The sequence below is a fragment of the Ranitomeya imitator genome, chromosome 5, assembly GCF_032444005.1.
Source record: "Ranitomeya imitator isolate aRanImi1 chromosome 5, aRanImi1.pri, whole genome shotgun sequence".
In the NCBI taxonomy this organism is placed as follows: domain Eukaryota; kingdom Metazoa; phylum Chordata; class Amphibia; order Anura; family Dendrobatidae; genus Ranitomeya; species Ranitomeya imitator.
This window is the reverse complement of record NC_091286.1, coordinates 576,198,005-576,342,183: the sequence shown is the minus strand read 5'-3', so window position 1 is coordinate 576,342,183 and position 144,179 is coordinate 576,198,005. Positions and strand designations below refer to the sequence as shown.

The following is a 144,179-nucleotide window of genomic DNA, read 5'->3' as shown; positions in this document are numbered from 1 at the left end:
TTTGTTTTTTTCTTGGTGCAGCCACAGGTTGATGCCCCATATAATCCTGCATAAAGGTTAATAATGGCCCCATAAGATGCTCCATAAAGATATTTGCCCCATATAGTGCTGCACAAATGTTATGGCCCCATAAGACACTCCATACAGACATTTTCCCCATACAATGCTGCACAAATGTTAATCATGGCCCCATAAGATGCTCCATAAAGATATTTGCCCCATATAGTGCTGCACGAATGTTGATTATGTCCCTATACAGACACTTGCCCCATATAGTGTTGCCCAAATAAGATGCTCCATACAGACACTTGCCCCATTTGCTGTTGCTGCGATAAAAAAAAAAAATCACATACTCACCTCTCCATCGCTCAGGCCCCGGGCACTTTCAATATTCACCTGACTTCGTTCCAGCGCCACTCCATCTTCAGCGTCTTCTGCACTGACAATCAGGCAGAGGGCGCGCACTAACCACGTCATCGCACCCTCTGACCTGAGCGTCACTGCAGAAGATGCTGAAGAAAGAGCGGCACCCGGAATGAGGAGCAGGTGAATATCGCGCAGTGCAGCGGTCCTCCTCCCCCTTATACTTACCTGCTCCTGGCGCTGTGCAGTCCCTGCTTCCCCGGCGCTGCAGCTTCTTCCTGTAGTGAACGGTCACCGTTACCGCTCATCACAGTAATGAAAATGCGGCTCCACCACTATGGGAGGTGGAGCCGCATATTCATTACTGTAATGAGCGGTACCATGTGACCACTCAGTACAGGAGGAAGCTGGTGCCCCGGGGAGCCAGGGACCTGCAGGGACCGCGCCAGGAGCAGGTGAGTATAATTAGACAGCCCCTGCTCCCCCTCCCCTGCCGACCCCTGGGTATGACTCGAGTATAAGCCGAGAGGGAGACTTTCAGCCCAAAAAAATGGGCTGAAAATCTCGGCTTATACTCGAGTATATACGGTAACTACATAAAACTGTATATCCATACAGTAACATTAGAGAAGTCTTCAAATAGGGTGTTTGGACAACTTCTCCACCTGTTCACTAGCATGGGACATTATTAGGAACCAACATTGCAACAAGCCAGTTCATGAAATTTTACCCTTCTAAATATTCCATGATCAACAGTTAGATATTATTGAAAAGTGAAAATTTTTAGGAACCACAGTAACTCAGCTACAAAGTGGAGACAATGTAATGTTACAAAGCAGTGTCACTTAGTTCTTAGGAGCATGGTGTATTAAAACCGCCAAAGTCCTGCTCAGTGCTCACTGAATAAATACAGACCTCCCAAACACCTCTGGCTTTACGATCAGCACAGAAACTGTGTGCCAGAAGCTTCATTGAATGGGTTTCCATGGCCAAGCACCTGCATGCAAGCCTTACATTACCAAGCACAATGACAAATGTCAGATGGAGTGACAGAAAGTAGCCACCACTATACTATGGAGCAGTGGAAATGTGTTATGTGAAGTGATGAATCACACTTCTCTATCTGATGTCAGTGTGATGTGTAAGGAGAAAGGCATGTGAGAAGACGCACACAGTTAATGCCTAACAGAGTGGCTGCAAGTTAACACCACCACCTGCCGGTTAAAGATTATAGAGAAAGTGAAAGCAGAAGGAATTGCATTAGTAGGAACTCAAGAGTGAAGTGCATGTTTCCTTGGGGAAGAGATGTGAGGAGACCCCAGGCAAGATGGCAGCTGTTGTGCAGTCAGAAATTATAAAAGACCCAGGAGTGTAGTGAAGGGGAGGAGTCAGTGACAGAACCTGTAACAGGATGGGCATGCAGTACAGCGAGCTGGCTTATAGCTGCCAGTTCCAGAGATTAGATCCAAGTAAAGAAACTGAGAGACCAGAGATGGGAGAGCAGAACTTAGATAGCACAACCAGGGCAGAGAGAGATGACTAGGCAGCAGTGGAGGGACGTTCCTGTGAGATGTCACTTCCAGTGTAGACGTATGGTACAAAATGGGGATTGGAGTCGTGCTTAAGGGAGTGAAGGAGGCCAGTGTGATGACTGTACCGAGTAACTCACCAATCTGGGACTTCCGGCCTAGCGGGTAGTATTGTCAACTCCCATTAGGGCCTGTGTGATGTTTTGTGTTGCCTAGAGAGTGACGACGGTGACAGGCCCAGTAGCAGCAGTAACTCCATTTAGGCTGGAGTATTAGGACTAAGACATCACTGACCATAACAGTTATTTAAAAGTATTTGTGGCACCCCTAGGGGTATTTGCCACAAAAATAGTTACTGACACTAAATACAAATATTAAGATAGCAAAACTGCACTACCACTTCCGGCCAGAAGGGGGAGCTCCAGAAACTCCCCTTGATCCATTCTGGTCTGAGAGAAGAAATGGCAGTTGGGCTAAGGAGCTGATAGTGAGAGGTCATACAGTTGAATCTCTAACAGCCCTGTGACTGTTACCAGGCCAAAATCACCGGCCTGAGGAGAAGAGGGATAGAGAAAAAGGACATTGTGAGAACCGGGTAGCATTAATCACTACCCAGAACAGGCGCAAAGACGGATACCGGATCCGTGGCTGTATTCATTATATATAATACAGCAACCGGAAAAACGTGAGGTGATATCAGCTTCACTAGGGCCGGACGCAGCAACAGACACAGAGTTCAGCGGTACTCCCGGAGGGGGTAAGTCGATAAAAGGACTCGGGTTGCCCGTCGAACCAGGACCCGGAGGGGACAGATTGGGCCGGCAGCCAGTTCACATACAGCAGCAGGGCCACACAGAAATTGCGCACAATAAGAGGCGAAGACCCCGGCAGGGTCAAAGTAACTCAGAGTTCCCATACAGACTCCGGTGACAGGACTGGTTGTAAATCCTTTTATGTTAAAGTAAATTGGTTAAACGTTTCAGTGCCTCAGTCTTTCATTTGGACAATAGCCATCTATCCAGGATCGGGATCATCGCCGCTGGGAGAACCTGCTGCTGATCAAGTAAGTGCCTGTCCCCTCACGATACCCCTTACACTGTGCATTGCCTGAGGCCACAGCACCGGGTCAAGCCACCCGTGACATCCCCCTCAAGAGACAGACCCCATTGGTCCGGTGCTGGGTATCCCGGTCCCCTGGGCGTCACAATTGGCGTCACGAACAGGATCTAGCCAGCCCGTATACCGGGTATTGTGTGCCGTGATTGGAGCCCAAAACTGTGAAAACTTGGATGAAAAATCTTGAAAATTGACTTTATTAAAGAAAAATCCATTCCCCATTGAAAACTATTGAAAGTGACTTTTCCCCATTGGTTATAATGGAGTAAAGATGGCCACCATCCCCTGAGGTAATCACTTCATAACCGTTAGGCACGAGACTGTTAATTGAGCTACGCCATCACCTGAACCCCAGTCTAACTGAAAAACTTCACAATCCGCCATTACAGAGCACGGTGGGTGGGAGCAGCAGGGGGCCTGTCATTGTGGGCGGCACCAAGCTGAGCGCTCTGACATCAGAGCAAGGGGAAAATCGATCCTGCTGCACAGCGGAACGAATCTACACTATCCCGACGGAAGCGGAGGACCGGAAGGGTCCGGATTAACTAAGGGGGCACAGTATGTCACAGCACGGAGACGCCGCAGCACCCGGCGACGCTAATGCAGCTGAAAGACAGAGTGTCGATAGAGAGTCCGGTAGCGCAGCGGTGCAAGGAGTGGCGCCCATCATGCCGGTGCTGATGCCATATACCCCGGGTGGCCCATGGCTTCCAATGTATGAAGGTGAGCCTAATACCCTTGACGATTTCAGAGAAAAGATGCTGGCCCATTTTGACATGTTCCCTGTGGGTGAAGTTCAGCGTGTTAGTCTCCTGATGATGCAGTTAAGTGGCCATGCTAAGCGAGAAGTCACAGCATGGGCAGCTGATCTAAAAGGCACTGTTGAACGCATATTTGCTGGATTAAAAGCTACATTTGAAACCACTGCCAGCAGCAAAGCTAAAATACGATTCTTTAATTGCAAACAAAAAGCTAATGAGGGCGTGAGAGACTTTGCCTTAAACCTGCAGGAAGCCCTTAAATCACTTACACTGGCTGAACCCATTTTTAACACCGGAGCGGATAAACTGCTAAGAGATCAATTTATTGAGGGACTCTACACCCCTTCTCACCGGGGGCGTGTGAGCATGCTTGTTTTTAAGAACCCTGAATTGACATTTGCCCAATTAAAGGAGAGCGCTATACGTCTCCAGCTGGCAGAGGCACCTCGGGATCAGGATCCTGCGCAACCCATGGCAGAGGCACCTCAACAACAGGGAGTGCCAGTGACATCAGCTATGTCTGGGGCCATTGCTAAGCCCCTGGGGCCCAGTACTAATGAGGCTCTTCAACAAAAGCTTGACTCTTTAGCTGATGTTGTTGCTTCAATGGCTAAAACCATGCAGGAGATGAGAGGACACAAGATGGAGTTGGCAAACTGTAGAGAGGATGTTCCATGGATGAGACCCCGGAGATACCCGACATGGAGAGGACGACCCCGCGTTGCCAGCAGCCAGGCCACTTTGCACGAGATTGTGATTTAAACGGGAATCCCCTGGGAATGCGGGCCGCTTCGCAGGAATGAACTTTCAAGGCCCAAGGCACGACAGGTACATCGGAGGACGACCCATTATCCCTATCGTGCTAAACGGAATTCCCCTCAACGCTTTGCTGGACACAGGTTCCCAGATTTCATCTATACCGTATATCCTTTATAAGAGGTACTGGGCTGATGCAGATATTGATAAAGGGCCCTCTGATGTTGAACTAGATATATGGGCAAGTAATGGTAAGTTGGTACCGAAACTAGGATTCAGGGAGATGACCATAAAGATTGGTAAAGTAGAATTGAAGAAACAGGGTATAATTGTTGTTGATGTTGACCGGCGGAACTGTGAACCAACTGTATTGATAGGAATGAATGTGTTAGAGAACTGCTTTTCCGAAGTCATTTCTGTCTTACAGCAAATTGCTGAAACTGCCCAATCCTGCCAGCAGAGAGTTCTCCGGAGGGAAATAAAAGTATTGATGTTAAGGCAACAGGTAGAAGTTGCAGGTGGAGAAATCGGCAGTGTGAGGGTAAGTGATTCAACGTCTATTGTAATCCCACCAAAAACAGAAATGCTGGTATGGTGTAGAGCAGCCATTGGTACTAAGGGACGAGATTATCAAGCCTTAATAGAACCAGTGTATACCGACAGCAGGCCCACTATACTCACAGCACGAGGGATAGTCGAGGTACACCGGGGACGAGTGCCGGTACGACTTTTGAACTGTGGAGAGGAAGAGGTCACTTTGCCAAGGTATGCTACAATGGCAAAGCTATATACTGTTGACAACAATGCCATCACAACCATTGAGCCCTTAGAACCAACCTGTCAGGTGGAAGGCAACGGCTCAGACGGAGAATTGGAGGATTGGTGCCAACAGCTACACGTGGGCATAAATTCAACACCTACCCATCAAAAACAAGGGGTGTATAGGCTAGTGACGGAATATGAACAAGTCTTCAGTAAACACCCATTGGACTTCGGACGGATAGAAGGGGTAGAACACACAATCCCCACCGGTGACCATCCCCCAATAAAAGAAAGATATAGACCCATACCGCCCGCTCACTATCAGTGTGCAAAAGATATGCTGAGGGAGATGAAACAGGCCGGGGTAATAAGAGACAGCTGTAGCCCCTGGGCGGCCCCTCTAGTGATTGTCAAAAAAAAGGACGGAACCATGAGAATGTGCGTAGACTACCGGAAGATTAATAACATCACCCATAAAGACGCCTACCCCTTGCCTAGGATAGAAGAGTCCTTAACTGCTTTGAAATCTGCTAATTATTTTTCCACCTTAGACTTAACAAGCGGGTATTGGCAAGTCCCTGTGGCTGAGAGAGATAAGGAAAAGACGGCATTCACCACACCAATGGGTCTATGTGAATTTAATCGCATGCCGTTCGGACTCTGCAACGCATCCGGTACCTTCCAGCGGCTGATGGAATGCTGCCTCGGACACAAGAACTTCGAGACCGTCCTCCTGTACCTAGATGATGTGATCGTCTACTCAAAGACGTACGAACAACACTTAATAGACCTGGCAGAAGTGTTCGAAGCCTTATCCAGGTATGGCATGAAAGTCAAGCCATCCAAATGTCACCTTCTCAAGCCAAAGGTACAGTACCTGGGACACATCGTGAGTTCGGAGGGAGTAGCACCAGATCCCGAGAAAATAAGCGCCATAAGGGATTGGCCAAGACCTACCAGCGCAAAAGAAGTGAGACAATTCCTGGGATTGGTGGGTTACTATCGCAGATTTATAAAAGGATTTACCAAGTTGGCAGCACCCTTGCAAGACACCTTGGTAGGGCAGACGAAGAAACCTTCAAACCGAAACCCTCCTTTTCAGTGGAACGACGAAAGGGAAGACTCCTTTGAACAATTAAAGAAGGCACTAACCGGAGAAGAGGTTCTGGCATACCCAGATTACCATCAACCTTTCATCCTCTACACCGATGCCAGTAATGTGGGACTAGGAGCGGTGCTGTCACAAAAGCAAGAAGGTCGGGAGAAAGTCATCGCCTTTGCAAGTAGAAAGCTCCGGCCAACTGAAAGAAATTCAGAAAATTACATCTCCTTCAAATTGGAACTACTGGCAGTAGTTTGGGCTGTGACTGAACGTTTCAAACACTATCTGACCGCTGCAGAATTTATTGTCTATACTGACAACAATCCGTTGACCCATCTGGACACAGCCAAATTAGGTGCGTTAGAACAGCGATGGATAGCCCGGTTATCTAATTACAACTTCATAATCAAGTATCGAGCAGGTCGCAAGAATGGAAATGCCGATGCCCTATCCCGGATGCCACACTTGAGAGATGTAGAAGAAGAAACGGGGGAGCTTGAAGAAATTGAACTACCAGCCTTCCATCATCCCAAGGCAAAACATCATCAGTCAAGTACCTATCAGAAACAACAAGAGGTGAATTTTAATCCGTTAGCACACCATAGATGGGCTGACACCCAAGACAGCAATCCGGCTTTGAAGTTGGTGAAGGAACTGCTGACTGAGCAAAGCGCATATCCCGATGAGGATGCCCCAGAAGAGACGCATCAACTCTGGAAAGAGAGAGGCAAAATGTTCCTGTATCAAGGGAAGCTCTGTAGAAGGTACACCAATCCGAAAACACATGAATTGGTTTGGCAGATTATCGTGCCTAAACAAGATGTGAAGATGGTCCTCGAAGCTTACCATAATGGTGCTGGTCACTTCGGTTGGAAAAAGTTAGAAGTACTTCTAAGAGAAAGATTTTATTGGGTCGGGATGAGAAAATCAATCGAACAGTGGTGCAGAAACTGTGGCCCGTGCAACCTCAGAAGAAACGATCAAAAGAACCAAAGAGCACCACTGCAGCCCATTATAACCAAACAACCACTTGAACTTGTAGCCATAGACCACGTGAAGTTGACACCAAGCCGGTCCGGCTATGTCTATGCCTTGACCATCGTGGACCATTATTCACGCTTCTTGGTAGTAGTACCCGTAAAAGATCTGACAGCAAAAACAGCAGCCAAAGCATTCCAAACGTACTTTTGTAGACCCCATGGATATCCGGAACAGGTTCTCACCGACCAAGGTACAGCCTTTGAATCAGAGATCTTCAGAGAATTCTGTAATATGTATGGTTGCAAAAAGATCCGGACGACGGCCTATCATCCACAAACAAACGGCTTATGCGAGAAGATGAACCATATTGTAATAGACCTACTAAAGACTTTACCTGAGACAGAAAGGAATCAATGGCCAGAGAAATTGCCTGACTTGGTGGATCTATATAATCATGTCCCGGTGAGCTCCACCAACTGCACCCCAGCTTACCTTATGCGTGCAAGACCCGGCCAATTACCGATCGATCTAGAAATGGGAATTCTGAAACCAGACGCAGAAGTTCAAGACTCCAATTGGGATATCATACGGCAAAAGCAGTATCGCCAAGTGCAAGAGAGTGTGGAAAGAAGCCTTCAGCAAACTAGAGAAAGACAAGAGCGAACTTTCAACCAGAATGCTCTAGCGACCCCATTAAGACCGGGTGACCAAGTGCTCAAGAGAAATCGTCGAACCAATAAACTAGACAATCAGTGGGAAGCTGTACCCTACACAGTTTTACCAACAAGAATGGATAATCCTAAAATGTGTCTCATTAGCAAAAACGGAGGCTTAACATCTGTACTAGTGTCAAGAGACAATCTTAAATTATGTCCGGAAGCATTGAAAGAGCCAGAAGTTGTCCAGCCAGAACCAGAAGTTATTCAACCCATGCAGGTCCAACCAGTAAAGGAAAAAGAAGAGGAAATGTATCACACCTGCATAGGAGACTTTCCCAAAACCCTTCTAACATACCATGGTGCAGTAGTGGTTCCCATGGTGGCCTTTTACTCAACACCGAACCCAATACCAGAAGTCCCAAGACAGGAAGAAGCTGACCCCGTACTACAGGAGGTTCCAGGCCAGGAAGAACAGATTCCTGATCAGAGTAATCCCATTCACGGTGGACTTGCCAACTCCATAGTCGTGGAATTATCTTTAGCAGAGCGGGCAGATACTACATCCACAGTAGACAGTAGTACACCACATGAAGAGACACCGCTATTACGTAGATCACAGCGTAGTACCCAGGGTCAATTACCGGCCAGGTATGCAGATTACCAACTATAAAGCTCGTAATGTGAATTGTATATATGTTATGCCGTATATAGTTAAACAGAAAATGTAGTATAGTCATTGTTATCAGTCTGCAACGTTTAAGCCCAGTGCCTACAGAGACTTGTCTGTATGAACTTCTTGCATATTCTTGAACTTGTTATCAGCCCGGAGGCACTAAATCAAAGCTCTGGAAAGACTGCTTTTTGAACTTTGCTTTTTGCTCTTTTTGAACTTTCTTTAGACTTTATATTGATAACTCTGTTGGAACAATGGAACTAAATTCCTGGACACTAAGTACAGTGCCTTTCCTAGTACATTCAAGGATAGAACTGTATTAATAGACGCTATTTGAAGTGACTTTTTACAGAACTCTATTTTTGTTTCCTTGAGTGATTTTTGTGACTTTTCATTTTTAAGACTCTGTACATATTAATTGTTATGTCAAAATGTTATCGTCCCACAGTCCCGGAGTACTGTTCTTAACTAAGGGGGAATGTGGCACCCCTAGGGGTATTTGCCACAAAAATAGTTACTGACACTAAATACAAATATTAAGATAGCAAAACTGCACTACCACTTCCGGCCAGAAGGGGGAGCTCCAGAGACTCCCCTTGATCCATTCTGGTCTGAGAGAAGAAATGGCAGTTGGGCTAAGGAGCTGATAGTGAGAGGTCATACAGCTGAATCTCTAACAGCCCTGTGACTGTTACCAGGCCTAAATCACCGGCCTGAGGAGAAGAGGGATAGAGAAAAAGGACATTGTGAGAACCGGGTAGCATTAATCACTACCCAGAACAGGCGCAAAGACAGATACCGGATCCGTGGCTGTATTCATTATATATAATACAGCAACCGGAAAAACGTGAGGTGATATCAGCTTCACTAGGGCCGGACGCAGCAACAGACACAGAGTTCAGCGGTACTCCCGGAGGGGGTAAGTCGATAAAAGGACTCGGGTTGCCCATCGAACCAGGACCCGGAGGGGACAGATTGGGCCGGCAGCCAGTTCACATACAGCAGCAGGGCCACACAGAAATTGCGCACAATAAGAGGCGAAGACCCCGGCAGGGTCAAAGTAACTCAGAGTTCCCATACAGACTCCGGTGACAGGACTGGTTGTAAATCCTTTTATGTTAAAGTAAACTGGTTAAACGTTTCAGTGCCTCAGTCTTTCATTTGGACAATAGCCATCTATCCAGGATCGGGATCATCGCCGCTGGGAGAACCTGCTGCTGATCAAGTAAGTGCCTGTCCCCTCACGATACCCCTTACACTGTGCATTGCCTGAGGCCACAGCACCGGGTCAAGCCACCCGTGACATCCCCCTCAAGAGACAGACCCCATTGGTCCGGTGCTGGGTATCCCGGTCCCCTGGGCGTTACAATTTAATAAAATGATAGTGTGTAAATGGCAAAGTGTCAATATCCTGTTCATTTGAATTACTGTATTTTTCTTGTAACATAACTTGTTTCATTTTCACCGTTTACGCTATCCCCTGTTATTGTGCCGAAGTCGCCCCTTTAATCCCTTCACCCCCCAAGCCTGTTTCACCTTTATGACAAGGCCAAATTTAACAATTATAAGACCAGGGTCACAACAGAGAGAAATACGGACGATGGACAGGTGCAAAAACAACGCATTGCACACAGACCAATGTTTCTCTATGGGTCAGCTTCCATCAGCCGTATATTTCTCGGCCGTATTTTATGGGCTGAGAAAATCGCAGCATGCTACGTTTGTCAGCGTATTGCGCAAGAAATCCGCCAATGAAAATCTATGGGTGCGAGAAAAATACAGATTACACACAGACCATGCGTGTGACTTGCGAGAAATACGCACCGGTGTTCTATAGAAAAGCCAGTAATTTAGTGCGGTGTACAGTAAAATCACACTGAATAGATAAAATTAATGTCTACACATAGTATAGGTATATATACAGTATATATATATATATATATATATATATATATATCATTGACACACACACATATATATATATATTTAATAAAGAGCTGGATAGCAGAAAAGCCGGTAATTCAGTTGCCGGCTTTTGCTATCTCCTTATCAAACCCGACTGGATATGAGACATGGTTTACATACAGTAAACCATTTCATATCCGTTACATTTTTACGTGTTCCTCACTAACAATATTGGTAGTTTGTGTGTGCAAAATTTGGGAGCTCTAGGTGTTAAAATAAAGTGTTGAATCACGGAAAAAACTGGTGTTGGCTCCCGGACAATTTTCTTAGTCAGAGTGGAAAAGCCAGTGACTGAGGGCAGATATTAATAGCCTAGAGAGGGACCATGGTTTGCCGTACAGTCATGTCCCACGATGTAAATCCATCTGAAGGGGTTAAATAAATTTACAACCAGGAGCCTGCTAATGCAGCCGCCCCTGGCTCTAAAAACTGGAAAATGAATGGAATGCAGCTTTGTTGACTTGCGTTGCCGTCATAGAAGCTGCGCCCCCTGGTGGCATAAACTCATATGAACTCTAGCGTGAGAAAATATTCTGAAAAATTAGAGTTAGAGTTATGTCAAACCAAATAGTTACTAAATAACATTTCCGATATGTCTACTTTACATTATCATAATTTTTGAAGCATATTTTTTTTGTTAGGTAGTTAGAAGGGTTAAAAGTTGACCAGCAATTTCTCATTTTTCCAACAAAATTTACAAACCCAATATTTTAGGGACCACATCATAAGTGACTTTGGGGGGCCTATATTACAGAAAATATCTAAAAGAAACATCATTCTAAAAACTGCGCCCTTCAAAGTCCTAAAAAAACACATTTTAGAAGTTTGTTAACCCTTCAGATGCTTCACAGGTATTAATGAACTGGGGAAGGAAAAATGAACATTTTACGTCACAAAAATGTTATTTTAGCCCCACTTTTTTTTTACAAGGGTAACAGGAGAAAATTCACCATGCAATTTGTTGCGCAATTTCTTCTGAGTACTCTGATACCCCATATGGGGAGGAAAACTACTGTTTGAGTGCACAGCAGCACCATTTGACTTTTTGAACTCAAAATTGGCTGGAATCATTAGTGGACGCCATGTAGCATTTGAAGAGCCCCTGATATGCCTAAACAATGGAAACCTCACACAAGTGACCCCACTTTGGAAACTAGTCCCCTCAAGGAATGTATCTAGGTGTGTGGTGTGCATCTTGAACCCACAGGTGCTTCACTGAAGTTTGTAAGGTAGAGCTGTGAAAATTAAAAAAAAAATACATTTTCCCACAAAAATGTTATTTTTAGCAACAAATTCAGCATTTTCACAAGGGTAACAGGAGAAAATGTACTATACTATTTGTTGTGCAATTTCTCCTGAGTACGTCGATAGCCAAGATGTTTGGGAAGACTACTGTTTGGGCACACTGCAGGGTTTGGAAGGGAAGGAGTGTCACTTGACTTTTTGAACTCAAAATTTGCAGGAATCATTAGTGGACACAATGCCGCATTTGGAGAGCCCCTGATGCGCCTAAACAGTGGAAACCTCCCACAAGTGACCCCATTTTGGAAAGTAGACCCCTCAACGAATGGTTATAGATGTGTAGTGAGCACCTTGAAATCCTAGGTACTTCACAGAAGTTTATAACGTTAAACTATGAAAATGAAAAAATACATTTCTCCCGAAAAAATGTTGGTTTTACCCCAAAGTTTTCATTTTCACAAGGGTAATAGGCAGGCTCGGACTGGCCCATAGGGGAACAGGGGAATTCCCGTTTGTCCCCTGTGCAAACATGGGCCCCCAATCCCACTATATGGGAAGTACTTGGCATAATTCACATGATTTACTGTGTACAGAAAAAAGCAGCATCTTATTATTATTTTTTTATTATTATACATTTTTATAGCGCCATTTATTCCATGGCACTTTATATGTGAATACGGGGCAAATATAGACAAATACATTAAACATGAGCAAATAACAAGGCACACGAGTACATAAGGAGGGAGGACCCTGCCCGCGAGGGCTCACAGTCTGCAGGGGATGGGTAATGAAACACTAGGAGAGGGTAGGGCAGGTTGTGCGGTGGATCAGTAAGTTCAGGATCACTGCAGGCTGTAGGCTTGTCAGAAGAGGTGAGTCTTCAGGTTCTTTTTGAAGGTTTCTATGGTAGGCGAGAGTCTGATGTGTTGGGGTAGAGAGTTCCAGAGTATGGGGGAAGCACGGGAGAAGTCTTGGATGCGGTTGTTGGAAGAAGAGATGAGAGGGGAGTAGAGAAGGAGGTCTTGAGAGGATCGGAGGTTGCGTGTAGGTAGGTACTGGGAGACCATGTCACAGATGTATGGAGGAGACAGGTTGTGGATGGCTTTGTATGTCATTGTGAGGGTTTTGAACTGGAGTCTCTGGGCGATAGGAAGCCAGTGAAGGGCTTGACATAGGGGAGAGGCTGAGGAATAGCAGGGAGACAGGTGGATTAGTCGGACAGCAGAGTGTAGGATGGATTGGAGTGGTGCCAGAGTGCTAGAGGGGAGTCCAGAGAGTAGGAGGTTGCAGTAGTCGAGGCGGGAGATGATAAGGGCATGCACTAGCATTTTTGTGGTGTCGCGGTCAAGGAAAGCACGGATCCAGGAAATATTTTTGAGTTTGAGATGGCAGGAGGAGGCAAGAGCTTGGATATGTGGCTTGAAAGATAGGGCAGAGTCGAGGATCACCCTGAGGCACCGGGCGTGTGGGACTGGGGAAAGTGAGCAGCCATTAACATTGATGGATAGGTCTGTTGGAGGGGTAGAGTGAGATGGGGGAAAGATGATGAATTCTGTTTTGTCCATGTTCAGTTGTAGAAAGCGAGCAGAAAAGAAGGCCGAGATAGCAGACAGACAGTGTGGGATTTTGGTAAATAAGGAGGTGAGGTCAGGTCCGCATAGGTAGATCTGCGTGTCATCAGCGTAGAGATGGTACTGCATACTGTGGGATTCCATGAGCTGTCCCAGGCCGAAAGTGTAGATGGAGAAGAGTAGGGGTCCTAGAATATCATTCACTAACCAAACTACCTAGTTTATTATTATATAGAGATGCAGGTAAATTTGTGAAATAGGGTAGTGTAATATTTGTATGCAGGTGAAAAGTGGGCCCCCAAATTCATTGTTACTGGTGGGCCCTTGGCACCCCAGTCCGTCACTGGTAACAGGAGCAAAATGAACGATAAAATTTGTTGTGCAAATTCTCCTGAGTACACCAATACCCCATATGTGGTCGAAAACTACTTTTGAGGCACAGTGTAGTGCTCAAAATGGAGAAAGAGCCATATTGGAGTTCAGATTTTGCTGGAATGGTTTGACCGTGCCAAGTCACATTGGCCGAGCCCGTGAGGTGCCAGAACACCAGAGCCCCCCATAAGTGATGCTGTTTTATGAACTACACCTCTCAAATTTATATCTTTGGGCAGTGAAGAAAGAATAATTACATTTTTACCACTAAAATGGTTTTTTAGCTGAAAAATGTTATAAAGGCTAATAGGGAAAAATGGACCTCTCAGTTTGTTGTGCAGTTTCTCCTGAGTGCGCCAGTACCCTACATGTAATTGGGAAGTACTTTTGAGGCACAGTGCAAAACTCAGAAGAGAAAGAACACCATAATTTAGTGCAAATTTTGCTGTTATTGGATGTGGGTGCCATGACCATGACTGGAAGAGCCCTGAGGTACCAGAACAGTAGAACCCTCTAATTTTACCTCTCACTGAATTCATCTAGGGGTGCAGTGGTAATATTGACACCATGGGTGTCATAGAATTTAATACTATTTAGCAGTGAAATTCAGTATCCCCTGGATTGGTTGCTGTGAAGGTTCTGGAAGATGAAAGCCTGGAGCCAGTGGGGACCTATAGGCTACAAGTAAGTGTGATGCACCCCACTAACAGCAGCACACTGGAACAGAGACACGATCTTCATGTAGGGTGCCAGTGCATGTAGAAGCAGTAGCTCGCCAGTGAATACCTCACTCAGGCACCTTACACGCACACAGAGCATGTGCTCGCAAAATTGCCATGACGTATCCATACATCCAAGGTGAGGAAGTCCTTCCCAACCTGGATGTATGGATGCATCTAAGGTTTTGAAGGGGTTAATTCAATAAATAGTTGTTTGTTTAACTACCACTGTTTCTTCATTGTCTGCGCTGTTGCATCTGCATACCTGTTAACAGAGTCTGTATTTGCCAGCTGAAAGTTACTTGCCTGACTGCATTAAACTACTTATAAAGTTTGGTGGAGGAGTTATAATACTGGAACACCTGCCAGGGCCGTGGGGTTACTCGGCACCGGGTCCAGTACTTAAGAGGATGTGTCACAGTGGCGACCCGGTCCGTGGCCCTGGGCACCCATGTAAAAGGAATATTGATTAAAGTTTATGTTCGTGACGCCACCTGTGACATTCGGTCAGTAGGGACCGAAGCTGCTTAAAGGGGTCCTCTGGGGTAATGTTATGGCAGCTATATGGTATAACTTCCCACAGGACTCCCGGTGTATAGGTGAAGATGGTGAGTGGTGAGGTAAGAAACGGAGGACACAGGTTTGCAGTCTCTTTACCTGGTTTACTGTAGCTTCAGGCAAGCGCAGTCCAGGGCACCAGATCACAGGGAAGGCAGGGTCCGACCAGCTTGGAAGCAAATCCAGAGTCCCCTTTACCAGGTGGAGATGAAAGCCTTCCTCAAAGCGCAGTGGTGTTATAGTCCCTTACTGCTTATGGCTTCTGATAAGGTCCTCACAGTTCCTCTCTGTCCCCCATATAGGTTAGGACACTACCTGTATGACAGGTGACTCGAGTCTTTTTGCAAAGTCTCTATCACGACCCGGGCTCTATATGTCACTGTGCCTCCTGGGTGTAAAGGCGGACAGGTAACTTAAAGTCCAGCTGTCCTGCCAGTTTTTGCTATGCCCCCTAGAGTCTGGCACGGCCTCAGTCTTCCAGCTACCGAAATCTGCGCTAGCCAGGGAGGTAGCCAAATCACTGCTCTGCTCCACTGGTGTTACTCTCCTGTGCCTTTTCTCTCCTGCACACTTTCCACAAGTTGTTCTTTCCTTCTAAGTTTCCTCTCTCCAGGAGCTGTAGTACTTCTGACTACATGGCCCCTTCAGACCTTCTGACACTCTATGTCGGTCTGCCTTCATCTCTGTCCTCTGACAGAATGCTCAGTTTGCTCTCTGGCACTAACTGACTGCTTTCCCTCCAGACCAGAATCTATTTATAGGGGAGTTCACCCTAGACCAGGTTTAGAGCTCCCCCTTCTGGCCTGGAGTATGAACGTGTTGTGTGTATGTGATTACCTGGTGAAAGATATCCTTCATCGCTTCCAAGAGTGACATCACTCTCCCCATGAGGAAAGCAATGCCACTGCCAATGCCACCAGGACCCTGGGGCGTCACAAACAATACTATGGTGTTGTTCAAGGGTCAGCATCAGGCCCCTAGTTCCATAGAAAGGTAAACTTAATGCTTCAGCGTAACAAGACATTTTGGACAATGTTATGTTTCCATCTTTGTGGAAACAGTTTGGGAAAGGCTCTGTTCTGTTCCCCATGATAGTGCGGTAGTGCACAAAGCAAAGTCCATAAAGGCATAGCTGCGTGAGTTTAAAGTGGAAAAATGTAATTGATCTAGACAGAACTCTGACCTCATCTCCATCGAACTCCATAGGGATGAACTAGAACATAGACTGACATATAGGCCCTCTGTTCAGTGTCTGAACTCACAAATGCTCTTCTGGATAAATTCCAAAAAATCCCACAGACACCTCCAAAATCTTTTACAATGCATTCACATAAGAGTGGAAGCTGTTATATTGCAAAGGGACCGACATCATATCAATGCCTATGGATTTAGAATGAGATCTTGTAAAAGCTCCTGTAAGTGTAAAGTATATGAGCCAGAATATATCTTGAACACCACTTGATCATGACACAAGTGCCTCGGATGCGACCAGAAAGGGGGACTTGGCTCCCACTCACTTGTCCTCTCACCTGTCACAATAGGTCAACAATGAGCTAAGTGTAAGAGGGTGAACTGTAGTCCCTGTTGTGAATTCTGTGGCTGAGTTCACTTCTGTGGTCACAAGTGGTATTGCAGTCTCTGGGCTTCCTCCCTCAGGTGTTTTGGTGAGCTCGTTGGCTGCCTTGCTATTTAGCTCCACCTGAGTCTGTCTTCCTTGCTCCTTGTCAATGTTCCAGTGTTGGATCTGAGCTACTGCATCTTTCCTTGGGCCTGCTGCTCTGCTAGATAAGTGCTTCTAGTTTGTTTTCTGTTTTTTTCTGTCCAGCTTGCTATTGTCTTTTGCTGGAAGCTCTGAGAAGCAGAGGGGTGCACCGCCGTGCTGTTAGTTCGGCACGGTGGGTCTTTTTGCCCCTTTGCGTGGTTTTCGTTTTAGGGTTTTTTGTAGACTGCATAGTTCTCTTTGCTATCCTCGCTCTGTCTAGAATATCGGGCCTCACTTTGCTGAATCTATTTCATTCCTACGTTTGTCTTTTCATCTTGCTAACAGTCATTATATGTGGGGGGCTGCCTATTCCTTTGGGGTATTTCTCTGAGGTAAGTCAGGCTTGTATTTCTATCTTCAGGCTAGTCAGCTCCTCAGGCAGTGCCGAGTTGCATAGGTAGTTGTTAGGCGCAATCCACTGCTGCTTATAGTTGTGTGAGGATAGATCAGGTACTGCAGTCTACAGAGATTCCACGTCTCAGAGCTCGTCCTATTGTTTTTGGTTATTGCCAGATCTCTGTATGTGCGCTAATTACTGCACGCTGTGTTGCCTGATTGCCAGCCATAACAGTACAAGGAGCCACACCAATGATTCCCAATAGAGGGAAAAAAGAAATCCTGACATCATTTTTTTTTCTTAGCTCTGTCTTCAGTCTTTTTTTTCCCCTAGACATTAGAGTGCTTCAGGACACAGCTGTGGACATGGATATTCAGGCTCTGTGCTCCTCAATGGATAATCTCGTTGTAAATGTACAAAAGATTCAAGATACTATTGATCAGAAATCGATGCTAGAACCAAGAATTCCGATTCCTGATTTGTTTTTTGGTGACAGAACTAAGTTCCTGAGCTTCAGAAATAATTGTAAGCTATTTTTGGCCTTGAAACCTCATTCTTCTGGTAATCCTATTCAACAGGTTTTGATTATTATTTCTTTTTTGCGCGGCGACCCACAGGACTGGGCGTTTTCTCTTGCACCAGGAGATTCTGCATTGAGTAATGTTGATGCATTTTTCCTGGCGCTCGGATTGCTTTACGATGAGCCTAATTCAGTGGATCAGGCTGAGAAAAATCTGCTGGCTTTATGCCAGGGTCAGGATGATGTAGAAGTATATTGTCAGAAATTTAGGAAATGGTCAGTACTCACTCTGTGGAATGAATCTGCACTAGCGGCTTTGTTCAGAAAGGGTCTCTCTGAAGCTCTTAAGGATGTAATGGTGGGATTTCCTATGCCTGCTGGTTTGAATGAGTCTATGTCCTTGGCCATTCAGATCGGTCGTCGCTTGCGCGAGCGTAAATCTGTGCACCATCTGGCGGTACTGCCTGAGAGTAAACCTGAGCCTATGCAGTACGACAGGACTATGACTAAAGTAGAACGGCAAGAACACAGACGTCTGAACAGACTGTGTTTCTATTGTGGTGATTCTACTCATGCTATTTCTAATTGTCCTAAACGCACTAGGCGGTTCGATAGCTCTGCCGTTATTGGTACTGTACAGTCCAAATTCCTTTTGTCCATTACCTTAATGTGCTCTTTGTCATCGTATTCTGTCATGGCGTTTGTGGATTCAGGCGCTGCCCTGAATCTGATGGATTTGGATTATGCTAAACGTTGTGGATTTTTCTTGGAGCCTTTGCGGTGTCCTATTCCGTTGAGAGGAATTGATGCTACACCTTTGGCCAAGAATAAGCCTCAGTACTGGGCCCAGCTGACCATGTGCATGGCTCCTGCACATCAGGAAGTTATTCGCTTTTTGGTACTGCATAATTTGCATGATGTGGTCGTGTTGGGGTTGCCATGGCTACAAACCCATAATCCAGTATTGGATTGGAACTCTATGTCGGTAACCAGCTGGGGTTGTCAGGGAGTACATGGTGATGTTCCATTTTTGTCTATTTCGTCATCCATTCCTTCTGACATCCCAGAGTTCTTGTCGGACTTTCAGGATGTATTTGAAGAGTCCAAGTCTGATGCCCTACCTCCGCATAGGAATTGTGATTGTGCTATCGATTTGATTCCTGGTAGTAAATTCCCTAAGGGTCGTTTATTTAATTTGTCCGTACCTGAACACACCGCTATGCGCAGTTATGTGAAGGAGTCCCTGGAGAAGGGACATATTCGCCCATCGTCGTCACCATTGGGAGCAGGGTTCTTTTTTGTAGCCAAGAAGGATGGTTCGCTAAGACCGTGTATTGATTACCGCCTTCTTAATAAGATCACTGTTAAGTTTCAGTATCCCTTGCCATTGATTTCTGACTTGTTTGCTCGGATTAAGGGGGCTAGTTGGTTTACTAAGATTGATCTTCGTGGTGCGTATAATCTGGTGAGAATCAGGCAGGGAGATGAATGGAAAACGGCATTTAATACGCCCGAGGGTCATTTTGAGTATCTGGTGATGCCGTTCGGACTTGCCAATGCTCCATCTGTTTTTCAGTCTTTTATGCATGACATTTTCCGTGAGTATCTGGATAAATTCTTGATTGTTTACTTGGATGACATTTTGATCTTCTCAGATGATTGGGAGTCTCATGTGAAGCAAGTCAGAATGGTTTTCCAGGTACTGCGTGCTAATTCCTTGTTCGTGAAGGGATCAAAGTGTCTCTTCGGTGTGCAGAAAGTTTCATTTTTGGGGTTCATTTTTTCCCCTTCTACTATCGAGATGGATCCGGTTAAGGTTCAGGCCATCCAGGATTGGACTCAGCCGACATCTCTAAAAAGTCTGCAGAAATTCCTGGGCTTTGCTAATTTTTATCGTCGCTTCATCTGTAATTTTTCTAGCATTGCCAGACCATTGACCGATTTGACCAAGAAGGGTGCTGATTTGGTTAATTGGTCTTCTGCTGCCGTGGAAGCTTTTCAGGAGTTGAAGCATCGTTTTTGCTGTGCCCCTGTGTTGTGTCAACCTGATGTTTCTCTTCCGTTCCAGGTCGAGGTTGATGCTTCTGAGATTGGTGCAGGGGCGGTTTTGTCACAGAGAGGTTCTGGTTGCTCAGTGTTCAAACCATGTGCTTTCTTTTCCAGGAAATTTTCTGCTGCTGAGCGTAATTATGATGTGGGCAACCGAGAGTTGCTGGCCATGAAGTGGGCATTCGAGGAGTGGCGTCATTGGCTTGAGGGTGCTAAGCATCGCGTGGTGGTATTGACTGATCATAAGAACTTGACTTATCTCGAGTCTGCCAAGCGCTTGAATCCTAGACAGGCCCGTTGGTCGTTATTTTTTGCTCGTTTTGATTTTGTGATTTCATACCTTCCGGGCTCTAAAAATGTGAAGGCGGATGCTCTGTCTAGGAGTTTTGTGCCCGACTCTCCGGGGTTATCTGAGCCGGCGAGTATCCTCAAGGAAGGAGTCATTGTGTCTGCCATCTCCCCTGATTTGCGGAGAGTGTTGCAGAAATTTCAGGCTAATAAACCTGATCGTTGTCCGGCCGAGAAACTGTTCGTCCCTGATAGGTGGACTAGTAAAGTTATCTCTGAACTTCATTGTTCGGTGCTGGCCGGTCATCCAGGAATCTTTGGTACCAGGGAGTTGGTTGCTAGATCCTTCTGGTGGCCATCTCTGTCACGGGATGTGCGTGCTTTTGTGCAGTCCTGTGGAATTTGTGCTAGGGCTAAGCCCTGCTGTTCACGTGCCAGTGGGTTGCTTTTGCCCTTGCCGGTCCCGAAGAGGCCTTGGACACATATTTCGATGGATTTCATTTCTGACCTTCCCGTTTCTCAAAAAATGTCGGTCATTTGGGTGGTCTGTGATCGCTTTTCTAAAATGGTCCATCTGGTGCCCTTGGTTAAATTGCCTTCCTCCTCTGATTTGGTGCCTTTGTTCTTCCAGCATGTGGTTCGTTTACATGGCATTCCTGAGAATATTGTTTCTGACAGAGGTTCCCAGTTTGTCTCGAGGTTCTGGCGAGCCTTTTGTGGTAGGATGGGCATTGACCTATCTTTCTCCTCGGCCTTCCATCCTCAGACTAATGGCCAGACCGAACGAACCAATCAGACCTTGGAAACATATCTGAGATGTTTTGTTTCCGCTGACCAGGATGATTGGGTGTCATTTTTGCCGTTGGCTGAGTTCGCCCTTAATAATCGGGCCAGCTCGGCTACCTTGGTCTCTCCATTTTTCTGCAATTCTGGGTTCCATCCTCGTTTCTCTTCAGGACAGGTTGAGTCTTCGGACTGTCCTGGTGTGGATTCTGTGGTGGACAGGTTGCAGCAGATCTGGACTCAGGTAGTGGACAATTTGACCTTGTCCCAGGAGAAGGCTCAGCTTTTCGCTAATCGCAGACGCCGTGTGGGACCCCGACTTCGTGTTGGGGATTTGGTTTGGTTATCTTCTCGTCATATTCCTATGAAGGTTTCCTCTCCTAAATTTAAACCTCGTTTTATTGGTCCGTATAGGATTTCTGAGATTCTCAATCCGGTGTCTTTTCGTCTGACCCTCCCAGACTCCTTTTCCATACATAATGTATTCCATAGGTCGTTGTTGAGGAGATACGTGGCACCTATGTTTCCATCTGTGGAGCCTCCTGCCCCTGTTTTGGTGGAGGGGGAATTGGAGTATATTGTGGAGAAGATTTTGGATTCTCGTGTCTCTAGACGGAAACTCCAGTATCTGGTCAAATGGAAGGGTTATGCTCAGGAAGATAATTCCTGGGTTTTTGCCTCTGATGTCCATGCCCCAGATCTTGTTCGTGCCTTTCATGTGGCTCATCCTGGTCGGCCTGGGGGTTCTGGTGAGGGTTCGGTGACCCCTCCTCAAGGGGGGGGTACTGTTGTGAATTCTGTGGCTGAGTTCACTTCTGTGGTCACAAGTGGTATTGCAGTCTCTGGGCTTCCTCCCTCAGGTGTTTTGGTGAGCTCGTTGGCTGCCTTGCTATTTAGCTCCACCTGAGTCTGTCTTCCTTGCTCCTTGTCAATGTTCCAGTGTTGGATCTGAGCTACTGCATCTTTCCTTGGGCCTGCTGCTCTGCTAGATAAGTGCTTCTAGTTTGTTTTCTGTTTTTTTCTGTCCAGCTTGCTATTGTCTTTTGCTGGAAGCTCTGAGAAGCAGAGGGGTGCACCGCCGTGCTGTTAGTTCGGCACGGTGGGTCTTTTTGCCCCTTTGCGTGGTTTTCGTTTTAGGGTTTTTTGTAGACTGCATAGTTCTCTTTGCTATCCTCGCTCTGTCTAGAATATCGGGCCTCACTTTGCTGAATCTATTTCATTCCTACGTTTGTCTTTTCATCTTGCTAACAGTCATTATATGTGGGGGGCTGCCTATTCCTTTGGGGTATTTCTCTGAGGTAAGTCAGGCTTGTATTTCTATCTTCAGGCTAGTCAGCTCCTCAGGCAGTGCCGAGTTGCATAGGTAGTTGTTAGGCGCAATCCACTGCTGCTTATAGTTGTGTGAGGATAGATCAGGTACTGCAGTCTACAGAGATTCCACGTCTCAGAGCTCGTCCTATTGTTTTTGGTTATTGCCAGATCTCTGTATGTGCGCTGATTACTGCACGCTGTGTTGCCTGATTGCCAGCCATAACAAGTCCCACTGAGAGGGCACTAGGACCCTGTGGTTTTTGCCTGTTGCAGCAGAGGACAGACCTCCCAGAGACAATGTGTGCTGCGGGGTGGGGTCTAGTGTCTCGAGTGTAAAGTGAAAGTAGGAAGTGAGAGCTGAGAGAGAAAAAGGCGGGAAGAAAAGGAGAAGCTGCTGTGAGATCTTAAAAAGAGACTGTGTGGATTTACTGCAAGTGTTTTTGGAGGAAAAGAAGCTTTTGAGAGACTTTTTGTTGCTAACGTTCCCCTGGAGAAGAGCTAACCTTTTGTTTAACTCTGTGAGAGACTTGTGTTGCTAACGTTTCCTGGAGAGGAGCTAACCCTTTATCTAAGAAAAGACGGAGACTTTGCTAAGAACCCAGTACGAATTTGGAAGTCTGTGGATTCCCTGTGCATTGAGTGGAGGAACAAGTCTGGACAGACTGCTGATACAGAGACGGACGGATTGTCGTGGAACCATTCCTAGGAGCTACAGAAGCAGAGACTACATCGTGAGACCACTAACTAAGTCCCCGGCGTTTGGGCTCGGCATCGGCCGACAAGACAAGAGGAGCTTGCTGTAACTTATTGGCGCTGAAGATATGAACTGGCTACAGCCTCTGCGGATTCCTGCCTGAGAGGAAATCCATCTCAGGATACGGTACCATAGTTATAGATACCCGGGTATCTCTGCTCAGAGTGTTAAATTGTTACTTTAGAGGTGCATCTTATATTAGAGTTGTGTAAGTTATACTCAATGTGCCATTCCAGGGTCTCCCTTAATAACACTACATTCAATTTACCCTTGTTCCTGTTTTTAGTTGCCTGTTAGGTAAATTTCTTACTAGTCTGTTGTAGTACACAGTTCTCAGGAGACCTTTGAGTGGCACAGTGATTTCAGCTGCTGCTGAATTAGTGTATCTTTGGGGTGCATCTGCCTTAATATTCTCCATATTACCTTGATTAATTTGCCTTTGAGTAAATACCGTTGGAGATTTCTGCCTTGGTCTTGGTTTGTGACCAGGGGTGGATTAAGGGTAGCCAGGGCCCCGGGCTGTTCAGACACTGTGGGCCCCCCCCCCCGGTCATGTGACGGGGGTCATGTGACGGGGGTCATGTGACGGGGGTCATGTGACGGGGGTCATGTGACGGGGGTCATGTGACGGGGGTCATGATATACCCGAACCAGATTATTCCAGAAAAATGGCCGGGCCCTACTCTACTGTAACCTATTAAATATTTGTTAGAATCTGCAATACAATTTAGGTATATTTTGACCAATAATATCACATACAAGGAACAAATACCACGCACCGTGACCAGACCACAAATTACAACCACAGTGATCGAATAATATCACATACAAGGATCAAATACCACCGGGCCATGACAAGACCACAAATTACAACCACAGTGATCGAATAATATCACATACAAGGATCAAATACCACCGGGCCATGACCATACCACAAATTACAACCACAGTGATCGAATAATATCACATACAAGGGACAAATACCACAACACCATTTCCAGACCACATATTACCACCACATAGTGACTGAATACTACAATACTGATCAGTAAAAAACAACAACACAATACTATCACCATAAGTGCCAGTATTCACAGGAGATCTGTACTTAGTATGCAGTGTCTGTGTAGAGGTAATACAGAGATCACTGATGGTATTATACACAGGAGCTCAATATAGTATACAGTGTATAGTGTCAGTGTATAGGTAACACTGACTCACCAGTGACGTCTCTAGGTGAAGTCCTTCATCTTTCATCCAGCACAGACTGCCATCATTTCTTACAGCCAGGACGCGTTTCTGCAGGAAATAACACAGTTATCTCGAGCTCCACTTGCAGAACACATTACTTAATTTTTCACAACTTCTACATTACACCACATGAAGAAAAAAAGGTGATATAGTGTCACTCTGCACAGTAACAGGACCGACCCCCATTTAAAACAGTATACTCAAAAAATAAAATAAATACATCACTGCAGTAATAATATCCCTTAATTAGCCCCTATGGTAATAATATTCCACATCCTGGCCCCGTGTGTCTCATTCCTGGCTCCAGCCATATGTTCTCGCATCCTGCCCTCATGAGTATCCATTCTACCCCATATGATCTCCACATCCTGCCCCATCTGTCTCCATCGTATCCATCCTGCCCCATGATCCAATCCTGCCCCATGTCTTTAATTCTGCCCCGTGTCTCCAATCATGCCCCGTGTCTACATTCTGCCCATGCCTCCAGTCCTGCCCCCATTGTGTCCAGCAATCTGCCCCAGTATGTCCAGCATATTGCCCCAGTGTCCAGCAATCTGCCCCAGTGTCTCCAGCATATTGCCCCCAGTGTGTCCAGCATTGTCCCCAGTGTGTCCAGCAATCTGTCCCAGTGTGTCCAGCATATTACCCCCAGTGTGTCCAGCATATTACCCCCAGTGTGTCCAGCATATTGCCCCCAGACAGTGTGTCCAGCAATCTGCCCCAGTGCGTCCAGCATTGCCCCCAGACAGTGTGTCCAGAATATTACCACCAGTGTGTCCAGTAATCTGCCCCAGTATGTCCAGCATTTCCCCAGTATGTCCAGCATTTCCCCCAGTGTCTCCAGCATTGCCCCAGTGTCCTCCAGCATTGCCCCAGTGTCCTCCAGCAATCTGCCCCAGTGTCTTCCAGCCATCTGCCCCAGTGTCTTCCAGCCATCTGCCCCAGTGTCCTCCAGCATTGCCCCAGTGTCCTCCAGCAATCTGCCCCAGTGTCTTCCAGCCATCTGCCCCAGTGTCCTCCAGCCATCTGCCCCAGTGTCCTCCAGCATTGCCCCAGTGTCTTCCAGCCATCTGCCCCAGTGTCCTCCAGCCATCTGCCCCAGTGTCCTCCAGCATTTCCCCAGTGTCCTCCAGCATTGCCCCAGTGTCCTCCAGCAATCTGCCCGTGTCTTCCAGCCATCTGCCCCAGTGTCCTCCAGCCATCTGCCCCAGTGTCCTCCAGCATTGCCCCAGTGTCCTCCAGCATTGCCCCAGTGTCCTCCAGCATTGCCCCAGTGTCCTCCAGCCATCTGCCCCAGTGTCCTCAGCCATCTGCCCCAGTGTCCTCCAGCATTGCCCCAGTGTCCTCCAGCAATCTGCCCCAGTGTCTTCCAGCCATCTGCCCCAGTGTCCTCCAGCCATCTGCCTGTGTCCTCCAGCATTGCCCCAGTGTCCTCCAGCATTGCCCCAGTGTCCTCCAGCATTGCCCCAGTGTCCTCCAGCCATCTGCCCCAGTGTCCTCAGCCATCTGCCCCAGTGTCCTCCAGCATTGCCCCAGTGTCCTCCAGCAATCTGCCCCAGTGTCTTCCAGCCATCTGCCCCAGTGTCCTCCAGCCATCTGCCCCAGTGTCCTCCAGCCATCTGCCCGTGTCCTCCAGCATTGCCCCAGTGTCCTCCAGCATTGCCCCAGTGTCCTCCAGCCATCTGCCCCAGTGTCCTCCAGCATTGCCCCAGTGTCCTCCAGCCATCTGCCCCAGTGTCCTCCAGCATTGCCCCAGTGTCCTCCAGCCATCTGCCCCAGTGTCCTCCAGCCATCTGCCCCAGTGTCCTCCAGCATTGCCCCAGTGTCCTCCAGCATTGCCCCAGTGTCCTCCAGCCATCTGCCCCAGTGTCCTCCAGCCATCTGCCCCACTGTCCTCCAGCATTGAACCAGTGTCCTCCAGCATTGCCCCAGTGTCCTCCAGCCATCTGCCCGTGTCCTCCAGCATTGCCCCAGTGTCCTCCAGCATTGCCCCAGTGTCTCCAGCATTGCCCCAGTGTCCTCCAGCATTGCCCCAGTGTCCTCCAGCCATCTGCCCGTGTCCTCCAGCATTGCCCCAGTGTCTCCAGCATTGCCCCAGTGTCCTCCAGCATTGCCCCAGTGTCCTCCAGCATTGCCCCAGTGTCCTCCAGCCATCTGCCCCAGTGTCCTCCAGCATTGCCCCAGTGTCCTCCAGCATTGCCCCAGTGTCCTCCAGCCATCTGCCCCAGTGTCCTCCAGCATTGCCCCAGTGTCCTCCAGCATTGCCCCAGTGTCCTCCAGCCATCTGCCCCAGTGTCCTCCAGCATTGCCCCAGTGTCCTCCAGCCATCTGCCCCAGTGTCCTCCAGCCATCTGCCCCAGTGTCCTCCAGCATTGCCCCAGTGTCCAGTCCACCGTTCTAAAAAAAAAACAAAAACAAAAAAGTCTCCTCACCTGTCCTCGCTCCAGCGCCGCGGTGAGCTCCCTCCAACAGAGCATACTCGCCGGCGACTGCCAATGACGTCAGACGCCGGCGACGTGTGCGCCTGCGGCCGACATCAGCCGCCAGCCTCCAATTGGCTGGCGGCTGGTGTTAACTATTGACGTGCGGGCGCGCGCCCGCACATCAATAGGAAACCGCCGCAGGCAGCGCCGGAAGGGGCCCGGTGAGCAGATGAGAAGGGGCCCGATGCGGGCCCCCTCTCTCTGCCCACCGGTTACGGCAGGGGGCCGGGGCACATAAATGCCGGAGGCGGCGGCGGCCGCCGCCGGCAGCTACATACATTAATTCATCAGAGGGTCAACAGTGCGGTAGCCCAGGGCCCCCCCAGACCACTGGGCCCTGGGCTACCGCCCATATTGACCCTCTGATAATCCGCCCCTGTTTGTGACTCACTGGATCTTATTCGGACCTCTGGCCATTACATAAGCATACCCCACAGACAGTCCCCACACCACACATTATGCTGCCACCATTTGTCGTTTTACCAGGTTAGCAGGACACCTGCACTGGGCAACACATTGGTACACATGCACACCCGGCTTTCCCAAGCTCCTGAACAGTTCACTACTTCCACTCTGACCTATTTATTAAGATGATGCCAGACCATACATGACAACCACTTTTTACCTGTCGTGTCCCCTCTATTTCCTTATATATTGTAAGCTTGTGAAAAAACCCTCACTCCTCCTGTAACTGTTCAACTATGGGAGGTCTTTATCGTCTGTACATGTCCCTGCCTAATTGCAATGAGCTGCAGAATATGTTGGCACTATAGCACTAAAATTATTAATATTATTATTACTACAAGGTATTACAACCAAGCTATTTTCTCTCAAGATCGTGGGTACATTAGCGCAATGAAGGCCAACGTAATAAATATATTATTTAATATACAAAAAGAAGTACAGTGCATAAAAAATGTTAAAAATGCTGTAATAACAAAAAGACATACAAGCAAAAACAGTATAAAATAAAGGGCTAAAATACAGATGCATCTTGTGAATTGGACCCAAGAGCGCTTCAGGCAGAGGAGAATGCCGCATGAAATATGGACAGATCTGCAATACTCGATGCGTCTCCTGGTGTCTGACATGAATCTTCCTACTTACAGCTCACAGCCAGTGCAGGAAAGCACAGCGCCGGGGGACAGACACCGGAATGTAAGTATGTAGTGTTTGTTTTTTTTACGTTTACGCTGGTAACCAGGGTAAATATCGGGTTACTTAGCGCTGCCCTGCACTTAGTAACCTGATATTTACCCTAGTTACCAGTGAAGACATCGCTGAATCGGCGTCACACACGCCGATTCAGCGATGTCTGCGGGAGGTCCAGCGACCAAATAAAGTGCTGGACTTTCTGCTCCGACCAACGATGGCACAGCAGGATCCAGATCGCTGCTGCCTGTCAAACTGAACTGTAACGTCACGGATCGCTAGCGATATCGTTCAGTGTGACGGTACCTTAAGAGAGGGACGGCTGATTAGATTCTATTCTAATCCAGTTTTAGCTGTAAGGCCGGCGTCACACTGGCGTATTGCATCCGATGCGAGATCATCGGATGCAATATGCTAATGACACTCGGCTCCTGCTCGCAGCAGAGCAGGAGCCGAGTGTCATGCGTCTGTGCTCCGAGCTTCTCGCACAGTGAGGAACGGAGCACAGCTGCGGAGGAGGCGGAGAAACGACTTTTTCCATCTCCTCCATTGCTGGGGTCCGCTTATAACGCACATCACTCGGATGATATCCAAGTGGTGTGCGCTGTCTCACTCGCACCCATAGGCTTATATGGGTGCGAGTGAGCCGAGATCTTTCCTCGGTCCGAGACAATCGCAGCATGCTGCGATTGTCTCGGACCGAGGAAAACGGCCGACAAAAAGTCGGCTGCTGGGAGCTGCCCCATAGCTTAACATTGGTCCGAGTGCAATGCGATTTTTTATCGCATTGCACTCGGCCGTTTAAAACGCAAGTGTGACGCCGGCCTTATTTCTGTTGTGGGGCATATTTTCCCCAAGAAGCTTCCTACATGGCCATCATCTTACCGAACATCCTTCAAGTATTCTATACATACCACACATGATATGATATATCCAACCTCTAGATACCTCTGGGAGATATTGTTCTCCCATGGGTTTCCAGCTAACAAACCTTTTGCTATTTACCCCCAGATGTGAATATTCTCCAAGTTCATGGCTATAGCCATGGATTTTGTAAAACTAGAATTCTAATTAAAAAAAACATAAAATATTGTTTTACGTTGTCCTGTTTGTGGAGTGCAGAAGGAATGGCTACAAAAGGTGAAAGCAGTGATGCCCCAGCATTTAACGCCTATGTGCCAGTGGAAGCTTTGAGGGACAAGTCCAACACTGGACCTTTATCACCCCCAACATGAACTGTCAGGGGAGACTAAGGATATTGATGGGTTTGGATGGTTTAAGTCTAATGTGTATGAGGACTTTAAGACTATGTGCACACGTTGCGGACTGGTGTGCGGATTTTTAAGCACTGTTTTTGCAAAATCCGCAGGTAAATCGCACTGCGGATTACCCGTGGATTTGCCGCTGATTTACCACGGTTTTTGTGCATTTTTTTCTGCGGATTCCATCTGCGGCTTTACACCTGCGTATTCCTATTGAGGAGTAGGTGTAATCGGCTGCGGAATCTACACAAAGAATTGACATGCTGCAGAAAAAAACAACGTTGCATTTCCGCGCGTTTTTTTCCGCAGCATGTGCACTGTGGATTTTGTTTTCCATACGTTTACATGATACTGTACAACGCATGGAAAACAGCTGCAGATCCGCAGCAAAATCCGCAACGTGTGCACATAGCCTAAGGCTACAGTGCTCCATGGCAAGGAGTGTCATACCATATGATTGCGGTAAATAAGGCCACGTTCACACGTTCAATATTTGGTCAGTATTTTATGTCAGTATTTGTAAGCCAAAATCAGGAATAGGTGAAAAATGTAGACGTGGTGACATGTTTCTTCAGGGTGTCCCTAAAGTCTGGACACATAGGAATTCTCATTAATTAAAATTAGTTTAACTATAATAGAAACTTGAAAAGTGCATCAAACTTTGTATCGCAAATGATGGAAATCATATTGGAGAAGTTATATAATATTCCAATTGAATAAATTGTTAATAAATGTCATTTATTCAAAATATTTTTGCCTATGTGTCCAGATTTTAGGGACACCCTGTATTATACTATTCCTCTGATTGTTTCACTCCTGATTTTGGCTTACAAATACTGAGGTAAAAAACTCACCAAATACTGAACATGTGAACATGGCCTTATGATAACTTATTATTATGTTATAACAAACATTAACCTTAAGGCCACGTTCACACCATCAGTATTTGGTCGGTATTTTACCTCAATATTTGTAAGCCCAAACAAGGAGAGGAACGGTCAGAGGAAAAATATAATAGAAACACATCACCTCTTCTGTATTTATCACCCACTCCTGGCTTTGGCTGAGGTAAAAAAAACTCACCAAATACTCAACATGTGAACGTGGCCAAAAAGAGTGAATTAAATAGGAAAAACCTCTACAATACAGTATATCATTCCTATACTAAACATGTACAAGCAGGAGCACGCTGATAATAGACCATCGAAGCTGCACTAAATTGAAAGAGGGTCTAGAATAATAAGTAAAATCTTCTGCAATCTCCATATTTTCTTATACGCTCACCCATCAGACCAAGTTGTGGGCGAGCGCACCATGTAACAGGCTATAGTGAGTGCGTCAAGCTGTGGAAAGCCCAGGCGTGTGTGCAGAGATGTCCAGCGGGTGGGAGGTAACTTCTCCCATTGTGATAGAATTAGGAGGGGCTCAGTGAACAGCAGGATTTGAGTAACCACATCTCTGTCACTGGAGCCAGAACACACTACACCTCCAGCCTCTACAGCAAGCACCCCACTACTCCCCAGCAATCATGCCTGTTGACTTCAATGGCTACTGGAAAATGCTGAGCAATGAGAATTTTGAGGAATATCTGAAGGCACTTGGTGAGTCAGGTTTGGCATCAGGTGTCTTGTTTTGGCAGAATCGTCTGCGCTGTGCAGTTAGAATAGACATAAAAGGTTTTGTTTGACTTTCAATGGATCAATGTACAACCCCATTAACTAGTGAAAGGGCTGAGTCCTCTGTACATCTCCATTTCTCGTGATTCGTGAAGCGCTTGGGCTTCATTACAGACACAGGAATGTTCTTCCTTAATCTAAAATTCCAAGTTTTGGTTCCCCCACAGATCTCATATTACACCGCTCTGATTGCACTGGGATAAGCTCACTCTCTTTTCTACACATTTTGGCCTCTATAGAAATCTTTGTGCAATTCATAGATTGTTGGATAATTTTTTTAGTTTGTCTTTTTTTTGTCACTTACACACACGTCATATAATTTACAGCCTTTATAATGCAATAAATGTGATGCTGACCATGTGCAATAGTAAGGGACGTAGTAACAAAGAAGTGATGACGGAGCCTGTAGCGTGGGTTTATACCACAGGCTGCGTAGAGAAGGAGTACATTCTTTAATTCGCTCTTTAGGAAGGAATTAATTTTTTTCATCCTAATGACGAGACATACGTTAGAGCTAATTGTATAGAACACAAACCTATTATTGTTTATGAGGCTGTTCACATCTGGGTTTTTTGTTTTTTTTACAACCACTAAAAGAAAACGTAGAGATGTCCGTTTCTGATCCAGTTTGTGAGTGCATCTCAATTCGTCCATGAAAAATTGAATTGCACACGGGTGGCATCCGAACGCAATCCGTTTTCCGTTTAAAGGGTCGGAAGGTTGTCATTTTGTTTTTTCATTTTCTGCATTCCAGTAAAACAGACTGAAAATGGATGAAAATCATATCAAACATTTTTTTTTCCATGTAGTTAAAAAAAAAATGGACCTCTGAAGGAGACTTATACTACTACTAATAATTTTTATTTCTATAGCGCCAACATATTCCCCAGCACCATACATATTAGAGGGGACGAAGTTTACAGTTGGGCCAGTCTGGTTTGCAAATTCCAGATGTCATTCCTGTGCAGCTGTGTGCGCTCATCCTCGTTGCAGACGGGCGTATGTCACGTGCCATTAGGTGCCACTCTTTGTTTGCAAAATGGCTGAGAAGTGCGTGTTGCGCTCGTGTGAACTTGTCCGTTACGTTGGTACATTTGTATCCCACGGATCGCACATGTACCAACAACGCATATGTCCGTGCAGGTGGGTCTAGAGACCTGGGCTGACACAGATCCTTCTGGAGCTGTCAGTTGGGCTCTTTAGACCCAAGATTGGGCTTGTATCCATAATCCAGATGCATAATACATCTGGGACTAGGCTAGTGTTGGAATAGTCACAATTTAGCTCCCTATAATGACCACGATATCAATTAACTTCTGCTGTTCTGATTAAACCAACTGAGATCATTTTTTAAAAATCCTAAAAGCCTATCTTTGTTTTAGTGAAAGCGACAGGTCAGGATTTTGAGCAAAAATGCTTCTTAATTATGGCCAACTGAAACAAATCTTAAAGCAATGAAGTAGGCTTATCTGCAGTCCTATGTAAAACCACTGACGGCCTAACTGCAGACTGAGTTGTGCTAAATGACTGAGTTCAGCTACACCCATACCATATAGAGATTAACCCTGCGTTTAGTGATCTATACTTACATCTTCTGAAATGTAAAACCTAACCGAATCCACTCCACATGGCTGTACCGCATGCTATCCCGCCCGCGCGTAGTCAATGTTATCAATTATATCAAAGGGACTCGAACAAAGGCCCTAAGAGACGTCTCCGTCCAGCTCTGCAATGTGCAGCTAATAGTTCCAATACCGGGCCACACTAGTTATTGTACTACAAAATATGATGGTGACACTTTCTTGTGTCTTCAACCCTTATTTCACGGACGCATGTAAATGGTCTTTGTTCACAGAGACGCAGCATTAATCACGCGCACTCAGGCCACAGTGCGTGCACACACGTGTATCTCTGTAATGTAAAGTGCTGCCAAATAAATACCAGGATATATTCTGATGTAAAAATATTACTACAACGCTTAAATAGTTGATCCCAGCTAGTAAATGTAATGAACATGCAGATAACGGCGTCTAATATTTAAGGCAGGGGAGGGGGCAGACGCCAAATATGCTTTATTGCTCTTAATTTCTTAGTAAAATGTACACCGTCACATCAGGTTTTACAAATTGTCATTGTGTGCCAAATTTATTTCTAATACCTGTTTTCTGGCTTGGAAGAGGCTGGTCTGCCCTGAATGCTGTGCTGTCTATGGGCAGCATGTTATAGGACAGGAGGAGCTGAGCAGCAGGGGCGTAACTACAATAGGTGCAGTGACTGCAATCACACCCAGAGCCTGGAACCTAAGGCTATGTTCACACGATGAGCTTTTATCTAATTTTTGACTCAGGGAAAACAAGCGTCATCTTACAGTTCCAGCAAAGTGGATGGGATTTCTAGAGATCTCATGCCCACTGTTCTTATTTACGCTGCATAAACTGACCTGCGGTGCTTTTTTCAAATCCGCAGCATGTCAGTTTCTCTTATGGATACTCATGTGACTTTACTGTGCGGATTTTCCCCATAAACTTACATTAGATGCAAAAAATGCATCTAATCCTCACCTATGTATGTCACTAAAGTTCACTGAAATCAAAATACCATAAAGTTTCAAAAACAAGTCAGCTTTATTTAAAACATGACACGCCAAACAAATACAAAAATTACATTGTCAAAAACACGATAAAAACGCATGTTAATAAAATGCAATGAAAAAACGCACGTAATCTAACTTAAATAATAGGTGCAGAAATTCTGCGACATCAAAAGCTCATCATGGGAACGTAGCCTAAGGGGCCCAAGAAGTCCCTTAGCCTATATAAAAAGACCAATATTGTCAATAATTTGGGGCCCACGAGCTTCAAGTTGCAACATTCCAGTGAGTGGTCAAAACTAGTGATTGGCAGCTATCTCGGTATAATGGCTCATTCAGACGTATGTAAATCTCGGACCGATCATGGACTGCAATGCATGAACTGTTCATGGGTCTCCCAAGTGGAGCATGACCCCTTCATATATTTTTGAGGCTGTTGATCTTGGGTCAGGAGACCCGCAGCTAGTCTGTGCATTGCGGTCCATGATCCACAGTCATCTGCATGGGTATCCATTTCCATTTGTATACCCAACGAAAACTGACCTTTTAGTTATGAGTTGATGGAGTTTCTTGAGGCATTGAAAAACTACAAGTTTTTCTTTGCCTAAAGCATTTTTTTTTTTAAAGTTTTTTTTTTTTTTTAAGGTATTTTTTTTAAGCGTTCTTTGCAACCTTTAGATTGTACAGTGCCTAGTTTTGAGAGGTTTTCATCCCGATCCCCCTTCAAAGAAGCAACGTGAGCTTTCTGTTTTCCACCAGGTGTTCCAGTTTACATCTATTTGCAGCTATGTTTTCTCATCCTTTATTCCAAGGGTTACTTCCACTGGGACCTACAGTAATTCCGAGTTTGGGGCTATGAAATCCCATTTCGAAAGGAGCAGAGGTGCACATGCTCAATCTCTGCTCCATTCATTGCCAAGAGATCACAGATTATAGAGACCATATTTAATATTTGTGAAACGATTATAATCATTGGTAATGAGGTGTATGAAATAATACAATACATAAGGAAAGAGAGGGGAGAAGGGAAAAAAAAGGTAAAGCCTTGAGGTTGTTTTAAGGCGCTAATCTTAACTTAGCGACCTCTCATTCTCTATTATGTCCCCACAGCCCTGAGACCAAATTTAAAAAGGGAAAATTTCTATCAGTGTCCCGATTGAGATATTCGGCCATAATATTTGAACTGTTTTAGGCACGATAACCCCCAGAATATTCTACTTCCATTAGTATGGATAAATCGATTTAATTCCATCTGTTCCCCACGATCGGTGGAGTACATAGTGTTGGTTATTGTCCTATAAAGGATAGTTGAGGCTGGTGCCCTCAAGAGGACATTAGGATATCACTTCTTATGTGGGAACTGTCCGCCCTGTTTACCATCGTACACCATAAATAGTCTCCGCTTATCCCTGATGTGAGACCTTTTTTAAGCTATATGCACACAGAATCATTTTTGTTGAGTATTCAGAGCAGAAACTTAGCGGAAAATCAAAGTTTCTGAGGACTCTTGAGATTTGAGGGGGAGAGTTTCTATAATAATAATAATAATTTTATTTATATAGCGCCAACATATTCCGCAGCGCTTTATAAATTATAGAGGGAACTTGTACAGACAATAGACATTACAGCATAACAGAAATCACAGTTCAAAATAGATATCAAGAGGAATGAGGGCCCTGCTCGCAAGCTTACAAACTATGAGGAAAAGGGGAGACACGAGAGGTGGATGGTAACAATTGCTTTAGTTATTCGGACCAGCCATAGTGTAAGGCTCGGGTGTTCATGTAAGGCTGCATGAACCAGTTAACTGCCTAAGTATGTAACAGTACAGACACAGAGGGCTATTAACTGCATAACGTGTATGAGAACATGATACGAGGAACTTTTTTTTTTTTTTTTTTATGATAGGCCACACCTGGATCATTAGGTTAATGTGTTGAGGCGGTAGGCCAATCTGAACAAATGAGTTTTTAGGGCACACTTAAAACTGTGGGGATTGGGGATTAATCTTATTAACCTGGGTAGTGCATTCCAAAGAATCGGCGCAGCACGTGTAAAGTCTTGGAGACGGGAATGGGAGGTTCTGATTATTGAGGATGCTAACCTGAGGTCATCAGCGGAGCGGAGGGCACTGGTAGGGTGGTAGACTGAGACCAGAGAGAAGATGTAGGGTGGTGCTGAGCCATGGAGTGGATGAGGGTAGTAGTTTTGTACTGGATTCTTGAGTGGATGGGTAACCAGTGTAATGACTGGCACAAGGTAGAGACATCGGTGTAACGGGTGGTGAGGAATATGATCCTGGCTACAGCATTCAGGACAGATTGGAGCAGGGAGAGTTTGGTAAGAGGGAGGCCGATTAGTAGAGAGTTACAATAGTCCAGACGAGAATGAATCAGTGAAACAGTAAAAGTTTTCGCAGAGTCGAAAGTAAGAAAAGGGTGAATTCTAGAAATGTTTTTGAGGTGCAGATAAGAAGAGCGAGCCAGTGATCGGATGTGGGGGGTGAATGAAAGCTCGGAATCAAGGATGACCCAAAGGCAGCGGGCATGTTGCTTTGGAGTAATGGTGGAACCGCACACGGAGATGGCAATGTCAGGCAAAGGTAGGTTAGTAGAGGGAGAAAACACGAGGAGTTCAGTTCAGTTTCTAATTCAAAAACTCCTTGCAATCCTCAGTACGCACGTAGCTTATGGGTCACGTTCTTGTCGACGGGCTTTGCAGTATTTTTACGTGTGTTTTTCACCCACATTCATTTCGATGGGTAAAAAGAGCTGCAAAAAATGCTGAAAATTTGCAAAAACATAGCAGGGCCAAAAGTAGGTGCAGAAATAAAAGCGTGCAAATGAGAGTTCAGAAATCTGAATGATTATTCTCTTACTATAAAATGCACCAGATATGCTGCATAAAGATTGCTGGAAAATCGCTGCAGAAACACCACGTGTGAACATACCCTTATAGTATCCATAGTGGTAATCATCCCGGTTTCTTAGAGACACGACATGACACAATGAAGGACTTGTATTGTTTCTTGACTTCCTATTTCAGTGCAAATAATAAATTTCTTAACAGTCAATAATTTTGTAGGGTCATGTGTAGGTTGTAAAAGGTGAATGTCACCACTGGAGATAACAACTGATAAGATCATGGGCTATTTCCTCTTGGACATTTCAGTACTTTTTCTTTTAGCTAACCCTTCAGTGACCGCATAATCAGTACATTACCTTCTCCTCGTTCACCCCAAGCCATATTTGCCACGAGTCCTAGTTTTCCACAACAGACAGGAATAAATAATTTACTCTGATACCGTGAAAACCATCTCTGGTTCTTAAAGTTCTCACTGCCCTATAGCTTTATGACTTCATGGACAGACATCTCTGTAAAATTCTTGATGTGCACACATTATAGCATTTTTATAATAATGGTAAGGAGAGTAGGAAAATACAGTTTTGTTTTCTCGTATCAATCAATAAAACTCTAGGTCCATGTGCTGTCCATTTAAATAACTGACAGCAGATGGTCGAGAATGGGTGTGTGACTGCAGATGCCCCCAATTCATTAGGAAGCGCACTTCATGAATCAGGATTAGGAAGCGCACTTCATGAATCAGGGGCACCGGAGGAGGGGAGTGGGCCTCGCCACAAATCTTACTTCAGTCCCTGCTGGTGTAGGAATGTGGCTTAGTAAAGGCCACCGCTCCTAATGAACTAGACGAGCGGAAGTCACAACACAACAATAGCGTGAGAGTCACAAAAGTTGCCAAATTTTAGCGCTGCCCCGATTTGCACCCAAATTTTTCAACTTTTAAAAAAATTTTAAGACTGAATACAGGTGTAAAAGCTTTGATTAATCAGGCCATGTGTGTGTATACAATTAATGAATAAGACCGCCCACTGGACTCTTGGCACAAAAATAGCAGGGGTTTTAATGAGTAAAGTACAAATTGATCTGATGGCTAGCTACAGTATAAAACACAAGTTGCACTGAAGCTTTTCTCACAAATGTTTAAAATTTCTACTTTATTCATTGCAATCCCCACTTGATTGGGTTTTCCGGTCCAGGGGGGCGGTCTTTCCAGTGATAGACAGCCTTTCCTGTATAAGTGTGCATACAGAGATGCCTGTCAATCACTGATCTTCTCAGCTCCTTCTGCCCTATAACAATCTTCCTGCAGGCAAGATACTACGTTCATTGTGACCGGTTTAGTAAGATAGTGGCTATGTGCGCTTTGTCATCAAATGCAATTTTTCACTTATACTCTTATTTTTCACACTCCGTAGTGTCTGTTACTTACGCCTTTGAACTGACTGTTGCATTACAAAAAATTTGTACATCCACAGTTTATTGCTGATCATGCACAAATAGATGTTTGCTGACCATGTGCACTTTTGGCTGCCAACTCTCGCGCCCAGCTTTCCCATTACTAAGCCCACCAGGATCAGCTGAGTATGCACGTTCATTTCAATAGGGAGAAGGGTATAATCTCATTATGTCAGGAAACAAAGGATCAGGTATGCGTAAATCCAGCATGTCTGATCCTAGATGAACCCCACATCCGCCACTTAGAAAGCTATGCTCGCATTGTGGCATGCAGCCATATTTCCAGTGAGGCGAATAGGATTTTCTAGAATTCTGTTCACATGCCGCAGTAATTACATATTGTCTGGTTTTATATAACTGTATATTGATGTAGAATAAAACATTTTTATTGTGGTACTGTGTTAGCCAGAAAAATCATTGTAAATAATTTTATGCACAAGAAAAGACAAAAGTATTCTAGGAGTGATATCTCTATTGCCTAAGCAGAAAAATTATAATTTCTCCATAGAATATTATCAGTAGCACATGGTGTCATAACCTGACTGAATGCCGAATCGGGGCAGAAATATTTTTTTTGCTCATTTCGTATGTACTGTAGGTGTTACTCTGACACATACCCCCTACCTAAACGTTGCACAGATAAAACCATATGGTAACCTTATGCCCAATAGCAGTGACCTTTTTCACTTGAATAAAGCCCCTGGCACACAACAAAAATTACGTTTTTCACTAATGGGGTCTGATTCAGTGCAGATAATGAATACTCTAATAAGCAGTCAAGAATTTTTTAGGGTTATGTGCATGTCAGGAAGGGTGAAGGTCACCACTGGAGTCCAGGGCATGACCTTAGCAGTTATCCATTGCCTCATGTTCATTAGGGTATTACATTTGGTTATTGTTAACCCTTGGAGTCGAATAAGATGTTCCTTTATCCTCCCTCATACCAGTCAGAATCGTATTTGCCTGGAGTCCTAGTACTCCGCAACATACAGAGCTAAATAATTTGAGTCTCTCATACAAATTAGGGCTTCGTATTATCTGTCCAATGTTTTGTCAGATCGCACTCGGAGCAATGTTAGTCTATGGAGCCACGCACATGCCTGATTTTTTTATTTTTTTTTTCTCTCAAATGGAGCCGTTCTGAGGAAAAAAAATCACTGCATCTGAGTTTGATCAGTGCACTCCACTATGCAAGTCAATGAGTGCGTGGAAATCATCAGGCTGCGCTCCGATGACTAGAGATGAGCGAATTTGTTCGGATTTTGGCCCCGAATCTGATTTTGACATATTGGGGCCATATTCTAACACTATTCAGGCCGAATGTATGTCTTATATTCGGTTCCGAACATATTCGGTAATTTCTACTCTCATTGACTCTAATAAAGCTCTGCTGTGTTCGACGAATATTGCAAAAACAATATTCGAATACAATCGTATTTGGAACCAAATCCGAACAAATTCGCTTATCTCCACCGATGACATTTCGGTGCAGTCCGATTTCCATGCGCTGACACAGTGCAGCAGATCGAGAAATCTTGTTCTCCTCCATGTTTTCCTCATAGTGTGCTCCGAGAATCAGATCACGTTATGCTGACACTCTGATCAGCGAGTGATCCGAGTGTCATTTATATAACCGGCCCGATTCTCTCGGATGAGGCAAGCTACGGTTGCGTGACCCCGGCTTTAGAGTAACGTCAGGAGAGAGAGCTTCCAACCAAACCATGGAGACCCACATATCTGGTCTCACAGCACACTGTAGCACTTCATGGACCGATATCCCAGTGTACAATTCGTGATGAGGTGCACCCATTACTGGGGATTTATAATGGTAAATCCAGGAGGAAAATACAGTTTTGTAACACACTAAATACCATGAATAACACAACAGTGTTTCTAAGGACTAAAGTAATCATCCTGGTAATACCGGGATTAATCTCGTGTGCTTGGATAAGTTACAGCAACTGCACAGAGCCATGTCATACGTGCTCCATATTTGAGAGTAGCACTGAGATCCTTTTTTTTTTTTTTTTTCTTCTTTCCGCTGATACGACCCCTTTAGCAATCAGTGGCATCTTGGCTATAAGCTTATTATGGCATGTCAGAAGATTTGGGAAATTATAGTAACTTTTAAAGGCGCTGTTTTAGGATTAGAAAAATATGTCTGCTGCTTGAATAACCAGTGCTACATATTAATGTGTTCTGTCTAGCATTGCAGCACATTTCCATGGAGGTGAATGGGCCTGAATCTGCATACAACATGTGGTTGTACAGAGTACATCCCTGTCGCTGGTTTTGAAAGAGAAATAAAATAAATAATTTTAAAGCAGCCATGTTTTTCTTACACAGAGCAACCACTGCTAAGACACCCCATCAAGAGGAGAATAGCTGTGCAATACAACAACATATGGTAGCACATATGATTGCTATGGTATACGGTCGGTCATTGTATAATCTCCATACACACAACTCTGTGGTTTATATTCAAGAGAGTCCAAAACTGGAAATGGCATTTATAACACAGGTTACCACATTAATCCATATGAACAAATACAAACCATGAATTGGCTCCTCTGAGTCCCATTTTGAGAGGAGTGGAGGCACACATGCTCTAAATCCACTCCATTCATTGTCTATGGAAGTTGGCGGAGAAAGAAGAGTACAGCGCTCCGCTATTTCGGGCAGCCCCACAGGGATGAATGGTGTGGCAGTCGAGCATGCGCTCTATTTTAATGGGGATAAAAGTGCCATAGTGTTCTGCCAGTCGGTGCTGGTCACAGCAGTCGGATCACCTATATCGATAACTGACTATTTCTACTGCCAATTTCTATCCTTAGTAGACTGCTAAGACCAAAAAAACATTTTAAGGAAAACCGAATGCCTCCCTCCCATGTGACCAATAAGGCACATGACACATAACTTCCTTAGTGGATGGGGTCGGCCACAGCTTTTTATTTCTTTTATTCTCATAAATAACCATTCTTTTAAAACCGTAAAACGTCTCTGAGGGCAAGTATGTCTTCAGCCCCATACTCTCCAAATCAATAATTTTACCACTACGAAGGGGCTCGTGTAAACCTACTCAGAGCCCCGACCGCCACTAAGCAATAACAAAGCTTGCTCGACCCATCCTGGAGCCCTGATATAATATAACCAAACCTATATCATTTAAGTGGATGCCATCCTGTCCCATCAGGCGATGGTTGCCACCTTCCAGCTGTCTATGGCGAACTATAACCCCAGATTTTGATCGCACAAATCGAGAAATGTGACAGTTAACTGTTCTACTGCAATGGCATCTCTTGCACCCTGCTATGTAACTCTTGGAATTATTTCGGACCAAACTATGAAATTATCTAGGAGAAAAACCTACAATATGATCCAGGGCCATTTACTCAGCCATTTTTAGAAAGCACAAGTCATTACCAGCATGAATCAACTAAATAACTGGTGAACATAAAGTTCTTCTCTGCTCCAGCACTTCCGGCAACACTTGTGAACATGTAAGATCCCGAAAGCCCAAATACTTTCATCCCGCTCTGTATGCAGCTCTCTGAGTGGCCCAAAAAATGTATGAATGCTCCAGCAACCACACCGTTGGACGCTGAGCACCTGGAAAAATAAATAATGAATTCAACAGTTCAGGGCGCATATAGGAAGAAAAACACTCTGACACATGCTGATAAGCTTATACTCCCTGTTAGAAATCCTTCCCTGGCTGCCTCCGTAGTCTCACCTATCCTAAAGGAGTGAGTGTCCAGTCCGAAGGCAAAACCCCCAAGAACCATCCACATAAGCTGAAAAATGTTCTGATTTCTGCCAGACTGCTGAATAAGCAGAAACAATAGAAAAAGAGCAAACTAGGCCATCTACCTGACTCAAGAGGAGCCACGATTCCTCCCGTATTGGTCCGTTTTGGAATGCTGAATACGAATTTGGACTGAACCATTTTCGGATAGAATGTCGCTCTCTATTATATCCCCTTTCTTTGATTTAGATGGAGCAACCAGCTCACTGACCCGCAATACCCCAAAGAAGGCCAAGCAAAAAGCTGAAATGCTCAGGGTGGGCTCTAAAGAAACTATTTCCGTCACAGCAATCAAACAACCCAGCAAGCTATAAGAGACAGGATGACAACAGTCTTTCTTGACAAACTCTTTTTTTTCCAACCTTTAAGAGCTTGCCGGATGACGACTACTTTTGTCATGTCTTGTTGAAGGGTATAGCCGATGTGAAAAAAACCTGACCCATAGGCATAACTCAATATGCGAAGGCAAGTAATCCCGAGAGGACCTGCATTTGTTTTACAGTTACCTTTGAAATGGAGTAAAAACCGCAGACAAAGCTCTGTAATTTTACTATCTTGTCAGACGGAAGCCTGAAAAACATTTCTTTGGAATCTAACTTTATGCTCAGAAATGATAAATGACATGTAGGACCAGTAGTTTTCTCAGTGGAAAGTGGGACTGCATAAAATGACTGTAAGAATCAAGGAGAAATTGACACCCACCGTATATGACTGCTCTAGACCCAGTTTAGTAGCGTACCATCCATTCCAAAAAAGAAAAGAAAGAGATGAACACTTTGAAAGTATGGCATGATATTGAGTAACCTTATGCCAAGCAGGTATCATAATAGAAAAACCTGTCTAAATAGCAGTCCAAAAGGTGGTAACAATCTGAATGTACAGGGAGGACTTGGAAAGCTGACTCTGTCTGATTTTCCCATAAGCACCCCGGGGCCAGCTTCACGGTTTAAAGAAACCACTCTGTCAAATGACACACAAGCCACAGACTCATCCTCTTTGGATATGCTGTCGTTTATCAAGCTACCTCTTGGATGAGACAGGTGTTTTAATCAAACAAAACTTAATTCATCTTTTTTGGGGGGGACAATACCAAGTGGAGATACTCTGATTGGGAGGGATTGAGAAAGGGCCTTCTAAAAGGCCCTGAGACACTTCTTTCTCAATTTTTTTTTCTTTTGTGATGGCTGGGTTCTCCACGGCTGACTTTAAATTGTGCGCAAAGAATGGCTCGCTGGAATAAAAGGTTTTTTTTTTAAGTCCTAACTTTAAAAAAAACAACACGCAATTTTGTCATTGATTTATTGGGGTAACAGTATATACCTGGTGTACAAATCGACTACACTTTGCAGACTGTTGCCCTTCAGACGGACCTGCTGGCCAGCTGACTGCCTTCCCTGGTTTGCTGCAGCAGACTGCTGAGTGTTGACCTCCGCAGGTGGAGCATTTGTGCTTGTAGTTGCACAAGCCATAGAACCTGCAGTAACCCTCATTAAAGAGCCAACATACCCCAGATCATTGAATGACCACTGCTTGCTGAGATGAAGTAGCAGCGGACAGAGATGGGGGCGTCCTTTGAGACATCCTAAGCCAAAACCACACGTCTGTGGCTTTTACTCCCCACCCACCCAATATCTGGATGCAAGCTAAGTGCCTAGGGAACTCATTATATTTTGACCAGGCGATACCACCATGTGATTTACATGCATTATATACTGAATCCATAGAAATAGTTCAGAGCAGCGTTCAGAGTGACGCTGGCTCATAACACAACCCAGCACCGCAGAGGCCTGAATCCAGTTACCAATAGTCCTGGCAATCTTAGGCCGCCTGTAAAAAGTTCTGTTGGTATTTAGTCTCTGCTCTTTCTCGACTTTATGCTGTTCGACGGAGATCAAAGACTAAATATCTATGTATTGGTTAGACCAGATATTTAGTTTTGTCTCTTCATCTTAGTTGAGCCCCTAGAGGCCTGATGCCACAGAAAAAGGACTCCATGTGGAGACCAGCTTTGGGCGTTACTACAGTTGGTTAAATCAATTGGGGCAGGGGTTTTGACTGTTCTAATTTTAACAGCAAAGCCCTAATGGCTGACGCTAATTCCTCTTCTTTAGGCCCAGAACCCCAAACCCCAATGAAGTTAAACTCACTGCCTGATGGACCTTACGACAACCCTTGCAGGGAATTCAGGACCACACAAGCTTGCTTTGCCCGGGGCCGACAGTGAAGTTTCTTGCCTTGTACGCTGGCTAGACCTGCAGAAACTGTCACACGATGATGACCGCGAACGCCAGAGAGATTATCTGGAATGGCTGCTCCTGGATGATCTGGAGGAATGTCTGTGTCTAGCGGCACTGCTGCCCCTACGCCTAACAGAGCTTTGGGAACCTGACCGGGAGCGTGACCGAGGGAGCCCTCCTGCGGTGTCTCCATGAAACGGCACCAGGAGTGATGGTACATGGAAAGTTATCCACTTGTGAGCTGTTAAGAGGGGGGTCAGGGGCATCAAAGAAATTGTTTTCAGCCTCCTCACTAGCTGGGTGTTCTATAATGAGATGCTGTAACCCCTTCATTAATCTGTTTAGCAGGAGGGGTTAAAGGTTCCTCTGCTGATTAAGTATTTGTCTGATCGCCCATTGCTACACCACACACAGTGGACAGTGCTGCCGGAAATGGCGCAGAGGGGAAAAGGGGGCAGCGCCACACTATGGGCTCAAGGAGGCCTCAAACACTGCTTGTGTCGAATGTCTCGTGCTCACCTCATCCACCTCATGTCTCTGAGCAGGGAATGCCGCGAGCTGCCTGTACTAACTTGCATACCCAACGCTGACTGGGAGGCAAGAGCTGGAGCTGAAAGCTCGGCTAGGAGGCGAGGTAAGTAGCCCTGCCCTTCTGCCTGCATGCATACCATCCAGTCTGCCACTAACTCTGTCAGCCATACTGCTGGTGCAACTCAACCAGCTCAGTCGACATTTACCGGGGAAATGGAAAAACGGAGCCAAAATGGCAGTATATAATGGGGGGGGGGAGGAGCAGGACGAATTTAGCTTAAGCATAGGGATGAAAGGGGGGGACAGGAAGCCAAAGAACCACACATGGCTATACCAAGATGCCCGGTGGGAGGACCATAAAGAGGATGGGGCACCCCACCCCTTGCTGGGAAGCAATGTGCCAGTCTGAAATTAACTACGAAAGTGAGCAACCTCATATAACCATGAAAAGAAAACCAAAATAGATGGACACGGGAGCTAAAAATAAGCAATTTTATTGAAGACAAAATTCTAAAAAAGTATATAAATACATAAATACAAACAACAATAAAAACGATGCAAAAGATAGAAGAAAGGCAACACTAGTGCCTTTCTTCTATCTTTTGCATCGTTTTTATTGTTGTTTGTATTTATGTATTTATATACTTTTTTAGAATTTTGTCTTCAATAAAATTTCTTATTTTTAGCTCCCGTGTCCATCTTTTTTGGTTTTCTTATATATATATATATTATGGCGGAGTATTTATATTTACTGCCCCCCTTGTAGGTTTACTCATATAACCATGGTTGATGAAACAAGTGAGGAAGTTGTTTAACCCCAATATCCTCTGCAACACTGGCCTCAGCAGTCAGGGAGCCCTCTCCTATAAGGCTTGTGGTACTCAAAAACTGCTGGTTATCGCTTGCAATGTTATTTTCTACCTCAAACTGCTGTATAATCTCTTATAAGACCCTCAAACATTTTTTCCATAAAGGATGTTAAGCATACTGGTCTATAATTACTCAGGAAACATCTGGAGCCCTTTATGAAAATGAGCACCACATTAATTTTGTGTCAGTCTCGTCTTGATGTGGGTCCGTGTTATAATTTTACAATTAGATTAGTTTATGTATCTTCTTCCTAGGAAATGTTAATTTACTGTGATGCTAAAAAATTCTAGAAAAAAAAAAGTTTTGGAATGTCCAAGTTAGCAGAAATGATCTTGAAATACAGAAGCATTGAGGCTTGCAGAGGGGATTTAGGCTCAGGTTGATTCTTTCTCCTGCTTCACATGCGTAATAGACACATTTATGCAAAAAATTCCTGTTCAACATGGGCACCATTCATATAAGCAAACAAGGTTTGACGGTCATGTCAGGCCAGAGGTCATGGGATGTCAAGGGTCACTCAAAATATTTATATGATGTCCCTTCTCTATATTACACGGTGGAGCAGGGGTGGGCAATTAATTTGCTGAGGGGTCACATGAGAAACCATGAAAGTTGTGGAGCGCCAGATCAACCGCCCAAACTGAATTCTACTCAATATTCTTATTTTACATTAATTTTTATTACTTAATATTGAAAACAGTAAGCCAAGCTAATCTGGTAATTGAGCCATTGTACTTTAACAGCTCTCAACACAATATGATGGCCCCCCACAGACCCTCTACGCAGCATAATGATCCCCCACAGACCCTCTACACAGCATGATGGCCCCCACAGACTCCCTATGCAGGACAATGGCCTCTCACAGACCCCCTTTGTGGCACGATGGCCTCTCAAAGACCCCCTACGTGGCACGATGGCCTCTCACAGATCCCCTACGTGGCGCGATGGCCTCTCACAGACCCCCTACGCAGCACGATGGCCTCTCACAGACCCCCCTACGCAGCACGATGGCCTCTCACAGACCCCCCTACGCAGCACGATGGCCTCTCACAGACCCCCCTACGCAGCACGATGGCCTCTCACAGACCCCCCTACGCAGCACGATGGCCTCTCACAGACCCCCCTACGCAGCACGATGGCCTCTCACAGACCCCCCTACGCAGCACGATGGCCTCTCACAGACCCCCCCTACGCAGCACGATGGCCTCTCACAGACCCCCTACGCAGCACGATGGCCTCTCACAGACCCCCCTACGCAGCACGATGGCCTCTCACAGACCCCCCTACGCAGCACGATGGCCTCTCACAGACCCCCCTACGCAGCACGATGGCCTCTCACAGACCCCCCTACGCAGCACGATGGCCTCTCACAGACCCCCCTACGCAGCACGATGGCCTCTCACAGACCCCCCTATGCAGCACGATGGCCTCTCACAGACCCCCCTACGCAGCACGATGGCCTCTCACAGACCCCCCCTACGCAGCACGATGGCCTCTCACAGACCCCCCTACGCAGCACGATGGCCTCCCACAGACCCCCTATGCAGCACGATGGCCTCCCACAGACCCCCTACGCAGCACGATGGCCTCCCACAGTCCCTCTACGCAGCACAATGGCTCTACAGTTTCTTAAAAGTACTGACAATTTAAACAAAAATACTCCCTAGCCAATTTCTCCACTTCTCCCTCCTATGCAGGGTACTGAGCTCTGCACAGCAGGTGCAGTGCTATCATTTTACCTGTTGCTCCCTTATTGGCACAGGCTCAATGATGGGAAAAGGATGCTGACAGCTCTCTGTCTCATTATATCAATAGGGGAGGCTACGTGGTGCAGGACGCCACAGTTTCCAGCCCTTTGGATGCCCTGGTCCACGGGCTGGACAGGAACACTCAAAGGCTCATTGTGGCCCTTAGGTTGCCCTTTTCCCAGGCCTGCTGTAGAGGCCAAAATAATGCTAAGCATGTAAAATGTAGTATTATTGGGCCTGAGCCTTTCTTCTTCCCAGTGTAGTGTATGTTTTGGATAGGTCAACGGCTTAGTTCATCTGAGTTGGATTTGTGCCACTGATTAAAAGAAAGACAATCCTGAGAGCAACCACTTTAGATTTGAAGGATTCTCCACAATAGAAACCTCTTCTCTCCTTCTTCCCTATGCAGATGTCAATGTGGCCATCAGGAAAATCGCCACTCTGCTGAAACCAGACAAAGATATTATTCAGAACGGAGAGCACATGGTCATTAAAACGCTGAGCACTTTTAGAAACTACAACATGGAGTTTGATGTGGGAAAAGAGTTTGAAGAGGATTTGACTGGAGTAGATGATCGCAAATGCATGGTAAGAATTAAGGCCAGATTAGCCCATTTCTAGAACAATGGGCGCCTTATTGAGATTAGTTCTGAATTCCCTTAGTATACTTGTACCACCTCTGCTGGAAGGCGATTTCGTGAACTTTGCACCATTGCACAAGAGCTGTCCTTTCATATGTCCTTCTATCCTACACACTGTAAGCAGCCTGTCACGGTATGGTCTCTGCTGAATACAAATGTATATAGGACATGGTGGAATTAGTGCCGCCATATCCTTCCAAACCTTGTACCTTGAGAATGCCAAAGACATGACTTGCCGTAATCCATATGCATGGCAGATAAGTGATCACTGAGGAAAACAAAGTAACAGAATTTACATATAGAGAATATGGACTGCAGAATGGGCTTTAGGTGGTTTTAATATTTCTTGTATGTATTTTAGGATTTTAATAATATTTTTGTGTTTCTTGGGTCTAAGACATATTTGAAAATTGCTTTTAATATTTTGAAATACTACTAATAGAAACAGGAGAAGCCAATGCTTTCTCCCAATGTTTTTTTTTTTTAAGAAAAACCTGAAAAAGATGACCATAAGGCTTGTTCACTTGTTAGATTTTTCCAGATTTTTTTTGCCACACTGGCAAAGGAATATTTCTGAGCTGCTTATATTTTTTTGTCCTTGCACATTTGAAATTTCAAAGCATTTTTTTTTCAAATCTGCAGTAAGTTAATTCATCATTTTTTTTTTTTTTTTTTTGTTATTATTATTTTTTTTTCAGCGCTTTTTAAATTACTCAAATGAATAGGGGGGAAAACGGATTAAAAAAATGCTGCAAAAAACATATTTTGTGCAGTATTTTTCCTGCCAACACTGTTTTGAAAAGTCTGCTGCAAATACTAATAGTGGGCGTATTCAAGAGGACGGTGAAAATCTGAGCAATACTTACCCGCAGTCCTAGAACTTAAAATATGATTTTTTTTTAGTGGATGTATAAGTTCTGTAAACTATGGGATGTAATGGGAGGTCATTTTGAGGTTGTGTAATTATAGTAATTGACTACTATAATAACTGAATGCTGCAGAAAAATGTTGCAGGGTCATTATCTGTCCTTTTAGTCATTACTGTGGGGTCGGCAGTCATTCCCAGGGATAAGAGAATATACAAAGCCTGACATTACTGCTGTGGGAGCTGAGAACATCTGGATGTCCTCTGCAAAGTGTTACGGGCTCTGCCCCCCACTCCGCTGTCATAAACTCCTATTTCCTTTTTAGTTTGTTCACCTTGGGTCACATTTTCTCTCATGCTGACTATCTTTTGGCAGATGCAATGTTATCTTTTTTACAAACTCCAGTAAAAAAAAAAAATTAAATGTAATCTTTACAGAATATATTCTGAGTCCACTGTCAAATCCATTTGGAGTAATATATTGCTCCAATTGGATTTGACAGTGAATAGCAAATTTTTAATAATTGTGGTTACTTAAATATTGATATACAGTGACCCAATGTCTTTTCATTAACGCCTTTGCTTCTATAACTATGTCTAAAGTGGATTTGCTAATATGTTTGCACCCAGATTTTGATGAAAAATGGCAAAATTCAAACAGAGACCACATAACGTTTTGAGATGGGACTTGTTTTTATCTAAAAAACTAATTAAAGCTGCCAAAAAGGAAACAGAGAAGCACATTGCTAAGGAGAGTAAAACTAATCCCAAACTGTTCTTCAACTATATCTATAGTAAAAGAATAAAAACTGAAAATGTAGGCCCCTTAAAAAATAGTGAGGAAAGAATGGTTGTAGATCACGAGGAAAAAGCTAACATATTAAACACCTTCTTCTCCACGGTATTCACGGTGGAAAATGAAATGATAGGTGAAATCCCAAGAAACAATGAAAACCCTATATTAAGGGTCACCAATCTAACCCAAGAAGAGGTGCGAAACCGGCTAAATAAGATTAAAATAGATAAATCTCCGGGTCCGGATGGCATACACCCACGAGTACTAAGAGAACTAAGTAATGTAATAGATAAACCATTATTTCTTATTTTTAGGGACTCTATAATGACGGGGTCTGTTCCGCAGGACTGGCGCATAGCAAATGTGGTGCCAATATTCAAAAAGGGCTCTAAAAGTGAACCTGGAAATTATAGGCCAGTAAGTCTAACCTCTATTGTTGGTAAAATATTTGAAGGGTTTCTGAAGGATGTTATTCTGGATTATCTCAATGAGAATAACTGTTTAACTCCATATCAGCATGGGTTTATGAGAAATCGCTCCTGTCAAACCAATCTAATCAGTTTTTATGAAGAGGTAAGCTATAGGCTGGACCACAGTGAGTCATTGGACGTGGTATATCTCGATTTTTCCAAAGCGTTTGATACCGTGCCGCACAAGAGGTTGGTACACAAAATGAGAATGCTTGGTCTGGGGGAAAATGTGTGTAAATGGGTTAGTAACTGGCTTAGTGATAGAAAGCAGAGGGTGGTTATAAATGGTATAGTCTCTAACTGGGTCGCTGTGACCAGTGGGGTACCGCAGGGGTCAGTATTGGGACCTGTTCTCTTCAACATATTCATTAATGATCTGGTAGAAGGTTTACACAGTAAAATATCGATATTTGCAGATGATACAAAACTATGTAAAGCAGTTAATACAAGAGAAGATAGTATTCTGCTACAGATGGATCTGGATAAGTTGGAAACTTGGGCTGAAAGGTGGCAGATGAGGTTTAACAATGATAAATGTAAGGTTATACACATGGGAAGAAGGAATCAATATCACCATTACACACTGAATGGGAAACCACTGGGTAAATCTGACAGAGAGAAGGACTTGGGGATCCTAGTTAATGATAAACTTACCTGGAGCAGCCAGTGCCAGGCAGCAGCTGCCAAGGCAAACAGGATCATGGGGTGCATTAAAAGAGGTCTGGATACACATGATGAGAGCATTATACTGCCTCTGTACAAATCCCTAGTTAGACCGCACATGGAGTACTGTGTCCAGTTTTGGGCACCGGTGCTCAGGAAGGATATAATGGAACTAGAGAGAGTACAAAGGAGGGCAACAAAATTAATAAAGGGGATGGGAGAACTACAATACCCAGATAGATTAGCGAAATTAGGATTATTTAGTCTAGAAAAAAGACGACTGAGGGGCGATCTAATAACCATGTATAAGTATATAAGGGGACAATACAAATATCTCGCTGAGGATCTGTTTATACCAAGGAAGGTGACGGGCACAAGGGGGCATTCTTTGCGTCTGGAGGAGAGAAGGTTTTTCTACCAACATAGAAGAGGATTCTTTACTGTTAGGGCAGTGAGAATCTGGAATTGCTTGCCTGAGGAGGTGGTGATGGCGAACTCAGTCGAGGGGTTCAAGAGAGGCCTGGATGTCTTCCTGGAGCAGAACAATATTGTATCATACAATTAGGTTCTGTAGAAGGACGTAGATCTGGGGATTTATTATGATGGAATATAGGCTGAACTGGATGGACAAATGTCTTTTTTCGGCCTTACTAACTATGTTACTATGTTACTATGTTACTATGTTTTGCCTTGTGGGACAGAAAGGCTGAGTGCTTGATTCCCTCCCGCCACCTTTCCATGACCATTGCAGGGTTATTCTGGCTCTGCTCAGAATCTGATGTCATTATATACAGATATCTCCTGGAACGTGTGTGATTGTCAGGTATCGTGCACTAGCTCTGTTCTAATAAACCTTAAGGGGTTATCTACTATTTGGATATTCCCCCCTTCTTGAAAGTTGTAGTCCCTGATTAAAAATAATAATATTGCACTTCCCTCCGATACCAACGCTGTTCTAGTGATATTAGCCCTGGGTGTCCCATCATTCACATGAGCACTGCAGCCAAACAGCGGCTGTTAATGGGCTGCAGCGCTCAATGTCGTGCGAGCGCTAGGAAATGCAGAGCTGGTATTGCTTTACCAGTGTTCTTACGGGAGGTGAGTATAGTGGACAAAGCCTATTTGGATCCTACTGCTACTATGGGGAATCGGAGTTCCTTGCACATATTCCATATATATCCATAGGGCCCCAGTTACTTAAAAAATTGAAGGGGAAAGAGTATAGATACAAAATTAAATACAACAGATATAAATCTTTATTGATAATATTTCATTATTTGAAGGGAAATAACTTTCCAGAAAGAATGATATAGGTACAGCAAGGTACAAAGAGAAGTTAAACAGGTGGATCGCCCCCGTTTAGGGCCAGGGGTACTCGGTACCGGGTCCTTCGGTTCTCAATGGGGATGTCACGGTGGCTGACCCTGTCCATGGCCCTTGGGAGGTCCATTGTAAAAAATAAGGGAAAGGGTTTTAAAGGGGAAATGTTCGTGACGCCACCTGTGGTATTCGGTCAGGGTGACCGACGCTGCTTTAAGGGGTCCGCTGGAGTGATGTTATGGCAGCTAGATGGTATACCTTCCCACAGGTGAAGTGTGTCCCCAGGGCTTCCCAGTGTGTGTGTGGATGATGGATGGTGTGAGGCGCAGTGAAGAACGAGGACACAACTTTGCAGTCTCTTTACCTTTACTGAAGGCTTCAGCATCCACAGTCCAGAGCACAGATCACAGGGCAGGCAGAGTCCGTCCAGTTTGGAGGCAAATCCAGAGTCCCCTTATCCAGGTGGAAATCAGTAGCCTTCCTCTAGCGCCTGGGTGTTGTAGCACCTTACTGCTGAGCTTCTCATAAGGTCCTCACAACTGTTGTAGGTGTTCTAGATGTTGTGTCTCTCTCTGTTCCCGTGATGGATAGGACAAACCCGTATGACCGGTGGAGTGAGGCTTTTTACAGGGACTCTATCACGCCCCAGCCTCTCGTGGGTGCCACCTTGCCTCCTTGGGTATAGGGCGGGCAGGTAACGTGGAATTAGCTGTCCTGCCAATCTCTGGAGAAAGAGATTCCTAGGAGAATCTTAGGGTAATAGGTCGTTTAGAGAACCTTTTCTTGATATGCTAATTTATTGAGACAGGTTTTTTGGGTTATCAGGAGTTATATGCCAAAATCATCAGTATTAAAACAATAAAAGACCTGACAAATTTCAGTTGGTGGATAATGAATCTATAATATATGAAAGTTTAATTGTAATCATTACATTATGGTAAATAATGAAATTTAACACTATATGCTAATTTTTTGAGAAGGACCTGTGTGTGTGTATATATATATATATATATATATATATATATATATATATATATATATATATATATATATATATATATTATAGGTATGCACTGACATACTTTATTTTGCATTACGCTTTTGTAGTGATAACAGTAATCAACTAATGTACAGCTGTGCTCAACAGTTTACATACTCTGGCAGAAGTTTTGCTTTCTTGGCCCTTTTTCAGAGAATATGAATAACACCAAAACTTTTTCTTCACTCATGGTTAGTGGTTGGGTGAAGCCATTTATTGTCAAGCTAATGTGTTTTCTCCTTTTAAATCATAATGACAACACAAAACATCCAAATGACCCTGATCAAAAGTTCACATACCCTGGTGATTTTGGCCTGATAACATGCACAGAAATTGACACAAATGGGTTTGAATGGCTACTAAAGGTAACATCCTCACCTGTGATCTGTTTGCTTGTAATCGGTGTGTGTGCATAAAAGCTGAGTGAGTTTCTGGGATCTAGACAGACTCTTGCATCTTTCATCCAGCCACTGACGTTTCTGGATTGGGAGTCATGGGAAAAGCAAAAGAATTGTCAACGGATCTAGTTGAACTGTATAAAACAGGAAAAGATATCCAAGGAATTGATCATGCCTGTCAGCAGCATTCAAACTGTGATTAACAAATGGAAAATCAAGGGCTCTGTAAAACAAAACCACGGTCAGGTAGACCAATAAAAATGTCCTCCACAACTGCCAGGAAAATTGTTTTGGATGCAAAGAAAAACCCACAAATAACATCAGCTGAACTACAGGACTCTCAGAAAACTAGCAGTGTGGCTGTTTTCAAGATGCACAAAAAGGAGGCACTAGAAGAAAAATGGGCTGCATGGTCGAGTCGCCAGAAGAAAGCCATTACTGCATAAATGCCACTAAGTATCTCGCCTACAATACGCAAAACAACACAGAGACAAGCCTCAAAACGTTTGTATCACAGTAATTTGGAGTGATGAGACCAAATTGAACTTTTTGGCCACAACTATAAACGCTACATTTGGAGAGAGGTCAACAAGGCCTATGATGAAAGGAACACCATTCCTACTGTAAAGCAAGGAGGTGGATCTCTGATGTTTTGGGGATGTGTGAGCTACAAAGGCACAGGAAACTTGGTCAAAGTGGAAGGAAAGATGAATGCAGCACATTATCAGCAAATATTGAAGGGAAATTTGCACTCATCAGCCCGGAAACTGCACGTGGCACGTACTTGGACGTTCCAGCATGACAACGATCCAAAACACAAGACCAAGTCGACCTGTCATTGACTACAGCAGAATAAACAAAAAACACCTGTTTGGGAGAGAAGAACAGGCAAATTGCGGCGCCCTAAGTGTGTAAACACAATATTATAGTCTTTAAAGGGTGCACAATTTTATGCACTCACCTGATAAAAGACTAAAATGGCTTTAGATCGTGTATCCTCCAAATTCCCTCTGAGATACTTTTCAATATACAGGGCTTGAAGCTTGCCTCGAGTGGATCCAAGTGAGAGAGCCAGAGTAAGGCTCACACAGGATGAGTAGTTCAAGAAAAGCACATCCAGCCCATGAATGGCAGCGCTTCCCAGGACTCACATTCAAAGATGATATTTCATATTTTTTTTATTTCATAACTTAAAATAGAAGAAATACAATGCGTTTCGGATACAGTATATATCCTTCTTCAGGTATCATAAAAACACAGTACAAATCCTACTCAAGGATTTTGTACTGTGTTTTTATGATACCAGAAGAAGGATATATACTGTATCCGAAACGCGTTGTATCTCTTCTATTTTAAGCTTTGAAATAAAAAAATATGAAATATCATCTTTGAATGTGAGTCCTGGGAAGCGCTGCCATTCATGGGCTGGATGTGCTTTTCTTGAACTACAGCAGAATAAAGTTAAGGTTCTGAAATGGCCATCTCAGTCTCCTGACCTCAATATCGTTGAGCCACTCTGCATAGATCTCAAGTGCACAGTTCATGCTAGACAGCCCAGGAACTTACAGGAACTGGAAGCTTTTGCCAAGAAGAGTGGGCAGCTTTACCATCTGAGAAAATAAAGAACCTCATCCACAACTACCACAAAAGACTTCAAGCGGTCATTGATGTTAGCGGGGGCAATACACTGGATTAAGAAATGGGGTATGTGAACTTTTGATCAGGGTCATTTTGGATGTTTTGGGTTGTCATTATGATTTAAAAAGAGAAAACGCAATAGTCTTACAAATGGCTTCACCCAACCACTAACCGTGAGTGGAGAAAAAGTTTTGGTGTTATCATTCATATTCTCGGAAAAAAAGGCCAAAAAAGCAAAAATTCTCCTGGGGTATGTAAACTTTTGAGCACAACTCTAGTATCACATACAATATGCATCTCATGTGCATGGGGTCCTACACAGGGACACATGTCTGGACTTTATGTTCAGCAAATTTGCTTGTAGATTTCTTCATTGTGAGATCGGGGCCAAAAATATAGTCCCAAACAGTTTATTTTGATTACCTACACTGTATACATTGTAATATACTCTGTTTTCTTCGGTTTGGTTCACATTACACATTTAGATGAGAAATGCAGCTCCTCTGTTACCACGGTGTTAATTCGAGACCCCCCCTCCCTTAATATAGATGTATTTGAGGCACTATTGTGAATACTCACATTAAAGTTACCAGGGATTTACTTTGGGATATTTTAGTACTTAAGTTAATGGGGCAAAGGTTACGCCACGTACACCAGGGGGGAAAGGACAAGGTTAATTACAAAGCTGAGATAATACTTAATCGAGCTGTGTAAGATCTTGGCAGACCGCAGATCTGTCCAGAGACCACAGCAATATTCTGGCTACATATGATTTAAAAATGTCTATTCTGTACTGTAAATGGCTGTTTGTGGTGTAAAAACACAAAGGGTTCTATGAATGTGGATAAATATGTAAGAAATAAAAAATCACATGCAGAAACTTGAAGATTTGTTTTGAATTATAGTCCAGTCCCAAGAAGAGAAAATGGAGCTGGGTGAAATATGCCCTGTCGTACCATCTACTATATGAAAGTGATATACAATTCACAAAATTAGAATATCATCAATAAGTTAATTTATTTCAGTTCTTCAATGCAAAAAGTGAAACTCGTATATTATCAGTACAAACAGAGCAATCTGTTTCAAGTGTTTATATCTGTTTGTTGATGATTATGGCTTACAGCCAATGAAAACCCAAAAGTCATTATCTCAGTAAATTAGAATAATGAACAAAAAACACCTGGAAAGGCTTCATAAGCGTTTAAAAAGGTCCCATAGTCTGTTTCAGTAGACTCCACAATCATGGGGAAGACTGCTGACTTGACATGTCCAAAAGGCAGACATTGACACACTCTACAAGGAGGGTAAGCCACAAAAAGGTCATTGCTAAAGAAACTGTCTGTTCAGTGTGCTGTAACCAAGCATATTAATAGAAAGTTGAGTGGAAGGAAAAAGTGTGGTTAAAAAAAAAAAAAAAAAAAGTGCACAAGCAACCGGGATAACCGCAGCCTTGAAAGGATTGCTAAGGAAAGGCCATTCAAAATTTGGGGGAGATTCACAAGGAGTGGACTGCTGCTGGAGTCATTGCTTCAAGAGCCACCACACACAGACGTATCCAGGACATGGGCTACAAGTGTCACATTCCTTGTGTCAAGCCACTCATGACCAATAGACAACGCCAGAAGCGTCTTACCTGGCCAAGGAGAAAAAGAACTGGACTGTTGCTCAGTGGTTCAAGGTGTTGTTTTCAGATGAAAGTAAATTTTGCATTTCATTTGGAAATCAAGGTCCCAGAGTCTAGAGGAAGAGTGGAGAGGCCACAATCCAAGCTGCTTGAAGTCTAGTGTGAAGTTTCCACAATCGGTGATGGTTTGGGGAGCCATGTTATCTGCTGGTGTAGGTCCACTGTGTTTTATTAAGACCAAAGTCAGCACAGCCGTCTGCCAGGAAATTTTAGAGCACTTCATGTTTCCCTCTGCTGACAAGCTTTTTTCTATCAGGTATTGGCAACAGGAAGATGAGACCGTAGACCCAACAATGCAGACGAGCTGAAGGCTGCTATCAAAGCAACCTGGGATTCCATAACACCTCAGCAGTGCCACAGGCTGATCCCCTCCATGTCACACGGCATTGATGCAGTAATTGATGCAAAAGGAGCCCGACCAAGTATTGAGTGCATTTACGGAACATACATTTCAGTAGGCCAATATTTCGGGTTTTAAAATAATTTTTCTAGCTGGTGTTATAAAGAATTCTAATTTACTGAGATAATGACTTGGGTTTTCATTGGCTATAAGAAATAATTGTCAACATTAACAGAAATAAACACTTGACATAGATTACTCTGTTTGTAATGACTAATATATTATACTAGATGGTGGCCCGATTTTAACGCATCGGGTATTCTAGAATATGCATGTCCACGTAGTATATTGCACAGCCCACGTAGTATATTGCCCAGCCACGTAGTATATTGCCCAGCCATGTAGTATATTGCCCAGCCATGTAGTATATTGCCCAGTGATGTAGTATACTGCACAGAGCCTCGTAGTTTATTGCACAGCGACGTAGTATATAGCACAGAGCCACGTAGTATATTGCCCAGCCACGTAGTATATTGCCCCGCCACGTAGTATATTGCCCAGTCACGTAGTATATTGCCCAGTGACGTAGCATACAGCACAGAGCCACGTAGTATATTGCACAGCGACGTAGCATACAGCACAGAGCCATGTAGTATATTGCACAGCGACGTAGTATACAGCACAGAGCCACGTAGTATATTGCCAAGCCATGCAGTATATTGCCCAGCCACGTATGTCACAGGTTAAAAAATAAAAAATTAACGTATAATCACCTTCCGAGGGCCCCTTGTAGTTCGGTCACATGACCGTGACGTCATGGCAGGTCCTTCTCGCGCAGGCGTGCAGGGCCTGTGATGACGTCGCGGTCACATGACCGTGACGTCATGACAAGTCCTTCTTCCATACCATCCTTGGCACCGGAACCTACTGCTTGCATGAAGCGGTCACCGGAGCATCGCGAAAGGTGAGTATATAATGATTTTTTATTTTTTTCAATTATTTTTAACATTAGATGTTTTAACTATTGACGCTGCATAGGCAGCACCAATAGTAAAAACTTGGTCACACAGGGTTAATAGCTGCGGTAACGGAGTTAGTTACCCGTGGAATAACGCGGTCCATTACCGCTGGAATTAACCCTGTGTGAGCGGTGACTGCGGGGAGTATGGAGCGGTCGCCGGGCGCTGACTGCAGGGGAGGGACTAATCGGACTGTGGCCGTTGCTGATTGGTCGCGGTAGCCATGACAGGCAGCTGGCAAGACTAATCAGCTACTTGGATTCCATGACAGACAGAGGCCGCGACCAATGAATATCTGTGACAGACAGAAGGACAGACAGAAAGACGGAAGTGACCCTTAGACAATTATATAGTAGATGAGTTTCACTTTTTTAATTGAAGAACTGAAATAAATTAACTTTTTGATGATATTCTAATTTTGTGAGAAGCACCTGTATGTATTCCATGTGGAAACCTCTTCACCAGCAGGTCTTCTCCTTGGGATCCTGAACCCCCCCAAAAATCAGAAATAAGCATTTGGGTAAGCGGAAAACATAAATGTGTTATTACATAGGGATGATTGAAATGTCAGGATGCCCTAATTATTTTTCGCAAAGCACAGTAATGGCATACTTATTGCTAATATACATAATAAGCCAAACATAAAGTTTCTTTCTTTTATATTATTGTCTTTCTTCATTTATATCTGCCCCTCGGTGCATTCAGATTCATACAGCTGATTGGGCGATCTAATTTTGATCAGCTAAAACTACATATCCCAACAGTATTTGATTTTCCCTCCACCCTATCCTGTGTGCTCCTGAGAAGTTTTAACTGTCCAAGTTCTCATCAAACTAATCAAAGAATTCACTCTCTGCTCCTATGCACTCTTTGCTCCTATGCACTCTCTGCTCCTGTGCACTCTCTGCTCCTCTGCAATACCCTTGAAGACTTAACTTATGTTCTGCAATCTACATCAGTGCAGCTGCCTATGTGCTTTTACATAACTAGCTAGTTCTAGCAGTGCTCTACTTTCCTGCCCTTCTCCACAACAGCAGTGTAGAACCGTAATTGTTGCCTATTGTCTACAGATCAGTAATATTAAACTTCCAATGCTGTTCTGTTGATGCATATGGCAGAAAATAATCCTCTGTCTTGTGTATATGTAGCGCAGCATTTGCAGTTTCACATCACTGCTCTTTAAAGGGAATCTGTTATGCTATGTAATCTGAAGACAGCAGGAGATGGGTTGAAACACAGAACTCAGGAATGTGTCACTTGTCAAAGTGCTTGCTGTTCTTTACTAAAGGTACCGTCACACTAGACGATATCGCTAGCGATCCGTGACGTTGCAGCGTCCTCGCTAGCGATATCGTCCAGTGTGACAGGCAGCAGCGATCAGGCCCCTGCTGTGCTGTCGCTGGTCGGGGAAGAAAGTCCAGAACTTTGTTTCGTCGCTGGACTCCCCGCAGACATCGCTGAATCGGTGTGTGTGACACCGATTCAGCGATGTCTTCGCTGGTAACCAGGGTAAACATCGGGTAACTAAGCGCAGGGCCGCGCTTAGTAACCCGATGTTTACCCTGGTTACCATCCTAAAAGTAAATAAAAACAAACAGTACATACTTACCTACCGCTCTCTGTCCTCCAGCGCTGTGCTCTGCACTCCTCCTGTACTGGCTGTGAGTGTCGGTCAGCCGGAAAGCAAAGCTGTGACGTCACCGCTCTGCTTTCCGGCCGCTGTGCTCACACAGACAGTACAGGAGGAGTGCAGAGCACAGCGCTGGAGGACAGACGGCTGTAGGTAAGTATGTACTGTTTGTTTTTTTTTACTTTTAGGATGGTAACCAGGGTAAACATCGGGTTACTAAGCGCGGCCCTGCGCTTAGTTACCCGATGTGTACCCTGGTTACCGGCATCGTTGGTCGCTGGAGAGCTGTCTGTGTGACAGCTCTCCAGCGACCAAACAGCGACGCTGCAGCGATCCGGATCGTTGTCGGTATCGCTGCAGCGTCGCTAAGTGTGACGGTACCTTAACTGTGAAGGATTTAACAGATTAACATTGACTAATCCCGCAACCCCCTCCTGTGATAAGTACCTCACTGTCTATGGACTTTGTACACAGAGAGGCTGGTGTTGGAGTAAGCAGCTCTTCCAGCTCTGCTTCATTTTAACCCCTTCCCGACCTTTGACGCACCGTATGCGTCATGAAAACCTGTGCCATTCCGACCTGTGACGCAGCATATGCGTCATGGCCGGATTGGGCTCCTGCAGGCCGGTGAAAGGGTTAACTGTAATTTCACCCGGCCTGCAGGGACAGGAGGAGTTGTACTTTAGCCCAGGGGGGGGTGGCTTCACCCCCCGTGACTACGATCGCTCTGATTGGCTGTTGAAAGTGAAACTGCCAATCAGAGCGATTTGTAATATTTCACCTAAAAAACTGGTGAAATATTACAATCCAGCCATGGCCGATGCTGCAATATCATCGGCCATGGCTGGAAACACTGATGTGCCCCCCCACCCCACCGATCGCCCCCCCAGCCCTCCGATCTGTGGTCCGCTCCCCTCCGTCCTGTGCTCCGCTCCCTCGTCCTCCTGTTCGCTCCCCCGTGCTCCAATCCCACCCCCCATGCTCCAATCCCACCCCCCTGCAGTCCGATCCACCCCCCCGCTCTCCGATCCACCCCCCGCTCTCCGATCCACCCCTCCGCACTGCGATCCACCCCCCCATGCTCCAATCCACCCCCCCCCCCCGTGCTCCCCCCACCTCATCATACTTACCGTCCGTCTTCTTTCCTGGGCGCCGCCATTTTCCAAAATGGCGGGCGCATTCGCAGTGCGCCCGCCGAATCTGCCGGCCAGCAGATTTGTTTCAAGTGCATTTTGATCACTGTGATAAAACCTCACAGTGATCAAAATAAAAAAAATACTAAATGACCCCCCCCCTTTGTCACCCCCATAGGTAGGGACAATAATAAAATAAAGACATATTTTTTTTTCTTCCACTAAGGTTAGAATAGGGTTAGGGTTAGGGTTTCGGTATGTGCACACGTATTCTGGTCCTCTGCAGATTTTTCCGCAGCAGATTTGATAAATCCGCAGTGCTAAACCGCTGCGGATTTATGGCGGATTTACCGCGGTTTCTCTGCGCATTTCACTGCGGTTTTACAACTGCGATTTTCTATTGGAGCAGTTGTAAAACCGCTGCGGAATCCGCAGAAAGAAGTGACATGCTGTGGAATGTAAACCCCTGCGTTTCCGTGCAGTTTTTCTGCAGCATGTGTACAGCGATTTTTGTTTCCCATAGGTTTACATTGAACTGTAAACTCATGGGAAACTGCTGCGGATCCGCAGCATTTTCCGCAGCGTGTGCACATACCTTTAGAATTAAGCTATGTGCACACGGTGTGGATTTGGCCACTGCAGATTCGCAGCAGAGTTCCATCAGGTTTACAGTTCCATGTAAACCTATGGAAAACCAAATCCGCTGTGCCCATGGTGCGGAAAATACAGCGCGGAAACGCAGCGTTGTATTTACCGCAGCATGTCAATTCTTTGTGCGGATTCCGCAGCGTTTTACACCTGTTCCTCAATAGGAATCCGCAGGTGAAATCCGCACAAAAAACACTGGAAATCCGCGGTAAATCCGCAGGTAAAACGCAGTGCCTTTTACCCACAGATTTTTCAAAAATGGTGTGGAAAAATCTCACACAAATCCGCAACGTGGGCACATAGCCTTAGGGTTAGGGTTGTGGTTAGGGTTGTGATTAGGTTTATGGCTACAGTTGGGATTAGGGTTAGGGGTGTATTGGGGTTAGTGTTGGAGGTAGAATTGAGGGGTTTCCACTGTTTAGGCACATCAGGGGTCTCCAAACGCAACATGGCGCTACCATTGATTCCAGCCAGTCTTGTATTCAAAAAGTCAAATGGTGCTCCCTCCCTTCCGAGCCCCGACGTGCGCCCAAACAGTGGTTTACCCCCACATATGGGGTACCAGCATACTCAGGATAAACTGCGCAACAATTATTGGGGTCCAATTTCTCCTGTTACCCTTGGGAAAATAAAAAATTCTGGGCTAAAAAATTATTTTTGCGGAAAGAAAACGTATTTATTATTTTCACGGCTCTGCGTTCAAAGTGCTCACCACACATCTAGACAAGTTCCTTTGGGGGTCTAGTTTCCAAAATGGGGTCACTTGTGGGGCGTTTCTACTGTTTAGGCACATCAGGGGCTCTGCAAACGCAACGTGATGCCCGCAGAGCATTCCATCAAAGTCTGCATTTCAAAACCTCACTACTTCCCTTCCAAACCCCGACGTGTGCCCAAACAGTGGTTTACCCCACATATGGGGTATCAACGTACTCAGGAGAAACTGGACAACAACTTTTGGGGTCAAATTTCTCCTGTTACCCTTGGGAAAATAAAAAATTGCGGGCTAAAAAATCATTTTTGAGAAAAGAATTTTTTTTTTTTTTCATGGTTCTGCGTTATAAACTTCTGTGAAGCACTTGGGGGTTCAAAGTGCTCACCACACATCTAGATTAGTTCCTTTGGGGGTCTAGTTTCCAAAATGGGGTCATCTGTGGGGGATCTGCAATGTTTAGGCACACAGGGGCTCTCCAAACGCGACATGGTGTCCGCTAACAATTGGAGCTAATTTTCCATTTAAAAAGCCAAATGGCGTGCCTTCCCTTCCGAGCCCTGCCGTGCGCCAAAACAGTGGTTTACCCCCACATATGGGGTATCAGCGTACTCAGGACAAACTGGACAACAACATTTGGGGTCCAATTTCTCCTATTACCCTTGGCAAAATAGGAAATTCCAGGTTAAAAAATATTTTTGAGGAATTAAAAATTATTTTTTATTTTCATGGCTCTGCGTTATAAACTTCTGTGAAGCACCTGGGGGTTTAAAGTGCTCAATATGCATCTAGATAAGTTCCTTGGGGGGTCTAGTTTCCAAAATGGGGTCAGTTGTGGGGGAGCTCCAATGTTTAGGCACACAGGGGCTCTCCAAACGCGACATGGTGTCCTGTTGTGAATTCTGTGATCAAGCTCCCTCCTGTGGTCACGAGTGGTACTGCGGCTTCTGAGTTTCCTTCCTCAGGTAATGAGGTTAAGTCGTTAGGTGCTGCTCTATTTAACTCCACCTAGTGCTTTGATCCTGGCCTTCAGTCAATGTTCTAGTATTGGTCTTGCTTCTTCCTGGATCGTTCCTGTGGCCTGTCTGCTCAGCATAAGCTAAGTTCTGCTTGTGTCGTTTTGTTGCTATATTTTCTGTCCAGCTTGCTTTTTTGGTTCTGCTTGCTTGCTGGAAGCTCTGAGATGCAGAGGGTGCACCTCCGTACCGTTAGTCGGTGCGGAGGGTCTTTTTGCCCCTCTGCGTGGTTGTTTGTAGGTTTTTGTGTTGACCGCAAAGCTATCTTTCCTATCCTCGGTCTATTCAGTAAGTCGGGCCTCACTTTGCTAAATCTATTTCATCTCTGTGTTTGTATTTTCATCTTAACTCACAGACATTATATGTGGGGGGCTGCCTTTTCCTTTGGGGAATTTCTCTGAGGCAAGGTAGGCTTATTTTTCTATCTTCAGGACTAGCTAGTTTCTCAGGCTGTGCCGAGTTGCATAGGGAGCGTTAGGCGCAATCCACGGCTACCTCTAGTGTGGTTTGATAGGTTTAGGGATTGCGGTCAGCAGAGTTTCCACGTCTCAGAGCTCGTCCTATGTTTTGTGGTTTTTGTCAGGTCACTTGTGTGCTCTGAACTTCAAGGTCCATTGTGGTTCTGAATTACCTATTCATAACAGTGTCCGCTAACAATTGGAGCTAATTTTCATTCAAAAAGTCAAATGGCGCTCCTTCCCTTCTGAGCCTTGCCGTGTGCCCAAACAGTGGTTTACCCCCACATGTGAGGTATCGGCGTACTCGGGTGAAATTGCCCAACAAATTTTATGATCCATTTTATCCTATTGCCCATGTGAAAATGAAAAAATTGAGGCGAAAAGAATTTTTTTGTGAAAAAAAGTACTTTTTCATTTTCACGGATCAATTTGTGAAGCACCTGAGCGTTTAAAGTGCTCACTATGCATCTAGATAAGTTCCTTGGGGCATCTATTTTCCAAAATGGGGTCACTTGTGGGGGAGCTCCAATTTTTAGGCACACGGGGGCTCTCCAAACACGACATGGTGTCCGCTAAAGAGTGCAGCCAATTTTTCATTCAAAAAGTCAAATGGCGCTCCTTCTCTTCCAAGCCCTGCCGTGCGCCCAAACAGTGGTTTACCCCCACATATGAGGTATCAGCGTACTCAGGACAAATTGGACAACAACTTTCGTGGTTCAGTTTCTCCTTTTACCATTGGGAAAATAAAAAAATTGTTGCTAAAAGATCATTTTTGTGACTAAAAAGTTAAATGTTCATTTTTTCCTTCCATGTTGCTTCTACTGCTGTGACGCACCTGAAGGGTTAGTAAACTTCTTGAATGTGGTTTTGAGTACCTTGAGGGGTGCAGTTTTTAGAATGGTGTCACTTTTGGGTATTTTCAGCCATATAGACCCCTCAAACTGACTTCAAATGTGAGGTGGTCCCTAAAAAAAATGGTTTTGTAAATTTCGTTGTAAAAATGACAAATCGCTGGTCAAATTTTAACACTTATAACTTCCTAGCAAAAAAAAATTTTTTTTCCAAAATTGTGCTGATGTAAAGTAGACTTGTGGGAAATGTTATTTTTTAACTATTTTGTGTCACATAACTCTCTGGTTTAACAGAATAAAAATTCAAAGTGTGAAAATTGTGAAATTTTAAAAATTTTCGCCAAATTTCCGTTTTTATCACAAATAAACGCAGAATTTATTGACCTAAATTTACCAATATCATGAAGCCCAATATGTCACGAAAAAACAATCTCAAAACCGCTAGGATCCGTTGAAGCGTTCCTGAGTCATTACCTCATAAAGGGGCACTGGCCAGAATTGCAAAAAACGGCCAGGTCTTTAAGGTCAAAATAGGCTGGGTCATGAAGGGGTTAAATCTAAAAGCTCTGATTTATCTCAGAATGGTTGCACTCAATAATCTAAGTGATACATAGTTGGATTCAGAGTCTCTTTCCCTACTGCAGGCTGCTCTTAGATGAGGTTGCAAAAACCTGCTGACAGATTACCTTTTAGGAACAGGAACAAAAAGGAAGCTCAACTAATCTCAGCCCCTAAGTACATCCCCATCCTGCAGGACATTGGTCCTTTCAGCACACTCTTGCAGTGCATCATTCCTCTCTGCCACTATATACCACCCTATGCTGCAGTAAATCTCCACTCTCAGACCTCTGTATAGAGCTTCCTCCTGCAGTACATTAAAATTTTCTGATATTTATTTAGAGGAAACTTGGCAACAATTCAAATAACATGTCTAACCAATATTGTGACTTATAAACAGTTACAGAAATTGCACTACAAAATTTGGTCCTCATTCAGTGACAACTCTTTTTGCTTGTCTCTTATACTCCTGCATGGGACCATCTCTTACAATTGTCCAATAGGAATCTACAAGTATTGATGGTTTCCATTTTCCTTAAATGAGGGTATCCGGGAGTTTACAAAAACTGTTGCAGTGTACCTGCCTGTTGTGCCTGGAGTTGTTCTTCACTGGCACAGAGCGGTCACAGATGCTCCTGCCGGGGATTCCGAAGCCTCTGCTGATATCACGTCAACAGAGCGGAGGCTTCTTTTCCTTTTCCAGTCTGCTCTGTAGACGGGGCAGAACTTCCGAGGTCATTCTAATTGACAGCCAGATTCCCACTGCCTAACTACTGGGGAGGTGACTGTCAATCAGAATGACCTCGGAAGTCCTGCCTCGTCGCGTCAGCAGATGCAGCTGAATCCCCCAACAGGAGAGGTCTGTGACCGCTCTCTGCCGGGCAGAACGGCGCCATGCACAACAGGCAGGTAAGTTGCAATTACCTGACAGTGCTTAGATACATGTTTGTGTTTTGTAAAGTCCCGGATACCCCTTTATTATATTTTTCTCCATAGCCGCAATATCTTGGTGAAATCTCTCATCAAGCTCATTGCTCACTGCTCCGCAGTTTGGTAAAAAAAGGTCTAGATGTGAATGTAAGAAATTAATCTTTAAGGACATGTTATATGTTTTGAGATTTTCCGCCAACTCTTCATAGTTATCTGCTATTGAGTTTCCCAAAAAGTTACTTACCACTAATGCTCATGCAGCCTTTTCCGTGCCCTGCAACAAACAGAGAAAATCCTCATCTGGACGAAGAAGCTTACGAATCTGAGGTCCAATAAAGACTCCTTCCCTTATCTTTGCTTGACTCAACTTTACAAATTTATCAATGAGACACTTGAATGCTTTTGCATTTTTATCCATTACCTTTACAAAGTTATTTCTTAAGGTACCGTCACATTAAGCGACGCTGCAGCAATATAGACAACGATGCCGATCGCTGGAGCGTCGCTGTTTAGTCGTTGTGTGGTCGCTGGAGAGCTGTCACACAGACAGCTCTCCAGCGACCAACGATGCCGAAGTCCCCGGGTAACCAGGGTAAACATCGGGTTACTAAGCGCAGGGCCGCGCTTAGTAACCCGATGTTTACCCTGGTTACCATTGTAAATGTAAAAAAAAAAAAACACTACATACTTCTATTCCGGTGTCTGTCGCGTCACCTGGCGTCAGCTTCCCTGCACTGTGTAAGCGCCGGCCGTAAAGCAGAGCGGTGACGTCACCGCTGTGCTCTGCTTTACGGCCGGCCGGCGCTGACACAGTGCAGGGAAGCTGACGCTGGGGGACGCGACAGACACCGGAATGTAAGTATGTAGTATTTTTTTTTTTTTTTTTTTTTTTACATTTACAATGGTAACCAGGGTAAATATCGGGTTACTAAGCGCGGCCCTGCGCTTAGTAACCCGATGTTTACCCTGGTTACAAGTGAACACATCGCTGGATCGGCATCACACACGCCGATTCACCGATGTCAGCTGGTGATCCAGCGACGAAATAAAGTTCCAGACTTTCAGCTCCGACCAGCGATGTCACAGCAGGATCCTGATCGCTGCTGCGTGTCAAACACAACAATATCGCTATCCAGAACGCTGCAACGTCACGGATCGCTATCGTTATCGTTCTAAAGTTGCTCAGTGTGAAGGTACCTTTAGACCCAACTTGATATACAGTGTTGGAAACAAAATCTTATGTGGTTCAACAAGTTCTGGATGCAGGACATTTTTACTCCCTGACTGAAGTGAATGTCGCAGAGGCCAGTCTCTCTTACTATAGTGATATTCTCTTGCACAGCTTTCCCAGTCATACAGAAAGCAGTAGTACTTTGTGTATCCACCCTGGAGACCAAGCAAGAGGGCAACCACCTTTAAGTCAGTACAGAGGGGCCACAAATGTTGCTCGTAGTTCAGGCACCTCAACAGCTGTTTCATGTTGTCATAGGTTTTTTTTTCATGTCGACCGCATAACCACATGAAAATGAAGCTAGAGCATTGCCATTATGCAGCAACACTGCTTTTAGGCTTGTGTGTCACGAATCATTAAAGGGAACCTGTCACCTGAATTTGGCGGGACCGGTTTTGGGTCATATGGGTGGAGTTTTCGGGTGTTTGATTCACCCTTTCCTTACCCGCTGGCTGCATTCTGGCTGCAATATTGGATTGAAGTTCATTCTATGTCCTCCGTAGTACCTGCCTGCGTAAGGCAAGATTGCCTTTCGCAGGCAGGTACTACGGAGGACAGAGAATGAACTTCAATCCAATATTGCAGCCAGCGGGTAAGGAAAGAGTGAATCAAACACCCGAAAACTCCGCCCATATGACCCAAAACCAGTCCTGCCAAAATCAGGTGACAGGTTCCCTTTAAGGGATCTCTGACAGCTTTGGGTCTGCTGGAATTTAAATGCATTGTTTCCTTTTGGTCCAGCAAAAGTTAATGGTCAGCTGATATTTGTTGGTAACCACTCCCACCTCCCTTTTTAAATAGTCACATTACCCATCAACTGACCGTTGGTTATAGAGTTACTTCTATGCAGAGCAGCTAGGTTCTCCTTTTGGCTGTGGTCTTTCCGCTGTTGGAGTCCTGTTTACCTGGTGATGTTTACTTTGCTGCTGTGGAGCATAGCAGCTGTATTCTTTGTCAGTCCCTTGTTTCTCTTTCCCTGTGTAATATTACATGCAGTGACAAGGCTAGCATCCTACTAACCCTGACTAGTGTACTGGCTGGGAAGAAATGACAAGGCATGTGACAGTGGCAGGGGGGGAAGGACCCGCATAGGACATTAGGGGAGCTTAGGGACAGGCACAGGTTGGTGTCAGAAGGTGTCCCATCCCCCTCTCCCTACCATTAGGGTCTTCCTCTCCGTTTATCATCTCATTGTGCGTATATGTTGTTGTCCACCTGACATACCTGTGTCCATTCATGACATTATGTTGCAGGCTCTTCTCTGATTCGTCCATTCTTCTGGATTATGACTTACTTTCAACACTTCCACTAAACTGTTGACGTTGTTGTAGACCACAAGATCGCTCTCCATGAAGAAGTATTGCCCAAAATTTTTATCACAGTTGTGGAACAAAGTAATCAGAGCATCGCACATTAGGTTCCATGCTACAGCAGTGGAAGAGCTCAGCCTTAATCTTAGAAATTAAAGGGAAAAGAAAGTGGTCACTAGGGAGCGCTGTGAGGGTCACAGTTAAAATTTAAAGCAAAAGGTCCACCGTAGCTCCAGCCGTTAACCTTCTAGGAGGATGCAAAATGCATTAAAGAATAGTAATAACGGTCCTAGGAGCGCTGGAAATGAGACCAAAACAAGGATTTTAGTGTTGAACCACCGTGTTTCAATGGTTAAACCGTCTTCATCAGGTGGAAGTTTGAAACTTCCACCTGATGAAGACGGTTTAATTGTTGAAACGCGGTGGTTCAGCACTAAAATCCTTGTTTTGGTCTCATTTCGAGCACTCCTAGGACCGTTATTACTATTCTTTACAGCCTTAATCTTAGGCAGAGCCAAATCTCTAACAAGATCATTCAGTTTGCTTTGTCTTATAAGGTGTGGTTCAGATGAGGTTGCTGACAGATAGTCTGGGTCATGAGAGGAAGATGCTTCATTACTCCAATCGCCCTCTTCTTCCTCATTTGACTAGACTGAAAATGCTTCTAGTGCTTTTGAAATCAACAGCTCTTCTGTATGTGGTACTGGGCGTATGGCAGATTGAATGTTTTGATACTCTAAAGTCCACTTCTTCCTTGAAACTCCTCTACTAATGGTGGCACCATGCAGAAATAGCAAAGGGAAACACAAGGGTAAAAGAACACGGCTATCACTCTCAGTGCACCCAGACGAAGGAATTGCATATAAAGGATGAGGCAAACCAAAAGTGATAGAAGGAAGACACCAGACAAACTTCCAAACATCAATCTCCAGAGATGGATCCTAAATGGCTTCTCTTTCCATCACTCGCAACTCCAATCCAATTCCAAGGTATAGAAAACTATCACTGGCAACTACTCAAGCTAAGAGGTGAGTTCTAATACCAGAGCAGAGTGGAGAAAATCAGAACAGCTGAGATAACTCAGGACTGAAGTCTTTGAGACAAGCAGGAGAGTTTAACCCTCGCAACCAACAAACAAGTGAAATCTACATTAGCTACCTGGATAGCAAAGCAGATCCAACCAGTGCAGGCGTGGGTGTAACCAAACACTGCGATCTTCTGACCCCTGAAATAGAGGGAACCACTCTCTGTATCCCCATGACATTAGGATTACGTCATTGGAGCGGAGTTGGCGTTTTTGATTGGTCACCCTAAGATGAGAGAATATTGATGGCTCAATAGACTAATTGACTGTAATAAACTAGCTACTAACAATGCAATAATGATGAGGAAATAATAAAGACAAAAGTTTTCTATAAGCCTGCATGAAAGGTGTCATATATCATTAAAACCTCCTCTAGATCTTGAAAATTAGAGCCAAACAGTAAATTTAAGCATCACATTAGTTTTCAACACCACAAAATTAGTTAAGTGAAACTGTTTTCTTCTCTGACCCAGTTTAGCTGTAGAACACTGTTTTTAAGTTTTTGAGTAAAATTTGACAGCATTTTTTCAATTCCTTACCTCTATTGCTCAACGTATTCAAACTTTAATCATAAAAGTTGATTATCCATTGAAAGAGGTTGTCCACTTTATTTTTATTGTAACAAATGTGTTGTATATGATTTAAACTGATTTTATGCATGTAATATATACAGTGTGTGTGTGTGTATACAGTGTGTAACATGCACATACCATTGACACTTATGTATAAGTACATTAAACCTGTGACAGTTGATCATGTTAATAAATGTTTTAGAAATAGATTTACAAATTTTAGGCTATAGTACCAATCAGTGTAATATTTTAAGGGGTTGTCTTGGCGTTACATATTGATGACCTCGCCTTAGGATATTAATTTGATGGGAGTCTGACACCCCACTGATCAAATGTTGTTAGCGCATGTAAACAATGAACAGAGCTTGGCATGACTGCCCTATTGAATATGTAGTGGCCGCTGCCAGGCACTGTAGATCAGCTCCTATGCCAGAGTATAGGAACTAATAACAGCTGATTGGTGGGGGTGCCGCATGTTGGGAGCCCCCATTAAATATAGATGACCTATGTGAAGAACAGAACATCAGTATTAAATACCAGACAACCCATTTAACAAAAAAACCTTTAACGTGTTCCTGCGGGCTCAGCTGCGTCTGGCTGTGCACAAGGAGATTATTTGTGCTACTACACCCAGTACTTCGCATGTACGTTGTATTATATATAACCATATGATTAGTTTATTCTGCAGTCTTTCTGAACCATAGATGTAAAGATCTTCCCTTTAATGGGTGTAAAACAGATGGTGCGGAAGTTGTTTTCATGCTTGGTAGTAATGGGGTCCTATGGCCCCTCCACCACATGAAGACACCTGTATTGAATTTTACACCAGGTAAGAACTTCAGTCTTGTCTGATAGATTTTGGCCTGATCTGACATGATGGCTTTCTGTGCTTTGAGTCTGCTGGCATCATGTATGAATTATGCAGAGGCACATATGCTTCCAATCCAAGTATATGAGTCACAGATGATTAAACCGTGAAGTATTGGATGGCGTCAGTGGAGCCTCCCGGTGATACTGGCAACGTACACAGAATGGTCATGTTATTATGATTTATGTTGTATACTTCTACAAAACTGTATGACTTGTAATTTCTTATAATATCCATTTTCTCTAGACAACAATCAATTGGGAAGGAGACAAGCTGGTGTGTGTACAGAAAGGAGAAAAGGAAGGACGTGGCTGGACACAGTGGGTGGAAGGAGATGAATTACACCTGGTACGGCCCCTTCATCTTGTATATTATTGACGTAATATCACCCATATAACCATATAGCGTAGGCTGCTTACTGAGCCCTCTGGTATCAATCTCCTGCACTGATGACTGGGGACGAGCCAGTAACAACTCTGCACATAAAGCCTTTATCTGTGCTTTGTGACACCCGGGCCGGATACATTATAAGCCACTGGGACTAAATTATCTGTATTGTATGCTTTAGCCTGTGCTTTATAAAAAAAAGTACATCTTATTTTGCATCTAAACTTAATTGCTTTAAAGGGATTGTTTGGACTGTAACATTGATGGCCTACACTTTGGACAGGTCATCAATGACCGGTGGGGATGCGACACCCGCCACCCCTACCCATTAGCTGTTCCCGATGGCGGCAGCTGGAACTGCTCAGTTACAGAGCTGTACAGCACAGCTCCACCAACGGAATAGTAGCCACAGCCACGTACTCCACATCCACCCTCTATTCAATTCAATAGGGGGTAGATGTTGAGTACACGGCCGCTATTACGTCAATGGAGCTGGGCAGCTCTGTAACTGAGCAGTTCCAGCTGCCGCCCACACTGGGAACAGCTAATGGGCAGAGGTGGCGGGTGTCGCACCCCCACCTATCAGTCATTGATGACCTATCCTAAGTGTAGGCCATCAATGTTACAGTCCTGAACAAACTCTTTAAGACACAACATGAAACAACTCTGTAAGTAGTTCAGAATACAGATCTTCTTCACCAGTTTAGGTCTACAGCTCCTAACCTGACCTATGTGTTTCTATGGTTAGAGACTACAAAGAAAGCCTGAGTAGTCTGATCTTGCAGACATATTCCCTTGTACTATACTTTTTACAAACAAGCATTTGATATTATCAAATAATCAAATAGTAGGAGATCAGAATAGACAATGTGACTACAGGACCAGACTACACAGGTAGCCCAGATTTGCATGGGAACTGTATACACACAATGCTTACATGCTTACACATTTTTTATGTGATGTTCTTTTTAGTTCAGTACATAATGTAAATCTCACTGGGGTGGTATGCCTTAGAAATGATCCCAAATACAAAATAGTGGAGATTTTTAAGTTTTTTTTTTTTTATTTCTAAATCTGTATTTTCCCTCTAAAAGCTGGTTCAAAAGTTGACCTATCATATACAATGTTAGCCTCTTCTGTCTGCTGTAGATGGTGAGGTTCTATGGATTCTTTATGGATCCATCCATAGCTCTGGAGATCCTTTATGGATCCTTCCACAGCACTTGGGATACTTTATGGATCAGTCCACAGCTCTGGGGATCTTTTATGGATCTGTTTATGGCTATGGTATCCTCTATGGATCCATCCACAGCTCTGTGCTCTTTTGAACTCTGCTTGCTAAGCTGCTTTCTCATGGATAATCTTTATTGAGCGATTTCCACTGATCTACAGCACATCGAAAGGGGTATTGTAGATACTTAAAAAAAAACTTAAGTACACTTTAACTAGTACATTTCTTCTCTGATCGCAGCAGAGAGTTGCAATTGGTCTTCATTTTGAGTATGACTACTTTTATTTTGCCTCTATTTATATTACATATGGAAGTAAGTGATCCATTTCAGAATGATTAAGGTTTCTTTTTCACATTTTACAAAAGTTAAACTCTCTAGATGAAATCTTTTGATTGGGCATGAGCAATGTTCACCCAACTTGCTTTAAACACAAAGACTCTATTCTCCCCATCTCTCTGCTGTTCCGTACATGCAGCTTCTATTCCAAGATATCTTCTTTCATCTTTCCCTCGTCTTTTGAATTCTTTAACAAAACCACATAGATCCTTGCAGCAAAAATAAGTGTGTTTTTGCTGGAGTATTCAGCAGGAGAAGTGGTAGAATGAGTCATTCCTTTGTGAGCCCAGGTTGCAGTCTATCAATTTTTCTTTTAGTTAAAAGATTCTTTTAAATAAAAACATAAAGTGAATTTAAAAATAAATCCTGGTAGTTTTCTGTCTTCATGTTGAGGAAAACGAAGAGCGCCCTTAGGCAATGAGAAGGTCACACATTAACAGAGCAAAGTCAAGTTTGCTGTTGCTTCAGAAAAGGAAGCAAGAACTTCACATAGGAGAGCAATGAAAGGCACTGTATTAAAGAAGCCCTCCCATAAAGGTTCTTTGTCCCCTAAACATGTGTATACGTGTATGTATTGTAGTATGTTTGTATACTCCCTTACTGCCGCCTTCTCCCTGATCCAGCACTGTTCTGCTCCTCGTCTCTGGTATGTCCCTGCTCTGCAGTCTCTCTGTCACTGTGTGCTCTGTGTGAGCTGGACGTCTCTTTTACAAAGTAAGTTTATTATGTTCCATAGACTTGCATTGTAAAAGCCACTTCCAGGTCATGCAGAGCGCAGTGTGGCTGGAAGAGTCTGAAGATCGGTGATGTCCCTGAGAAGAGGAGCAGAAGAGCGCTGGATCCTGAAAAAGGTAGGGGTAGGCGAGTACATTAATACACTCACACTACACTATGTTCCAAATTATTATGCAAATTATATTTTTCTCGGATTTTCCTAAATGGTCGGTGCAATTGACAGTCAGTCTAATAAAAGTCATCACCCGTTATAGTATGCATTGAATTTTATTGAAGAAACCTCCCAATGATAACAGTATAATCTCCAAAATGAATAAAAACTCAAAATGCACTGTTCCAAATTATTAGACACAGTAGAATTTCTAAACATTTGATATGTTTTAAAGAACTGAAAATGCTCATTTGTGGAATTTGCAGCATTAGGCTGCCGTCACACTAGCAGTATTTGGTCAGTATTTTACATCAGTATTTGTAAGCCAAAACCAGGAGTAGAACAAATAAAGGAAAAGTATAATAGAAACATATGCACCACTTCTGTATTTATCACCCACTCCTGGTTTTGGCTTACAAATACTGATGTAAAATACTGAACAAATACTGATAGTGTGACGACAGCCTTAGGAAGTCAAATTCACTGAACAAGAAATTTTTAACTCCAAAACATTCTAACAGGCCAAGTTACATGTTAACATAGGAACTCTTCTTTAATTTCACTTTCACAATTCTTGCATCCATTGAACTTGTGAGTTTTTGCAGAGTTTCTGCTTGTATTTCTTTGCATGAAGTCAGAATAGCCTCCCAGAGCCGCTGTTCTGACGTGAACTGCCTCCCACCCTCATTGGTATTTTGCTTAATGATACTCCAAATGTTCTCTATAGAGTTGAGGTCAGGGGAAGATGTTGGCCACACCATGAGTTTATCTCCTTTTATGCCCATAGCAGCCAATGACTCAGAGGGATTCTTTGCAGCATGAGATGGTGCATTGTCATGCATGAAGATGATTTTGCTCCTGAAGGCACGTTTCTGCTTTTATACCATGGAAGAAAGTTGTCAGACAGAAACTCTATATAATTTGCAGGGGTCATTTTCACCCCTTCAGGAACCTTAAAGGGCCCTGCCAGCTGTTTCCCCATGATTCTGGCTCAAAACATGACTCCTCCACCTCCTTGCTGATGTTGCAGCCTTGTTGGGACATGGTGGCCATCCACCAACCATCCACTACTCCATCCATCTGGACCATCCATGGTTGTATGACACTCATCAGTAAACAAGACTGTTTGAAAATTAGTCTTCATGCAAGTCTGGGCCCACTGCAACTGTTTCTGCTTGGGAACACTGTTTAGGGGTGGCTAAATAGTGGGTTCATGCACCACAGCAAGCCTTTGAAGGATCCTACACCTTGAGGTTTGAGGGACTCCAGAGGCACCAGCAGCTTCAAATAACTGTTTGCTGCTTTGTATTGGTATTTTGGCAGCTGCTCTCTTAATCCAATGAATTTGTTTGGCAGAAACCTTCCTCATTATGCCTTTATCTGCATGAACTCCATCTGTGCTCTTTTTTAGTCACAAATCTCTTCACAGTATGATGATCACTCTTAAGTTTTTGTGAAATATCTAATGTTTTCATACTTTGTCCAAGGCATTGCACTTTTTAACGCTTTTCAGCAGCAGAGAGATCCTTTTTATTTCCCATATTGCTTGAAACCTGTGGCCTGCTTAATAATGTGGAGCATCATTTTTAAGTAGTTTTCCTTTCATTACAATCACCAGGAAAGCTAATTATCACATGTGTTTAAGATTGATTTCAGTGATCAATTGAGCCCTGAGACACAATCCCATCCATGAGTTTATTTGAAAAACAAAAAAAATTCAATCTTTGACACTTAAATCCAATTTGCACAATAATTTGGAACACAGTGTACATACACGTATGCAGAGATTTAGTGGGAATAAAAATTCACGGAAGAACGCCTTTAACTCCTCTCTGACATCCCACGTACTATCACGTCCATGTGACCTAGGCCTATCTGACCATGGACGGGATAGTATGTCATATCTTTAATGCGACACTGCGACCAAAGTTGCGATGATCGCATTCAAATTCCAGCCCCATCTTACCTATAGGAAGATGGTGTCAGCATTCTGGGGGGTGTCCCCGCCCACCCGATCGCTGTAATTTGCTGTTCAATTCTGAGCAGCCAATCACAGCCTCTTTCATTGTTTCAGTCAATCAGATTGACTGAAACAGTGATGTTCCAGCCTAGGGTAGAGTACCGATGTACTCGATCCTAGCCTGGTGCCTGGCAACGCTCGGCATTGGTGAAAACTTCTCAGATTGGCGCGATCGACTATCACATCGATCGCACCAATTGCAGGGCACAGCCGCTGTGTTACTGCGCTGTGCCCTGCCGGTGACCTGCCTAGGATCGGTGCTGTAATAGCACTGATCCTAGGCCGGTGCCTAGGAAAGTCCAGGCATGGCCTGCAGCGCTGCTGATTGGCACAATCGATGTAATCGTCGATAGTGCCAATCACTTGGCACAGCCGTGGTGTGACCGTGCTGTGACCTGCCGGTGACCTGCCTAGGCTGGTGCCAAGCAACACCAGCGTCTCCAGGGCCAGCTCTAATTGGTGTGATAATTGTCATCATCGATCACACCAATGACAGGTCACAGCAGCGGTATGACCGCTCTATGACCTGTCTCTGACCTGCCTGTTCTGTGACTTTTCTGCAGGTACTCATGTGACGCCCCAGGAGTCTGGTTGCCACAATGGCATTGCCTTCCTCCAAAGGGGGTGATGTCATGCCTGGAAGTAAGGAGGAATCCTCTTAGCAGGTAACACAAACATACAACACCGTCCTAACTCCAGACCAGAAGGGGGAGCTCTAAACCCGGTTTCAGGGTAAATTCCCTATAAGTTCTGGTCTAGAGGTGGGGTTAGAGAGTAGTGTGAGACAGTGAAGGGAGAGGAAGCTTGTGAGGAGAAAGACTGGGAGTGGAGCTGTGAATGAGCTCTTCCCAGGATTAAGCACAAAAGAAACCGGAGTCCGTGGTTGCACTGGTATTAAAGGCCCAGCAACTAGAACCAGAGGACAGGAGATTGCAGGTCTCCTGGCCCATCTGACACCTGGAGGCACCACAGCTAGTCAGGAGCCTGGGGCTGCCAGTAAGAAGACAGTGCCCATGAAAGGCTCATGCTGTCAACCATACGGAGGAGTAACACACACTGAGAGGAACTTGTGTAAGGTTTCAGGCAGCGAGGGACAGAGAATACAGTGCAAAGTGAAGGCCTCCGAATCCACCTGGCTAGGTGGATCCCAAGTTACTTCCAGGCTGCCCAGATCCCATCATCACCTGTAACCTGTGCCTTGGACTGCACCTGCAATCCCTGTGTCCTCCAATCATTTCCTGCACCTGACCGTCAATCATCCCTTACTAAAGGTACCGGTAGCCCTGGGGACTAAGCTCTACCTGTGGGGAGCTATACCAACTCTGCTGGAACACCATCAGCCCCTGTGGTCCCCTTTAATCAGCGTCGGCCATCCCTGGCTGAGTACCACAGGTGGCCTCACGAACATTCCCCCATAGACTTTATTTTCCATTTGTCATTTTTGTTGGATGCCCAGGGCTACGGACCGGGTCACCGCTTCTGTGAACACCCCTTTAAGTACCACCGGACACGGCCCGAGTACCCCACGGTCCTAGCAGGTGCTCCACTCACACTAGCTGAGGATTCCTGTAGAGCGGTCACACAGCTAGGTCTTCTGCGGTGCTGGGCCTTGTGGTGCCACAGAAGCCTGTGACACCACAATCCCTGCTGAAGACAGAAGACCGACTACAACCATAAGTGTTTTGATCTCTGATTAGTGTTGAGCATTCCGATACCGCAAGTATCGGGTATCGGCCGATACTTGCGGTATCGGAATTCCGATACTGAGATCCGATACTTTTGTGGTATCGGGTATCGGTATCGGATCCATAGGGATGTGTAAAATAAAGAATTAAAATAAAAAATATTGATATATTCACCTCTCCGGTGGCCCCTGGACATCACGCTGGTAACCGGCAGGCTTTTTTGTTTAAAATGAGCGCGTTTCGGACCTGCGAATGACGTCCCGGCTTCTGATTGGTCGCGTGCCGCCCATGTGACCGCCACGCGACTAATCAGAAGCCGTGACGTCATTCGCAGGTCCTAAATTCCTAGAATTAGGAGTTTAGTGAATGAGAATGACGTCGCGGCTTCTGATTGGTCGCGTGTCGCTCATGTGACCGCCACGCGACCACCTACATTTAGCAGCCGATGAACTTTAATAAGTGACGCAGTTCACTTATCAGAGCTCATGCCTGCTGTTTCACACTTTTCTTTGTCACCCCCGTGCGTACATCCAGCAGCCACCGAACTTTGATAGGTGAAACTGTTCACTCATTAGAGCCCGTGCCTGCTGTTTTACACTTTTCTTTTCACAGGCATTTTTTTTCTCCCTGGTTGTGCATTTTTTCTTTTAGCTTTTTCTTTTCAGACAAAAGTTTACACCAAACACTCACCCCCACACACACACACAACACAAACAGTGAAAAATAAAGTGCTTGATATTTTTTCATTTATATAGGTTTTTTAAATTATTTTTTTGTAATTTTATGTGATAAAAAAATCATTAATTCTCCTTCTCTAACCAAAATACATACAAATACACTGCTGTGTACAATTTATCTGTATCAAGCACTCAACATTCTTCCCATTACATCATCAGAGCTTATGGCTCAGCAGCTTAAACTCCTTCTTGCCTATAATGTTAAGGCTGTGGGTTTATTTACAGGGGAGACTCAAATAAAAGAAATTTACATTTTTGTAATTGCTTATTACTATTTTAACTACTTTTATAGGGACAATTCCATATACAGAGACCATAGAAATACAATGTTTTACATAATGTATTTCTATGGACATGTATAACTTGCTTCTGGGTTTAATGCCTGCAATAGAGGTCAAGATTACCAAATTTCCCTATCTATATCAATGTGGGCTGTGACTACTAGAGAGAGCAACAGCCTGTGAACATGGAAAGATGAGTTCATGCCCCAGGTAGACCCGATCATAGGAGGGGGAAGAAGTGAATAATAAAATATAATTTATGCACTGAGTAGAAAAAAAAAACACAGAAAATGTGCCTGGTCTGGTCTTGAACTGGTTAAAGATTTGACCATGTGATAAGACTTGTGTTTAATGCTGTTTGCTTTAGTATCAAGTTCATACCTGGTTAGTGTCTCCACCACTATGCAATCGCAGGCGCCATTCTGCAGTAGCCGAGGCTTGCAAGATAAGGCCAGGTCTGTGCCGCCGCATGGGAATTAGGACAGGTGAAAATTACTATTTATTTCAGGGGCACAAACATAGAGGCCATTTTCACCTCAAAGGTGGAGTGGAGGTCACAGTGGCAGGTAATATGGTATTATTTATTACAGGCGCCACAGGGAGTAGCTCTCTGTTCAAGGCACAGTGTGTTGCAGAATCATATTCATGGGCATCAATGTGTGCAGATATAAGATATAGGTGGAAGAAGTTGTCATGGTGGTCTGGGCCAAACAGAGAAAAAGGAAAGAAAACCATTCCAATGAGGGAAACCATCACTTGTAAGTCACTGAATGCAATAGATTATTTTGCCTTTGCATCTGGAGACACTTATAAGGTCAGCAAATAAGATACCATTATGCTGCTGACATCCCGCACCCACGTAGGGAAGCTATGGCACCCCAGCCACTGGTTGGTGAACACTGGATTAAACATTGATGGAATGCCCTATAAATATTTCACTATTATACCAGATTTCACATCTCGTCACCCCAAATACCCCCATGCTATAGCATGAAGACATTAAATAAAAGAAATTGGAATTGTATTTCTGCTGTAGAAAATGGGAAATAAGGAAAATACTTAGCTCATAAATCCATCTGTGCCTAGCAGCCATGATAAGGCGATCTTTTTTTGCTTGGAACCTAACCTAATGTGTTTCCGCTCTTTGGCTAAAAGCCTACATTTCTATGGGTAGGTAGGATCCTGCTGTGATAAAAACCGCCAGATGGTCTCTTCCAAACAGAACAGGTGCATACTAAGAGTAACCACCTTCATACTTAACTTATCGGATGTTCGTTTGATTTCCTTCAATTAATTTTCTCTTGTCATGAATGATCCTTATACCCATGTGTTTTTTTTTTGTTTTTTTTCTCCTAGGAGATGCGTGTTGGAGATATAGCCTGCAAACAAGTGTTTAAGAAAGTTCATCAGTGACGCCAACTCTGAGAAAGAAACAGTCAGCAACCTAGAAAAACGTTAGAAAGCTCCTTCTCATCCCCCAGCATAATGGTCCTTTTAACAAAGTTATTTTAGGCTCAGATGTTCTGTGATTTTTCTTTTACAATGCGATGTTAGGTACTTCAATAAAACCTTAGCCTGACTTTATATTGTGTCAGTCATTAAATTGACTCGTCATCTACATATTTAGAAAAGTTGAAAAATAACTTACTGCCCTGATGACTATTCAAAAGCTGTATAGCTATCTTTCTACTCCACTCTCACAATGCAAGTACTTCTCTACACTACCTATGCGGTGCCCCGCAAGGGCTGTGGGGTACTCGGTACCGGGTCCTTCGGTTCTCAGCGGGGATGTCACGGTGGCTGACCTGGTTCGTGGCCCTAGGGGAACATCCGTTGTAAATTGGGGGAAAGGTCTTTAAAGGGAACAAGGTTCGTGATGCCAACTATGGTATTCGGTCAGGGTGACCGACGCTGCTTAGGGGTGATGTTATGGCAGCTAGATGGTATACCTTCCCACAGGTGAAGTGTATCCCCAGGGCTTCCCAGAGTGTAAATGGTGGGTGTTGGATGATGTAAGGCGCAGTGAATAACGAGGACACAAGGTTGCAGTCTCTTTACCTTTACTGAAGGCTTCAACATCCACAGTCCAGAGTAGGGACCACAGGGTGGGCAGAGTCCGCCGGTCTGAAGGCAAATCCAGAGTCCCCTTATCCAGGTGGAATTCAATAGCCTTCCTCTAGTGCCTGGGCGTTGTAGTCCCTCCCTGCTGAGCAACTCGGTAAGGTCCTCACAACTATTGTAGATGTTAAGTCTCTTCTCTCTGTCCCCTTGATGGATAGGACAAACCCGTATGACTGGTGGCCTGAGGCTTTTTATAGGGACCCTAGAGATGCCCCGGCCCCCACAATTTGCCACCTTGCCTCCTGGGTATATGGTTGGGCAGCCAACATGGAATCAACTGTCCTGCCAGTCTCTGAAATAACGGCATAGAGATCCTTACTCCCTCGGTGTTCTGGCTACCGGTACTGCGCTTCAGAAGGAGGCAGCCTGCTTCTAGCTGGTCCCTGCTGATGTTCCTCTCCTGTTGCTATGACTTCATTTCTCACTCACAGCAACACAATTCCTTTCAATGTCTCTTTCGTGGGATGCTGCCGCATGGGATGCAGGCGCAGCTCCGTGTACCCTCGCCTTCTGCAGTCTGGAGCTGGCTGGAACCCACTCCAACCAGCCTCTGCCAAACTCGGTCGGGGCTCACTGACTATCTCCTACTCCCTCCAGTCAGCTTCTGTCTAACTTCCTAACCAACCCACCAGTTTTACCTAAGTGTGAGGAGTGCCCTAATAGATAGAAGCATGGCTCCCCCTGGCGGACTGGAGTGTGAAGTGTGTTTTGTGGTTGTGATACCTGGACAGAAGATCTCCTTCATTGCCTTCAGACGTAACATCACTCCCCCTGGTGGAAGAATAACATTACTGCAACGACCAGGACTCTGGGGTGCTGCACCTATGACAAGGGGAGTTAACAACCATAGAAATATTTATTCCTAAGGCCCTGTTCACACAGCATTTTATGTAGTGCGTTTTTTAGTTCCGTTCAAACACCCCTAAAAATTGAATTCAGATGAATTATCTGCAATTATATGAACCGTGTTCAAATGACCTCTGTTTTATTTTTGAAAGTGTCTCTTTATTCAGATGGGCACAGAAACACATTTCTGTGTCTTTCTAGACAGACACTTTCAGAAAAAAAAAAGAGATTGAAGGAGAACTCACCACCTCTCGTGGCAGCCTGTTCCACTCATTGCTCACCCTCACTGTAAAAAAGCTTTTTTCTAAAATTTAATCTGTATCTTCTCCCTTTCAGTTTCATTCCATTGCTTCTAATGTTTCCATGTGCAAATGAGAATAATAATGATCCCTCTACACTGAGACATCCCTTCAGATATTTAATACAAATAGAGAACAAGGACCAGCACATCTAAGCTATTCTTATTATTTATTTATATTGCACCATTAATTCCATGGTGCTGTACATGTGAAAAGGGATTACATACAGGGTTATAGATATCGTTAACAGTAAACAAATTTACAGTGACAGACTGGTACAGAGGGGAGAGGACCCTGTCCTTGCGGACTTACATTCTTCGGGATAATGGGGAAGAGACAGGAGGTCTGTGTGCTGCAGTACTGGTGGTGGTGAGGCGGCAGCTCGGGTGGTTGGTGAGGCAGCAGCTCGGGTGGTTGGTGGGGTGGCAGCTCTGGCGGTGGCGACACGGCAGCTCGGGTGGTTGGTGTCGACGAGGCAGCTCGGGTGGTTGGTGACGTGGCGGCAGCTCGGGTGGATGGTGATGTGGCGGCAGCTTGGGTGGTTGGTGACGTGGCGGCAGCTCGGGTGGTTGGTGAGGCGGCAGAATGGTTATTGTAGGCTTTGCTGAAGAGATGGGTTTTCAGGTTCCGTCTGAAGGATCTGAGGGTGGTGGATAATCGGACATGTTGAGGCGTGGAATTCCAGAGTATGGGGGATATTCAGGAGAAATCTTGGAGGCGGTTGTGTGAGGAACGAATAAGTGTGGAGGAGAGTAGGAGGTCTTTGGAGGATCGAAGATTACGTGAGGGAAGATAGTGGGAGATTAGTTCAGAGATATAGGGAGGGGACAGATTGTGGATGGCTTTGTAGATCAGTGTTAGTAGTTTGAACTGTATCGTTGGGGAATTGGGAGTCAGTGGAGGGATTTGCAGGGGAGTAGCGAGGAGAGAGGTGGATTAGCTGAGCAGCAGAGTTGAGGACAGACTGGAGTGGTGCAAGGGAGTTAGCGGGGAGGCCACAGAGGGTGCAGTAATCGAGGAGGGAGATGATGAGGGCATGCACAACAGTTTTAGTAGATTGTGGGCTGAGGAAGGGATGGATTCTGGCAATATTTTGGAGTTGGAGGCGACAGGAGGTGGCAATAGTTTGGATGTGCGGTTTAAAGGACACGGCAGAATCGAGAGTTACCCCGAGGCAGCGGATTTTCAGGTGCCGTAGAGAGCGTGATGCTGATTACCATAATAGATAGATCAGGTAGGGGGATACGCGAGATGGGGGAAAGATGAGTTCGGTTTTCTCTACATTGAGTTTTAGGAAGCGAGAGTTGAAGAAGGACGATATGTCTGATAGACACTCCAGGATTCTGGACAGAAGAGAGGCGACATCTGAGCCAGAGAGGTAGATCTGAGTGTCGTCTGCATATAGGTGGTACTGGAAGCCATTGGACTTTGAGTTGTCCTAGGCCAAGGGTATAGATGGAAAAAAGTAGAGGCCCTAGGACAGAGCCTTGAGGGACTCCAACATAGAGGGGGCGGGGTGAGGAGGTAGTGTGGGAGAGGGAAACGCTAAATGTGCGGTCAGAAAGGTATGAGGCAATCCAGGACAGGGCAAGGCCTTTGATGCCGAGGGAAGAAAGAATCTGTAGCAGTAGGCAGTGGTTGACTGTCAAAAGGACAGGTCAAGAAGGAGGAAGATGGAGAACTGTCTGTTAGCTTTGGCTGTAAGTCATTAGTAATTTTGGTCAGAGAAGTTTCGGTGGAGTGGTGGGGGCGGAAGCCAGATTGGAGGTTGTCAAGGAGAGAGTTAGATGAGAGGTGGAGGAAAGTTGACCATGGACATGCTGCTCAAGGAGTTTGGAAGCAAACGAGAGCAGTGATATGGGGCGATAGCTGGCCATAGCAGTTGGGTCAAGATTAGCTTTTTTGAGGGTGGGTGTGATGGTGGCATGTTTGAAGGCGGAGGGGAAAGTACCAGAAGATAGCGATAGGTTGAAGAGATGGGTTAGGGCTGGAATGAGCGTGTTAGTGAGGTTGGGTACCAGGCGGGAATGGATGGGGTCAAGTGCACAGGTGGTGAGGTATGATTTGGAAAGGAGGCGAGTAAGTTCTCCTTCAGTGATGTTGGAGAGGGAAGTTATTGGGGAAGGGCAGAGGTCTGGTATATGGAGTGGTTGGGGTGTTGGAACAGTAAAGGTTTGTCTTGTTTGGTCGATCTTGTTTTTGAAGTAGGTGGCAAAGTCCTCAGAAGAGATGAAGGGAGTTGGAGGTGGCAGTGGGGGGCGGAGGAGAGAGTTAAATGTGCTGAACAGTTGTTTTGGGTTGTAGGATAGTGAAGATACAAGGTTAGTGAAATAGGTCTGTTTAGCAGAAGTGAGGGCTAGTTTGAAAGCAAGTGTAGCTTGTTTGAAAGTGGTGAAGTTATCTGGCAGGCGTGTTTTTTTCCAACGCTGCTCCGCGACCCTGGATGCTTGTCTGAGTATTTTGGTGAAGTTGTTATGCCAGGGTTGCCTATTAATTTGTCGCACTTTGCCATGCATGAGAGGGGCGACTGAGTCTATGGCTGATGTGAGGGTGGAGTTATAGAAAGCGGTGGCGCTATCCATGTCGTGGAGTGAAGATATGGAGGACAGGGGTCGAAGAGAGTCTGAGAGTCTGTGAATGTCTAGGTGTGCAAGGTTTCTGCGAGGATGTGGTACTGACTGGATGTGGGGGGCGGGTGAGGAGGACAAGGAAGAGAAGGTGAGTAGATGGTTGTCAGATAAGGGGAAGAGAGAGGTTGTGAGATTAGATAAGAGAGGCGGGTGAAGATGAGGTTTAGCGTATGTCCGTCTGTGTGGGTGGCTGTGGAGGACCACTCAGTAACTCCAAAGGATGAGGTAAGGGCCAGGAGCTTGGAGGGGATGTCAGCAGAGAGAAAGTGAAGAAGCCAGGTGGAGAATTGGTCAATGAAGGCAGTGGCTGAGCCCGGTGGTCGGTATATGACAGCCATTTGGAGATTAGAGGGAGAGTAGATACGGACAGAGTGAACCTCAAAAGAAGGGAGGATAAGGGAGGGTGGGGGATGGGTAAGGTTGAAGAAGCAGTTTTTAGAAACAGGAAACCCACTCCCCCACCATGTCTGTTGCCAGAGTGAGGAGTGTGGGTAAAGTGGAGGTCACCATAACTCAGTGTAGCAGGGGAGGCCGTGTCAGTGGGCGTCAGCCAGGTCTCAGTGAGGGCCATTATGGAAAGGTTGCTGGAAGTAAAGAGATCATGGATCACGTGGAGCTTGTTGCAGACAGAGCGGGCATTCCAAAGTGCCCTAGAGAGAGGAAGCAGGGGAGTGGGGGTCAGTTGCACAGGTTTTAAGTGTGAGGGATTGCGGTAGTTTCTCATAGTGTGAGAAGGATAGGGGTGAGGATTAATGGAGTGAAAATGGTGAGGGGGCAAATGTGAGTATGGTTGAATAGCCGGGGAAGAAAGGAGAAGCAAGTAAAATTAGAATACAGTATTAGTCTTACCATGTGGCCGATTCCTGGACTATTTCTGGCATATTTCTGACGATTCACTGAAAGATGTCACTTGAAATGATGTCAAATCACATCTGCGGTTAGCAGACCGTTCAAACGTACCAGGTAGAATAGGGGCAGAGAGGTGCATGGATTCAGGGGTGCAGTGGATATTCTCGGTTAGCAGACAGTTCAAACGTACTAGGTAGAATAGGGGGAGAGAGATGCATGATTCAAGGGTGCAGTGGGTCTTCCCTGTTAGCAGACAGTTCAAACGTACCTGTGAATGGAAGCAGATGGGTCAGGGCATGACAGCATGAAGGAGAATATGCCATAGGTTATCTTTCTGGCATATTTCTGACGATACACTTAAAGATGTCACTTGAAATGATGTCACATCTGACTAAAGTCAAATCTGACCGACACCATTCAACTTATACCATACAAGCTGTTATTCCATTCAAACTATTGTGAATAGGTGCCAACCAAAGAAAGCATATACCATATATACTCGTGTATAAGCCGAGTTTTTCAGCACATTTTTTTTGTGCTGAAATTGCCACCCTTGGCTTATACACGAGTCATTTTCCCAGTTTACAGCGGGGGAGGGGGGAACAGCGGGTCACAGAAGGCAGGAGCCATATGCTGCGGTTAAAGCCTGGGCCCACTGCTAAAGATAAATGAATATTCACTACACTGACAATGAATATTCATTTTTCTTATAGCGAATGTACTGTTACAGTCGCAGTTGCCAGCTTACAGCAGCTGCTGGGCTCTCATGGGTGCCTGCTCATTAAGGTAATAAATACTCACCTCTCTCCACTCCCATAAGCATGGAGCGAGATGAATATTCTTTACCTTAATGAGCGGGGACATGTGATCGCTCAGCCGCAGGATCTGCTGGCACTGGAACGAGATGCTGCGAGGGTGTGTCGGGAAGGTGAGTAGGATAGGATTTTTTTTTTAATGCTTTTCTTATGGGGGCCATACAGACAAGGATGGAAATAAGGAACCATGCATACCAGAATATGGATTAGGGGACAATGCATACGTGGCTTATATGCGAGTCAATAAGTTTTCAGAGTTTTTCGGCAAAATGCAGCCTTAGCTTATACTCAGGTCGGCTTATACACAAGTATATACGGTAAGTAAAAAAACAGTAAGGTTGTACCACAATTTACCAAGAATAATTACTCTACAACAATTTGGCCAATATATGTGAGCCCATCTATGCACTAAGTACCTTCCTTTTTTTCATAGCAATTTTTGCAGATGAGCATTTCATATTTACATTATATAGTGTTTTTTTCCAATTTTTCCCATTTTGTAGTGCAGCAATGCAGCTTCAATGTTCAATGTTCAGTTTGATTTGTTTACCTCCAGTTCCCTTATCTAGATCACTTATAAAAATGTTAAGAAAAACTCAGACCAGTACAGAGCCATGTGGTATCCCACTTGAAACACTCTTCCAATTGGATGTGCAGCTATTTATTACCACTCTTTGAGTACGATCACTGAGACAATTATTAATCCACCTAACCGTAGCCTTGTCAATCTCATACTTGGTATTTTTTTCAATAAGGATAGCATGAGATACTTTATCAAATGTTTTGCTGAATTCAAGATGTACTATATCTACCACATTTCCCTGATCCACCCAGTCAGTGATTCCATCATAGAAGGAAATTAGATTAGGGGAGCTACCAGGATTAATGGGAAGCTGCCAACACAGTTTTACATATAGAAGTAATGATATTGTGACATGTCATAAATAATTGCATAAAAACCATATGCAAATAAGGCTGCCAGTGCACTGAGGAGTGTCTATGCCCTTGGACTGCTTTTCCCTCCATCCCCCGAGCACTTGCAGCTTGGATTTCTCTTGGCTGGCATAGCAAATCTCTACAAAAATGGTACCATACCACTACTTCCATATGTAAAAATGTGTTGGTATGCTTTTCTCATTAAATACATTTATCACCTATGCACATTATTTCTCCATTTATTTATTTAACCATTGTTCTCATGTTCAGTGATGGGCTCCATAAGTAAGACCGCCACCATACTTTCATATATTGTGTGTGTGCATATAACCGAGCAATAAATTGGCCATAAGGATATACCGTATATACTTGAGTATAAGCCGACCCAAGTATAAGACGAGACCCCTAATTTTGCCACAAAAAACTGGGAAAACTTGATAACGCGAGCATAAGCCTAAGGTAGGAAATGCAGCAGCTACTGTTAAATTTCAAAAATAAAAATAGATACCAATAAAAGTAAAATTAATTGAGACATCAGTAGGTTGTGTTTTTGAATATCCATATTGAATCAGGAGCCCCATATAATGCTCCATACAGTTCATGATGGGCCCCATAAGATGCTCCATACAAAATACGCCCCATATAATGCTCCATACAGTTTATGATGGGCCCCATAAGATGCTCCATATTAAAATATGCCCCATATAATGCTGCACAAAGGTTAATAATGGCCCCATAAGATGCTCCATAGAAATATTTGCCCCATATAATGCTGCACAAAGGTTGATTATGGTCCCATAAGATGCTCCATAGAAACATTTGCCCCATACAATGCTGCATAAAGGTTAATAATGGCCCCATAAGATGCTCCATAGAAACATTTGCCCAATATAATGCAGCATAAATTTTGATGGCCTCATAAGATACTCCATAGAGTATAAACACAGTAGAACAAAAGACGTGCGCACTGCTCAGTCTGAGCTTCCTGTTTCACCTCCCTTCGGTTTAAGAACGTGTACTACCACTACGGACCAGGGGTGCTCATACAGAAAAAAAGCTAATCCACATGAATCCATAGAAGAAAAGAGAGAGCACTCACCGTCCGTGTGTTCAAGTCCGGTCTTTATTAAAGTGGCTTACGATAAAAAACAGAGCATGGCAGGGAGATGCAGTGGAGGGACTAATAGAGTAATTACTCCATAGAGTAATTTGCCCCATATGCTGTTGCTGCGATAAAAAAAAAATGGCTTACTCGCCTCTCGTCGCTCAGGCCCCCGGCACTTGCGATATTCACCAGCTCTCTGGCTGTGACTATTCAGGCAGAGGGCACACACTAAACAAGTTATTGTGCCCTCTGACCTGAACGTCACAGGCAGAGGACGTGGAAGACAGAGCGGCGCCCGGCGGTGAACGGTTACAGGTGAATATCACGCAATGCTCACCTCTCCCGTTAAACTCACCTGCTCCCTGCACAGTCCCTGCTTCACACTGACAGATGGTCTCTGACGCCGGCAGCTTGTTCCAGTGTTCAGCAGTCACTGGTATCGCTCATTAAAGTAATGAATATGCGGCTCCACCCCTATGGGAAGAATAGGAATCATTCCCAGGCCTGGTCGTTCGGTTCACGCAGCAGGGGTCCCCTGCCTCGGTCGGTGCGGGTTCCCTGGAAACATGACTTTTGGATATGGGATGGACCCCACTCCTTCTTAAAACCACCATAACTACTGTAAACCTAGGTACTAAAATAAATACACAAAACACATTATTTTGGTTGTCAAAATGGCCACAGCTTTTATTCAAATCACAGGATTAAATAATCATAGTAGGAGTCAGGTGGAGTGCTAGTACATTGGGATTCACAAGTACTGCGATATCCCCAGCTGTCTGACATACAGCACCAGGACAGACAGCCATAAAGGGGCGGCACGCACTGGCTTGCCATTCAAGCAGAGCCAGTAAACTTTCAGGGCACCAATGACCCTATTATCCTCACCCTGTGCTTAACCACTGTGCCCGCCCCTGATTGATGTTACCATTACAACGTCCTTGAGGTTGGCCACCAAAGCCGAGCCTGCTCACCACCATGAGGTTTTACATCCTCTATTAGTTAAAATGAGTCCACCTTAACTTGTCTGCAACTTCCACCTGACTCCTAAACCGCAAAGCCGTGACGGGTTATAAATTCCAAGTCTCATTTGACACCTTTTTTTTTTTTTTTTTTTATAATTAAATCATTTTTGCAAACTTAAAAATTAGGAGTCCCTGCAAAAGCATTAATGGGACTAAACTTGGCAAACCCCCGACTCACAAAGAGTCATCCTACAGCGCTCAGGAGAGGAAAAACCCCCTGTGGAGGAAACCTCCAGGGAACCATGGCTGAAGGATTGCCCTTCCCTTGGGCTTAGAAGGTTGCCACAAATAATAACTCTTTATAGCCAATATACAATTGAACCTGGTACAAGATATACAATGACAAATTCAAAAATACAATAAAGCATTTATCATTATACAAGCAATAATTAAAAAGTGTAAGGACAGAGATTATAAACAGGGCGGGAGGGCGGGTAATGTTTCCTCCTGTCCATCGTGTGAGAGAAAGAGGGAGAGCCAGAGTTGCCTCCCCTATATAAGCCCCACCCTCCTCACAGTAATACACCAGGCACAAACATCTAAACTCCTTCCTCTTAAAGCAACATCACTCTTGTTTAAAATCTACACTGCAATACAAACAAAGGCTGCAGGAGTTCTCAGTCCACCCATCCCCAAGTCATGTCCACCTCCGTCTAGTCTCCGGTGGTTTCTCCACAGTGGGTCCAGGGAGACTGCATGTTAGTGAGCGGAGCAGGAGATTTGGGTAGGGCTACTGAATTGGCCGTGATCGTATCATGGGGCTGGTGGCTGTGCCAGTCGTGCATTCAGCAGACAGTAGTGGAAGAAACACCAGACTTCGCTACTAGAATGAAAGAGATTGTTAGGGTAGAGGTTAGAGAATCTTTGAGATCTCTTTCCCAGGAAAGTTTCCATAAGGTGAAAATAAGGAAGGCTAGATCCCTGGAGTTGGACAGTTATAGTAATTCCGGTGAGGAGGATGTTTCGGTATTATCTGCTTCAGCTGCTTCGTCCTCTTCAGATGCTGGTTCAAGCCATTCCAGCTTCCCTATTGACCAGGTAGATAAACTGATAAAGGCGGTTAGGAGTACTATGGGGATTTTTGAGCCCAGACCAGAGAAATCCATGCAGGACATCATGTTCGGGATTCTGGATCAGAAAACACGCAGGTTATTTCCCTTAAATGACAAGATCCGCTCTCTTATTCATCGGGAGTGGAAGAGACCAGAGAGGAAAGGCTCCCTCCCTCCAACCTTCAAGAGGAGGTATCCATTTGAAGAGCCTGCCTCGTCTTTATGGCATAAAGCCCCAAAACTGGATGCAGCAGTGGCTAAGGCATCTATAAGGTCCTCATTATACTTTGAAGATATGGGAAATCTAAAGGATCCATTAGAGAAGAAAGCAGATACCTTTCTTAAAGGCACCTGGGAAATATCAGCAGTATTGTTTAGACCGACAGTGGCAGCCACCTGTATGGCCAGATCTTTAATGGTCTGGCTGGACCAATTAGAAACCCAGATAAAAGATAAGACGTCCAGAGAGAGCATTTTGGCTACGCTTCCAATGATGCAGGGAGCCGCAGCCTTCCTGTCGGATGCCTCCGCAGACTTGGTCAGGTTGGCAGTGAAGGCTGCAGTCCTTTCAAATGCAGCCTGAAGAGCTATATGGGTAAAGTGTTGGCCGGGGACATCCAGGCCAGGTCGAAGCTGTGCACCATCCGACGTGAGGGGGAACACATGTTTGGGCCGGTTTTGGATGAACTCCTGGAAAAAGCGGGGGGACAATAAGAAGAAATTCCCTAGCCTGTCACTCCTTTCCTACGGATGTTCCTTCAACAGGAGAAGATTCCTCAATGGAAAGCCCTCCAGGGACAGAGGCAGATGGAACGACAGGAAAAGAAAAGGTAGAGGGTACATGTTTGGAAGCTCATCCCGAGATCACAGGAAACCACCCAAATGACTGCCGCTCTAGGTGGGGGGAAGGCTATCGGCTTTCTACCCAGCCTGGCCAAAGATATCAAACAGTGGCTGGATCCGTAGCCTAATAAAATCAGGACTGAGGCTCTAGTTTTGCTTGGTGTCGCAGGACAAATTCATGATCACTCCTCGTTCCTCAGCTGTGGAACAACAGGCCCTGGAGTCAGAAGTCCTAGAACTGTGGAACCAAGGTGGTCATGGTGGAGGTTCCTGTGTCAGAAAGAGGCAGGGGGTCCTACTCCCCCATCTTTTTGATTGGGAAACAGGATGGTTCTTTTTGCACCATCATTAACCTAAGGGGTCTGAACAAGTTCCTAATAGTGCGCTCCGTTAAAATGGAGTCCGTAAGATCGGCAATAAAGTTCACTTTAAAAATTGTTTTATGGCAGTCTTAGATCTCAAGGATGCGTACTACCATGTGCCTATACACGCAGATCACCAACAGTTCCTTAAAGTGGCGGTGTCACTAGAGGGTACGATTAGACATTTTCAGTTTAAAGCCCTCTCGTTTGGGCTCGCCATTGCCCCATGGGTCTTTCCAAGGTGGTCGCAGAGGTCAACATCTTCATTAACAAAATGTTGTGATTATACCTTAGCTAGATGATTTTTTTAATAGAAGGCAATTCTGTCCTTCATTGCACTAGACAGTTGGAGGGTATAATGTCCACTCTAGAAGGGTTGGGGTGGCTATTGAACCTTAAAAAGTCACGTTTGCAGCTACTGAAGGTGCAGGTGTTCTTGGGTCTTGTGCTGGATTCTGAGATTCTGGGGTGTCGGTTACCAGTTGCTAAATTAGACAGCATCCAACAGGTGTTGAAGGCAGTGAACAATCCCTCTATGTTTCTTATGGGTGCAATGTCCATTCTGGGGTCGCTCACTTCCTGTATTCCAGTTGTCCGGTGAGCCCAATTCCATACTAAGACATTACAGTGGGATGTTTTATGTAACGGCCGTTTGCTTAGAGGGTGCCTGAAGGAAAGGTTTCTCTGTCCCCCTCTAAGATTCAATCCCTTCTTTAATGGCAAAATTTGTCGAACTTGTCCAGGGGCGTTCCCTGCGTAAACCATATTTCCCAGATTGTCACTACGGATGCCAGCCCCAGGGGTTGGGGGGCCAATCTTGGTGAGATGATGGTCCAGGGGACTTGAACAGGGATTCGTGGTTCATCTAACTTGATAGAGTTATTGGCGGTGGAGCTGGCAGTAAGATGGCTCCTTATGTCCCTACAGGGTCAGCATGTCAGAATCCTCTCCGACAATCAGGCGACATGGCTTACATCAACCACCAAGGGTGACCCGATCCAGGCCTTTAATGGATTTGGCGGATCATATATTCCACATAGCTGAAACTCATTTGCTGTCATTAACCGCTCTTCACATAAAAGGAAAAGAGAACATCAAGGCAGACTTCCTTCCTCCAAGAGAAGTGTAACTTCATTATGGGTTTTGGTTTACTGCACACCTATGCTGTTGGTTTACTATTTCGCCCTCATATATAGGAATGGGCTTATGTTTTTCTTAAACAATATGTAGTCTATATTATTTGGGCTGCAATAAGTGGATATTGGTTTAAAGCTATGGCCTGTCGTTTTGTTGTGCTCTATGAAACAACTTATTGTGCTTAAATACATGCTGCAGCACAATATTCAAACTAAATGTACGGTATATAGCCTTGTATGTGGGAAACTTTTATATGTCCTGCATTAGGGGGTCATTTGTATCAATGTTGTCTACATGTGTGATACCTGACAGTGTATATTAATACCACACTCTAAGTATACAGTGCATAGAGGTACACTATTGCTACCTGGTTACGGAATACATTTCATATTATTGGACAAGAAAAGTAAATTATATTTCCGTTTGAAAAACCATCTGTACCTTCTTAGAAACTATATGGTACTTTCTTGATCCGTATTTTCTGATACCTCACTGTGCACATCATTATTAGATATCCTGTTGATAGAGCGTTCGAGTGACTCCTTTACATTTAGGTGTAACCCTAACTATATCCTGACCTTATTGGTCACAAAAAGAGCACATGCGGATCAATTATTTGCACTAACAGCACTTTACTTTTTATAGGTGTTTGGTGGTGGCTTTTGATAGGGATTCCTTTGAAGGGTCATTTAGGTTCAGTCGACATTGAGCGGGAGCGCCATATTGTTTCCCAGGGTGCCAACCTCAGCTGCAAGGAAGGGTTTTGTCACAGGGTAAGGCACCATCTATCCTCCCTAGTCCATTCCTTATTTACCCCCCCAAATTTTTTTGGGCGTTTCAAAAAACTTTTGACACCCTATTTGTATATTGATTACTATTTTGTTATGCGACTGATGGGAATTAACCTAGACCCTCCAATTTTGTCATAGTCCCTTTTTAATATTAAAGTTAATATTGGTTTTGGCTTTGATACTTTTAATATAATTAATAAAAGGTATATTTTAGGTATTTTTGTTATGGTTTTCTAGTATTCCAGTCACCCCTTACACATCATCAAAAAAACTGATACTACAATGTAGATGCAAACACTGCACTTATCTCACTGATAGAGTTGAGCGACCTTGACCTTTTTAGAGTCGAGCCGGGTTTCGCGAAACCCGACTATCTCAAAAGTCGGGTCGAGTGAAATCGGCCGATTATGACGTAAAGTCGGGATCAACCGAAACACAAAACCCAATGCAAGTCAATGGGGCAGCATAGTCGGCAGTGAGTGGGGGCCAGGAAAACACCTAGAGTGCCCATTTTAATGTCAAAACCATCCATTCTTCTTAATGAAGCTTGTCAAGCGTAATTTACCTTATAATAATTGGAAGGCATTTGAAATTGGGGGTCATTTGGCTAAAGTTGTGGTGGGTAGGGCTGGTTCAAGTAATTAGTGGGCCCAGGAAATCTGGACCACGTCACGGCAGTGGAGCAGGGAGAGGTAAGTATTTCAACTTTGCAAGTGCTGTGAACCTGAGCAAGCAGGGGGGGCCCACTCGTTGGCATTGGCACTGGCACAGGGCCCCTCAAAGTACAGCGGTGTGTTTGCACGGCGGGGGCGCCTCCCACCGGCAGCAACACTTTTGCGTACTATGAGAGGCCCTGTGCCAGTGACGTCGCCAACTAGTATTCCTCCCCCCACCTGATGAAGGAACCTGCACTTTCATCTGCACCTTCCTCTTTGTCCCCGTGTAAGGTGGTATGGTATGCGGGAAGAGCAACCTGACTTTCAGCAGGGTCACAATGTTGTTGTGTAGCGTGCACGGGGAATGTTGCGTTATGGGTCAATGTACCAGCAGACTCATCTATCACTGGCTGGGCAATGGGCAGGATGAGGAGGAAACACAGATATAGGCCCAAAGAATAAAGTTGGCTAAATGCAGTTCAAAATTGGTAACACAGGAATAACCAGGGGGCATTGCAGTGGAGGACAGCTGGAATGAGAGGCTGACACAGAGAGTAGGCCCAAATCAGTAAGTAGTCGAAATGCAGTTCAAAATTGGCAACCGTAGTAAACAGGCGGCACAGCTTTGTTCAGTGGAGGAGAACAGCAAGGAGTGGCAGACACCGATAGTAGGCCCCAACCCAACTAGTAGGCCAAATGCAGTCTAACATTAACAACTACTTAACGAGCGCCTGAAAACGGAATTTCAGGACAGGAAACCAGGAGAACAGCAAGGAGTGGCAGACACTGTTAGTAGGCCCCAAACCAACTAGTACGCCAAATGCAGTTGTTCCATTTAACCACAATTTAACAAGAGCCTGAAGATAGAAGCTCAGGAAAGGCAACCTGGAGAACACCTTGGAGTGGAACACACCATCTCTCTCCACCCCATACCCATTTTGTAGGCCTAATGCAGTGTAGTTTTCTACAACTACTAAACGAGAGTCGGAAGACCGAAGCAATGGCAAGGAAACCTGGGGAACACCTTGGAGTGTAACACACCATCTCTCTCCACCCGATACCCATTTTGTAGGCCTAATGCAGTGTAGTTTTCTACAACTACTAAACGAGAGTCTGAAGATCGAAGCAATGGCGAGGAAACCTGGAGAACACCTTGGAGTGTAACACACCATCTCTCTCCACCCCATAGCCAATTTGGAGGCCTAATGCAGTGTAGTTTCCAACAACTACTAAACGAGAGCATTAAGATCGAAGCTCTGGAAAGGCAACCTGGAGAACACCTTGGAGTGGAACACACCATCTCTCTCCACCCTATACCCATTTTGTAGGCCTAATGCAGTGTAGTTTTCTACAACTACTAAACGAGAGTCGGAAGACCGAAGCAATGGCAAGGAAACCTGGGGAACACCTTGGAGTGTAACACACCATCTCTCTCCACCCGATACCCATTTTGTAGGCCTAATGCAGTGTAGTTTTCTACAACTACTATACGAGAGTCTGAAGATCGAAGCAATGGTGAGGAAACCTGGAGAACACCTTGGAGTGTAACACACCATCTCTCTCCACCCCATAGCCAATTTGGAGGCCTAATGCAGTGTAGTTTCCAACAACTACTAAACGAGAGCATTAAGATCGAAGCTCTGGAAAGGCAACCTGGAGAACACCTTGGAGTGTAACACACCATCTCTCTCCACCCCATACCCAATTTGTAGGCCTAATGCAGCCTACTTTCCGACAACTACTAAACGAGAGCATGAAGATCGAAGCTCAGGAAAGGCAACCTGGTGAACACCTTGGAGTGTAACACACCCTCTCTCTACACCACGGAAGGGCTGATTCTTAGGAAGGAAGGCTGTCGGAAAGAAGCAGGGCGCGTCCGAGGGTGATTATATTCTTATTAGGTATATACTCACCCTCGGACGCGCCCTGCTTCTTTATTTGTAATGAATGTTTATTTGCAATGTGGTTTTGACTTACTCTATTTTTTTGGTAAATAATGATTTTATTATTTTCATTGTTTTGCATCTTCTTGGCAATAATATAAAGAAGACGCGACAGGACAACACTCGGTGGATGCCATATCTGTGTTTTAAATTGAAAAAAACTTTCAGTTAACTACTTGCAGGAGAAAGTTATTGTAGCTGGTGGCCATTTTTAGTACTGTACCAGATTTTTGTTGTATGTGTTTGTTTTTAATGTTAAAATGTCTGCATTTGATATCTCTCCAGTATTTTCTTTTTTATAAGCAAAATACTTATTTTTATATTTTCTGATGTTGGTTCCAGGGGAACACGGGCAGCAGTAGACAGGTCAGTGGAGGCCTAGTGGAAGGAGGGACCGCAGACAGGCTTCGAAGCCCTAACATAATAAATTGGGCTGGCTGTAGGCAATTTAAAATTGGTTCCAGGGGAACACGGGCAGCAGTAGACAGGTCAGTGGAGGCCTAGTGGAAGGAGGGACCGCAGACAGGCTTCGAAGCCCTAACATAATAAATTGGGCTGGCTGTAGGCAATTTAAAATTGGTTCCAGGGGAACACGCGCAGCAGTAGACAGGTCAGTGGAGGCCTAGTGGAAGGAGGGACCGCAGACAGGCTTCGAAGCCCTAACATAATAAATTGGGCTGGCTGTAGGCAATTTAAAATTGGTTCCAGGGGAACACGGGCGGCAGTAGACAGGTCAGTGGAGGCCTAGTGGAAGGAGGGACCGCAGACAGGCTTCGAAGCCCTAACATAATAAATTGGGCTGGCTGTAGGCAATTTAAAATTGGTTCCAGGGGAACACGGGCAGCAGTAGACAGGTCAGTGGAGGCCTAGTGGAAGGAGGGACCGCAGACAGGCTTCGAAGCCCTAACATAATAAATTGGGCTGGATGTAGGCAATTTAAAATTGGTTCCAGGGGAACACGGGCGGCAGTAGACAGGTCAGTGGAGGCCTAGTGGAAGGAGGGACCGCAGACAGGCTTCGAAGCCCTAACATAATAAATTGGGCTGGCTGTAGGCAATTTAAAATTGGTTCCAGGGGAACACGGGCAGCAGTAGACAGGTCAGTGGAGGCCTAGTGGAAGGAGGGACCGCAGACAGGCTTCGAAGCCCTAACATAATAAATTGGGCTGGCTGTAGGCAATTTAAAATTGGTTCCAGGGGAACACGGGCGGCAGTAGACAGGTCAGTGGAGGCCTAGTGGAAGGAGGGACCGCAGACAGGCTTCGAAGCCCTAACATAATAAATTGGGCTGGCTGTAGGCAATTTAAAATTGGTTCCAGGGGAACACGGGCAGCAGTAGACAGGTCAGTGGAGGCCTAGTGGAAGGAGGGACCGCAGACAGGCTTCGAAGCCCTAACATAATAAATTGGGCTGGCTGTAGGCAATTTAAAATTGGTTCCAGGGGAACACGGGCGGCAGTAGACAGGTCAGTGGAGGCCTAGTGGAAGGAGGGACCGCAGACAGGCTTCGAAGCCCTAACATAATAAATTGGGCTGGCTGTAGGCAATTTAAAATTGGTTCCAGGGGAACACGGGCAGCAGTAGACAGGTCAGTGGAGGCCTAGTGGAAGGAGGGACCGCAGACAGGCTTCGAAGCCCTAACATAATAAATTGGGCTGGCTGTAGGCAATTTAAAATTGGTTCCAGGGGAACACGGGCGGCAGTAGACAGGTCAGCGGAGGCCTAGTGGAAGGAGGGACCGCAGACAGGCTTCGAAGCCCTAACATAATAAATTGGGCTGGCTGTAGGCAATTTAAAATTGGTTCCAGGGGAACACGGGCGGCAGTAGACAGGTCAGTGGAGGCCTAGTGGAAGGAGGGACCGCAGACAGGCTTCGAAGCCCTAACATAATAAATTGGGCTGGCTGTAGGCAATTTAAAATTGGTTCCAGGGGAACACGGGCAGCAGTAGACAGGTCAGTGGAGGCCTAGTGGAAGGAGGGACCGCAGACAGGCTTCGAAGCCCTAACATAATAAATTGGGCTGGCTGTAGGCAATTTAAAATTGGTTCCAGGGGAACACGGGCGGCAGTAGACAGGTCAGTGGAGGCCTAGTGGAAGGAGGGACCGCAGACAGGCTTCGAAGCCCTAACATAATAAATTGGGCTGGCTGTAGGCAATTTAAAATTGGTTCCAGGGGAACACGGGCAGCAGTAGACAGGTCAGTGGAGGCCTAGTGGAAGGAGGGACCGCAGACAGGCTTCGAAGCCCTAACATAATAAATTGGGCTGGCTGTAGGCAATTTAAAATTGGTTCCAGGGGAACACGGGCGGCAGTAGACAGGTCAGCGGAGGCCTAGTGGAAGGAGGGACCGCAGACAAGCTTCGAAGCCCTAACATAATAAATTGGGCTGGCTGTAGGCAATTTAAAATTGGTTCCAGGGGAACACGGGCAGCAGTAGACAGGTCAGTGGAGGCCTAGTGGAAGGAGGGACCGCAGACAGGCTTCAAAGCCCTAACATAATAAATTGGGCTGGCTGTAGGCAATTTAAAATTGGTTCCAGGGGAACACGGGCGGCAGTAGACAGGTCAGTGGAGGCCTAGTGGAAGGAGGGACCGCAGACAGGCTTCGAAGCCCTAACATAATAAATTGGGCTGGCTGTAGGCAATTTAAAATTGGTTCCAGGGGAACACGGGCAGCAGTAGACAGGTCAGTGGAGGCCTAGTGGAAGGAGGGACCGCAGACAGGCTTCGAAGCCCTAACATAATAAATTGGGCTGGCTGTAGGCAATTTAAAATTGGTTCCAGGGGAACACGGGCGGCAGTAGCCAGGTCAGTGTAGTAGTAGTGGAAAGAACGGGCTGCAGACAGGCTTCGAAGGCCTAACATAACAAAAATTGGGCTGTAGGCAATTTAAAATTGGTTCCAGGGGAACACGGGCGGCAGTAGACAGGTCAGTGGAGGCCTAGTGGAAGGAGGGACCGCAGACAGGCTTCGAAGCCCTAACATAATAAATTGGGCTGGCTGTAGGCAATTTAAAATTGGTTCCAGGGGAACACGGGCAGCAGTAGACAGGTCAGTGGAGGCCTAGTGGAAGGAGGGACCGCAGACAGGCTTCAAAGCCCTAACATAATAAATTGGGCTGGCTGTAGGCAATTTAAAATTGGTTCCAGGGGAACACGGGCGGCAGTAGACAGGTCAGTGGAGGCCTAGTGGAAGGAGGGACCGCAGACAGGCTTCGAAGCCCTAACATAATAAATTGGGCTGGCTGTAGGCAATTTAAAATTGGTTCCAGGGGAACACGGGCAGCAGTAGACAGGTCAGTGGAGGCCTAGTGGAAGGAGGGACCGCAGACAGGCTTCAAAGCCCTAACATAATAAATTGGGCTGGCTGTAGGCAATTTAAAATTGGTTCCAGGGGAACACGGGCGGCAGTAGACAGGTCAGTGGAGGCCTAGTGGAAGGAGGGACCGCAGACAGGCTTCAAAGCCCTAACATAATAAATTGGGCTGGCTGTAGGCAATTTAAAATTGGTTCCAGGGGAACACGGGCGGCAGTAGACAGGTCAGTGGAGGCCTAGTGGAAGGAGGGACCGCAGACAGGCTTCGAAGCCCTAACATAATAAATTGGGCTGGCTGTAGGCAATTTAAAATTGGTTCCAGGGGAACACGGGCAGCAGTAGACAGGTCAGTGGAGGCCTAGTGGAAGGAGGGACCGCAGACAGGCTTCGAAGCCCTAACATAATAAATTGGGCTGGCTGTAGGCAATTTAAAATTGGTTCCAGGGGAACACGGGCGGCAGTAGCCAGGTCAGTGTAGTAGTAGTGGAAAGAACGGGCTGCAGACAGGCTTCGAAGGCCTAACATAACAAAAATTGGGCTGTAGGCAATTTAAAATTGGTTCCAGGGGAACACGGGCGGCAGTAGACAGGTCAGTGGAGGCCTAGTGGAAGGAGGGACCGCAGACAGGCTTCGAAGCCCTAACATAATAAATTGGGCTGGCTGTAGGCAATTTAAAATTGGTTCCAGGGGAACACGGGCAGCAGTAGACAGGTCAGTGGAGGCCTAGTGGAAGGAGGGACCGCAGACAGGCTTCGAAGCCCTAACATAATAAATTGGGCTGGCTGTAGGCAATTTAAAATTGGTTCCAGGGGAACACGGGCGGCAGTAGACAGGTCAGTGGAGGCCTAGTGGAAGGAGGGACCGCAGACAGGCTTCGAAGCCCTAACATAATAAATTGGGCTGGCTGTAGGCAATTTAAAATTGGTTCCAGGGGAACACGGGCAGCAGTAGACAGGTCAGTGGAGGCCTAGTGGAAGGAGGGACCGCAGACAGGCTTCGAAGCCCTAACATAATAAATTGGGCTGGCTGTAGGCAATTTAAAATTGGTTCCAGGGGAACACGGGCGGCAGTAGCCAGGTCAGTGTAGTAGTAGTGGAAAGAACGGGCCGCAGACAGGCTTCGAAGGCCTAACATAACAAAAATTGGGCTGTAGGCAATTTAAAATTGGTTCCAGGGGAACACGGGCGGCAGTAGACAGGTCAGTGGAGGCCTAGTGGAAGGAGGGACCGCAGACAGGCTTCGAAGCCCTAACATAATAAATTGGGCTGGCTGTAGGCAATTTAAAATTGGTTCCAGGGGAACACGGGCAGCAGTAGACAGGTCAGTGGAGGCCTAGTGGAAGGAGTGACCGCAGACAGGCTTCGAAGGCCTAACATAAGAAAAATGTCAATACAATGGTATTGACAGTGCCAGGCATTGAAGGATGTCAGCGCATAGACTAAACATTGGTGGAGCTGTGAGAGAAAATTTTGCAAGTGGTAGAGCACTGTTTGACCTGGGGGGGGGACTGTCTTGTGGCCGGCGGTACAGGCCCAGGGCCCCTCATATTACAACGGTGTGTCTGACGTTGGGTGCGCACCACCACCGCCAGACACTTTATTGTACTATGAGGGACCTAGTGGCAGTGCCGTCGACCAAAAGCAGGCACACCCACCTCTTCAGACAAACAGTACTCTCACGGGTGCTGGCGCCAAGTGGCGATACCACGGCCCCGTGTGGGGACTTTGGCCATTTAGGGAGGTGTTAACATGTCGGATGCTGGACAATCAGATGCTGCAAATTACGAGATTGGAAAAGTCGTTCAGAATAGTCCACAGGCAAGACCTTTACATAGGAAAGCTAGGTGTCAGCCGGGCAAGGTGGGGCAAAAGATTTCGAAATCCAGTTGTGGTTCATTTTAATGAAGGTCAGATCATCTACATTTTGGGTAGCCACACGAGTCCTTTTTTCTGTTAGTATTGAACCTGCAGCACTGAATACTCTTTCTGATAGGACACTAGCTGCCGGGCAAGCAAGCTCCTGCAATGCATATTCTGCCAATTCTGGCCAGGTGTCTAATTTTGATGCCCAGTAATCAAATGGGAATGACGGTTGAGGGAGAACGTCGATAAGGGATGAAAAATAGTTTGTAACCATACTGGACAAATGTTGTCTCCTGTCACTTTGAATTGATGCTGCAGTACCTGTCCTGTCTGCGGTCATAGCAAAATCACTCCACAACCTGGTCAGAAAACCCCTCTGGCCAACGCCACTTCTGATTTCTGCCCCTCTAACACCTCTGGTCTGCTGGCCCCTGCAGCTCGTGTTAGAACGATCACGGGCGCTGTGTGCAGGGAATGCCAGAAGCAAACGGTCAATAAGAGTTGATTGTTTGGTTGCTAATATTAGTTCCAAGTTCTCATGTGGCATTATATTTTGCAATTTGCCTTTATAGCGAGGATCAAGGAGGCAGGCCAACCAGTAATCGTCATCGTTCATCATTTTTGTTATGCGTGTGTCCCTTTTGAGGATACGTAAGGCATAATCCGCCATGTGGCCCAAAGTTCCAGTTCTCAAATCTGCGGTTGTGCTTGGTTGAGGGGCAGTTTCAGGCAAATCCACGTCACTTGTGTCCCTCCAAAAACCAGAACCCGGCCTTGCCGCGCCAACAATTTCCACTGGCCCCGGAAAAGCTTCCTCATTAAAAATATAATCATCCCCATCATCCTCCTCGTCCTCCTCCTCCTGTTCGCCCGCTACCTCGTCCTGTACACTGCCCTGGCCAGACAATGGCTGACTGTCATCAAGGCTTTCCTCTTCCTCAGCTGCAGACGCCTGATCCTTTATGTGCGTCAAACTTTGCATCAGCAGACGCATTAGGGGGATGCTCATGCTTATTATGGCGTTGTCTGCACTAACCAGCCGTGTGCATTCCTCAAAACACTGAAGGACTTGACACGTGTCTTGAATCTTCGACCACTGCACACCTGACAACTCCATGTCTGCCATCCTACTGCCTGCCCGTGTATGTGTATCCTCCCACAAAAACATAACAGCCCGCCTCTGTTCACACAGTCTCTGAAGCATGTGCAGTGTTGAGTTCCACCTTGTTGCAACGTCTATGATTAGGCGATGCTGGGGAAGGTTCAAAGAACGCTGATAGGTCTGCACACGGCTGGAGTGTACGGGCGAACGGCGGATATGTGAGCAAAGTCCACGCACTTTGAGGAGCAGGTCGGATAACCCCGGATAACTTTTCAGGAAGCACTGCACCACCAGGTTAAAGGTGTGAGCCAGGCAAGAAATATGTTTCAGTTGGGAAAGGGAGATGGCAGCCATGAAATTCCTTCCGTTATCACTCACTACCTTGCCTGCCTCAAGATCTACAGTGCCCAGCCACGACTGCGTTTCTTTCTGCAAGAACTCGGACAGAACTTCAGCGGTGTGTCTGTTGTCGCCCAAACACTTCATAGCCAATACAGCCTGCTGACGTTTGCCAGTAGCTGCCCCATAATGGGAGACCTGGTGTGCAACAGTGGCAGCTGCGGATGGAGTGGTTGTGCGACTGCGGTCTGTGGACGAGGTCTCGCTTCTGCAGGAGGACGAGGAGGAGGAGGAGGGGGTGCGAACGGCTACAGCCAACTGTTTCCTAGACGTGGGCTAGGCAGAACTGTCCCAAATTTGCTGTCCCCTGTGGACCCTGCATCCACCACATTTACCCAGTGTGCCGTGATGGACACGTAACGTCCCTGGCCATGCCTACTGGTCCATGCATCTGTTGTCAGGTGCACCTTTGTGCTCACAGATTGCCTGAGTGCATGGACGATGCGCTCTTTAACATGCTGGTGAAGGGCTGGGATGGCTTTTCTGGAAAAAAAGTGTCGACTGCGTAGCTCGTAGCGTGGTACAGCGTAGTCCATCAGGGCTTTGAAAGCTTCGCTTTCAACTAACCGGTAGGGCATCATCTCTAACGAGATTAGTCTAGCTATGTGGGCGTTCAAACCCTGTGTACGCAGATGCGAGGCTAAGTACTTCCTTTTTCTAACCATAGTCTCATGTAGGGTGAGCTGGACTGGAGAGCTGGAGATCGTGGAACTAGCGGGGGTGCCGGTGGACATGGCAGACTGAGAGACGGTGGGAGATGGTATTGTTGCCGCCGGTGCCCTAGATGCAGTGTTTCCTACTACGAAACTGGTGATTCCCTGACCCTGACTGCTTTGGCCTGGCAAAGAAACCTGCACAGATACTGCAGGTGGTGCAGAAAATGGTGGCCCTACACTGCCGGAAGGGATGTTGCGTTGATGACTAGCTTCATTGGCCGAGGGTGCTACAACCTTAAGGGACGTTTGGTAGTTAGTCCAAGCTTGCAAATGCATGGTGGTTAAATGTCTATGCATGCAACTTGTATTGAGACTTTTCAGATTCTGCCCTCTGCTTAAGGTAGTTGAACATTTTAGACAGATGACTTTGCGCTGATCAATTGGATGTTGTTTAAAAAAATGCCAGACTGCACTCTTTCTAGCATCGGATACCTTTTCAGGCATTGCAGACTGAGCTTTAACCGGATGGCCACGCTGTCCTCCAACAGGTTTTGACTTTGCCACGCGTTTTGGGCAAGATACGGGCCCGGCAGATGGAACCTGTTTCGATGTTGATGCCTGCTGCGGCCCCTCCTCCTCCGCTTCAGAACTGCTGCCGCCTGCACCCTGTTCCCCCAATGGCTGCCAATCGGGGTCAAGAACTGGGTCATCTATTACCTCTTCTTGTAGCTCGTGTGCAACTTTGTCTGTGTCACCATGTCGGTCGGTGGTATAGCGTTCGTGATGGGGCAACATAGTCTCATCAGGGTCTGATTCTTGATCAGCACCCTGCGAGGGCAATGTTGTGGTCTGAGTCAAAGGACCAGCATAGTAGTCTGGCTGTGGCTGTGCATCAGTGCACTCCATGTCAGATTCAACTTGTAATGGGCATGGACTGTTAACTGCTTCACTTTCTAAGCCAGGGACGGTATGTGTAAAGAGCTCCATGGAGTAACCCGTTGTGTCGCCTGCTGCATTCTTCTCTGTTGTTGTTTTTGCTGAAGAGGACAAGGAAGCGACTTGTCCCTGACCGTGAACATCCACTGACGACGCGCTGCTTTTACTTTTACCAGTTTCACGAGAGGAGGCAAAAGAGCTAGAGGCTGAGTCAGCAAGATAAGCCAAAACTTGCTCTTGCTGCTCCGGCTTTAAAAGCGGTTTTCCTACTCCCAGAAAAGGGAGCGTTCGAGGCCTTGTGTAGCCAGATGACGAACCTGGCTCCACAGCTCCAGACTTAGGTGCAATATTTTTTTTCCCACGACCACCTGATGCTCCACCACTACCACTACCCTCATTACCAGCTGACAATGAACGCCCCCGGCCACGACCTCTTCCACCAGACTTCCTCATTGTTTTAAAAACGTTACCAAACTAACGGTATTTGTTGCTGTCACACAACTTACACGGTGAGCTATAACTTCAGTATGATTTAGCTACCCCTTTACAGGTGGGTGAGACCACAACGAAAATCAGGCACAATGTTACACACTCTGTTGTTGGTGGCAACAAATGAGAGAGATGCCACACACGCAGGACTGTCACTGAAGCGCAAATGTAAATATTAATCTCCCACTGATTTGTTTTTTGTTTTTTTTTAAAGGGAGACTTTAGAGAAAAAAAAATAATAAAAAAAAATGATTTTTTAAGGAAGAATTTATAAACCAAATAAAATGAAATGATTGTTTCAGGGAGAATTTAGAAAACAAATAAAAAAAAAATAGGCTTTCTATGGCCCACTGAGTGAGAGAGGACGCACACAGGAGTCAGGAGTGGCACACAAGCCCAGAGGCCAATATTTATCTCCCACTGATTGATTTAGTGATTTTTTCAGGTAGATTTTGGAACCCAAATCAAGCAAAAAAATTAATAGGCTTTCTATGGCCCACAATTGGAGAGAGAGAGATGGCACACCCAGGAGTCAAGACTGGCACACAAGCAGAAAGGGCAATATTAATCTCCCACTGATTTGATTTTTTTTTTTTTCAGGGAGACTTTAGAAAAAAAAAATACAAAAAAATGAATTTTTCAGGAAGAATTTAGAAACCAAATAAAATAAAATGATTGTTTCAGGGAGAATTTAGAAAACAAATAAAAAAAAAATAGGCTTTGTAGGGCCCACTGAGTGAGAGAGGACGCACACAGGAGTCAGGAGTGGCACACAAGCCCAGAGGCCAATATTTTTCTCCCACTGATTGATTTAGTGATTTTTTCAGGTAGATTTTGGAACCCAAATCAAGCAAAAAAATTAATAGGCTTTCTATGGCCCACAATTGGAGAGAGAGAGATGGCACACCCAGGAGTCAAGACTGGCACACAAGCAGAAAGGGCAATATTAATCTCCCACTGATTTGATTTTTTTTTTTTTTTTCAGGGAGACTTTAGAAAAAAAAAATACAAAAAAATGAATTTTTCAGGAAGAATTTAGAAACCAAATAAAATAAAATGATTGTTTCAGGGAGAATTTAGAAAACAAATAAAAAAAAATAGGCTTTGTAGGGCCCACTGAGTCAAGACTGGCACACAAGCAGAAAGGGCAATATTAATCTCCCACTGATTTGATTTTTTTTTTTTTTTCAGGGAGACTTTAGAAAAAAAAAATACAAAAAAATGAATTTTTCTGGAAGAATTTAGAAACCAAATAAAATAAAATGAATGTTTCAGGGAGAATTTAGAAAACAAATAAAAAAAAATAGGCTTTGTAGGGCCCACTGAGTGAGAGAGGACGCACACAGGAGTCAGGAGTGGCACACAGGCCCAGAGGCCAATATTTTTCTCCCACTGATTGATTTAGTGATTTTTTCAGGTAGATTTTGGAACCCAAATCAAGCAAAAAAATTAATAGGCTTTCTATGGCCCACAATTGGAGAGAGAGAGATGGCACACCCAGGAGTCAAGACTGGCACACAAGCAGAAAGGGCAATATTAATCTCCCACTGATTTGATTTTTTTTTTTTTTTCAGGGAGACTTTAGAAAAAAAAATACAAAAAAATGAATTTTTCAGGAAGAAATTAGAAACCAAATAAAATAAAATGATTGTTTCAGGGAGAATTTAGAAAACAAATAAAAAAAAATAGGCTTTGTGGGGCCCACTGAGTGAGAGAGGACGCACACAGGAGTCAGGAGTGGCACACAAGCCCAGAGGCCAATATTTTTCTCCCACTGATTGATTTAGTGATTTTTTCAGGTAGATTTTGGAACCCAAATCAAGCAAAAAAATTAATAGGCTTTCTATGGCCCACAATTGGAGAGAGAGAGATTGCACACCCAGGAGTCAAGACTGGCACACAAGCAGAAAGGGCAATATTAATCTCCCACTGATTTGATTTTTTTTTTTTTTTTCAGGGAGACTTTAGAAAAAAAAAATACAAAAAAATGAATTTTTCAGGAAGAATTTAGAAACCAAATAAAATAAAATGATTGTTTCAGGGAGAATTTAGAAAACAAATAAAAAAAAATAGGCTTTGTGGGGCCCACTGAGTGAGAGAGGACGCACACAGGAGTCAGGAGTGGCACACAAGCCCAGAGGCCAATATTTTTCTCCCACTGATTGATTTAGTGATTTTTTCAGGTAGATTTTGGAACCCAAATCAAGCAAAAAAATTAATAGGCTTTCTATGGCCCACAATTGGAGAGAGAGAGATGGCACACCCAGGAGTCAAGACTGGCACACAAGCAGAAAGGGCAATATTAATCTCCCACTGATTTGATTTTTTTTTTTTTTCAGGGAGACTTTAGAAAAAAAAAATACAAAAAAATGAATTTTTCAGGAAGAATTTAGAAACCAAATAAAATAAAATGATTGTTTCAGGGAGAATTTAGAAAACAAATAAAAAAAAATAGGCTTTGTAGGGCCCACTGAGTGAGAGAGGACGCACACAGGAGTCAGGAGTGGCACACAAGCCCAGAGGCCAATATTTTTCTCCCACTGATTGATTTAGTGATTTTTTCAGGTAGATTTTGGAACCCAAATCAAGCAAAAAAATTAATAGGCTTTCTATGGCCCACAATTGGAGAGAGAGAGATGGCACACCCAGGAGTCAAGACTGGCACACAAGCAGAAAGGGCAATATTAATCTCCCACTGATTTGATTTTTTTTTTTTTTCAGGGAGACTTTAGAAAAAAAAATACAAAAAAATGAATTTTTCAGGAAGAATTTAGAAACCAAATAAAATAAGATGATTGTTTCAGGGAGAATTTAGAAAACAAATAAAAAATATAGGCTTTGTGGGGCCCACTGAGTGAGAGAGGACGCACACAGGAGTCAGGAGTGGCACACAAGCCCAGAGGCCAATATTTTTCTCCCACTGATTGATTTAGTGATTTTTTCAGGTAGATTTTGGAACCCAAATCAAGCAAAAAAATTAATAGGCTTTCTATGGCCCACAATTGGAGAGAGAGAGATGGCACACCCAGGAGTCAAGACTGGCACACAAGCAGAAAGGGCAATATTAATCTCCCACTGATTTGATTTTTTTTTTTTTTTCAGGGAGACTTTAGAAAAAAAAAATACAAAAAAATGAATTTTTCAGGAAGAATTTAGAAACCAAATAAAATAAAATGATTGTTTCAGGGAGAATTTAGAAAACAAATAAAAAAAAATAGGCTTTGTAGGGCCCACTGAGTGAGAGAGGACGCACACAGGAGTCAGGAGTGGCACACAAGCCCAGAGGCCAATATTTTTCTCCCACTGATTGATTTAGTGATTTTTTCAGGTAGATTTTGGAACCCAAATCAAGCAAAAAAATTAATAGGCTTTCTATGGCCCACAATTGGAGAGAGAGAGATGGCACACCCAGGAGTCAAGACTGGCACACAAGCAGAAAGGGCAATATTAATCTCCCACTGATTTGATTTTTTTTTTTTTTTCAGGGAGACTTTAGAAAAAAAAAATACAAAAAAATGAATTTTTCAGGAAGAATTTAGAAACCAAATAAAATAAAATGATTGTTTCAGGGAGAATTTAGAAAACAAATAAAAAAAAAATAGGCTTTGTAGGGCCCACTGAGTGAGAGAGGACGCACACAGAAGTCAGGAGTGGCACACAAGCCCAGAGGCCAATATTTTTCTCCCACTGATTGATTTAGTGATTTTTTCAGGTAGATTTTGGAACCCAAATCAAGCAAAAAAATTAATAGGCTTTCTATGGCCCACTGAGTGAGAGATGGCACACACAGGAGTAAGGAGTGGCACACAAGCCCTGAGGCCAATATTTTTCTCCCACTGATTGATGTAGTGATTTTTTCAGGTAGATTTTAGAACCCAAGTCAAGCAAAAAAATAAATAGGCTTTCTATGGCCCACTGAGTGAGAGATGACACAGACAGGGATGGCACTCTAGCAGAAATGCCAATCTTAATCTCCCACAAAAAAAAAAAAAAAAAAAAAAAGGAACTGTCCTTCAATTACTATCTCCCTGCAGTAATCTCAGCCAGGTATGGCAGGCAGCAACAAGGAGTGGACTGATGCACAAATTAAATAAAAAGTGTGGACAAACAAACAAGATAGCTGTGCAGAAAGGAAGGAACAAGAGGATTTGTGCTTTGAAAAAAGCAGTTGGTTTGCACAGCGGCGTACACACAGCAATGCAGCTATCAGGGAGCCTTCTAGGGCAGCCCAATGAGCTACAGCGCTGAGAAAAAAAAAAAAATGTAGCTTCCACTATCCCTGCACACCGAAGGTGGTGTTGGACAGTGCAAATCGCTACAGCACAAGCGGTTTGGTGGTTAATGGACCCTGCCTAACGCTATCCCTGCTTCTGACGAAGCGGCAGCAACCTCTCCCTAAGCTCAGATCAGCAGCAGTAACATGGCGGTCGGCGGGAACGCCCCTTTATAGCCCCTGTGACGCCGCGGACAGCAATCACTGCAATGCCCTTCTCGAAGATGGTGGGGACCAGGACCTATGTCATCACGCTGCCCACACTCTGCGTTTACCTTCATTGGCTGAGAAATGGCGCTTTTCGCGTCATTGAAACGCGACTTTGGCGCGAAAGTCGCGTACCGCATGGCCGACCCCGCACAGGGGTCGGATCGGGTTTCATGAAACCCGACTTTGTCAAAAGTCGGCGACTTTTGAAAATGTTCGACCCGTTTCGCTCAACCCTACTCACTGACACTTTTTTCATTTCCTGAATTCCCCAGGTTACCTATTCACTCCTTGCATTGCCTTTAAAAATTGTCTGGTGTGAAATTGAAATTCTGGGCAAATTTCTATAGCAAATTCTTTATATACTTAGCTATAGAAAAGTGCAAATTTGCTATTTAACCCCTTAACAACTGCCGATATGCCTTTTATCGGCGGCAATTAAGGGTACTTATGCCTCAGCACCACTTGTTAACGGCGCTGAGAAATAAGTGTATGACGGGGGGTAGCTGAGACTCCAGAGAACATGATTCGGGTCGGTTTTTAGCAACTCCATTGTTGCGATCGTCGTTATGGAATAACAGTGACTGCAAAGAAAAAAATCCAATTTCCCATTTAATTTCTTTCTTCTCTGATGTGATCGCACATCAGAGGAGAGAGAAATGGGGCCCCCCGATCCCATCGGTACCTCCAATGTCCCTGCAAGCCCCGTGAAGTCCCCCGGGCTGCCAGCATCTTCTTCCGGGATCTGCTGGCGCCTTCTGAGATCTGCCTGCCGGCACCTGACAACAATAGGAAATTTTTCCTATTGGTTCATTTTCATCACTGTGATAGAACCTATTACAGTGGTCAAAATAAAAAAAGGCAAGTAAACCCCCCTTTTCACCCCCTTAGTTAGGTAAAAATAATGAAATAAAAAATATATATTTATTTCCATTTTTCCATTAGGGTTAGAGTTAGGCTAAAGTGAGTAGGGCTAAAGTGAGTAAAGCTAAAGTGAGTAAAGCTAAAGTGTATAAAGCTAAATTGAGTAAAGCTAAAGTGAGTAGAGCTAAAGTCAGTAGAGCTCGGCCAAAGCTAGGGTTAGGGTTGGGCTAAAGCTAGGGTTGGGCTAAAATTAGGATTGGGCTAAAATTAGGGTTGGGCTAAAGTTAGGGTTGGGCTAGGTTTGTGGTTAGGGTTGGGATTAAGGTTAGGGCAGTAACGTAGCTACTAGGGTGGCAGAGGGGGCCATTGCCACAAGCCCTGTCCCATGCAGGGGGCCACCGAGAGTCAGTGCCGCCTTTTGATGAGGCAAAGCAAAGCACAGGAGGAGAGCAAAAAAAATGCCTGCTCCTCTGCCTGACAGAGATTCTGCAGCTGGTAGCACAGTGAAGTCTCCCTCCTGCAGTGTACGGTACCAGCTTTACTGACCTGAGGAGCTTCTTCCAGGTTGCAGTTTGGTGCACGCTTGGATTGGATCAGGCACGCTGGGTCCTAGTGCCCACCGTGCATTTCTCTCAGACACTTCCTGGTCCTGCTTCACTGACTGCAGACTTGGCAAGTGGCATGTCATGGTCATTGGGGGTGAATGTGAGAGGATGGGGGTATTGTGAGGGAGGGGAATGGGACACTGGGGGTGAATGTGACAGGATGAAGGTATTGTGAGGGCTGAGGTGGGTGAGGGGTGACAGGGCGCTGGGGGGGGGGTTGAATATGAGAGGATGAGGGTATTGTCTTTCATATACTTACCTTGACCGCTTGTGATGTAGCTTCCAACTTCTGCTTAAAACACTACTCCAGCTGTGAGAGAAAAAAAACCTGCTGGAGTGGTGCAATTGCATATAATAAGCAATTTCTTATTATAAAGTTAATAAAGGCTTGGAACAAATGTCTGCAGTCACTTTATGTGACTGCAGACTGCCCAATCATGTCAGGGAGTGCCGGCTGCATGAGCCCCCAATATCACTGGCATTATCAGGTGGTCATGCAACTGGAATGCCCGACAGGGCTGTGGGGTACTTGGCACCGGGTCCGGTACTTAAAGGGATGTGTCATGGTGGCGGCGACCTGGTCCATGGTCCTGGGCACCCATATAAAAGGGAATGTCTTTAAAGGGGTTTTGAGAATAAAGTTTGTTCGTGACGCCACCTGTGTTATTCGGTCATGGGTGACCGACGCTGCTTAAAGGGGTCCTCTGGGGTGATGTTATGGCAGTTGGGATGGTATAGCTTCCCACAAGTGAAACTGGGTCCCCAGGGCTCCCGGGGTAGTGATAAGGATGGTGAGAAGTATAGAAAGAAATGGAGGACACAGGCTTGCAGTCTCTTTACCTGTTTTACTGAGTACTTCAGGCAGCCACAGTCCAGGGCACCAGATCAAAGGTACATGCAGGGTCCGGCCGGCTTGGAAGCGAGTTCAAAGTCCCCTTTAGCAGGTGGAGTTAGAAGCCTTCCTACTAGCGCTGTGGTGTAGTCTCTTGCTGCATGTAGCTTCTGTCAAGGTTCTCACTGTTCTCTCTGTCCTCCTTATAGGTGGGATACTAACCTGTTTGACAGGTGGCTTGAGCCTTTTTACAGGATCTCTATCATGACCCGGACTCTCTGCACCACTGTGTCTCCAGGTGTTAGGGCGGACAGGTGACGTGTAGTCCAGCTGTCCTGCCGGTTTCTGCTGTGAGTCTTGGAGTTTCTCACAACCTCGGTCTTCCAGCTACCGGTGTCTGTGCTCTACAGAGACGTAGCTCAGTCGCAGCTATTCTCCCCAGTTCTCACTCTCCTGCACTTCACTTCTCCTACACACTCTCTTCAATCTGTTCGTCTTTCTCTAGGAGCTGCAGCACTTCTCGTGGCTGCACGGCCTCTCAACCTCCTTCTCCTCTATCACTCTGACTTTCCATCCAGATCAGAATATATATAGGGGAGCCACCCACAAGCTGGATCAGAGCTCCTCCTTCTGGCCTGGAGTGTGAACATGTTGTAAGCTTGTGTGTACCTGATAAAGAAGATCCTCCCTCGCTTACAAGCGTGATATCACTCTCCCCGTGAGGAAAGTAATGCGACTGTGACAATCAGGAACCTGGGGTGTCACACAACCTTGTTTGCTATGTTCATGTGTTCATTAGTAAGGTTTGGTTTCTCTCAATAGAAGAGAATTGAAAGAGTCGCCACACGACCGCCTGCTGACATTGCTACTGTACATGGGTGACTCAGGAGACATTATTAAATGCTAAGTGGGCACTTAAGCATTATTGTTATAGGGGCACTCAAAGTGTTGTCACCATCAAAGCTGCATATGGGGTATTATTACTTTTTAGGGACAAAATGTGGAGGGCACTTGCATAGGTGTTATGATCTGGTAATTCAGTACCACAATGGACATAGAAGTCAGAGCACTTACAGTGACCTGAAAATAACCCAAAAACATAGAACGAGCTCTGAGACGTGGGAACTCTGCTGACCGCAATCCCTAATCCTCTCCAACCACACTAGAGGCAGCCGTGGATTGCGCCTAACGCTCCCTATGCAACTCGGCACAGCCTGAGAAACTAGCTAGCCTAAAGATAGAAAATAAGCCTACCTTGCTTCAGAGAAATACCCCAAAGGAAAAGGCAGCCCCCACATATAATGACTGTGAGTTAAGATGAAAAGACAAAAGTAGAGATGAAATAGATTTAGCAAAGTGAGGCCCGACTTTCTGAACAGAGCGAGGATAGGAAAGGTAACTTTGCAGTCAACACAAAACCCTACAAACAACCACGCAAAGGGGGCAAAAAGACCCTCCGTACCGAACTAACGGCACGGAGGTACACCCTCTGCGTCCCAGAGCTTCCAGCAAGCAAGAAAAAACAAAATAAGCAAGCTGGACAGAAAAAACAGCAAACAAAATAGCAAAGCAGAACTTAGCTATGCTGAGCAGCAGGCCACAGGAACGATCCAGGAGGAAACAGGTCCAATACTAGAACATAGACTGGAGGCCAGGATCAAAGCACTAGGTGGAGTAAAATAGAGCAGCACCTAACGACTTCACCACATCACCTGAGGAAGGAAACTCAGAAGCCGCAGTACCACTCTCCTCCACTAACGGAAGCTCAGAGAGAGAATCAGCCGAAGTACCACTTGTGACCACAGGAGGGAGCTCTGCCACAGAATTCACAACACATAGGGCAGCAATATTTACTAGGGGGGAATTTTACTATCTAGAAAGCACAAATATGGTATTATTACTATGTAAGGGGCACAGTGGTGGCAGTTTTATGTGGGGAAGTAAGAGGAGCCATTATTTTACCACACAGCAGGTGCTGTAGAACACATACGGCAGCAGCGGCTCAGTATTGGGGTATCAGGTGATGTAGGACACATGGCAGCAGCGGCTCAGTATTGGGGTATCAGGTGATGTAGGACGCATGGCAGTAGCGGTTCAGTATTGGGGTATCAGGTGCTGTAGGACACATATGGCAGCAGCGGCTCAGTATTGTGGTATCAGGTGCTGTAGTACACATGGCAGCAGCGGCTCAGTATTGGGGTATCAGGTGCTGTAGTACACATGGCAGCAGCGGCTCAGTATTGGGGTATCAGGTGCTGTAGGACACATACGGCAGCAGCAGTTCAGGATTGGGGTATCAGGTGCTGTAGGACACATATGGCAGAAGTAGATCAGTGTTGGAGTATCAGGTGCTTAACCCCTTTCTGACCTCGGACGGGATAGAAAGTCTGAGGTCAGATCCCCCTCTTTGATGCAGGGCTCCAGGCGGTGAGCCCGTATCTAAGCCGGGACATGTCAGCTGTTTTGAACAGTTGACATGTGCCCGCAACAGAGGCAGGTGAAATCGCGATTCACCCGCCGCTATTAACTAGTTAAATGCCGCTGTCAAACTCTGACAGCGGCATTTAACCGGTGCTTCCGGCCATCCGGCCGGAAATGAGCGCATCGCCGACCCGGTCACATGATCGGGGGTCAGCGATGCTTCAGAATGGTAGCCATAGAGGTCCGTGAGACCTCTATGGTTACTGATCCCGGCTAGCTGTGAGCACCACCCTGTGGTCGGCTCTCATAGCAAGCCTGTTATTAAGCTACATAGCAGCGAACTGATGATCGCTGCTATGTAGCAGAGGTGATCGAGTTGTGCCAGCTTCTAGCCTTCCATGGAACCGTAAAAATAAAAAATCGTTTTTTTTTTCACAAAAATTATCTTTTCGCCCCCAATTTTTTATTTTCCCAAGGGTAAGAGAAGAAATTGGACCCCAAAAGTTGTTGTACAATTTGTCCTGAGTACGCTGATACCCCATATGTGAGGGTAAACCACTGTTTGGGCGCATGGGAGAGCTCGGAAGGGAAGGAGCGCCATTTGACTTTTCTATGCAAAATTGACAGGAATTGAGATGGGACGCCATGTTGCGTTTGGAGAGCAACCAGGGGTGAACCTAGCCTCTCTGCTGCCTGAGGCGAACGGAAAAATGGTGGGAAGGAGGGAGGGAGGGGGGGCGGGCACTTGACCCCGGAGTTTTATAATAAAAAAAAAACCTAGCAGCGCAAATCCAGTTACCGTATATACTTGAGTATAAGCTGACCCGAGTATAAGCCGACCCCCCTAATTTTGCCACAAAAAAACTGGGAAAAGTTAATGACTCGAGTATAAGCCTAGGGTGGAAAATGCAGCAGCTACCAGTAAATTTCAAAAGTAAAATTAGATACCAATAAAAGTAAAATTAATTTAGACATCAGTAGGTTAAGTGTTTTTGAATATCCATATTGAATCAGGAGCCCCATATAATGCTCCATAAAGTTTGATGGGCCCCATTAAATGCTCCATATTAAAATATGCCCCATATAATCCTGCATAAAGGGTGATAAGGGCCCATAAGATGCTCCATAGAGATATTTGCCCCATATAGTGCTGCACAAACGTTATGGCCCCATAAGATGCTCCGCACAGCCACTTGCCCCATATAGTGCTGCACAAGCGTTATGGCCCCATAAGATGCTCCGTACAGTCACTTGCCCCTTATAGTGCTGCACAAACGTTATGGCCCCATAAGATGCTCCATACAGTCACTGCCCCATATAGTGCTGCACAAGTGTTATGGCCCCATAAGATGCTCCATACAGTCACTGCCCCATATAGTGCTGCACAAACGTTATGGCCCCATAAGATGCTCCGCCCAGCCACTTGCCCCATATACTGCTGCACAAGAGTTATGGCCCCATAAGATGCTCCGCACAGCCACTTGCCCCTTATAATGCTGCACAAGTGTTATGGCCCCATAAGATGCTCCGTACAGCCACTTGCCCCATATGCTTTTGCTGCGATAAAAAAAAAAAAAATCACATACTCACCTCTATTTTGGGCCCCACACCTCTAAAAAATATACAGTACAGACCAAAAGTTTGGACACACCTTCTAATGTAAAGACTTTTCTGCATTTTCCCAACTATGAAAATTGTAAATTCACACTGAAGGCATCAAAACTATGAATTAATACACGTGGAATTATATACTTAAAAAAAAAGTGTGAAACAACTGAAAATATGTCTTATATTCTAGGTTCTTCAAAGTAGCCACCTTTTGCTTTGATGTCTGCTTTGCACACTCTTGGCATTCTTTTGATGAGCTTCAAGAGGTAGTCACCAGAATTGGTCTTCCAACAATCTTGAAGGAGTTCCCAGACATGTTAGCACTTGTTGGCCCTTTTGCCTTCACTCTGCGGTCCAGCTCACCCCAAACCACCTCAATTGGGTTCAGGTCTGGTGACTGTGGAAGCCAGGTCATCTGGCGTAGCACCCCATCACTTTCCTTCTTGGTCAAATAGCCCTTACACAGCCTGGAGGTGTGTTTGAGGTCATTGTCCTGTTGAAAAATAAATGATGGTCCAAACTAAACGCAAACCGGATGGAATAGCATGCCACTGCAAGATGCTGTGGTAGCCATGCTGGTTCAGTATGCCTTCAATTTTGAATAAATCCCCAACAGTGTCACCAGCAAAGCACCCCCACACCATTACACCTCCTCCTCCATGCTTCACTGTGGGAACCAGGCATGTAGAGTCCATCCGTTCACCTTTTCTGCATCGCACAAAGACACGGTGGTTGGAACCAAAGATCTAAAATTTGGACTCATCAGACCAAAGCACAGATTTCCACTGGTCTAATGTCCATTCCTTGTGTTCTTTAGCCCAAACAAGTCTTTTCTGCTTGTTGCCTCTTCTTAGCAGTGGTCTCCTAGCAGCTATTTTACCATGAAGGCCTGCTGCACAAAGTCTCCTCTTAACAGTTGTTGTAGATATGTGTCTGCTGCTAGAACTCTGTGTGGCATTTACCTGGTCTCTAATCTGAGCTGCTGTTAACCTGTGATTTCTGAGGCTGGTGACTCGGATAAACTTATCCTCAGAAGCAGAGACGACTCTTGGTCTTCCTTTCCTGGGGCGGTCCTCATGTGAGCCAGTTTCTTTGTAGGGCTTGATGGTTTTTGCAACTGCACTTGGGGACACTTTCAAAGTTTTCCCAATTTTTCAGACTGACTGACCTTCATTTCTTAAAGTAATGATGGCCACTCGTTTTTCTTTACTTAGAATTTGTATTATAGCAAGAAAAAAGGAGCTAACAGTCTATTCAGTAGGACTATCAGCTGTGTATCCACCAGACTTCTGCTCAAACACAACTGATGGTCCCAACCCCATTTATAAGGCAAGAAATCCCACTTATTAAACCTGGCAGGGCACACCTGTGAAGTGAAGACCATTCCCGGTGACTACCTCTTGAAGCTCATCAAGAGAATCCAAAGAGTGTGCAAAGCAGTCATCAAAGCAAAAGGTGGCTACTTTGAAGAACCTACAATATAAGACATATTTTCAGCAGTTGTTTCACACTTTTTGTTAAGTATATAATTCCACATGTGTTAATTCATAGTTTTGATGCCTTCAGTGTGAATTTACAATTTTAATAGTCATGAAAATACAGAAAAATCTTTAAATGAGAAGATGTGTCCAAACTTTTGGTCTGTACTGTATATATTTATATTTTTTCACTGAGATGGACATATACAGTGGGGCAAAAAAGTATTTAGTCAGTCAGCAATAGTGCAAGTTCCACCACTTAAAAAGATGAGAGGCGTCTGTAATTTACATCATAGGTAGACCTCAACTATGGGAGACAAACTGAGAAAAAAAATCCAGAAAATCACATTGTCTGTTTTTTTTAACATTTTATTTCCATATTATGGTGGAAAATAAGTATTTGGTCAGAAACTAAATTTCATCTCAATACTTTGTAATATATCATTTGTTGGCAATGACAGAGGTCAAACGTTTTCTGTAAGTCTTCACAAGGTTGCCACACACTGTTGTTGGTATGTTGGCCCATTCCTCCATGCAGATCTCCTCTAGAGCAGTGATGTTTTTGGCTTTTCGCTTGGCAACACGGACTTTCAACTCCCTCCAAAGGTTTTCTATAGGGTTGAGATCTGGAGACTGGCTAGGCCACTCCAGGACCTTGAAATGCTTCTTATGAAGCCACTCCTTCGTTGCCCTGGCGGTGTGCTTTGGATCATTGTCATGTTGAAAGACCCAGCCACGTTTCATCTTCAATGCCCTTGCTGATGGAAGGAGGTTTGCACTCAAAATCTCACGATACATGGCCCCATTCATTCTTTCATGTACCCGGATCAGTCGTCCTGGCCCCTTTGCAGAGAAACAGCCCCAAAGCATGATGTTTCCACCACCATGCTTTACAGTAGGTATGGTGTTTGATGGATGCAACTCAGTATTCTTTTTCCTCCAAACATGACAAGTTGTGTTTCTACCAAACAGTTCCAGTTTGGTTTCATCAGACCATAGGACATTCTCCCAAAACTCCTCTGGATCATCCAAATGCTCTCTAGCAAACTTCAGACGGGCCCGGACATGTACTGGCTTAAGCAGTGGGACGCGTCTGGCACTGCAGGATCTGAGTCCATGGTGGCGTAGTGTGTTACTTATGGTAGGCCTTGTTACATTGGTCCCAGCTCTCTGCAGTTCATTCACTAGGTCCCCCCGCGTGGTTCTGGGATTTTTGCTCACCGTTCTTGTGATCATTCTGACCCCACGGGGTGGGATTTTGCGTGGAGCCCCAGATCGAGTGAGATTAACAGTGGTCTTGTATGTCTTCCATTTTCTAATTATTGCTCCCACTGTTGATTTCTTCACTCCAAGCTGGTTGGCTATTGCAGATTCAGTCTTCCCAGCCTGGTGTAGGGCTACAATTTTGTTTCTGGTGTCCTTTGACAGCTCTTTGGTCTTCACCATAGTGGAGTTTGGAGTCAAACTGTTTGAGGGTGTGCACAGGTGTCTTTTTATACTGATAACAAGTTTAAACAGGTGCCATTACTACAGGTAATGAGTGGAGGAAAGAGGAGACTCTTAAAGAAGAAGTTACAGGTCTGTGAGAGCCAGAAATCTTGATTGTTTGTTTCTGACCAAATACTTATTTTCCACCATAATATGCAAAAAAAATGTTAAAAAAACAGACAATGTGATTTTCTGGATTTTTTTTTCTCAGTTTGTCTCCCATTGTTGAGGTCTACCTATGATGTAAATTACAGACGCCTCTCATCTTTTTAAGTGGTGGAACTTGCACTATTGCTGACTGACTAAATACTTTTTTGCCCCACTGTATATACATATATAGTGTGTTTGTAATAAATATATGTTACACATAGATACACATACATATACCTTATATGCAAACACAAATACTGCAGTGTACATACATACAGATACACATACATATACCGTACATACATACACACCCATAAATATACCGTACATACATACACAGATGCACATACATATACTGTCATACATACATGTACTATACATACACACATGCATATACCGTACATACACACACAAACCGTACACACACATACCGTACATACATATACTGTACATACACACAGATACACATACCGTCATACATACACGCATATACCGTACATACACATAGATACATATACCGTACATGCTGTAGCATGGCTAAAGGGTGTGTAGTCGATGGGAGGTATGTGCCACATAAGTGCCTTGTTGCTGTAATGTAGCCCGGAATATTGCGTTGTTTTATATAACCATATGTTTGTGTTTCAGGACCTGTGGTGATGTCAGACCACATGGCTAATCATGTGATAGATTACTGGGTGTGGTTAGTCCTATATAAGACTGGCTAATCCTTTACACAGCAGATATGTGTGGAGGTGAAACCCTCCTGAGTGTGTTCGGCTTCAGGACTGAGCCGGATGAACTGGACACTTGTTTTCCTTTGCCTGAACCAAAGGCTATTTTGCTTTCTGTTGTTTTGCCACATGGTTTATGAAGCAATAAACCCAGGGAACTTTAAAGGAACACGTCTCCTGAGTGTCAGCCGTCGCAGCTGAGTGAGTGAAATCGCTACAATTGGTGGAGACCTGCGAGCAGCGTTCCCAGCGGAGACGTGAGTTTATTTTTGAATGTCCTGGGTCAAGGCTGTTGCAAGCCAGCAAGCATTGCCGGAGAAAATGGAGGACCTGCTGAAACACTTGGTCCAGCAGGAGCAAAGGCAGCAAGAGACCAACAGGCTGTTGATGCAGCAGATACAACAGAGCCAGCAGCAGATACAACAGAGCCAGCAGGAGCAACGGCAGAGTCAGCAGGAGCAACGGCAGCAGTTACAACAGAGCCAGCAGGAGCATCAGCAGCAGATGCAGCTTCTGGCAACCGCCATCCAGGGCAAGGCGAGCGCCCCAACCCCAGGTTTGGCTGATGACACCCACGTCCGGAAAACGGTAAGACGTGCATTGCAGAAAATGACTCCCGGGGATGATGTTGAGGCCTTCCTGACGGTGTTTGAGAGGGTCGCTGAGAGGGAAAAACTTCCGCCAGAGCAGTGGGCAGAGGTACTTGCGCCATACCTGACGGGAGAACCCCAGAAGGCGTACTATGATTTGACCTTGCAGGATGCCAAAGAGTATCACAAATTGAAAGCCGAGATTCTCGCACGTCTGGGGGTGACACTGACTGTCAGGGCACAGCGAGTTCACTCCTGGGGCTATCACCGGGACAAACCACCTCGTTCCCAAATGTTTGATCTGTTGCACCTGGTCCAGAAATGGCTGCAGCCAGAGACCTCTGCGCCTGCACAGATGGTAGAACGGGTGATGATGGATCGGTTTGTCCATTCCCTCCCGAGGCCTATACAGTCTTGGGTTGCCCAGGGTGATCCCCAGAATGCCGACGAGCTGATCGGACTGGTTGAGAGATACCAAGGGTTGGAAGGCTCCTTCGGGAGGCAGCCCATGCCGTACTGGGGGTCCCAGAGGGCAGCTGAGTCCCAAAAAGGGGTGGTGCGTCCAAGGTCACAAAGGGCGGGGGAGGTGGTGCCCAAGGTCCCCACGGGTGATGTTATTTGTTGGAGGTGCCACAAGCCAGGACATATAGCTGCCCGTTGTTCCCAAGCCACTGAGCAGATGGACTGCAGCATGGGACGCCGTTGTTCATACTATGCGTATCCAGTCTGTAGTGTGAACTCTCCATCCAACGAGGGACCTCAAGCGTGTCCCGTAAAGGTGAACGGTCGAGCAGTAACGGCACTGTTAGACTCGGGGAGCCTAGTGACCCTGGTGAGGGCCACTTTTCCTCTTCATCTGCTCCCAGGAAAGAAGGTCGGAGTGCGGTGCATACATTGTGATGCAAAGGACTACCCTATGGCCAGGGTGGACATTGAAACGGCATGTGGCACTGAATCCCACATAGTCGGCGTAGTTCAGGACTTGTTGCACCCTATAATTATTGGCCGGGATTTCTGTTTGTTTTGGGATTTGTGGGGAAAGGGTTCTGAGCTCCCTGGCAGGGAACCAGTGAACCCTGGAACGGTATCGCCACACCCAGAGGCAGACAGCTTTCCTTTTTGTGTTCTGGTTGGGGATGAGGAGGAAGTATCCCCTACATCTGACATTCTGGAGTTAGAGGTTACCGGTGAAAATTTTGGGACTGCCCAACATAGGGACCCCACTCTGAGGGAAGCCTTTAATAATGTCACAGTTATTGACGGGGTGGTACAGGAGCCGGGGGCAGACAAAAGATTTCCCCATTTTCTGTTGAGGGGGGAATTGTTGTACCGGGTCACGAAAATAAGGGAGGAGTTGGTAGAGCAGTTGATAGTGCCGGGTCCGTATAGACGGAAAGTGTTGGACATGGCCCATTCACACATCTTGGGTGGACACCTAGGGGTGGAAAAAACGCAGGAACGGGTTGTGCAGAGGTTCTATTGGCCTGGGTGTCACCAGGAAATAGTGAACTATTGCAGGTCCTGCCCTACATGTCAGCTAACTGCTCCTACTCCTCATTTCCGGAACCCCCTTGTGCCACTGCCCATTATTGAGGTACCGTTCGAGAGAATTGCCATGGACTTGGTCGGTCCCTTAGTTAAATCAGCTCGGGGCCATCAGTATATATTAGTCATCCTGGACTATGCCACACGCTATCCTGAGGCAATTCCCTTGAGGAATTCTTCCTCAAAGAGCATAGCCCGCGAGTTGGTCCATGTCTTTTCCCGGACAGGTCTGCCAAAGGAGATCCTGACTGACCAGGGTACACCTTTCATGAGCAAGGTGATGAGGGAGTTGTGCAAAGCCCTGAAGATCTCCCAGTTGAGGACCTCGGTGTACCATCCCCAGTCAGATGGCCTTGTTGAGAGGTTTAACAAGACACTAAAGAGCATGCTGAGAAAAGCTATAGAGAAAGACGGTAGAGACTGGGATTGTCTCTTACCCTATCTGATGTTTTCCATTCGTGAAGTTCCACAGGCCTCCACAGGGTTCTCACCGTTTGAGCTTCTATATGGCCGACATCCACGAGGACTCCTGGATATAGCCAAGGAAACCTGGGAGGCCGAAGTCACGCCCCACAGAAGCGTCATTGAGCATGTGGCCCTGATGCAGCAGAGGATTGCAAAGGTGATGCCGATCGTGAAAGAACACCTTCTCCAAGCACAAGAAGCTCAAGCCAGGGTCTACAACCGGTCTGCAAGAGTGAGGCAGTTCAATCCGGGAGACCGAGTTCTTGTGTTAGTTCCAACGGTGGAAAGCAAGTTCTTGGCCAAATGGCAAGGGCCATATGAGGTTGTCGAGAAACTTGGTGAGGTAAATTATAAAATTCATCAACCAGGAAGACGGAAACCATTCCAAGTTTACCATGTCAACCTCATCAAGCCATGGCAAGATAGAGAGCCGACAGTAACTCCGTCATTGTTAAGCAACCCAGAAGGTGAGGTTGGAGCGGTTACTATAGCAGAGACGCTATCAAAGACCCAGAAACAGCAGTGCCGGGAGTTACTCCAGAAAAACAGGGACCTGTTTTCAGAATTGCCAGGATACACGAAGGTCATAGAGCACGAGGTCCTAACAGAGCCACATGTGCGGGTGAATGTGAAACCTTATCGTATTCCTGAGGCTCGTCGAGAAGTTATCTCCAAGGAAGTGGAGCGTATGTTGAGGCTTGGAGTCATTGAGGAATCCAAGAGCGGTTGGTCGAGCCCAATTGTCCTGGTCCTAAAACCTGATGGAGAGTGGAGGTTTTGCAACGACTATCGGAAGTTGAATGAGGTCTCCAAGTTCGACGCTTATCCCATGCCCCGTATTGATGAGCTCATCGAAAGGCTTGGGCACGCCAGATATATATCCACCTTGGATCTGACAAAGGGGTATTGGCAGATCCCCATGGCGCAGGAAGCCAAGGAGAAGACAGCCTTTTCGACACCTGATGGATGCTTCCAGTATGCCCGGATGCCGTTTGGCCTACAGGGAGCTCCGGCGACCTTCCAGAGGGCTATGGATAGAGTTCTTGCACCCCATAAGGCCTATGCTGCTGCGTACCTAGATGATATCGTCATCTTTAGCCCGGACTGGGAGAGTCATCTGGAGAAAGTCCAAGCGGTGTTGGATGCTATAAGAGAGGCCGGATTTACTATAAACCCAAAGAAGTGTGCCTTGGGTAAAGAAGAAGCTAAGTACCTTGGATACATAGTGGGTCACGGAGAAATAAAACCCCAAATCAGTAAAGTGGAGGCAATTCAAACGTGGCCAAAACCAGTTTCCAAGAAGCAAGTTAAAGCCTTCCTGGGAATCGTGGGATATTACAGGAGGTTCATCCCAAACTTCGCCACGATGGCTGCGCCTCTGACTGACCTGCTAAAAGGGACAAAACCAGTAATGGTTAAGTGGTCCGAAGAAACAGAGTCAGCCTTCCAAGAAATGAAAAACGCTTTGTGTAAGCAACCCGTTCTGATGGCCCCAAACTTCAAGAAAGAGTTTATTCTTCAGACAGATGCCTCAGATGTTGGGGTGGGAGCAGTCCTTTCCCAAGAACTACATGGGGAGGAGCATCCTGTTCTCTATCTGAGTAGGAAGCTGTCCTCATCTGAAAAGAACTACTCAGTCGTTGAGAAGGAGTGCTTGGCCATAAAATGGGCAGTGGACACATTACGGTACTATCTGCTGGGACGTAAATTTAGACTGATATCCGACCATGCCCCACTTAGGTGGATGAGGAAAACGAAGGGTAGAAATGCTAGGGTCACCCGTTGGTTCTTATCCCTGCAGGACTTCAGTTTCCATGTGGAACATCGGGCCGGAAAGCTGCACGGTAATGCGGATGCCCTATCAAGAATCCCTTGTTTAGTGGGAGAAAGTGCCAAGCCCCACGGCTTTAGGCAGAGGGGGGAGGTATGTAGCATGGCTAAAGGGTGTGTAGTCGATGGGAGGTATGTGCCACATAAGTGCCTTGTTGCTGTAATGTAGCCCGGAATATTGCGTTGTTTTATATAACCATATGTTTGTGTTTCAGGACCTGTGGTGATGTCAGACCACATGGCTAATCATGTGATAGATTACTGGGTGTGGTTAGTCCTATATAAGACTGGCTAATCCTTTACACAGCAGATATGTGTGGAGGTGAAACCCTCCTGAGTGTGTTCGGCTTCAGGACTGAGCCGGATGAACTGGACACTTGTTTTCCTTTGCCTGAACCAAAGGCTATTTTGCTTTCTGTTGTTTTGCCACATGGTTTATGAAGCAATAAACCCAGGGAACTTTAAAGGAACACGTCTCCTGAGTGTCAGCCGTCGCAGCTGAGTGAGTGAAATCGCTACAATGCATACAGGTACACATACTCGTACCGTACATACATATAGTTATATACACAAAGTATACACATACCGTACACACAGACACACATATACTGTACATACATGCACATAAACATACATACCGTATATACATACAAATATATCGCACATACAGATACACACATATTATACACACAGACATACACATATACTGTACATGCATACACAGATACACACAGAAACATACACATAGATACACACATACTGTACATACACAGATGCACATACATACATCTACAAGTACAAGCACATACACACATACTAATCTTGTATCTCAGGTGATCAGAGGAGCCTTGGAGGAGGTCAGTTCAGCTGGAGAGGGCTGCAGAACTCACTGTGGGGGATGGGGCACAGAGCAGACTGATATCAGCCCCCTGGTGCTGCTGTGCTGTCCCGTGCAGTGAGCTCCTCCCCCATCTCTTCACAGTGAGGACAGAGATGCTGCAGCCTGCTGGGAACAGAGCAGTGGAGGAAGAAGACACACTGTAAGTCCTGCTCTTCCTCCACTGCTGGGGTCCCCTGACTGTAATGTAAGGGAGGGAGTACTCACCAGTCACCAGGGACGCGCCATGCAGGAGGACAGAGACAGCAGTCAGTGAGCGCTCTCCAGTCTGATGAGGAAAGCGTTCATTGGCCAGCATCTCTCCCTGCATGACACACACCCCTTTTGAAGTCCTGCGCCGCTCTCTCCCCAGCTGAGGGTGTTGGCAGGATTACAGGAGCGAGTGACAGGGGCCCGATGCTACATGATACGTGGCCTGCCTGCAGGGGCCACCCTCCACCTCTGGGCCCCAGAGCAGTGGCATTGGCGGTATGTCCGCCCCTGGCTGGGGGGCCGGGTACTACAGAATCTGCCGCCCTCTCTCTTCTGCCGCCTGAGCCAAAGAGCTCAAATCGCCTAAGGGGAGCAGCGTCACTGAGAGCCACTGATGTGCCTAAACATTGAAACCCCCACAAGTGACACCATTTTGGAAAGTAGACCCCCTAATGAACTTATCTAGAGGTGTGGTGAGCACTTTGACCCACCAAGGGCTTCACAGAAGTTTATAATGCAGAGCCGTAAAAATAAAACAAAAATTATTTCCCACAAAAATTATTTTTTAGCCCCCAGTTTTGTATTTTCCCGAGGGTAACAGGAGAAATTGGACCCCAAAAGTTGTTGTCCAATTTTTCCTGAGTGCGCTGATACCCCATATGTGGGGGGAACCACCGTTTGGGCGCATGGGAGGGCTCGGAAGGGAAGGAGCGCCATTTGGAATGCAGACTTAGATGGAATGGTCTGCAGGCGTCACATTGCGTTTGCAGAGCCCCTAATGTACCTAAACAGTAGAAACCACCCACAAGTGACACCATTTTGAAAAGTAGACCCCCTAAGGAACTCATCTAGATGTGATGTGAGAGCTTTGTTTCACTACAGTTTATAACGCAGAGCCGCGCAAATAAAAAATATTTTTTTTCCACAAAAAATATTTTTTAGCCCCCAGTTTTGTATTTTTCCAAGGGTAACAGGAGAAATTGGACCCTAAATATTGTTGTCCAATTTGTCCTGAGTGCGCTGATACCCCATATGTGGGAGGAACCACCGTTTGAGTGCATGGCAGAGCTCGGAAGGGAAGGAGCATCATTTGGAATGCAGACTTAGATGGATTGGTCTGCAGGCGTCACATTCCGTTTGCAGAGCCCCATATTTACCTAAACAGTAGAAACCCCCCACAAGTGACCCCATATTGGAAACTAGACCCCCCCAGGGAACTTATCTAGATGTGTTGTGAGAACTTTGAACCCCCAAGTGTTTCACTACAGTTTATAACGCAGAGCCGTAAAAAAAAAAAAAAATTCCCCCCAAAATTATTTTTTAGCCCCTAGTTTTGTATTTTCCTGAGGGTAACAGGAGAAATTGGACCCCGAAAGTTGTTGTCCAATTTGTCCTGAGTATGCTGATACCACATATGTGGGGGAGAACCACCGTTTGGGCGCATGGGAGGGCTCGGAAGGGAAGGAGCGCCATTTGGAATGCAGACTTAGATGGAATGGTCTGCAGGCGTCACATTACGTTTGCAGAGCCCCTAATGTACCTAAACAGTAGAAACCCCCCACAAGTGACCCCATATTGGAAACTAGACCCCACAAGGAACTTATCTAGATATGTTGTGAGAACTTTGAACCCCCAAGTGTTTCACTACAGTTTATAACGCAGAGCCGTGAAAATAAAAAATCCTTTTTTTCGCCACAAAAATTATCTTTTAGCCCCCAGTTTTGTATTTTCCCAAGGGTAACTGTTATGAACTGGTGGTTTAGGAGCAACATGGGACGAGCTCTGTTATGGACCTGGTGGTTAGGAGCACCCGGCACGACCTGATAGTTAAACTCACACAGGACAAGCTCTGGGATGTGGGAGCTCTGCTGACCGCAGGCCCTAATCCTATCACAACAACTAGAAATAGCCGTGGAGCGTTCCTGACACTCCCTAGACGCCTCTTCACAGCCTAAGAGCTAGCTAGCCCTAGAGATAGAAAATAAAGCCTACCTTGCCTCAGAGAAATTCCCCCAAAGGAAAAGGCAGCCCCCCACATATATTGACTGTGAGTAAAGATGGAAGTCACAAACGCAGAAATGAAACAGGTTTCAGCAAAGGGAGGCGGTCAGCACAAAAACTACAAAAGACCACGCAGAGTGTGCAAAAAGACCTCCGCACCGACTCACGGTGCGGAGGTGCCACTCTGCATCCCAGAGCTTCCAGCTAGCAAGACAAAATCATGAAAGCCAACTGGACAAGGAAACAATGAACAAATAATAACTATCAGGAACTTAGCTTCTGCTGGAGAAGACAGGTCACCAGAAAGATCCAAGAGTGAACTGAACCAATGCAGGAACATTGACAGCTGGCATGGAGTAACGATCTGAGTGGAGTTAAATAGAGCAGCCAACCAAAGGATAAACCACGTCACCTGTGTAAGGAACCTCAGAAGCAGCAGCTTCACTCACAGCCACCAGAGGGAGTCCATGGACAGAACTCGCCGAAGTACCATTCACAACCACAGGAGGCAGTTCGACAACAGAATTCACAACAGTACCCCCCCTTGAGGAGGGGTCACCGAACCCTCACCAGAGCCCCCAGGCCGATCAGGATGAGCCAAATGAAAGGCACGAACTAGATCGGCAGCATGAACATCAGAGGCAAAAACCCAGGAATTATCTTCCTGACCATAACCCTTCCACTTGACCAGGTACTGGAGTTTCCGTCTCGAAACACGAGAATCCAAAATCTTCTCCACCACATACTCCAACTCCCCCTCGACCAACACCGGGGCAGGAGGATCAACGGAGGGAACCATAGGCGCCACGTATGTCCGCAACAACGACCTATGGAACACATTATGGATGGCAAAAGAAGCTGGAAGGTCCAAACGAAATGACACAGGATTAAGAACTTCAGAAATCTTATATGGCCCAATGAAACGAGGCTTTAACTTAGGAGAGGAAACCTTCATAGGAACATGACGAGATGACAACCAAACCAAATCCCCAACACGAAGTCTGTGACCAACACAGCGCCGGTGGTTAGCGAAACGTTGAGCCTTCTCCTGGGACAATGTCAAATTGTCCACCACATGAGTCCAAATCTGCTGCAACCTGTCCACCACCGTATCCACACCAGGACAGTCCGAAGGCTCAACCTGCCCTGAAGAGAAACGAGGATGGAAACCAGAATTACAGAAAAAAGGAGAAACTAAAGTAGCCGAGCTGGCCCGATTATTAAGGGCGAACTCAGCCAAAGGCAAGAAGGACACCCAATCTGTTATGACCTCGTGGTAAGGACAATAATGGACCTGGTGGTTAGGAGCACACGGAATGACCTGATAGTTACTAATAATATAGGACGAGATCTGAGACGTGGGAACTCTGCTGACCGCAATCCCTAATCCTATCACACACACTAGAAATAGCCGTGGATTGCTCCTAACGCTCCCTATGCCACTCGACACAGCCTAAGAAACTAGCTAGCCCTAGAGATAGAAAAATAAGCCTACCTTGCCTCAGAGAAATTCCCCAAAGGAAAAGGCAGCCCCCCACATACAATGACTGTGAGTAAAGATGAAAATTACAAACACAGAGATGAAATAGATTTAGCAAAGTGAGGCCCGACTTACTGATCAGACAGAGGATAGGAAAGGTAACTTTGCGGTCAGCACAAAAAACTACAAAAAGACCACGCAGAGGGCGCAAAAAGACCCTCCACACCGACTCACGGTGCGGAGGCGCTCCCTCTGCGTCCCAGAGCTTCCAGCAAGCAAGACAAAAATCAAAATAGCAAGCTGGACAGAAAAATAGCAAACCAGAGAAAAACAAGCAGGAACTTAGCTTCAGCTGGGAAGACAGGTCACAAGAACGATCCAGGAGAGAACTAGACCAATACTGGAACATTGACAGGTGGCATGGAGCAATGATCTAAGTGGAGTTAAATAGAGCAGCCAGCTAACGAATTAACCTCGTCACCTGTGGAAGGAAACTCAGAAGCCGCAGCTCCACTCACAACCACCAGAGGAAGCCCATGGACAGAACCAGCCGAAGTACCATTCATGACACAGGAGGGAGCTTGACAACAGAATTCACAACAGTACCCCCCCCCTTGAGGAGGGGTCACCGAACCCTCACCAGAGCCCCCAGGCCGACCAGGACGAGCTAAATGAAAGGCACGAACCAGATCGGCAGCATGAACATCGGAGGCAAAGACCCAGGAATTATCTTCCTGACCATAACCCTTCCACTTGACCAGGTACTGGAGTTTCCGTCTCGAAATACGAGAATCCAAAATCTTCTCCACCACATACCCCCAACTTCCCCTCAACCAACACCGGGGCAGGAGGATCAACGGATCGAACCACAGGCGCCACGTATCTCCGCAACAATGACCTATGGAATACATTATGGATGGCAAAAGAAGCTGGAAGGGTCAAACGAAACGACACAGGATTGAGAACCTCAGAAATCTTATACGGACCAATGAAACGAGGCTTAAACTTAGGAGAGGAAACCTTCATAGGAACATAACGAGACGACAACCAAACCAAATCCCCAACACGAAGTCGGGGACCCACACAGCGCCGGCGGTTAGCGAAACGTTGAGCCTTCTCCTGAGACAATGTAAAATTGTCCACCACATGAGTCCACATCTGCTGCAACCTATCCACCACAGTATCTACACCAGGACAGTCCGAAGACTCAACCTGCCCTGAAGAGAAACGAGGATGGAAACCAGAATTGCAGAAAAACGGCGAAACCAAAGTAGCCGAGCTGGCCCGATTATTAAGGGCGAACTCAGCCAAAGGCAAAAAGGACACCCAATCATCCTGATCAGCAGAAACAAAGCATCTCAGATATGTTTCCAAAGTCTGATTAGTTCGTTCGGTTTGGCCATTTGTCTGAGGATGGAAAGCCGAGGAAAAAGACAAATCAATGCCCATCCTAGCACAAAAGGCTCGCCAAAACCTCGAAACAAACTGGGAACCTCTGTCCGAAACGATGTTCTCCGGAATGCCATGTAAACGAACCACATGCTGGAAAAACAATGGCACCAAATCAGAGGAGGAAGGCAATGTAGACAAAGGTACCAAATGGACCATCTTAGAGAAGCGATCACAAACCACCCAAATGACCGACATCTTTTGAGAGACAGGGAGATCCGAAATAAAATCCATAGAGATATGCGTCCAGGGCCTCTTCGGGACCGGCAAGGGCAAAAGCAACCCACTGGCACGAGAACAGCAGGGCTTAGCCCGAGCACAAGTCCCACAGGACTGCACAAAAGAACGCACATCCCGCGACAAAGACGGCCACCAAAAGGATCTAGCCACCAAATCTCTGGTACCAAAGATTCCAGGATGACCAGCCAACACCGAACAATGAACCTCAGAGATAACTCTACTAGTCCATTTATCAGGGACAAACAGTTTCTCCGCTGGGCAACGGTCAGGTCTATCAGTCTGAAATTTTTGCAGCACCCGCCGCAAATCAGGGTAGATGGCAGACAAAATTACCCCCTCTTTGAGAATACCCGCCGGCTCAGGAACACCCGGAGAGTCGGGCACAAAACTCCTTGACAGGGCATCAGCCTTCACATTCTTAGAGCCTGGAAGGTACGAAACCACAAAATCAAAACGGGAGAAAAATAGCGACCAACGAGCCTGTCTAGGATTCAACCGTTTGGCAGACTCGAGATAAGTCAAATTCTTGTGATCCGTCAAGACCACCACGCGATGCTTGGCTCCTTCAAGCCAATGACGCCACTCCTCGAATGCCCACTTCATGGCCAACAACTCTCGATTGCCAACATCATAATTGCGCTCAGCAGGCGAAAACTTTCTAGAAAAGAAGGCACATGGTTTCATCACTGAGCCATCAGAACTTCTTTGCGACAAAACAGCCCCTGCTCCAATCTCAGAAGCATCAACCTCGACCTGAAAAGGAAGCGAAACATCTGGCTGGCACAACACAGGGGCAGAAGAAAAACGACGCTTCAACTCCTGAAAAGCTTCCACAGCCGCAGAAGACCAATTGACCACATCAGCACCCTTCTTGGTCAAATCAGTCAACGGTTTAGCAACACTAGAAAAATTACTGATGAAGCGACGATAAAAATTAGCAAAGCCCAGGAACTTTTGCAGACTCTTCACAGATGTCGGCTGAGTCCAATCATAAATGGCCTGGACTTTAACAGGGTCCATCTCGATAGTAGAAGGGGAAAAAATGAAACCCAAAAATGAAACCTTCTGAACTACAAAGAGACACTTTGACCCCTTCACAAACAAAGAATTCGCACGAAGGACCTGGAACACCATTCTGATTTGCTTCACGTGAGACTCCCAATCATCCGAGAAGACCAAAATATCATGCAAATATACAATCAGGAATTTATCCAAGTACTCTCGGAAGATGTCATGCATAAAGGACTGAAATACTGATGGAGCATTGGAAAGCCCGAATAGCATAACCAGGTACTCAAAATGGCCCTCGGGCGTATTAAATGCTGTTTTTCATTCATCGCCCTGTTTAATACGCACAAGATTATACGCACCACGAAGATCTATCTTGGTGAACCAACTAGCCCCCTTAATCCGAGCAAATAAATCCGACAGCAGCGGCAAAGGGTACTGAAATTTGACTGAGATCTTATTAAGAAGGCGGTAATCAATACAAGGTCTCAAAGAACCATCCTTCTTGTCCACAAAAAAGAACCCTGCTCCCAATGGTGACGATGACGGGCGAATATGACCCTTCTCCCAGGATTCCTTTACATAACTCCGCATAGCGGCGTGCTCTGGCACAGATAAATTGAACAGTCGGCCCTTAGGAAACTTACTACCAGGAATCAAATTGATAACACAATCGCAATCCCTATGAGGAGGTAGGGCACTGGATTTGGGCTCATCAAATACATCCCGGTAATCCAACAAAAACTCCGGGACTTCAGAAGGGGTGGATGACGAAATAGACAAAAATGGAACATCACCATGTACCCCCTGACAACCCCAGCTGGACACAGACATAGATTTCCAATCCAATACTGGATTATGGACCTGTAGCCATGGCAACCCCAAAACAACCACATCATGCAGATTATGCAACACCAAAAAGCGAATATCCTCCTGATGTGCAGGAGCCATGCACATGGTCAATTGGGTCCAGTACTGAGGCTTATTCTTGGCCAAAGGCGTAGCATCAATTCCTCTCAATGGAATAGGATACTGCAAGGGCTCCAAGAAAAAACCACAGCGCCTAGCAAACTCCAAGTCCATCAAATTCAGGGCAGCGCCTGAATCCACAAATGCCATAACAGAATAGGATGACAAAGAGCAAATCAGAGTAACGGACAAAAGAAATTTCGACTGTACCGTACCAATGGTAGCAGACCTAGCGAAACGCTTAGTGCGCTTAGGACAATCGGAGATAGCATGAGTGGAATCACCACAGTAAAAACACAGCCCATTCCGACGTCTGTGTTCTTGCCATTCAGCTCTGGTCAAAGTCCTATCACACTGCATAGGCTCAGGTCTATGCTCAGATAATACTGCCAAATGGTGCACAGCTTTACGCTCACGCAAGCGTCGATCGATCTGAATGGCCAAAGACATAGACTCATTCAGACCAGCAGGCATAGGAAATCCCACCATGACATCCTTAAGGGCTTCAGAGAGACCCTTTCTGAAAATTGCTGCCAGGGCACATTCATTCCACTGAGTGAGTACAGACCACTTCCTAAACTTCTGACAATATATTTCTACCTCATCCTGACCCTGACACAGAGCCAGCAAGATTTTCTCTGCCTGATCCACTGAATTAGGTTCATCATAAAGCAATCCGAGCGCCAGAAAAAACGCATCAACATCACGCAATGCCGGATCTCCTGGCGCAAGGGAAAATGCCCAGTCTTGGGGGTCGCCATGTAACAAAGAAATAATGATTTTCACTTGTTGAACAGGGTCACCTGAGGAGCGAGGTTTCAAAGCAAGAAACAATTTACAATTATTTTTGAAATTCAGAAACTTAGATCTGTCCCCAAAAAACAAATCAGGAATTGGAATCCTAGGCTCTAACATCGGATTCTGAACCACAAAATCCTGAATGTTTTGTACCCTTGCAGTGAGATTATCTATACAAGAGGACAGACCTTGAATGTCCATATCTACACCTGTATCCTGAACTACCCAGAGGTAAAGGGGAAAAGAGAGACAAAACACACTGCAAAGAAAAAAAAATGGTCTCAGAACTTCTCTTATCCCTCTATTGAGATGCATTAATACTTTGGGCCACCTGTACTGTTATGACCTGGTGGTAAGGACAATAATGGACCTGGTGGTTAGGAGCACACGGAATGACCTGATAGTTACTAATAATATAGGACGAGCTCTGAGACGTGGGAACTCTGCTGACCGCAATCCCTAATCCTATCACACACACTAGAAATAGCCGTGGATTGCTCCTAACGCTCCCTATGCAACTCGACACAGCCTAAGAAACTAGCTAGCCCTAGAGATAGAAAAATAAGCCTACCTTGCCTCAGAGAAATTCCCCAAAGGAAAAGGCAGCCCCCCACATACAATGACTGTGAGTAAAGATGAAAATTACAAACACAGAGATGAAATAGATTTAGCAAAGTGAGGCCCGACTTACTGATCAGACAGAGGATAGGAAAGGTAACTTTGCGGTCAGCACAAAAAACTACAAAAAGCGTCCCAGAGCTTCCAGCAAGCAAGACAAAAATCAAAATAGCAAGCTGGACAGAAAAATAGCAAACCAGAGAAAAACAAGCAGGAACTTAGCTTCAGCTGGGAAGACAGGTCACAAGAACGATCCAGGAGAGAACTAGACCAATACTGGAACATTGACAGGTGGCATGGAGCAATGATCTAAGTGGAGTTAAATAGAGCAGCCAGCTAACGAATTAACCTCGTCACCTGTGGAAGGAAACTCAGAAGCCGCAGCTCCACTCACAACCACCAGAGGAAGCCCATGGACAGAACCAGCCGAAGTACCATTCATGACCACAGGAGGGAGCTTGACAACAGAATTCACAACACCAATCATCCTGATCAGCAGAAACAAAGCATCTCAGATATGTTTCCAAAGTCTGATTAGTTCGTTCGGTTTGGCCATTAGTCTGAGGATGGAAAGCCGAAGAAAAAGACAAATCAATGCCCATCTTAGCACAAAAGGACCGCCAAAACCTAGAGACAAACTGAGAACCTCTGTCAGACACAATATTCTCCGGAATGCCATGCAAACTAACCACATGCTGAAAAAACAATGGAATCAAATCTGAGGAGGAAGGCAATTTAGACAAGGGTACCAGATGGACCATTTTAGAGAACCGGTCACAAACCACCCAGATAACAGACATCTTCTGGGAAACAAGAAGATCCGAAATAAAATCCATGGAAATATGCGTCCAGGGCCTCTCAGGGACCGGCAAAGGCAAAAGCAACCCACTAGCGCGGGAACAGCAAGGCTTGGCCCGGGCGCAAGTCCCACAGGACTGCACAAAAGCACGCACATCGCGCGACAAGGAAGGCCACCAAAAGGACCTAGCAACCAAATCTCTGGTACCAAAAATCCCAGGATGACCAGCCAACACTGAACAATGAACCTCAGAAATTACCTTACTTGTCCATCTATCAGGAACAAACAGCTTCCCCACTGGACAGCGGTCAGGCTTATCAGCCTGAAATTCCCGAAGCACCCGCCGCAAATCAGGGGAGATGGCAGAAAGAATCACCCCTTCCTTAAGAATGCCAACCGGCTCAAGGACTGCAGGAGAATCAGGCAAAAAACTCCTAGAGAGAGCATCAGCCTTAACATTCTTTGATCCCGGAAGGTACGAGACCACAAAATCAAAACGGGAGAAAAACAGGGACCATCGAGCCTGTCTAGGATTCAGCCGCTTGGCCGACTCGAGGTAAATCAGATTCTTATGATCAGTCAAGACCACAACGCGGTGCTTAGCTCCCTCAAGCCAATGTCGCCACTCCTCAAACGCCCACTTCATAGCCAACAACTCCCGATTGCCGACATCATAATTGCGTTCCGCGGGGCGTGGCTATGTAGTTGGAGCGAGAAGACGTGCCTTGGATGAGCTCCCGTTATCCTGCCATCATCCTGCCGCTCAAATCCCCCATAGTGTGGACTGCTCACATTTTGTGCCCCTCACTGGGTCCTGGAAGGTGCGGGGTCACTGCGGGGAGCGCTGCGGAGTCCGGAGAGGAGCGAGAAACCAGTAAAACCCGCTGGAGCGGGAGACTCATGTGCTGACGGCGGCCATTTTGAGAGCGCGCTCTGAGGAGATACAGAGCGGCGCCGGCCCTCATTATCCCCCGGGACTCCCTCCTAGGCTTCGGAGGGCTCTGAGAGACTGCGGAGTCGGCGCTTGAGTCCAGGTGCGCTGGAGCTGGGGAACTGTGGACGGCGGTACCGGCGGGGCAGCGGTCAACACAAGCGCGGGCTCTGGTGAGAGGGGACGTGGCGCTGTGCACCACACATACAGCGCTGTCTGGGAGGTGGATACGCATTCTGCAGTACTTCAGGGAGCGAACGGTGAGTGCCCTGGAAAATTGGGCCCCACGTTCCCTTATTTTAAGACACCTTCCCTGTTAGTGCACTTGATTTGGAGGGTCTGGCACCCCTCCCCCCTGCTGCTTCTGCCGCTGTTGTGGTCCTCCCCCCTCCCCTGGTGCAGAGAACCTGTTGAACTCTGAGCGCTGCTGCGCCTGCAGTCATAAATACTTTATATATTCCTGTGGTCCCCCCATAACACCACATTAACTGCCTCTGCCGACTCTGCTAATATACTGTGACTGTAACTGGGCACTGCTTCGGATTATAATCTCAACTACTCTGCTGCCTTTCATCCTTATTCAAATGCACCACCCCAAAGGATTGGGGGCGTCTGATAAATTGAAAAAATTCGCTAGAGAGGACCCTATAGATAGTGGACGGACACTCAGAAATACCCCTGCGCAGGTCCAGCGTAAGGGTCAGCCTTCTATTAGTAATGAGGAAGGGGTACAGGAGGAATTAACCCTTAAACAAGCCTCTGAACAACTAATGCAGGCCATCTCCTTAACCAGATCCTCTCTTACCGAAAAAATAGAGGATGTACACACTGAGGTGGGTCGCCTGAGACTAGACATGCAGACCATGGGAGGACGTATTGTGGAGGTGGAAACGAGAGTGTCACAGATAGAAGATACTATTACACCCATGGAGGCTAAACTGACAAAAGTGGCGGGTTCCATTAATGCCTGGAAACAAAAAGCGGATGACCTGGAGAACAGGATGCGTCGGAACAACATTCGTATTATTGGGCTGCCGGAGCACTCGGAGGGTCAGCGGCCTGAAGAATTTCTGGAGAACTGGCTTAAAACCTCTTTGGAAGGCGAATTTTCATCAACCTTCTCTGTGGAGAGGGCCCATAGGGTCCCCACGAGACCCCTCCCCCCTGGAGCTCCTCCGAGGCCGTTCCTGGCACGCATCCTCAATTGTAGAGATAGGGACGCCATTCTACGCCTAGCACGGCAAAAAAGTCCTATCAAGTTCCACAATGCCATAATCTCGATCTTCCCAGACTTTTCCATGGAGCTTCAGAAACAACGAGCACAGTTCCTGGATATTAAGAAACGACTCAGAGATCGGAACGTTATATATTCCATGCTCTATCCTGCCCGCTTGCGAACTGTTCATGAGGGTTCCTCGATATTTTTCACCAATCCGGAGGACGCGGCTGAGTGGCTGCGGGTCCATGAAGGGTCCAGTATGAAGACATCCTAAAACTTTTGAGTGGATGACTATATAATGAAGCTCTCCATGTGAGTGCCTAACCTGCTAACAATACCGAACGCTTAATTTTTAGCGAGGGTATCCCCGATTTCACTTGATAATAGGAGCATGGGAGTATGCTCCTACATTGTTTGGTTTTTTGGTTTGTTCTCTTTTCTATGTTTGTTTTATCTGTTTTGTAGACAGACTCGCCGTCAATGGATCTCTCAACCTCTACGTGCTACCTCTAAGTTTTGCCTGGACAATTATTGCTTATCATATAATGTTGTGTTAGTATGGGGTCGGAAATAATATACATGACCTGGAATGTGCGCGGTATCAAATCTCCCCGGAAAAAGATTAAGGTGTTCTCACAGATCAAGCGCTATCACCCACATATTGTAGCATTGGTTGAGACACATTTGACCAGAGACACAGCCCGGTGTGTACAAAAGCCGTGGGTGCAATGGTCCATACACGCATTTCATACCAGCTACTCAAGGGGGGTCTCACTGTTAGTTCATAAAGACGTTAGATGGGAGGTGAGGGAGGCGAGGAGGGACTCTGAGGGTCGATTTGTATTTGTGAATGCGTTAATCAATTCTCGTGAATACGTCATCTTATGTGTCTACAATCCTCCTCCAGCTAATCTATCAATACTCCGAATGGCAATGAGCTTTGCCTTGAGCTTTCCAGACGCAAACATCATCTGTATGGGGGACTTTAATCTAGTCATGGATACTCGCTTAGATAGGCTGAGATTAGGTGACGACGTGGTGGGGGAGCCCTCCTCTCAAACTTTATCCCAATTAGCTTCATTTATGGAAGGTAGTGGTTGGGTGGATCTATGGAGAGTGCCCCATCCAGGGGAGAGAGGCTATACCTGTCATTCATCTACCAGACGATCCCTCTCCCGCCTAGATTATATATTCGGATCAGCGGGGTTGGCAACATGGATAGATAGTGTTAAGCATGGTAATAGGGGAATATCTGACCACAGCCCGGTTGTTCTTAAACTTAAATTTGGGCAATCAAATGGCGGTATAGTCTGGAAATTGAATCCATTTTGGCTCAAGTTGATAGATTCCAATGATAGAACTGTGGACCAACTACAGAGCTTCATTTTATCCCACCCGGAGCCCCAGAATACTAATATATTTTGGGATACCCTTAAGGCATATCTGAGGGGGTGTCTATCCTCCACAATATCTTATATTAAAAGGGTGACCTCACGGGAGGATGATGAGGTGGAACAAAGACTAAAGAACTCAGAGTCCGCATATATATCTGACCCAACCAGTGGTAATAGACTTGAGTGGCTAACTTCCCAGAGGCTATATGTTCAATATAAAGATACTAAATCTAAACGTAAACTATTTTTTACTCGCCAATCCTATTTCGAAATGGGAAACCAGGCCAGCAAATTTTTGGCTTTTTTGGTGCGCCAACATAATGTCTCCAACACTGTATTGCAGATTCGAACACCAGATGGGTCATTGGCGTCCTCGAATGAGGAGATTATTTGCTGCTTTCATGATTATTATAAATCATTATATACTTCTAAATGTGACTTCGATATTCCTAATAATTTAGATTATCTATCAGATATAACATTTCCTTTATTGACCCCGGCTCAGCAGGCCTTTATGGATGCAGAGTTTACTTTGGAGGAAGTTGAAAAGGCCTTGACGGATATGGCCTCTGGGAAGGCCCCGGGTCCAGATGGGTTTCCCATTGAACTATATAGAAAGTACAGAGATATACTGGCACCGCTTTTGTTGAGGGTGTTCCAGGGGGTGTGTGAGAGGGGTTCTATGCCTGACACATTCTACGAGGCAAACATCATTTTACTTAAAAAAGAGGGGAAGGACCCATTGGAATGTGGATCATATAGACCCAACTCGCTGGTAAACGTGGATTATAAGGTTTTTACTAAAATTCTAGCCACAAGATTGAATTCGGTCATACTTGACCTTGTACATCCAGACCAAACGGGTTTTATGCCGGGTAAAAATACCTCTATTAACATCAGACGGGTCCAGTCAGTGGTACAGTACAGCTCATTGGTACCAGATAACACCTGGGCATTGGCGTCACTGGATGCAGCTAAGGCCTTTGACTCTCTTGAGTGGCCCTTCCTTCTAGCATGTTTGGAAAAATATGGCTTCGGAGATAATTTTTTGAAGTGGGTAGGCCTATTGTATATTAAACCTAGGGCTCGTATAGTTGTTAATGGCTCCATTTCTAAGTCTTTCTCACTATCTAGAGGGACCCGACAGGGGTGCCCTCTCTCCCCGGCCCTCTTCGCCCTTGCGATTGAGGCCTTGGCGATACGCATAAGATCCTCTATCGAGATTAAAGGTATAAATATCGCTGATCGGGTGGACACGGTTGGTCTGTACGCTGATGATATGGTGATATTTATGGATGAGGTGGAGGTAACACTACCGCGGGTGATAGACACAATAGATATATTTAGTAGACACTCAGGCCTGTATATAAACTGGGATAAATCAGCATTGATGCCCCTCTCTCATGCTCCATCGCCTGGCCTTGGGGCTCTCTCCTCCCTCCCTATTGTACCCAGCTTTAAATACTTGGGCATATACATTTCTCAGAGCAGCAGACTTGATTTACAACTTAATATATTCCCGCTGTCAGAACTAGTTAAACTTAAATTCACAGCTTGGAGTAAACTACCGTTATCTGTAGCCGGCCGCATTAATTTAGTCAAGATGATAGTGCTCCCCAAGCTTAGTTACTGTCTTCAACATAGTGCTGTGTTAATTCCTAAATCCTTTTTTACAAATTTGAACTCTCAGATTACATCTTTCATATGGGGGAAATCTAGGCCCAAACTTAAGCTATCCACGCTACAAAGACCAAAGTCGGGAGGCGGGGCGGCGCTACCAGATTTCTATTTATATTATTTGGCTGGTCAAGTTAAGGCTCTGAATAAGTGGATGCCCGATAGTCACCTTCCGAATTCAGAAAGCCATCTTCTCCATGTAGCTCAAACAAACTATCCGCTGGCTTTTCTAGAACTGGAGAAAATTAATATCCCTCGTATGCTTCCTTTACATCGCCTGGCGAGATCGGTTTGGAGGCAGATTAAAAAAATTGTAAGATTCACGGATATCGTGGCGGAGATGCCCCTGTGGAGAAATAGTTATTTCCCAACTCTGCTGAGCCACCCATCTACTGACTTTTGGCTCGGGCATGGTGTCTCCTCAATAGGTGATTTGTATGATGGGGGGTCCTTCATGTCTTTTGAACAGTTGCAGATCAAGCATAGTATACAAAGATCCCAGTTCTTTCGATATTTACAGTTAAGGTCAGCCGTACAATCACATATGAGACAGTCAGGTACAGGTCGCGCTATATCCTCTTTACCCTTGATAGGAATTCTCAAGTCACAGGGACCCCAGGGTCTTATCTCCTCCCTATATACTTACATGCTATCTTCGGGAGACGCATCTACTGTTAACTCTGTTAGGGGGAAGTGGGAGGGACTTCTTTCTAATATGCATGGGGAGGAATGGGAGGACATTCTTGAATCCCCAACCAAAGTATCCCCATCAGTTAATAACAGAATGACTCAACTATACATAATGCATCAATCGTATTTAACTCCGACACGGCTTTTTAGAATGGGTCGATTTCAAACATCAGAATGTATGCGTTGTCACTCCTTAGATGCAGACTTCATTCACATGATATGGTGCTGTCCTGTTGTTTTTCAATACTGGAGGGAGGTGACTTCACTACTTACATCACTGTTGTCCATCCCGGTTCCCCTTGACCCACTAGTATGTATATTTGGAGTATGGGAGGAGGAGAATTGGGATCACTATACTGATATTTTTTTACGTGAGGCACTCTTTATGGCAAGAAAGGTATTGGCTTTGAGATGGATGGGTAATACAAACCCAACTAGGGGAGCTTGGATCGAACTGGTCAACTCTATCATTCCATATGAGCGCACGCTGTATCAAAACAGAGGATGTCCGGGCAAATTCGAAAAAATCTGGGGCAGGTGGAATTCTTCCCACCTTACTCTATAGAATTGTTGTATAGTAGAGGTATTGAGAGAAGACTAATGTAGAATACGGCGACAAGTTAGTAGTTAGTAGTTAGCGTAGATATAGTATATTTGTAAAAATTCATGTGTTACCAATAATCTAACAGTTTTAATAATCACAGTACAATGTTGGTTATGGATGATAACTGTATTCTATTCCGAACTTAATAATATGCAATTTATATATGTTACAGTTTATGTATGACAATCTTGGATGCAAAATGTTTGTAACATTACTGTTTTGTCGTTAATAAACGAATTTTAAAAAAAAATAATTGCGTTCCGCATGCAAAAACTTTCTGGAAAAAAAAGCACACGGTTTCATCAAAGAACCATCAGAATCCCTCTGAGACAAAACAGCCCCTGCCCCAATCTCAGAAGCGTCAACCTCAACCTGAAAAGGAAGAGAAACATCCGGCTGACGCAACACAGGGGCAGAAGTAAATCGGCGTTTAAGCTCCCGAAAGGCCTCAACAGCCACAGAGGACCAATTCGTCACATCAGCGCCTTTCTTCGTCAAATCAGTAAGGGGCTTAACCACACTGGAAAAGTTGGCAATGAAACGGCGATAGAAATTAGCAAAGCCCCAAAATTTTTGAAGGCTCTTCACAGATGTGGGTTGAATCCTGTCATGAATAGCTTGGACCTTAACAGGATCCATTTCCATATGCGAGGGAGAAAAAATAAAACCCAAAAAAGAGACCTTCTGAACTCTGAATAGGCACTTAGACCCCTTCACAAATAAAGCATTATCACGAAGGATCTGAAATACCATCCTGACCTGCTTCACATGAGACTCCCAATCATCGGAAAAAATCAAAATATCATCCAAATATACAACCATGAATTTATCAAGATAATTGCGGAAAATATCATGCATGAAAGATTGGAACACAGATGGAGCATTAGAGAGCCCGAATGGCATCACGAGGTATTCAAAATGGCCTTCGGGCGTATTAAATGCAGTTTTCCATTCGTCACCCTGTTTAATACGAACAAGATTATATGCCCCTCGGAGGTCAATCTTAGTAAACCAACTAGCCCCCATAATCTGAGCAAACAAATCAGAAAGCAAAGGCAAGGGGTATTGGAATTTGACCATGATCTTATGAAGAAGACGATAATCTATACAGGGTCTCAAGGAGACATCCTTCTTAGCAACAAAAAAGAAACCCGCTCCCAATGGTGACGAAGATGGCCAAATATGCCCCTTCTCCAAAGATTCCTTAACATAGCTCCGCATGGCGGCATGCTCTGGCACAGACAGATTGAAAAGTCGGCCCTTAGGGAACTTACAACCTGGAATCAAGTTAATAGCACAATCACAGTCCCTATGTGGAGGAAGGGAACTGGACTTGGGCTCATCAAATACATCCTGGAAATCCGACAAAAACTCAGGGACCTCAGAAGAGGGGGAAAAGGAAATTGACATCAAAGGAACGTCACTATGTACCCCTTGACAACCCCAACTAGTCACAGACATAGTTTTCCAATCCAGCACCGGATTATGTTCCTGTAACCATGGAAAACCCAGTACAACAACATCATGCAGGTTATGCAACACCAGAAAACGGCAATTTTCCTGATGTGCAGGAGCCATGTACATGGTCATCTGCGTCCAGTACTGAGGTTTATCCTTGGCCAATGGTGTAGCATCAATGCCCCTCAAAGGAATAGGGCTCTGCAAAGGCTGCAAGGAAAAACCACAGCGCCTGGCGAATTCTAAGTCCATTAAGTTCAGGGCAGCGCCTGAATCCACAAATGCCATGACAGAAAAAGACGACAATGAGCAAATCAGGGTCACAGATAAAAGAAATTTAGGCTGTACAGTACTGATGGTAATAGACCTAGCGACCCTCCTAGTACGCTTAGGGCAATCGGAAATAACATGAGCAGAATCACCACAGTAAAAACACAGCCTATTCTGACGTCTGAATTCCTGCCGTTCTGTTCTAGTCAAAATCCTATCACATTGCATAGGCTCAGGACTCTGCTCAGAGGACACTGCCATATGGTGCACAGCTTTGCGCTCGCGCAGACGCCGATCAATCTGAATGGCTAGAGACATAGATTCGCTCAAACCAGTAGGCGTAGGGAAGCCCACCATAACATCTTTAAGGGCTTCAGAAAGACCTTTTCTGAAAATAGCAGCCAGAGCATCCTCATTCCATTTAGTGAGCACAGACCATTTCCTAAATTTCTGGCAGTATAATTCTGCCGCTTCCTGACCTTGACACAGGGCCAACAGGGTTTTTTCTGCATGATCCACAAAATTAGGTTCGTCAGACAATAATCCGAGCGCTTGAAAAAATGCGTCTACATTCAGCAATGCTGGATCCCCTGATTCAAGGGAGAATGCCCAGTCCTGAGGGTCACCACGCAGCAAGGATATGATGATTTTAACTTGCTAAATGGGATCACCAGAAGAACGGGGTTTCAAAGCAAAAAACAATTTGCAGTTATTTTTAAAGTTCAAAAACTTGGATCTGTCCCCAAAAAACAAATCAGGAGTAGGAATTCTAGGCTCCAAAGCCGGAGTCTGGACAACATAATCTTGGATACTCTGTACTCTTGCAGCAAGTTGATCCACACGAGAAAACAAACCCTGAACATCCATGCCAAAGCATAAATCCTGAACCACCCAGAGATCAAGAGGAAAAAAAAGACAAAACAGAGCACAGAAAAAAAAAATGGCTCAGAATTTTTTTTTCCTTCTTTTGAGATGCATTTAATTCATTTTGTCCCACTTGTACTGTTATGAACTGGTGGCTTAGGAGCAACATGGGACGAGCTCTGAAGGAGGTGGTACCTGTACTGACCGCAGTCCCTAGGCTCAACACAACACTAGAAGTAGCCGTGGGATGCTCCTGTCACTCCCTAGGCACCTTGTCACAGCCTGAGAACTAACTACCCCTAAAGATAGAAACAGGAAAACTATCTTGCCTCAGAGAAAATCCCCAAAGGATAGATAGTCCCCCACAAGTAATGACTGTGAGTGGAGAGGGAAAAGACATACACAGAATGAAACCAGGATATAGCACAGGAGGCCAGTCTAGCTAGATAGATAGGACAGGATAGAATACTGTGCGGTCAGTATTAAAAACTACAAAAATCCACACAGAGTTTACAAAAATCTCCACACCTGACTAAAGGTGTGGAGGGTAAATCTGCTTCCCAGAGCTTCCAGCTTAACTGAATTAATCCATACTGACAAGCTGGACAAAACATAGAAAGCACAGAACGAATAAGTCCACAACCTGTGGACAGAAAAGAGCAAGCAAGGACTTAACTTTGCTGAACTGGTCAGGATATCAGGGAAATCCAAGAGAGATGTGAATCCAACCAGGAACCATTGACAAGTGGCACTGCTGAAGGGAAGAGCCAGGCATAAATAGCCGAGCAGAAAGACAATCAGTGGAAGCAGCTGCAGACTGCTAAATCCAAGGAGCAGCCATACCACTTAAAACCACCGGAGGGAGCCCAAGAGCAGAACTCACAAAAGTGCCACTTACAACCACCGGAGGGAGCCCAAGAGCGGAATTCACAACAGGTAACAGGAGAAATTGGACCCCAAAAGTTGTTTTCCAATTTGTACTGAGTACGCTGATACCCCATATGTTGGGGTAAACCCCTGTTTGGGCACACGGGAGAGCTCGGAAGGAAAAAAGCACTGTTTTACTTTTTCAACAC

The 144,179-nt window shown here is 45.4% G+C and overlaps 1 protein-coding gene across 1 annotated transcript; it reads left to right on the top strand.

Moving 5' to 3' along the window:
* Positions 1-30,516: 30,516 nt before the first annotated feature.
* RBP1 (retinol binding protein 1) lies at positions 30,517-79,874 on the top strand. The gene is made up of 4 exons (XM_069727822.1): positions 30,517-30,682; positions 47,265-47,443; positions 70,973-71,074; positions 79,647-79,874. The coding sequence occupies exons 1-4, from the start codon at positions 30,610-30,612 to the stop codon at positions 79,701-79,703; spliced, it is 411 nt and encodes a 136-aa protein (XP_069583923.1). The 5' UTR covers positions 30,517-30,609; the 3' UTR covers positions 79,704-79,874.
* Positions 79,875-144,179: the final 64,305 nt, after the last annotated feature.

What these genes read in the sequence shown, in the direction of transcription:
- RBP1 (XM_069727822.1), top strand. Translation starts at nt 30,610, where the DNA reads ATGCCTGTTGACTTCAATGGCTACTGGAAAATGCTGAGCAATGAGAAT. An exon ending in GGAATATCTGAAGGCACTTG is followed by an intron (nt 30,683 to 47,264) that starts GTGAGTCAGGTT and finishes TTCCCTATGCAG; the next exon opens with ATGTCAATGTGGCCATCAGG. An exon ending in TAGATGATCGCAAATGCATG is followed by an intron (nt 47,444 to 70,972) that starts GTAAGAATTAAG and finishes CATTTTCTCTAG; the next exon opens with ACAACAATCAATTGGGAAGG.